The following is a 144179-nucleotide window of genomic DNA, read 5'->3' as shown; positions in this document are numbered from 1 at the left end:
GTAATGGAGCACACACTGACTCATGATATCTAAACTCACAGCTGTGCATGTCTTGTTGACTTCATACTATGAGAGCCATAGCTCTTACCTAGTTATGATGACTTTAGGGCTCCCATTTCCTGCATGCACATGAATATCTGTGATTTGAATACTTTTCTTACTAGGTGGTTTTCCTCTTCAGGTGAGCTGTGTCAATTCCTGTACCAATATGTTGCAGTCTCTTGAGCATATGGGGAGTTCCAATCTACTGTATAGTAATAGAAATCTTGGTTATTTGTGTCCCACAAAAATTACTTACACCCTGATAATCTGGACAACCCTCCCAAACTCTCCAAAAATCTCCAAAACCAAGCTTACTAGCTTTGTAAATGCAGACAGCATACCAGGTTGTTTCCTTGTCATTGTGAAAACATATCTCACTGCCCCCCCCCCCTTAACAAACCTATTCAGCCTTTTCATTTCTATATGTTGTTAGTGATGGCCTGGAGAACTGCTCTTACTGTACCCCTTCACAAGACTAGCCTTACCACTGACCATAGGAACCGCAGACTAATTAGTTGTATTAGTATAATTTGTAAAATAATGGAGCGTATGGTAAAGCTGGTGACTGGTGCCACTTAACCTAAGGTCGAGTACCAACTCCAAATAAATAAATAACTCCATGCCACAGTCACTAACACACTATGATATTGCAGTTGGAAATTTGTGTAGACGTTAGAACAATATAAAAATAAAAGAAAATCCAGATTAGTCACTATGCTTAATGAAAGAAAACCTAATTGAATCCTATCTGTATTTCAGACAAAATATTAACATGTGGACACATACCTGAGCAATGACAAGAGGCTTTTTTTGTACCAGTTCATAAAGTGGGGGATAGAGGGGTCACTTGAAAGCCAAGTAAATCTTAGCACATCAGCCTGACTGGTATTCTGTACAAAATCTTTGAAGTCATCAGTATGGTTTGTGATGTAAAATGCTTGCAACTAGGATTGCGTTAGTTTAGTTTGTTTTCATTTATATAAATGTATGAGTGCATATGTCATAAGTGATGGTTTAATAAACATATTTCTTTTTTTAAAAAAATGGGGCAGGAATTGAATAATTTTTGTAATGCTGCTTAGCTTATATGATATATAGCAATATATGTAAAGCATAATGTTTGTTTGTTTTAACTTAATACAGTTTGGTTACTTTTATATAAATGTAAATGTGCCTATGTCAGAAGTGATAATGCAATAAAGGTTGTTGAAAAAAATAAAAAGGTACCTAATTCTGTTACACATAATCTGTATGGCTTTCTTAACCAATCAAAATATTGGTTTGTAGATTCCATGATAGTTGCTCATCCTAGCTTTCAGTAACCAGCAACATTTTGTGAGATAATGGATAAAGGAAAGCTAATGGCTAATTTTTTGATCTGTCACATAATCGAGCATTCACAACTATTCTTTCTAACCAGTCCATAGTTACGTTCTCAGAATGCATTATATATTATATTTATATCACTTACAAAAAGTCTGCATATTTATTGCTGTTGATCTCATTACTAGGTCTTATTTGTTAGTATTGCATTGTACCCACATTCTGAATGCAATGGCGTTTCGACCAACTCACTTAATAAATGCAAATAAGCAAAAAAATGCAGCCATAAACCTTTTTTCACATTTTTGCACATGGGGTTAGGGTGTCCCTTCAACAGTGACATTCACCCAGAGCCAATGTTCACACCGCTGAGTGGCTAGCCCTGCCACGGCAAACAAGCAAGTAAACAAATGTTTATATGTATTTATTATAACAGCAGTGCTGTATTGTAAATTGAACTACTTTCAGACTTTACTAATTTATGTCACTTGATGATTTGCATTATTCTGTCTGTTTTGCACACAGAACTTGTTAACATGATTGTTTACAATATCCAAATAATAAGATATTCAGTTGTTTCATAACTGCATCATGTAATTTATTTTTACTTTTCTGCATACTTTTTTTTACTTGCATTTTTAAACAACTTTTTACCAATTTCAAAACAAAGATTGTACAAAATTATTTAAAGATAAATAGAACAAAAACATAAATATTTACAGATGGCAACAACAAAATCAAACATAGATAACCAAATCATTAAAATTTGTCAAGTAAATCACTTCATTTTGACCAAAATCTAAACTGGTGAGTAATATTCAAAGTCCTCATTTTGGCAGTTGGCAATTCCTTTTTACAGACATGTTTTTGCTAAATTAATGAATTGAGTAAAAGAAAGAGTGGCTTTACATTTCCAATTCTTTGTGACCATCTTTCTTACTAAACTGGGCCAAAGGAGAAGCAACTGCACCTAATGAATGGAATCCATAACTGGAGCATTAATTAAGATCAAGGAGTTAGAAATTATATAATTATCTGTCCACAAAGCTTGGGCAAAATTTATAAATTCAACCCAAAAGGAATTACTATTTTACAATCCAATATCATATGAAATCATTCTGTGTTAGAAACTTCATTACACCTCCAACAATTAATTTTCCCATAGTTCTATGTTAATGCAGGTTTGTGTAGAGTTAAAAAAGCTCTGTGAATAAATCTCACTGTCTATATTTCCAACAAAGAGAAGTAGATGTCCATACATATTTACGAATTAAGCATCTATCTTCATCAGAAAAGTCATTCTCATTAATCTTAGTTGAGTAATTCCATAATAATGAAACTGTGGATCCAAACTCTTCTCTTATTATTTTATAAATTATTGATGTATATGATTTATTCTCATTTGAGTTACTATTGATTTTGAAAAAAAAAGCTCAAGCATCTTTGGAATAAGTTTTATTTGAAAATCCATGGATATTTTGATTTCATCATTAACATATTTTGAACAAGATTGTATAGTCAAACAATTATTTTCTAAACAGTGTCTTACAAGAAGATAATCTGTATTTTGTGATTTATTTCTAATTAAGAATTGATGAAAAAAGATTAAATTTGCATCCCTAACATCTAGCATTCTGTTTATATTAAACATTGCCAAATAACCTATTTTATTTCATACAGGGAACAATAAAGGCAATAAATCTTTAACTATATAGAATTCATGAATCTTTTAAAATTTATAAGGATGTAATCAGTGAAGGAAGAGGAATATTTTTTTTTCTTTTATATAAGGATGTAATCAGTGAAGGGAGAGGAATAGTATTTTTTTCTTTTAATTTAAACACAAGTCTTCGAAGATCCAGCAAAGTGTATTAATTCCAAATTTAGAAAAAGATTTTGCAACATATATGTTGTTATTCTTTCGTGAATGGATTTCCAAGTGGAATGCTAAAAGGAATATAACCATAGAGATATTAAATTGAGAATTATGGGTTTGACATGTAATTCAACATTAGGAAAACTTAATCCACCTTATTGCCAATGTTTAACATGCCAGTCAAAGGATATTCTTGATCTGTTGGGTAACCAGAGAAAATTAAAAAGACTAGAATTTAATTTCTTAAATATTTTTTAGGAGGAATAATAATTAGTGATTGTAGATAGAAAAGTATTTTGGTAGGATTATCATTTTTATTAAAGTAAGTCTATGTTCCATTGTAAACAAAAGTTCTAATTAATTATTTTAGTATCATTGTCTATGAAATTGCTATAATTTACTGCTGAGTATTATACTCTAGATTTAATTATAATTCTAAGATAATTAATTTGTGAATTGTCCAAATAAAATTATTATGGTTTAATTAAATAATGATTGCCCTTTTTATTAATAAGTAAAGTCTCTATTTTTTCAGGGTTAAACATTAAACCTGATGCTTTTCAAAATAATTAATGGACTTAGTTAAATTTTCTATTGAAGCTTCAACATCACCAATTGTTATTAAAATGTCATCTGCAAATAACTGAATTTTACAGGAATAACTTTCTTCTATCGAGCATCCCTGCATTTTGCTATTAGATCTAATAGTTTGTGAAAGGTTCAGTTGCTAGAGCAAATAATAGAGGTGACAATGGACAACCCTGTTTTTTACCTTTTAACATTTTGAAAGAGCTAGAAAGAAATGAGCCAATTTTAATAAAAGGGAATGAGTTACTATATAGATTAGTTATAAGATTTATAAAATCTAGCGAAAATTCATATTGTTTAATTGCTTTGAATGAATAATTCCCCCTAATAGAACCAAAAGCTTTATTTCTATCTAGCCAACCTATAGCTAGATCTTTTTTTGTTTTTATTAGCCAGATCCATCAAAGTATTAAGGCTAATTATGTTATCCTGAACTTTGCTATGTAGAATAAAACCAGTCTGATCATCATTTATTAACCTGGCATAATAAGGTTCAGTCTTGTTGCAAGAATAGACATAAACATTTCATAAGCAGCATTTAATAATGAAATAAGATAGTAAAAAGAACATAAGTTAGAATCTTTATTTGGTTTCAAGATAAGAGATATCAGGGAATATTTCCAGGAGGGAGGGGAATGGTTGACATATGTTTAACTTGTTCAAAAACTTTTAGTAGGATATTTAAAATATTCTCTGGGAATAATTTGTATAATTCTGAGATTATATCATCGAGACCGGGGACATTATTTGGTTTCCGATTATTAATGTGATCTTTTAACTCCTTAGAATGACATATTAATTTTGGATCTTTGCCCTTTGGTTAAATTAAACGTTGTATTGTCTTTCAAAAAGTCATTGGTTATGTTGTTGATTTCTAAGTTTGTCCCCTTTTTAATTGCTTCATAATATTTCCCAAAGCATTTTAGTATGCCTTTTAAATCAGTCACTTTTTTAATTTTATCACCTTGTTTGGAAATTATTTTTTTAATACGATTAGTATTTATTTTTTTTCTTAGATATAACAGCCAATCTGTGTACGCTTTTGAGGTTTATTAAGCAAGTTTGCAATTTTAATTTTTCTATTTTTTGATATTCTATGGTGAAAAACATCAAGATATTTCTAATTTAATATTTTCAACACATTTTCCAATTTGTCATAAGGTTTTACATTGGATTTCAGTTTATATATATTGAACTGTAAAGACATCAGCTCCTTATCCCACTCTTATTTTTTAATGTATGTACCGATTTTTAATCCTTCCATATAGATAAGGTTTTAAGAACCCCAGAGAATAATTTCTGAAACTTCTCCATTATTATTAATTTCAATGCATTGGTCTATTTCTTTTAGACACCATTTCTTAAAGTCTTTTAATTTTACTATATTAGCTGGGATTCTGTGATAGTAAATCAAATTACTTGGCTTTAAAGTTAAAGTAAATATAATAAGCATTGTGGTCAGATAAAAGATATGAAGTTATCAATACAGCTTTAATTTTAGTAAATAAACTACTTGAAGTAAAAACTTTAATGTTTATCTGGGTGGCAAATCTATAAAAAACAATGTGCAAAGGTAAGGGAGTTAGTTGATTTAATATCAGATGTATCTCTTAAATTTTGAGAATTAATAAAAAAGATCTAAGTGTTTAGCTACTGAGGATAGCTTATGATCTTTGTCAGTAGTTGTCTTTACTAGAAATAATACAGTTAAAAATTTCCTGCAATAATCAAGTCACCTTTTGTATATAAGGTTATAATATTCAAATAGTTCTAAGCAACTCTGGCTCCAATTCCAGATATTTCGTAAGAATTCACAAAAGTATACTTTTTTTGCCAATTTCTACTACTGCTAAACCCTACATGCTATTTTTATATGAATAGGCATTTAATATTTTAGGCCTAAGTAATGAATTTCTCCAAAGAATAAGAGTGCATCTCCTTTTTGATTTCAAATGAGAGCTCGCAATGGTTGAATAATTTTTTCAGTCTATCTACATCTTGAGATAAAGTGTTTCTTGTAAGAAAATTAAGTGAGCTTTATGCAGATTTAAATATTTGTTTAAGCTTCTCCTCTTCACTGGATTATTAAGTCCATTGATGTTTAATGAGAGACAAATGTCAGCATTCATAAGAACATGTAAATGCAATGATTTAAGATGGTTTAGCTTAAAATATAATAACCAAGTACTAATAATTGCTATGGACAGATATAAAAAAATGAAAGCAAAATTTCATACTTTTATGCATTCAAGCCTCCCATTATGGAATAAAAAGTCCCTTTTTGATATAATCATACAAATCACACACCAACCAACCCATCCCATTGTCATCAAGCTAATTAGTTGGTACTGCTTCTTAAATTAAAACAGTATTATTATTATAACTATTTAGAACACACTCAAGTCATGGTAAAAGGAAGAGCAATACAATGTATTAATTTGAGAAATATTAGGATTGACAATCATAGAAATATCAAGTTGGAAATCTTAATAATAAAGAATACGTATTTCTGAATATATCAAAAATATCCCAGAAATAATGTTTCGAATTTCTATATTTGATCAAGACATTTTGTATAGTCATTTCTAGTAATTAATCCTGCAGAAAATACTATAAATAGCCTAGTATTTAAGCATTTATATGGAGGACATAAATAATACTGACATCTATAACACATTAACCTATGAACATCATGACGCCAATACATATCAAGATCATGTATCATAAAACTTTTAAAACTCACTTAATAACATGGGTGGAAAGGTGAAATTAAATTGTGCTGCAATTTAACATGGCATATTTCTCTATATTTTATATGCTTCTATATGTATAATATATTTACATGGATGTGCACACATATAACTGTGTGTGTTTGTAAATTGTGACTAAATGCTTGATATGTATATTAACATTTAGGAGAGTGAATATTTTCTATGTTTCTATTTATGAGTAAATATACAAATGAGTGAGTGTTGTGCAGTGAATGTTTCTTTGTATTATGAATCTATGTATGTTACTATTAATACCTCTAATTCTTGGAATTTACACTTAACATTTAACTTCTGTACAGGGAGCATTTTTATGATTATATTTTAAGTATGTACTTGCAAATTTGCTCATAGTACTTTTCGTTGCCATATTCTGAAATGTGCGCATCCAGTTTTTGTATTCTTTATACCAATGTGAGATGAAAAAATGCTTGCAATGATTTAAAAATCAGTTTAGTATAAAATAAAATTACATATTTCTCTAATAAATGCAGAACATTTCGAAAAGTTAAAACTACTCATTAATATTATTTTTCACTAATTAGCAAAGTAACTCTGAGTAATCAAGGCAACAGATGTTGAGTAGATTGAGGTGTTTTAAGCATCTTCTCCTCTAAACTGTTTCATATAGCACAGAAGACAACAGCTTATATTAAAGTATAAGTATAGTAATGTATATAAATGCTGTTATATGCAAAACTATATAGAAGTCAGATATATTTCTCTTAGAGCAAGTTTATAATCACTGTTAATAGTTGCCAGTCAAATGTGTGTAAAAATAATTTTGTATAAAAAATATAACAACCAGTGTGCAGAGGTGTGAACCATCTGTCATCCCATATAAGATATGTTAGTTTCCTGCATGCTTGTTTTCATTTGCATTTTACTAATGAAATGTTCCCTGTGTTTAATCTTACAGTTTTGTTACATTGCACAGCTGTTTTGGGCATCACATCAGGAGTCAGATTTCACAACTACATTTCAAGCAAAGCACTGGGACAACTGTATACTGAAGTAATACGAAAAGGTTATGGGGGTATTTAGTTTTTGTAGGCAGGTGATTATACCTTGTTTAAATACTTCTGTAGACCCCTTACTTATGAATAGACAAGTGTGGTCTGTGGAAATATGTATTTCAATTGCGTTTTTGTATTTGGATATGCTTATGTATATAGAATTGCTATGTAGCATCATTTACTTAAGTATTGATGCTTAATATGTATCTTATCAACTTTCAGATGATTAATAGCTCTAACAACCTTTTAATACACTGCCAGATGTTATGTATGACACGTCATTCTGTGTTCACTATGCTGTCAGATTCATTCATGCTATGCATTTGTAAGTATTCTGTTTCTACCAACAGTCTTGATGCTTAACTACTTTTGAATTATATCTCAGGACTTCCATTATCTGTGGATCACCCATGGTCTATGTGTTTGTTGTATTTTTATTTTATTTTATGAGATTAAATTTTAGGTGTGCCATTGTCTGTTGCAAGAATCAGACCAGGCATTTTACTTACTAGATCTCATCTAATGAAATCTATCTATTCTTGTGAAGTATCTGTATTCTGAGGGAGCCCATGTAGAAAATACCAGATAGCCCTTGAACAATGCAAACGTTTTCTTCCTGTTTTAACAGGAATTCTGTGTGATTCTTACTCTCTGCCATTCTACTATCCAGGTCATTTAATGTGTCTTCTGTTGCCGAGATCTGAACAGATTGTTGTTTTATAATCCCCTTTAAGATTTCTGTTGGTTTCTTGGAATCTTCTTTTATATTATCCATCCTGATCTCAGGTTTATCAAATTTAACAGAAGACTCCTGGATACTGCCCATTATAGACTGTAGTTCCATTTTTCACTGAGGTGCCTTGAGTGTCCACTTTTGAGTGGTTTATTCTGTCACAACTAGTCAGTAAAACATCTGACAGGAAAAAAATCAAAGAAAAACACATAAAAATTGATTTTGCTTTCAAATAGTTGTCTTAAGTTTGTTTAAAAGACTCAAAATGTATAAGAAAATATGTTTTTGTAAAGTTTGTATTATAAAATCCTGCCAGAAAAAATAAAAGCAGAGCAAAACTTTGTGCTGTAAGCAGTTTGCCATTTTGGCCACACACACCCCTTTGGTGAACCCATTTCTCCAACCACTGGTTGTCTATTGATATAATATCCTTAGTCTTTTGTGTTTCTCTCTTGCCTTTGATGTCCTTGCAAAATCAGTTTCTCTAATGTTAAGACTTGGCCATTTTCTCTAAATCTATAAATCTAATCTCCAAATTTCCCCTTTCAGTGTGCATCCTTCATTTGACACCAAAGCCGAACTCCTGACTACCAAACTCCAAATCAATAACACCAAATCTATCTATCTAATCTGCATGTATCTCCCCCCAGGTAACAATACTAATACTCTTGAAAACTTACTTAGCTATTTTTCTACCCAACTACCCCAGGAGACCATTATACTGGGTGACTTTAACATCGACTGGTCCTCCTGCAGCTCCCCTAACCCTACTAACCACATAAATCTCTTTGGATTCTCACAATTAATATCAACTCCTACTAGAATTCACAAACCCACCAGTAAGGAATCTACTCTTGACCGGATTCTTATTAATAGCCACCCTGAAACTTATACTCCAGGAACCCTTCCCGATGATATCAGCGACCACATGCTTACCTACATTATTAGACAAAAGGTACATATCCCAACTACTCATAATCTTAAAACCTCCTGCTCAAAAAAACTCTTTAATCCACACAGCTTCCTAAATGAACTGCAAGCATGTGACTGGTCACCACTAACCCACCTTGAACTTGACAAAGCAGTTATGTATTTCATCACCAAATTTCTTCAGATCCTAGATTACCATGCACCTCTTCATTCTACTAGAATAAGATCCAAATCTGCCCCATGGCTCACAAAACAAACTAGACAAAAGATGCTCCTTAGAAATAAAATCTGGGCTAAATGGAGAGCTGCCAAATGTCCATCAGATCAGCTCCACTTTAAGCAGTTAAGAAATGCCACCAAGAAAGATATTCTCAAAGACAAAAAAGACTTCTACCTTCACCTCCAACAAACCAGTCAACAAACTCCACAAAAAGTTTTGTCAGGGATTAACAAACTTCTTCGTCTAGGTCACTCTGCTACCCCTACCCCTGTCAGTTTTAACCATAATAACTCCAACCAGATCCCTGATGCCTTTAGCACTTACTTTACAGAAGCCATTCAAACCCTAGCCAATTCTTTACCTCCCTTTACTGCTTCTCCACTAAATTCCTCCAAGACTACATCACCTACCTTTCAAATACAACCTGCACCTACTTCTCTCATTTGTAAGCTACTTCAAAAACTGAAACCTTGTACCCCTTCTGCTGACCGTCTCCCATCTGAATACCTACAAATTGCCGCAAAAGCTATAGACTATCTCATCTCTATCCTTATTAGCAGAACCATCTCAGAAGGCAAAATTCCATCCATATGGAAAGTATCCCACATCATCCCTCTACATAAAAGAGGGTCTTCTATTGAGCTGTCTAACTTTCGACCTATTGCCTTACTCTCCCCAATTTCCTAAGATTATGGAAAAATGTATTCACAAACAACTATTTAACTACCTACTACAAAATAACCAACTAGCCAATTGCCAACATGGCTTCAGACCATTCCATAGCACTACAACTGCCCTACTATCCTTTACAGACTCTTTAAATAAAAATTGCAACAATAACTCCTTTTCCTCTGAACTATTTATTGACCTGTCAAAAGCCTTTGATATGGTTAACCATAACTTACTCTTAGACAAACTAAAGATCCTTTCTCTTGAAGCACAAACATTACAATGATTTAGGTCTTATCTGGATAATAGACAGCAAGCAGTCTTTTGGGATAACAATCTGTCTTCACTACTTTTTTGTGAATATTGGGGTACACCAAGGCTCTAATCTTAGGTCCCGTTCTTTTTTCCTTATTTATTAACGATCTACACATAAATATTCCTCAAGTCACCTGCATTCAATATGCAGATGATTCCACCTTAATTTGTTCAGCCAAGAACATAGACTCTCTCCAGTCTCTCACCCAAAATGTTCCAAATTGTGGAAATATTTTTGGTAACAATTTAAAATATACACAAATATTTTTTAGTTTATTATTCACTGTTTTTATAACATTTTTAACACATCACATAAGTATGAAGCAAGTTGTATGATTAAATAACCCAGTAATTATAGAGTTTAACATCTGTGTAAATATTTTGATGAATGGAGTTACTTGCAACAAAGTATCACTTGCTGTTCCGTTGCAATGCCTATAGAGGCACTCTATCTTTACCTTTATTTAAGGCTTATGTTTGCAATGGATTATACTACTTTAAGGTAACCTTAGTTACAACTAATTACTAAATGCACTTTATTTCAATTGGTTCTATACATATATTTTAAGAAATGTCATTTCCTGTTCTGCTGTTTGTCTGAGGAAGGCTAAATATTTGATTTGAGAAAAGCTTAACATTAATTTGGAGTCATTAAACGTCTGTTTATTTTACGAAGTAGTCTCTCATAGTGTTCTTGTTCGTTGTTACGCTCTTTTGGCTCTCACCCAAACTGTTCTTCATAACGTTGAAAACTGGTTTATGCAACACTGTCTCCTCTTAAATCCCAAAAAAACAAAACTACTACTTTTTACCCCTACTCATAAATCACCTACTCCATCCTTCTCTGTAAAACCTCTAACAATGCTACCAACATAACCCCAGACTCTACAACCCGCCTACTAGGTGTTACAATTGATAATCATCTCAACTTCGATGACCACATCAACACCACCATAAAGTCCATTAACACAAAACTCGGTACCCTCTAAAGAATTAAACCCTTCCTTATCCCTTCTGCCAGAAAAACTATTGCACAAGCCCACCTCATTTCTACCCTTTTCTATGCCTCTGCTATATATACTAACCTATCAAAAAATAACCTCTCCAAACTTGTCACCTGTTATAATAGCATAGCTAGATTCATTACATGCTCCCCCTTCAAAACTCACCACTGCCTCAACCTCAAACAACTTGGATGGCTAGAACTGGAAAACCATATACTCTGTCAACAATTACTTGTCACTCAAAAGATCCTATACCACCCTAACATCACTCCTAGCCTCTCTAATCTGATTACACCATATAAAAATCTTGCTACACTACGTTCTGCTAACAAGCTCCTAGTTTCCACAATTAAATCTAACAACAAAGCTGGTGACTCACTTTTCTCTAACACAGCAGGTAAAAACTGGAATCAACTTTCTTTTGAACCTTAGCTTCTACTTCTCTATTTAAAACACACCTCAAAGAACATCTTAAAACTCGTTGGCTTTGTCCATGTGCTAACCCAGACTGATATCTTCCCCCTTCCTTCTCTTACTCCTTTCCCTGCTCCTCTATCCTTTCCCCTGTCCTTCTCTTACTCCTTTCCCTGCTCCTCTATCCTTTCCCCTTCCTTCTTTTACTCCTTTCCCTACTCCTCTATCCTTCCCCTTCCTTCTCTTACTCCTTTCCCTACTCCTCTATCCTTTCCCCCGTCCTTCTCTTACTGCTTTCCCTACTCCTCTATCCTTTCCCCTTTCTTTCTCTTACTCCTTTCACTACTCCTCTATCCTTCCCCATCCTTCTCTTACTCCTTTCCCTACTCCTCTATCCTTCCCCGTCCTTCTCTTACTCCTTTCCCTACTCCTCTATCCTTTCCCCCTTCCTTCTCTTACTCCTTTCACTACTCCTCTATCCTTCCCCTATCCTTCTCTCCCCAATTTCCTAAGATTATGGAAAAATGTATTCACAAACAACTATTTAACTACCTACTACAAAATAACCAACTAGCCAATTGCCAACATGGCTTCAGACCATTCTATAGCACTACAACTGCCCTACTATCCTTCACAGACTCTATAAATAAAAATTGCAACAATAACTCCTTTTCCTCTGAACTATTTATTGACCTGTCAAAAGCCTTTGATATGGTTAACCATAACTTACTCTTAGACAAACTAAAGATCCTTTCTCTTGAAGCACAAACATTACAATGATTTAGGTCTTATCTGGATAATAGACAGCAAGCAGTCTTTTGGGATAACAATCTGTCTTCACTACTTCCTGTAAATATTGGGGTACCCCAAGGCTCTAATCTTAGGTCCCGTTCTTTTTTCCTAATTTATTAACGATCTACACATAAATATTCCTCAAGCCACATTCAATATGCAGATGATTCCACCTTAATTTGTTCAGCCAAGAACATAGACTCTCTCCAGTTTCTCACCCAAACTGTTCTTCATAATGTTGAAAACTGGTTTATGCAACACTGTCTCCTCTTAAATCCCAAAAAAACAAAACTACTACTTTTTACCCCTACTCATAAATCACCTACTCCATCCTTCTCTGTAAAACCTCTAACAATGCTACCAACATAACCCCAGACTCTACAACCTGCCTACTAGGTGTTACAATTGATAATCCTCTCAACTTCGATGACCACATCAACACCACCATAAAGTCCATTAACACAAAACTCGGTACCCTCTATAGAATTAAACCCACCCTTATCCCTTCTACCAGGAAAGCTATTGCACAAACCCACCTCATTTCTACCCTTTTCTATGCCTCTGCTATATATACTAACCTATCAAAAAATAACCTCTCCAAACTTGTCACCTGTTACAATAGCATAGCTAGATGCATTACATGCCCCCCCCCTTCAAGACTCACCACTGCCTCAACCTTAAACAACTTGGATGGCTAGAACTGGAAAAACCATATACTCTGTCAACAATTACTTATCACTCAAAAGATCCTATACCACCCTAACAACACCCCTATCCTCTCTAATCTGATTACACCATATAAAAATCTAGCTACACTATGCCCTGCTAATAAGCTCCTAGTTTCCACAATTAAATCCAATAACAAAGCTGGTGACTCACTTTTCTCTAACACAGCAGGTAAAAACTGGAATCAACTTCCTTTTGAACTATCAATCATAGCTTCTACTTCTCTATTTAAAAAACACCTCAAAGAACATTTTGAAACTTTCTTGGCTTTGTCCATGTGCTAACCCAGACTGATATCTTTCCCCCGTCCTTCTCTTACTCCTCTCCCTACTCCTCTATCCTATGCCACCAAATCTAGGTGCTACTCTTTTCGTCTTAGTAATTCTATAAAACATAAAGGTCTTTCTCTCTTAATTGGGTTTTACTCTTACCCACTATTGGATTTAGTATAATCTTTTTTACTCTAATATTTTTTTTTAGTATAATTTTTAGAGTAATATTTTTAGAGTTTATAACCTGAGTATTATATTTTTTTTACCAATGCTTTCACTTTGTGATTTTACATGCCTTTCTATATATGTTTAACATTGTCACTATTCATGCTTGGAGCTTTTCTCCCTGGGCCTCTACTGAAAATGGACATATATCCAGTTAGACTAGCCCGGTCAACAAATGTAAAATAAATAAATAAAAATAAAATTCTGCCAAAGATTTTCCTTTAAAGTTTTTATGACTTGCAGTTGTCAGTCATTCATGTTTTAATGTCTTGGTTAACACCAAAAAGCAATGAAGTTTATTGCAAGAGATTTTAATCTTGTAAAACACACCTATAATTTACTTTGACTATTTTTTACTGATATATTCTTATAGTCATCATAAAGATTTCTTCATACCATGTGTAACATCAATGTCCTGTTGTTTGCTTCTGTGGTAATGCTTAAAGCAGTTATATAGCTATGCAGATGAGCTCCCCAGCTCAGACATTGTATATTCAAGCCAATGTCCACTTATATCATTAGCAAATTGTATTAAACTTAGCATTGCAAATTCTTATTATAATATCTTATCAGTGTTGCTTCTTTTCTGTCTATGCTTTTTGGTCCAAAAATAGAATGATACTAGAAAATTTATTTTTATAGACAGCTGTGTAAACACTGGCACTATATGGAAAAATATATTTAACTATTACCCTTACCTCTTTGATCCTACGATCTCTTTTATTTCCTCCTTGAATAGGATTCAAACCTCTGCATTCATAAAGCGGTTGTGTAAATTAAGTGACTGGCAAAATAATCAACTGAAAAAATACATTTGTTATAGTTCATTTGCTGTATGTATTTATTTATTTTTGTATTTATTTATTGAAAGTGTACACGTCTAAAAATTAACGAGTTTGACTGAAGTGCAGTATAATATTGTTTAACAGCTACTATACAGGAAACATCTTTTCACCCACCACTCAAAATCAGGTCCATCCATCATGAACCCCTTTTCTCATTTTTACACATGGGGTTGGGCAGGTCCATATTAATTCTTACTATAAAAATAACAAGCAGAATCAAGAATTAACAGGGAAATCGCACAAAATAGCTTTCCATATGTAGTTTCTAAATGATAACTAATGCCTTCACTGTTATAGTACATCCATTCAAAATTACATTCTTCCTTCTTTTTCTTAAACCAATACCAAGGCATTTTTTAAGGATTCATGCTGTTAGCGTTACCCAGGCACTTTTCAGGCTCACCGTGCTTAACAAAAACAAAGGTCTGTGTCAGCCACCAGCCATCAAGCAACCACACTTCTCCCTCTTAATGTGCATTTTCTCCAGCTGTGAGGGCAGTCACTAAGCTAGCTAAAAGAACAAATGGTACCTGCAATAAGGTAAGGCAAGATTTCAGCCTGCATTAACAACCTTACAAAGGTCTGTGTCTTCCCCAGCTATTAAGCAACCACACCACTCCTCCTAATGTTGTCTCCAACTTTGAGAAGAGTCACTAAGCAAGTTAAAAGAGCAAATGGAACCTCCACTGAAGTTAATCAGGATTTAAATCTGTATTAACAGCCTTATGAAGGTCTGTACCAGCCTCCAGCTATTGAGCAACCACTCCTTTCCCTCCCAATGTACACTGAACAAAAAACTGCTAGAAATAATCTTATGTTCTCTCAAATCATAATTTTATTAGCATTTGACCTATTACTATACTGACCACTATCGATATGCACAATAGAGTTAGGACATAGACAACCCCATAACTCTGATCCCAGTTTAATAGTGCCCTCTTTAGATATAACCTGTTAGTTACCCCACATTAATACTATATCACCCTCACCCACACACACACACATATGCACAGACACACAGACTATCCCACTAGGTTGCCTATTTATGTGGCTTTAACATATATTTCCCTTGTTGCATAGGAAGAATCTACCTCTAATCAATATTGAACTTAAACTATAAATGTTAGATAGTATTGCTTATAAAAACTTATATTTAATAGTGCCTTTTTCAAATGTGATCTGGCTGTTAGTCACCCTCCCATTAGAATAATGCCTCACTCTCTCCACATTGTCTGTCTAGTTTTCTTGTTATTCAGCTATAACATATATTTTCGTTACTTGATAGAAAAAACTTCCTCTACCAATACTGAAGCTAAACTATACATTTTTAGAGTAGTACAAATACGCTAATACAAGTTAAACTGAATAAGAATGATTTTCTGCTGTCAGGAACGCACAACCCTGTGAAGTAAACCTGTCCTGACACAACCCCCACTGCCTCTGATCTGCTACTCAACCTTTCTAGAGGGCACTGTGGGCAGAGGCTAATGCACCATTTTAAGCTTAGCACTTTTAAGGATTCCACAGACATGTCCCAGGACCAGTGTACTTACCAAAACTAAATGTTTTCAAACACTCGTTAGCTCTGCAATTTCTGGACTAGGTAAGCATAAGAGTTGACTTAAAGGAAGTTAATAAAACTGGCGATTGCTTTAATGTTCTTTTGGCTTCTAACACTGTAATTGTTGATGTTTTAGATTCAACTTTTTGCTGTTTCGTTTTGCTGGCATTCTTTTCTTTACTTCTAAGGTCAGCTATCTGTTTTGTCTTTAGATGGGTATTCCTAGGAACAACATGTCTTTTTTATGACTGTTTCTGATAATTTACAAAACAAAACAAAAAAGATAATTGTTCAAGTAAATGCTGATAAAGAACAATTGTATAATCACAGTGTACATCAATTGCATTAGACCTTGTTAATGTTAAAGTGGTATGAGCTTTTAAATCAGTTAATATACTATTTTGATGTGTATGAGATTGTACTAGAAGAAACTTTGTTTAATAATATTGAGGCTAACCTATGCATTTTTAGAGTAATACAAACACCAGTAATAAAAGTTAAAACTGAATAAAAATGATTTTCTCAGTCAGGAAATCTTCATATATTGTTTTTTCTTTTGGCCAGATTACAATACTGCCATGTGGAACTTGCTCCATTCACTCTAGGTGCACTCAGACTCACTGCCCCTATATCTCACCCACCACATTCTCTATATTTATTTCTCACCTTAATCCCACCATCATAAAATTACTACCAATCCACAACCATTTCCTCCCATCAAAATCTAACTAACCAATATCAAACTCTTACATCATCAAATTACTAGAACTGACAGATATTTGACCCACATATAAAGTAATACTGCCAGTTCACAATAACGTCCTTCCACAAAAGCCTAATCAAAAAATAACATCCTCTTACATCTCCTTATTACTATAACTAACAATACCAGTACTCTACTCTTCACCATCTGAATATGTTCTCTTTTAAAACACCCCATATCCTAAACTCCCTACTACCCACCATGATGCAATGTCTCACTTTAACCTCCCTCATGCTTAAATTATTAACATTTCTACAACTTACCAAGCACAAATCCACGGCCACTTTGCCTATTACCAAAAGAGACATGATTACAATGTAACTGGTTCATCCATCCTGTACCATATAGGTCCCTACTTATATAAAAATCACTACACAAACCACATTAAACTTAAAACACTCAGTACCCCCCTGACCCTGGACCTTCTCAGGCACCAAGTTACTTCAGTTACTCTACAAATAATAAACCAACTCTGCCTGAAAACCTAAACTCCTCTCCCAACAAAATATAGAAATAGCAACAAAAAACTCGGTCTATTCAGTATGAACCTCAGAAGCATTGTAAACAGATTTCTAGAAATACATGCACCGATAAAATATCACTACCCTGATATATTAGGAATAACAGAGTTTTTTTTCTAAAACCTAATATCAGTAGCAATGAAGTATTCAGTCCCCATCTTTAACATCCTTAGAGTTGATTGATTAAACAACAAAGTAGGAGTAGAATAAACCCATCACCTTTCCCATCTCCCATCCCCTCCTTTCACAATGCCAAACTACTACAAAGTAACCGAAGTCTAAATGCACATAAAACAGTACATGTGGCAATCCCTTATATCCCACCTGGAGACAATATCAGCACATTGGAGGGCATCCTACCCTAGCTATCCTACAATGTACCCACAGAGGCAATTGTATTAGACAATGTTAACATCAACTGGTCAAGTCTGACTTCTGAGATAATGGCTTCTAGTATAAACCTATGCAATTTCTCCCAACTTATTAATGATCGTACCAAAATCAACCTGCAAAATGGTAAAAATTACCACTATGGAGCGGCTTTTGACAAGTCACCATAACAATATAAGCACCCACGACACATTAACAAGCACACTTAGTGACTACCTGCCACGTATGTGTGTGTGTGTGTGTGTATATATATATATATCTATATCTATATCTATATGGGTCTACTTGAACACACCGACATGCCAAAACACTGACAATGAGGTAACCGACACCACAAAACCGACAGTTCAAAAGCACGAAACTTCACATGCCCGACAATCAACAAAACAAATACTTTTTCCGAAAAACACACACACAACACAAGCACACAAAAAGCCTTACAAACCTACACTAAACCTTACATACACAACTATCCATGCACTAATCTTAACCCAAACCCTAACCCTAAGGTCCGTCACTATCGCACACTCACCTAACCGGCACCCTAACCCTAACTCACTTAACCCATCCCTAAACCTAAAGTGTGTCACTATCGCACACTTACCTTAACATGTCGGTGTTTTCAGCGTTGGGCTTTTCAACTGTCTGTCATCTCCCTTGTCGATCTTCTGGTCTCTGTGTTCTCGTCATCGGTGTTTTGGCGTGTCGGTGTTTTCAAGTAGACCCATATATATATATATATATATATATATATATATATATATATATATATATATATATATATATATATATATATACACATACACACACACAGCATAAGAGAAAACTGTACTTCTCCCAGGGAACACACATAAATCCATTCACAACATGAACAGCTCTGACCCAGAACTATTTAACAACTCATTACAATCTCACAACTAGAACATCTTAAAAAGCTTGCCACTAGGGGGTGATGTTTGGTATTTTAATAAAATATTTATAGAACTACTAAGCAGCTTGCCCCATAGGCTGCTGCTGTTTGTCTTTTTGGCTTTTCCCGGTTAGGGGTCACCACAGCGGAACTCCGGTCCGCTAATGATTGGCAGTAGATTTTTATGGTGCCGAGTTGCCAGCCCGAAGCCCAACCTTTAGCAAAGACACGCCCATTCATGCATGTCTTTCGGAGGCCACTTGACCGCGGGGAGGACATGCAGACTCCACACAGAAGGCACTCCAGCCGAGAATCGGACAGGAGAACCTCTTGCTGTGAGGCGGCAACGCTACCGCTGTACCACTTGCCCCTTAGGCTAAAGATTGCAAAACAACAGTGTTGCCTGTCTCACTCCTATCACACAGAAATTAATGTGGAATACAGATAATGCCTGGAAGGAATGGTTCAATAATAAAACAATCTTCAACAATATAAATAAGTCAAATGCTAGATCAAACTTGACAAAAAACTTTATTTCTCCAGTTTGCAGAATATATGCTACAAAAATGCAAGACAGTTCTGGACCACAGTATCTAATACTACACCCTGGCTCAAATGGACAACCAAAGCACAACCCCCTATTGCTCACTAGAATAAACAGCTAATGATTTCACTGATCACTTTATCTCTAGTATCACTAAAGTTCATCACAACCAAGTACAAAACAAATTGACCACCTGTAATAATCTGACAGTATCCCACTCAGTCACAACTCCCAGTTCCATTAACACTCACTCTTTCTACTTTCAACCAGTATCCACAGTCGTCATCTTCTTCTTTTGGCTTTTTCCCAGTTAGGGGTTGCCACAGTGGATCACCTGTCTGCTCATGATTGGCAGTGGAGTTTTACGGTGTCGAGTTGCCAGCTCAGTACCCAACCTTCCACAGAAGGCACATACACATGCACACACTCACACCTAGGGCCAATTTTTGATGTGTCCAATCCACCTACAGCATGTCTTTGGGATGTGGGAGGAAACCAGAGCACCTGGAGGAAACCCATGTGACCACAGGGAGGACATGCAGACTCCACACAGAAGGTACCCCAGCCAAGGATCAAACCAGAGAACCTCTTGCAGTGAGGCAGCAACGCTAACCGCTGCACCACCATGGCCCACCCGTCAACCAGTATCCACAGTAACAATCTAGATATACCTCAAACAAATTAAACTGAGTACACTAGCTCCAGATGGAATTCTTGGTGATTTCTTGAAATTGGCAGCCAGCTGAGTTTCCTTCAGTTTTCATCCTCATAAACAGGCCTATTCAGGACTCATATGTGCCAACCTTACAGATAAAATCTCATATCATGCCATTTCACAAGGGAGGTAACTCCAATGATATATCCAACTTAGGACCCATTGCCATTCTCGCCACTCTTTCAAAAATCTTTTGAAAAATGCTTTCATAATTAATTAATGACTAATTTCCAAACAACCAGCCTCCTTTGCCCCACCCAACATGGCTTCAGACCAGGGCATAACACTACCATAGTTCCCCAAAACGTCATCAGCACTATTAATCCAGCCAGAGGCAAAGGCCATCTGGTTTCCCAAGGTTCCATAATGCGGCCACTGCTTTTCAATATACTTACCAATAATCTACACCAGATGTCAAGCATGCCTCACACAGTATGCAGATGGTTCTACTTTAGTCTGTAATGCCTGTAACCCAGTTACTTTGCATCACCCAAGACTCATTTTCATTAGTTGAAGGCTTGCTTAATGACTCCCAGTTTTTATGCAATCCAAAAAAAGTGCTGCTATTCCTCCCAAAAGCTCTTGCACACCTAAAACCAAACTTCTCAATGACAGCCTTTGATAACAGTCCTCTTGAAGTCATCCTCCATACAAAGCTGCTCAGCATAACAATTGATGATAACCTGAAATTTGACTTGCATGTGCAACAGGTTATCAAAAAAAATCATCAAAAATTAGAGAGACTGTAGAACAAACAAAAGCTACTTAACTGATTAATTCAAGAAGCCTCTGACCTCCACACTCCTATTCCCCATTTTACTATAGCTCCCCAATACTACTTAACTTTCAAGCTTCCATCTGAAATAAACTAAACCAGTGCTACAATACAATTGCAAAACTTGCAACTAACTCATCAAACAGGACCCACCGCTGCTTAGCCCTAAAACTGCTTGAATTGCTCAAGCTACTCTTTCACACCCAACTACTGCTAGTCCACAAATTAATATACAAAACAGAACAAAGCAAAGCCTTGCTAGACTTATTGCATACATACACCCCTGCTAGACCCCTTTGATCTGAAAACAAAATGCTATAGGATATTTTTGATATATTCAGAAATACGTATTCTTGCAAACCACAACTGTCAGCAGGAATTGTATTCCAGCTATATTTCAGGGAGCTCTGTCCCCTTATTCTTTAAACATATTGGCAACATTTCCAGTTTCAAGAATAGTCTAAGAAATGATTTGTCTGACACCTACATTTGAACCTGAACAAATTTCAAAAGAGATGCACAACCTCCTACTTACTACAACTATGCCTTTCTCACTAACACCTCTGTAACTTAGCAGGTAGTAATGACCTAACATCAAAAGAAGCTCTCACTTTAATGATACCACCCTACTAATGTATGGCCTTCTACTTCTTTATCCGACACATACTACTATTTATTTTCTCTCTATTGTCCTTCTATAACATTAACATCTCTCTCTCTCTATATGCATAATTTTCCCTCCTGCACATTACTACTCCTCATCTCATTGTATTACTCTGTGTATTTTGGTAGAGAATACCATATTATTTTTATTATAGTAAATATTTTAAATAACTATTTCCTAGCTTACTTGACATAAGCTATCCACTTCTGCAAAGTGACTTTCTACTTGCAGTACAAGTTGTACTCTTGTGCATTTCTGCTCAGTAGCAGAGCTTTTGGTGTGCTGTGACTGATCTGCAACCATCTGGACATACAGTAGGATCATAGGAGGTTACTAGGCTATTGGCCCTGAGGCCCTTGTCAGCCTAGCCAAGAGTCTAGCTCATGTTTAGACAAGTCAACACCCAGAGCCCCTGTCCAGCAGGGACACAGGTGGAATCCCAGGAGTGTATTTTCTGTTTCCCATTCAGTTATACAGGTTGTGCTTAAAAAGGGATAATGAGGTGCTCTGCTTGACGTGGAGAGGGAGTCTATTCACCAGATGGGGGAGTCTCTGGGGCACAAATATGTCCTGCCAACAAGTCCTATTGATATCACAGACCAGGTTGAGGTCTCGCATATGGGTTGCTCGAGTGGAGCTTGACTTGCGGATGTGCACCAGTCCCATCAAGGCAGGGTCTGAAATTGCTTTGTATGCCAGACAAGGGTCACCTCTGAGGAGTCTGTATGAAATTGAGTAGAGGGACAGGGCTTTGAGCCTGCCTGTGTAGGCTAGGTGTTTGAGGTCCTGGTTTCTCCTGGTAAGGAACCTATGTGGTCTATCCAGCTGCTGCATGTGCTTTGCGAGGTACATGCCGAAGGGGACATTGTACTCAATACTTGGCATTATAAGGGAATAATACAGGGATCTTATGACCTCTTTGTCACTGGAGGAGATACCTTACTTATAAGGTGGGCCATGTAGAAAGCTTTCTGTACAACAGAAGCAACGTGGTGGTCAAAAGTCAGGTTGCTTTCAACCTGGGTGTCCAAATCCCTCACTACTGATTGTGTACTTAGGACGCAGTTATTAATATATGTGGGGACATCACTCTTGGAGGACATCCACATCACTTGGGGAATTGATGACTGCACCCAGCTTGCAATCATCTGCAAACATGGTCAGCCATAGCCTACTGGTTTTGGCCTGCACCTCAGAGAAGTATATTCCGAATAATAGTGGCCCCAAGAATGATCCCTGGGGTACGCCATTTGTTACAGGTCTAATGCTTGAAGTGGCTTACCCTGTTGTCATTAGGTGGGTTCTATGAGTGAGCCAGTTTTCTACCCATCTAGTAACATACGAATTGATGCCTAGCTGGAAGAGTTTATCTACTATGCCAGAATGGGGAATGGTATTGAAGGCTTTGGCCAGGTCATGGTAGGTGGTGTGCACCGTCTTCCCGTCATCCATGGCTTTGATGACTGTCTCAAAGAAGTCAACCAGATTTAACAGACATGACCTCCACTCGACAAAGCCAAACTGTGTGGGGTCAAGTGTTTGGAGGTTGCCAATGTCCCTGTTAAATGAGGTCCATGATAATCCATTCCATGATCCTGCAGATCAAGCTAGTTAGGCTGACGGGTCTATAATTTCCTGGATCAGTGGACACTTCACCTTTGTGTAAAGGGATAACACTGGCTGTCCTCCTCTCGAATGCCGGTACTCAGGTTTTGGTTGAATAGGGTGCCTAATGGTGCTATAAGTTCATGCCCGAGTTCATGTAGGATGCAGCCTGGGATGTTATCGGGTCCCATGGAGACTATATTTTTTTGCTTTTGAGAGGGCAGTGACGACCTGTTACCTAGAGATAAGGGATGGGGGACAGGTACTCTGGATGTCATGATTTACTGATGGGAGACAGAAGGGAGAAGTTTTCACTGAATCTGTCATCCAGTAGATTGGCTATATCTAGAGCATTTGTGTATATGGCGTCCTTGACCACCAGTTCTGAACAGATCTGGATGCTTCCTTTGAGATTGCGGACATATGTGAAGAAGGTCTTATGATGGTCTGTAGTAGATGTGGATAATTTGGACTCGAAGTTGGCTTTAGATTTCACTAGTGCTCTTATTTGCTTGTTCAGGCTAAAGAGAGATTGCTTCCAATTGGGCACCTGCTCCTTCTTGGTACTGGACAGCAATTTTTTTTTCCTTTTGTTATATAGTTTATTTATTGCAGATATCCACCAGACAGGTTTACTCTTCCTTGTGGAGAATGATTTTGTCCTGTTAGGTATTCCTGATTACATGCATCTATATAAATGCTCATATAGTACTTTGGTGTAGATTTGGACATTGGTGGCAGTTCCTGCAGTGGGGAACGGGGCTGTGAAGCTGTTTATACCATCCCTCAGGAGGTCGTAGTCAGCTTTGAAGAAGTTTTTCTGTTTGACGCTAGCTAGAAGGGGGTCAGGGGAGATGGTAACTTCAAAAGTGACTGCTTTATGGTTGGATCTCACCAGGGAGGATGATACCGTAAGGGTGCTGAAGTGGTTACTCATGTTGGTTAATGCCAAGTCCAAGATATTATCACCTGTTGTTGAGATCTCAACTAGCTGTTCCAAGGCATTTGCATTGATAAAATCGAGCAATCTCTGGGCATTTGTGTTCTAGCATGAATACTTTTTCCAATCTATGGTTGGGTAATTAAAGTCACCCAGTATCAGGGTAAATGGTTGAATCTTGATAATTTTGAAGAGGTCCAGATAGGTGGAGTGGGCATCTTGAGTCTAATTTGGGGACCTGTAGCTAGCTATAATTTGAATAGGGGTCTTGATAACAGTCAACTGCTCCTGGAGTGTCTCCTCTGTGTCATACTGTTTGACCAGCCTGGAGGTGTGTGTGTCTTTAATATATATTGAAACTCCATCTCCTTTGGCTTTGCTGCCCACATTTTGGGGTCTGAATGTATGATAGGATGAGTAACCAGGTAAGCTGAGGTGCTCAACACAGTTTTGAACCATGTTTCTGTGACTGCACAAATGTCAGCATCTTTCAGGGTTAAGAATGCTTGCATTGAATGCAGTTTCATGTTTAGACTCCTAGCATTTAGCAGCATAACCATTAATTTGCATTTTGTTGAGATTTTTATGTTGGTAGTATCAACCTCATGACCTTTTCTAAAAAGGCACTATAGGGGAGGCAAGATCCTTTGCCAGAAGCTTGAACCCTAAGTGAGATAGATGCAAGCCATTGGTAGCAAAGCATCGTGGTCTGTCAATCATGTCTTCCCAGGCTATCAGGCACTGGATCCCCCTGGAATGACACCAGAAACTAAGCCAATTTTTAAAGTCAATCATTTTCTGTTTGTATTGAGGCATCATTCTGGGTGACAGTAGAATGCTGCTTAAGGCAAGGGATATACCTGCCTGGGACACACATTTAGTGAGCTCAATCATGTCTCTCTTCATATAGTCCAGGGAGGTACATTTCAAGTCGTTCATGCCAACATGGACTATGACAGATTCATAACAGTACTTGTTGTTGAGAGACTTGAGTGCGTGTGTTATATGGCAGATTCTGGAACCTGACAAACAACTAACTGTGACTTTCTACTTATTCAGCCTGGGGAGGGACACAGCTGTGTGTCTCACAATGTAGTCTGTTATGACTAATATTTGGGTTTATGGTTAGGCCTTAGTGGTTGCATGACACTGGTGTGTGGACTCAGCATGGTATGTGGTGTGGAGGGTTGTGGAGTTCTCGTGTGTTTTTGCCTCTGAGATCTCCCTTGTTTGGGTTTGTTTTTGTTGAGAACCTCCGCATATGTGGGTGTGTGTTGTGTAGTTTTGGGTCGTGTTTGAGGTGTAGGGATTGTGTTGATAACCTTTTCAATGCCAGATATACTGGCTTGTGAGGGAGAGAGCATAGACTGCAGCTTCTTTATGTAATTGCATCTGTCACAAATTGTGTTCCTAAGTGGTAGTAGTAGATGGCTGCCCGTGTACATGAGGCAGTTGGTACACTGTCTCAGGATGCCCATATCAACCAGGCTGGCATGAGAAACCGTAGGAAACTGTCCATTCATATTTGTCATAATCTGAGAGAGAGAGGCTAATTTAAGTATACTTTTTTGCACTTGCCTTGTTTCAGTGATAGTTAAAAAAAAAATTCTGTACTGCATTTATTTGTTTCATTGAATATTGTGGTCTCGGTCTCTGCAGTTTGTTTTCCACCCTCCCTACCTAGTGTTGTTGTAGTCCTTAGCTTGGTGGCTTTGGAATTGCACACCCTTGCTGTAAATTTGTGTTAGGACACTCATTCTGGACCCATCTCATTTGCTCACTCAACTGAGTACACTGAAATCATTTGAGAAGGACTACCACCTTGCTTCTTTGATTTCAGACACTCCTACCGCTCCCATGTCATCAGCTCTATCTACGTTGTACAGAGAGAGTATTTGGGAAGAACAACCCACGTAGTCTCTTAGTCTTTTTCTGTTTCCTCCCTTTCCATTTGACAAAAAAAAAAATACACTTACTATTTATGTGTTCTACCTACTTTATTACCTTATTTTGCTGTTCTTTGTGTTCTTAAGTGTTCAAGTGCTCTTATTCTGAATGTATTATTGCTTGTTACTAGCCTGATTAAATGTACCTGCTATTCTAAGCATCTTAGTTTTGGTTTTAGCACTTGTGCTTCAGGCCAGTTATTTTACTGTTAAGGTTTTTGTGGCCTACACTTTTGTGGACAAACCCTTATCAAAACCGTGCTCCATAAGCCCACAAAGTGTTCAGAACACTATGTCTGGACGATTTCCACCAGTTTCTCCTGCAAGTCTGGTCAACACGAGCATACTGAGACAGTGTAACAACTGCCTCATTTTCACAGACAGTCCACTTCTAGTACATAATTCCTCTACTTGCAAGAAACGCATGTACATCAGTAACCTGGAATCCATGCTCTCTCATGCCAGTCATTACTCCTGACAAAGGAGAATTCCAGGACAAACATCACACCACACACATCACATAGCCAAGCACAACATACACCCACCTATGCAGGGATCCTCAATAAAAAACTTACCTAAACAAAAGAACCCCCCCCCCCCAAAGGATATTCACAAACATTCTACACACATCTAACACATCACACACAGTAGACAATACACCAGTGTCTCACAAACACAGCCCATTAGGCATAACAGTAACCCAAAGCAGCCCATAAGGCATAAGAATAAACCAAACATACTAGTCATTGGCGACTCAATAGTGAGACACACTGATGTCCCCCTCACCAGGCTCGACAAGAAGAAGGTCAGTCGGTTGTTTGTCAGGTGCCAGAATCCATCACATCAAAAATGCACTTAAGTTTCTCCACAACTGGTATAAGCATGACTATGTCATTGTCCATGTTGGTGTGAATGACTTGAGATGTACCTCCCTGGACTATTTGAAGAGAGACATGATTGAGCTCTCAGAGTGTGTGTCCCAGACAGGTATGTTCCTAGCCCTAAGCAGCATCCTACCTTCACCAAAAGTGATACCACAATACCAAAAAAACTAATTGACTTCAACAATTGGCTTAGCTTCTGGTGTCTTTCCAAGGGAATCCAGTATCTGTCTGCCTGGGATGGCATGGTTGATGGGTCTTGATGCTTTCCCAGAGATGGCCTCCACCTGTCACCCCTGGGGTTCCGGATCCTGACGGGGGCTCTTTCTCCCCCATTTTGCCTTTTTTAGACTATGTCCCAAAGACAAATCTTCCAACATAAAAGATCTGTCAAAAAGCAGATTGAAGGTCATGCTGCTTAATGTTAGGATCCATAACCTGAAAATGCACTCACTGGAGGCTCTCCTCATATTGGAAGATGCCGATGTCTGTGTAGTCACGGAAACTTAGTTCAGGGCACCCCTGACTTACCAGGATATACCTCATTCTACACTTTCCAACCCCAAAACAGGGTTGGAAAGACTGAGGGTGGTGGAGTCTCTATCTTCATTAAGGACAGGCACACCTCCAGACTGGTTTGCCAGCATGATGCATTGGAATTACTCCAGGTGCAACTGACAGTTGGTAAGACACCCATCCAAGTTATAACCAGCTATAGACCCCCCTCTGTCATTCAGGACACCCACTCCTCCTACCTGGACCTACCTGACTCCATTAAGGTAACCCATAACACCCTATTCCTTGGTGACTTCAACTACTCCCCCATAGAATGGGTGAACTATTCCTGCACTAATGCACTCACCCAGTGATTCCTTGACTTCATCAATTCTACCACATTAGACCAGCTCACCTCCTCCCTACAAGGGGAGATAACATTCTGGACCTGTTTCTCACCAACGTGTGTTACTGCTGCACTAGTCCCATAGTATGTTCTTCCCTGGTGAGATCAGATCATCGGTCTGTCTCATTCGAAGTTTCTATCCCAACCCCCCCAACCCTAACCAGGCTAAAATCTTCTCAAAAGATGACTACAACCTCTTAAGTGAGGGTGTCAATAGCTTCACACCACCGCCCCCCTCAGAGGATGCAGACAGCTATGCTGAACAGTATGCCAATGCAGTATACAAGAGTATACAAGCTCCTGTACAACTGTATGGACTCATACCCAACAGAACTAAAACCTGCTCCTCAAGAAAACACAAACCTGTCTAGTGGACATCCTCTATCAACAAGCTTTACAAAAAAAGGAAGATACTGTTGTCCAAGTGTAAAAAGGAACAAATTCCAAATTGGAAAAACTCCCTACTCAGCCTCAACAAGCAAATTAGATCACTAGTGAAAACCTCCAAAGCTAATTATGAATTGAAACTAGCCTCCAAAACAAAGGGAAACCACAAAGTCTTCTTCAGCTATGTCAGGAACCTCCATGGGAAAGCCCAGGTATGTTCCACAAAGCATTTTACTTGGCTCTTCTCATAAGTAAAGGGGATTGCATCCAGAAAAAGGAGATTATTACCTCTCTGTAATTGCCTGTAATTGAGTATAATGTCCTGTTTGGTATGTACCTCTTCAAACACCTGAAACAACTGGAAAGGCCACAGAAATACCTCATAAGGAGAATCCATGGCCTTCAACACTTGTCCTATGCAGACAGGCTCATATCAGTATCCCTCGCCTACTCAGAGGTGATCTCTGCCTAACATACAAAGCTATGTCAAACCCAGAGCTGTTGGACATGCTCCACTTAAAGAAATCCCTCCGAGCTACACGCTGTAGGGACCTAAACCTTTTCACCACATTAAACAGAACATGCCGGAGGGATAGATTCCTGTCCCAGAGACTTCACATACTCTGGAATAAACTTCCTATCTATATCAAACAAAGCTCCTTATTAGCACTCTTCAAGAAAAATCTTGATGATTGGATGGGAAAAAAGAAATTCACCCCAGGTTTACCTCTGTGGCTTTGCTTGACAGTGACACAGGAAAATAATTTTCTTGGGTGGCAAAAGCCAGGGTACCTTTTTGGCTGGGCTTGTATAGGCCCCAGGGCCGATAGCCTAGTACCTACCTATGAACTTATGAACTCTTCTCTGTATCATACAGATTGCTCAGAGGTGATCTGTACCTCGCCTACAAGGCAATATCATACGCTGCTGTACTAGAGATGCCTCATATCCATAAGTCTATCTCCTCGCACATTACCCACCCAAATGGCTTAAATCTAATATGTGACATCAACAAAACCTGCTGGAGAGACAGATTTGCTCCTCAGAGGTTGCCCCATGTCTGAAATAGACTTCCCATACATTTCAAACAGAGTACCTTGCTAATCCTATTCAAGAGCAACCTTGATGCGTGAATGAAACCACAAATTTGTCCCAGGGGGGTTCCACCTTTCTCCTTCACTGACGGGGGGGGGGGGTAGGTGCTGACTTAGATTTTTTTGGGGGGAATAAACTCTTGGCTAAGCTTGTAAGGTCCCCAGGGCCATTAGCCTAGTAATCTCCTATGATCACAATTTATTTTAACAATCTTCTGTAAGTGTATTTCGATCTGTTATGTTGTATCTGTTGTGGGGGTGTTCTCCCCTTGTATATAATTACTTATCTACTCCAAATTTTTTTTGTGTTTTTTGTTGAGCTTTTCTCCCCAGCTCATTGTAAAATATTTAAACTGTTGTGGGACTTTTTTCTCCTTGTGTATAATTATTAATCATTTGCTCTTTAAATGTGCTTGAATCTGTTGTGGAGCTTTCCTCCTTGGGCTGCTATAGAAAATGGGTCATTGGCTTACTTGGACTTTTGAGGTTCCCAAAGGACAAATAAAATAAAAGTCATTCAAGTACTGATTTATGAATTAGCTTGTTTTTTGACCTTACTACTGTGAAAATGGTCTGTCACTAACTTAAATCCTCAGCTTCTAGCTTATCTGATCATTTGTTTATGATTCCATTTATAGCACAAGTACTTTCAGGGGTATAACAAGTGTGTCTTTTTTGACTCCATCATTAAGTGCTTTCCTGTTGGATGCGTCCTAATAATGGGGGTGTTGGTGGTGAGGTTCATGTCTTCATTACGTTAGCTCCTACATTTCTCTAACTTGAAAGTACTTTATTTTAACTAGATTGGAATATTTTATATATCTATAGAACTATATTTTGCATTTCCATTAAGGACAAGGTTATGGCTGAATAGGGCATATGGTAAACTATTTCACTTACATGGTCAACAAAGTAATTAATAAGCTGAATAAACAACAGGATGCACAAATTTATTTTAGAAAAGCTATGGCCAATATATAAAAAAATAAACTTCTACAACATGCACCCTGTATGACTTATGGAGTATATAGGAGTGACTGGAGATATCCTCAAAGATGTTATATGATTTTGAAAGATTAATACTGGTACATTTTATGAACAATAAGGTAGAAAAAATCAGAGCCATGATAGTGTGTGTGCACATGTGCACACTCAACGAAAGTGTAGCCTGCAGTTTAACCAGTCATTGTCTGATTGTCGTAGAGGTCAGTGGTCACTTATTTCATGATTATATTTGTCATTTTTGCTTGAAATGCATGATGAGGAATTCAAGTCGAATGGGGCAGCAAATGATGCTTTGATGACAAGAATTTATCATCACATCAGATATGCAGAAAAATTAAATAAGAAAATCTTTCTATGGTGACTGTCAGCTGATTAAGTAGCTCAGGATAATTAAGTATATTGACTCTAAATCATCTATAAAATAAAAACACATCGCTTCTGTACCAGTGGGTTTGTCATTTCCAAAGGTGAATTAAGTACTGCTTGTACGTATTCATTTGCAGAAATCAAAGAAAGGCAACTCACATACTGGACAATAATTCAATAAAGTCTGTGTTGCTTCATTTGAAACATAAGGTTTTTTTATTGTATTCCTAGTATTCTGCAAGATTCTTTGAATGAATGTTTACTGACCCCTTAATTAAATAAGGCTGTACTGCAGTGAATTTGAAAAATATCTCAACATAGTATGGCATTATTTCTAAGTACATGTCTGGCCACAACTTATGTAAGTTTTGAGAAAACACATATTAAAATGGCAAGTAGTGATTATTTTTTGATAATATATTGATAACGCTGCATGTTTTCAGCTAAGGAAAATGAAAAGTAGTGGACTAAATATGGTATATTATTGGAACAGTAGACATCAGTAGCTTGCAGGACATGTATACATTTACCATGATAGAGCATGGAGAGTACATGATTTTATAAGATAATATTAATCTGGGAATAGTCAGACAAGCAGCTGCATTGTACATGAGAATAAGCTTTATCACAACACTGTAGGAATACTAATAATATGACAGCTATTTTTTTCTGCAGCTATTTAGTTTGGTTATTGAGTAAAATTAACTTATCAAATATAATTACTGCTGATGAAGTGAGCTGCTTGCTTTATCCTACCTGTATCATAATGAGATGTAATGTAATCATATTGTATGCTAAAGTTATGTAAGCAGTTAACATTGTCTCTCTCACTTTATGAACAATGTTTTTCAATTATTTGGTTTAGTCCTGTGTGAAGAAACTTGGTAATAGAAAAAGTCACTGTATAATTTAAACTGATGATTAACAACATCTTAAGAGAAGCCGCAGTGGTACAGCTGTAGCGTTGTTGCCTCACAGCAAGAGGTTCTCCTGTTCGATTCTCGGCTGGAGTGCCTTCTGTGTGGAGTCTGCATGTCCTCCCTGCAGTCAAGTGGCCTCCAAAAGACATGCATGAATGGGCGTGCCTTTGCTGAAGGTTGGGAGTTGGGCTGGCAACTTGGCACAATAAAAATCTACTGCCAATCATTAGCAGACCGGAGTTCTGCTGTGGCGACCCCTAACTGGGAAAAGCCGAAAAGACAACATTAACAGCATCTTAAGAAAATTTCTTGCAATACTTTTGATATAGGGTTAATCTGGATTTGGAAGCTTCAACAATATAATTTTCTTAATTATTATACAATATATTAGCCATGTAAATATTTGACAAAATAGAACAAGAGAGTCATGTGTTGTTAAAGGCAACAGTCTCTTTTATATACACATTCTGAAAATCTTTTAAAAGGGCTCTGTAAAATGACTTTTCAGGTTTTCTTCATAGCAAGGCTCTAGTTATAATAATTACTGTATTGATCTAAAAATGTTGATGCACAAAGTCCGTAATAGTATTAAATGAGATTCTCCAACAATGCAAGTAAGATCCCATAACATCAGGCAGATCAATTGTTTTCATAACCCAGACTGATAAATAGGGAATGCAGTAATGAAGGCAGTGGAATCCAGAGCCTGAGAAAACAATTTAAAGTGAGTGAAATAACAACATCAATCAGAGACCCAAGAGTCATCTCTCAGAGGCAACAGTGGCTCCCTGGATAAAGATCAGCCTTGCTTAAATAGATTGTGAATAGCACAGTAGTTTTTGATTAAGCCACATATGAGGAGCTGGGGGGAGTGTCCTTTGCCTCAACTGCACCTGCAGATTTCTACATATCTTCTTCAACTATAAAACGTCATTTTTCTGTAAAGTCTGTTATACCGTGCTGAAGAGTTTCTGCTGTATAGTTCAAGCAAAATGGTTACTGATGCAAGATGCTATCTGTTATGAATCTCATATAGTAAATAATCATACATCTGATATCTTTTCAACTTGACTATGAAATTTAGGTTCAGTACATCATTGTAGCAAACATCAACTGCTATATGTACACGTTTTCAATGAGAAATGACTCTATAACAATAATGAAATAATACTGAAAGGAAAAAGCAATCGTGACTAAAAACAAAATTATATATGTATTATATAACATCTGCACACTCATCAGGCACCATTCATCTACAAGTTTAAAGGTAATTTTAGCAGTACAAAAAAAGAAACAGCTGATGAATAAATCAAAGCACTATATTGACAGCCAGTGAACAAACAGACAGATTTGAATAGCCTAATTTTCTTTACTCCTCACTATTGTCTGTGTTGTCGTATTTATTAATACATATTTCTTAAAATTCCTTACTCCTGTTTCTTTCTCCTTGTCTGCTTTAATGTTACTGCTCTTTGAGTTCAGACATGTTATCCAAATTTCGATGTCCAACAGAAACTGACATTTGTGGTGTGCATTACCTGCAATGCTGAGTGAACCACAAAGAAAATAAATAATAAAGATAACACACACACACACACACACACACACACACACACACACACACACACACACACACACACACACACACACACACACACAGTTACCCAGAAAAAAACATAGCAGTATACAAATATTCAGCAATGCAATAGTATCCTACATTTTAAGTATTATTTCTGTTCATTAATCACATATTTTTGAAGAGCAGTCATGCTAAGATGAATGTCATAGTGGTTTGACTTGATATAGCAATATTATTACAACATTATCATTTCCTGAGGAGATTATGTCCTTTGGTTACTGAGCAGCACACAGTTCTTCTTGGTAATAAGTGGGTAGTAGGTGGGAATATACACTTCCAGATTAACCATCAATTCCTCTTTTTCATATTTCATGCTAAGATATCTTCTAATGTTTGAAGCTGGATAACACCCAGTCTGCATGAACATTATTAGTAGCAGTACTACTTTTAAACATGTTTATCTAATAAATTTCAGCATGTAAACACATTTTATTTTTAAAGTTATATTGGGTAGATACTTTTGTTTTAAATACTGCTTAATGAGTCATTCTTCAGTTAGTGTTAATTAAGGTGGCTTAACAGCATTGGAAAACACACACACACACAGTCACAAACATACTCTCTCACACACATGCACACACACATGCACACACACATATAATTAAAAAAGAGACAAGTATAGGCTAATTAAGAGTTGCTTTACAGAAATTAAGAAATCCATCACCCTTTAACTTTTTCAGACAGTGTTCTTTATTGATTCATAATGTTTCAGAGTCAACCTTCTCCCCCACTGCATAGCAAAATACTGAACCTGAATGCTGGCAACAAGGGATTGACAAAAGATTAAATATTTAGCCTCCCATATTACTGATTTTTAGGAATACCAGACTTTTTGGAGGCAAGAAAACTGTTGTCTTGCCATACTCAGCCACAAAACACCGATCTGTAGTCTAATATTAACCAATATCATCCACCTCAGTTTTAGTATTGTATATATAGTACTCCATGTCTTAGCTCACCTTATGCTATTTTGTCATAACTTTCTGATAACATACTCTTCCCATGAAAATTTATCTTTGTACAGTTTTTGATGTTTTTTGTATAAAATGCAACTCCCCATAGAATTAGCCATTTTGAAAACATTCCAGATATCTTCTTTACTTCCATATTTTATTTCATACTTGTCATACTAGGCTTAATAGCCAGCAATTCTGATGCTCTAAATCATCTGAATCCGTTTTTGATAAACCTTTGAGTGAAGTTTCAAGATAGTTTCTTGAAAAAGTCAGTCTATTACATTTATTAATTAAATAAATTAAATCAATTAAAGTAATTAAATAAAAATAAAATATTCTAATTTACACTGAGGTTTGGGATATGCATCTGTGTTTATTAGCTTTGGATCCATATCCAGATAAGTAAGTCCACCTTTCACAAAATTCCAACACTCTCATAGAGGATATCAGCATCACGGTTTATTTCTGCGTGATTTGGGGTGTGTGGCCAAGATAGCAAGCAGTTAGCAGCACAGAAATGTTGCTCTGCTTCTCCTATGCATTTTTGACATGATTAAATTGTCATTTTCATCACAAATCATTCAAATAAGCAGGAATATCATGTTGGAAACCTCTTGGGACATTTTGTTGGAAAAATAATTTACATTTCAAATATTTTCCTTTCAAATTTTCATGATAAAGATTTGCCAAAGGAATATGAAAAATAGTTTCACAAGAAAATTCAGTGAAGAAAGAGTTTATTATTTGTAGTATACAAGACCTATCCTTAAAACTAGACAATTGGGACTCCAGAGTTGACAAAATAAAAAAGATTGTACAAAGCAGATTGAATTAATCAAGGAAGTAGTGAAACAACAGAAATTCCAGCTATCTGCTATGGTGGATTCCATCACAGACATAGACAGCAAACTTACAGAAGGAGAATATAACATTGATTTTATTCTTCAACAAAACAAGTTTTTTTGGAAAACAATGATAATAGGGTGAGGAGGAACAACATCCAGATATATGTAGTCCCTGAGCAACTAGAAGAAGATAACATGGTAAACTTCTTATCCACTTGTATCCCAAAAACATTAAACCATCGTGAAGCTCTGTTATTTCGCATAAAAAAGGCTCATAGATTGACTGCAGTGACAACGAGCAAACAGCCTTCAAATCCAAAATCTATACTAGTCAAATTTATTTCTAGTCAAGACAAGGATCTAGTTTTGAAAACAGCGCTGATCTGCTTCACCCATAAAACTTGGTGATTCTTTCATTAGATTTGACAAGGACTATTTATCTCTGGTGGTTTTGAAAAGAAAAGCTTGTATTCCCCTGTTAAAATTACCAAAGAAAGCTGGAATAAAAACTCACATAATCTACCCTGCAAAACTAAGATAATTCTTGTCAGAGGAGAAAAAATTATTCCTTAGAAGAAGCAGTTTCCTTCATCCAAAAAAATAATTTACTTAATACTACTGATGATTTGGACCCAAGTGTATCTTTAAAAAGACAGGCTACAAGGAATGACTGGACAGTTAATGAGGGCAAATAAAACTACCTGGTAATTATTTCTATTGTATTTGTCTTAAATAGGCTGTTTCTGAAACATCTTTTAAAAGAAATCACCTAGAGGTAATACTTTTCTATTTTCTCTACATTAATTTCAGTTTACAAGTATTAGTCTCCCTGTTACGGTAATATTGCAGTTTTTCCACTAGAGGGAGGAAAGTGTATAGTAATAAGCTTAACTCAATTATTATGAATCTGAAGGGAAATATTATACTTAGTTTCGTTTTTATATTTTATTCCTTTTCCCTTTCTTTTCTGTCCTCTCACTATTTGCTTTTCAACAATAATGTAGTAACTGAGTTACTTCATTAGAATGAGTCTGGTTTGACATTTGGGAAAAGCATGTTTGCAGAAGAGAATGTTAAACAACTTTACTCTTTTAATGTCTACTTTTTAAAACAGTATTTACATATAGTGCTTCTGACAGTGGGGGATATAGTTGAAATGTGTGCACTAATGTGTTTTAATCCCCTTTTCTTTCTAGTGATGTTGTTAAGGTTGTATAACTTTTCCATGACTATTTGCTGTTAACGTCTTTCACTCACACATCACTCTCACTCTCTCCCGATCAAACACACACACAGTCAATTCCTCATTCATACCTGAATTCATTCACACATCGCTCTCACTCTCTCCCTATCAGACACACACACCTCCACTTCTTCATTCATTCCTGCATTCATTCACATATTGCTCTCGCTCCCCCGACCTTGCATACACACACACACACACACACACACACACACACACACACACTTCCTCATTCATACCTGCATTCACTTACACATCGCTCTCATTCTCCCAATCACACACACACACACACACACACTTCTTCATTCATTCCTGCATTCATTCACATACCGCTCTCACTCTCCCGAGCTCACATACATACATACACACACACACACTCACTCACTCACTCACTCAGCCACTTCTCCATTCATTCCTGCATTCATTCACACATCACTCTGTCTCCCAATCTCACACACACACACACACACACACACACACACATTCATTCATTCATTCCTGCATTCACTCACACATCACTCTCACTCTCCCAATCTCTCTCACACACAGACTCTTTTGCTTTCATGCAAGCATTCACTCACACACACAATCAGACAGGCATTGACTTACCTGATGCCTGGCCCGGTGGTTATTAGTTCATGGTGCCCCTGTGAGGAAGCCGCAACTCCCCAGGGCGCCGCTACGTACACTTTGTCCACCTCTGAAATAATTACTTTATGTGCGCCATGGGGGGGAGCCTTGGGAAAACCTGGATTTAGCAAGGGAGCCGAGAATCGAAAAAGTTTGAGAACCACTGCTCTAGATTTTAAAATGAGATTTTCCAGTATTAAAGACAAACTGCAAGTAGTGCAATTTAATAGAATAGTAATTCATTAGACTTTGAAATGGCTTATTTTAGCTATACACACCTGGAACATCTCTTTAATTACTGAATGGGGGAACAAATGAAATGATGCACAAAAGGTGCATATCTGATGTGGGGCACACAGAGGTGTTCTCATTATACCTAAAACACATTACACAAATGTACACTTAATAGTTGAGTGAAAATTCTCTTAAATGTTTTCAACATTACTACAGAGTGTCCAATTCCCTCTGTAGCTGGTACACTGATTTTTTTAAATGAAATTCTGAAGTTGTTAATGAGTATTATTCTTAGTTGAAACATTTGTTTCAGCCTGCATTCAAATTGCTGAAACATGTGTTCTGAGAGACTGCCTTACAGACTTGTCTGCAAATATAGAAAGCTGAGTATATATTTTTTGGTTATAGAGATTAATTGTTGCTTAGATCTCTGTTGAAACTGTTGTCTCACTGTTCTGAGACTGATCTGCAAATATACAGAGCTGAGTATATTTTTTTGGTTTTAAAGTTTGTACTGTTAGTTGTTGCTTAGATCTCTGTTGAAACTGTGTTGTCCCACCCTCCCTATTTTTGGTTTGTAGTTTAAATTTGGTGGCTTTTGCAGTTGCCCGCCCCACTGTAGATTTGATCTGGGACTCTTCTCAGTCCCATCTCTTTACCACATTCTACCTAATAAACTCTTTCTGTACTTGCTTTTAGTCCTTTTTAATTTAATTGCAATTTTAAACTGTGTTTGGTCTAATATTGCTAATACTCAGGTGTGCTAGTTTGCACTGCATGTGAATTGTTTTTACTACTGTTTTTGCTAATTTTCTGTTAAAAAACAAACAAAAAAAAACTGTAAGCCTGTTTCCTACCTTTCCTGTAACAAGTGTTCCAGATACAGATTTGCTGTATCCAGGACTGTGTGTAAGCTACTGAGCCCCCCAAGCCTTTCTGTGTTGGAGGGAAGCCTTCTAGCTTATCAGTGGGAGTGGTATGCACTAGGTAACCTGTCTAGCACATAAGGAGTGGCTCTGGCCCAGAAAGTGTAGTTATTGGCTGTTTGGGCAATCTTCTATCTCTCTCAACTTTCTGATTTGAAAGCCTGCATTTGTACTTGTTTCTGTCCTGTAACTCATCTAGAGCAGATACAGATTCTTAGTTTTAGCACTTAAATTTGCTTATTCATGTTCAGCATTTGTCCAGAACTTGTAAGCACTAAATAAGCTACTAATTACTATAGCACTCAATCTTTCTCATTACCTAGAGGAAAACAGTTTTTGTACTAACTTTTCTCACTTGCTTAGAGAAAAATGGCTCTTGTACTCACCTTCCTCACTTATCTAGAGGAAAATAGTTTTTTATTCAGGCATGTTCAAGCATCAGCTCCCAGTAGGGTTGCCACCTTTCCAAATGGCCAAAGTGGGACATTTGTGCTACAAACATCAGATTTTGCAGGGCAAAACATACTCACGGCCAGTAGAAAGGACAGAACTTCAGTTGTTTGCCTGAATAAAAGTTTATTCTTGTAGCATTTTTGTTCCTTATTCTGTTTCGTATAACATTTAGGTGTTTCAGATACAGAATAACTGTTTTAAGCAACTATTGCATACAATATAGAAAATAATTTTGTCCTAAAATCTCAGGACATCTGCCATTTTCTCACAATATTTTGCAGGACACAACTGCCCAAAGAGGGATTGTCCCTCGCAAAGTGGGACAGGTGGTAACCCTAGCTCCCAGTGTTCTCTCCTGTCTATCTGATGAATCTGGGCATCTTGTGGCAATGTAGAAATTGCCTCATGTACACAGACAAACCTCTCCATCAACCACCCAACACTACAACCTGTGAGAGATACACTTATCTAGCCAAACTGGAGGTAAAGCTCTCTCCAACCAAGACTGAACTTGACAGTCATGAGTAGAAACTTATCTAGCCAAACTGGAGGTAAAGCTCTCTCTAACCAAGATTGAACTTGACAGTCATGAGGAGAAGGAAAACATTTGCACCACACCACACTCATCACATAGTCTCACTAAATCTATACCACCAAAATCCACACATAGTAACACAAAAACATTTTCGCAGAGGCTCTCAATAATAATCTGCCTAAGCAACAGAGACCTCCAAAGCAGAAACGCAAGCAACCTACATCCCCCAACACAACCCAACCCAAATGACACATAGCCCACAGACTCAGTGTGCCACTCAACCACAGCCAATAAGGCAAAACAACGTACCCAACACACTAATCATAGGTGACTCTATAGTCAGGCACACTGATGTCCCACTCACCAGGCTAAGCAAGGAGAAGGTTACTGTAAGCTGCCTGTCGGGTGCCAGGATCCGACAAATAACCCATGCACTCAGGTCACTCCACAACAAGTACAAATATGACTCTGTCATTGTCCATGTTGGTGTGAATGACCTGAGACATACCTCCCTGGACTACATGAAAAGAGACATGGAAGAGCTGTCCAATCTTGTAGCCAAGGCAGCTATGACCCTACCCCTGAGTAGCATTCTGCCATCGCCCAGAATGATAATGCAGTACAAGGACAAAATGATTGACTTCAACAATTGGCTAAGCTTCTGGTGTCATTCTAAGGGGATCCAGTATCTGTCTGCTTGGGATGACGTGGTCGACAGACTACGATGCTTTGCCACAGATGGCCTGCACCTGTCACCCCTGGGATTACGGATACTGGCTAAGGCTCTTGCTGTCCCTATAGTGCCTTTTTTAGGCAGGGTTCAAATAACAAATTCACCACTATAACAGGAACAGGCAAGCAAAAACTGAGGGTAATGCTACTCAATGCTAGAAGTCTAAATCTCAAAATGCACCCACTCAAGGCACTCCTTAAAATGGAGAACATCAATATCTGTGCAGTGACTGAGACCCGGTTCAAGGCTCCAGAGAGCACCCCTGCCCTACCAGGCTATAACTCATACCACACTTTTCAGCCATGCTAACTGGACCGAAACACCAAAGGCAGAGGTGTGTCCATATTCATTAAGGATATCCACACCTCTAGGTTAGTTTCTCAGCATAATGCATCTGAGGTTATCCAAGTGCAACTAACTCTGGGCAAAACTGCAGCCCAAATTGTAGCTTGCTACAGATCCCCCACCATGCTCCAGGATTCCCACTCCTTTTTTCTTGATGTACTGGAAAATATTAGGGTTCAACCAAGCACCCTAATAATGGGCGACTTCAACTACCCCACCATTAACTGGGAAAACTACTCATGTGCCAACTCCTTAGCTCAATGCTTTCTGGAATTCATAAACTCCAATGCCCTAAATCAACTTATCCACACCCCCACCGGGGGCAGCAATATCCTAGACCTAGTCATTACCAGCATGAGTGACTGGTGTTCCACACCTGAAGTCAACACCTCGTTGGTCTGATCCGACCATAAGCTTATCACCCTTGATATCCACACCCTCCCACCCCCCATTAAGGAAACCACAGTAAAAAAATTCTCCAAAGCCAACTTAATGCTTCTTCAGACAGAAGTGGTGAACTTCATGACACCCATGCAGATGGATAATACAGTTACAACTGCTGAATCCTACACAAATGCACTCTATAAGCACTTACACAAGTGCATGGATCGTGCTATTCCAAACAGAACCAAGATGCTATCCTCCAAAAAAGGAAGCCAATCTGGTGGTCCCCTGCCATAAACAAACTGTACAACAGAAGGAAGAAACTGTTGCAAAAGAGAGTAAAATCCCACGAGTGAAGGAGCTCACTGGTCAGCCTCAGTAAGAAGCTGAGATCCCTTATAAGATAGCTAGCTACGAAAACAAAATCAAAACTAAATCCAAGGACAACCACAAAGCATTCTATAGCTATGTCAAGAATCTCAATGGCAACACTCAGATCTGCTCTGAGTTACAGCACGATGGCACTAAATATACAGAACCGACTGATATTGCCAACATACTGGCAGATAGGTTCAGTGCTAACTTTACTCCCCTGTCATCCCCTAAAGGGCCCATATCTATACAGGAAGAATGCAGAGTCCCTGTAATCACAACTACGCAGGTAAAAGCTGCACTCTCTAAAGCCAAAAACACAGCATCCATGGGACCGGACAACATCCCAGGCTGCATTTTACACGAACTTCAGAACAAACTTGCTCCCCACTTAAGCTTCATGTTCAATAACAGCCTCGCATCAGGCTATGTGCCCACTGAATGGTGCACAGCAGCAGTTATCCCAATCCACAAAGGGGTAGCCATCACTGATCCCAGGAACTATTAGCCTGACGAGCCTGGTCTGCAAGGCCATGGAACGTATCATCATGGAACTCATAAACAAAGATATTGGTAACCTCCAAACTCTGGATCCCACCTAGTTCGGGTTTGTGAAAGGCAGATCATGCCTCTTGAACCTGATCGATTTCTTTGAGGCAGTCACCAAAGCCATGGATGAGGGTAAGGTGGTTCATACACAGCCTATCTTGACCTCGCCAAGGCTTTCGACACCATCCCCCATTCTGGAATTATAGCTAAACTAGGTATAAACCCCTACATCACAAGATGGGTTGCCAACTGGCTCACTGACAGAACCCACATTGTCAAAGTTGCAGACTCCAAATCTGACCTCAAAGCAGTGACAAGTGGAGTACCACAGGGTTCCGTCCTGGGACCTCTCCTGTTTGGTATCCACTTCTCTGAAGTACAGGTTAACACAGAAGGCCTCTGGCTAACAAAGTTCGCAGATGACTGCAAACTAGGAGCCATAGTCAAGTCCCCAAATGATGTGGACATCCTACAGAAGGGCCTCACTGAGACAGATGCCTGGTGTCAGAGCCATGGCCTCAAGCTCAAGGCCATAAAGTGCAGTGTCATCCCCTTTGGTAAAAACTCTGTACCCATGAACTACCACATAGGCAGCAATCTACTTAACACAGAATGCGTGATAAGAGACCTTGGAACCCAGGTGGACAGTAGTCTCTCCTTTGATAGTCACATCGCCACAGTAGTCAGGAAGACCTTCTACGTGGCACACCTCATCATAAAATGGTTCTCATCCAGGAAAAAAGAGGTCATTGTTCCCCTCTACTCGACACTCATTAGACCCATTATAGAGTACAACGCCCCTTTTGGAATGTACCTCACAAGACATCTGCACAGTAGCTGGAAAGGCCGCAGAAGTACCTCACAAACAGGATTACTGGCCTCAAACAAATGCCCTACACTGACCGCCTCAAAAAACTCCAGCTTTACTCCGTAGCATATGGCCTACTCCAAGGTGATCTCTGCCTAATATATAAAGCTATGTCAAACCCAGAGCTGTTGGATATGCTACACCTAAAGAAATCCCAATCCCTCTGAGCTACATGCTCTAGGGACCTAAACCTTGTCACCACAATAAACAGGACACACTGGAGGGATAGATACCTGTCCCAGAGACTTCCTATACTCTGGAACAAGCTACCCATCTATGTCAAGCAAGGTTCTTCATTAGCACTCTTCAAGAAAAATCTTGATGAGTGGATGGGAAATAGGAAATACACCCCGGGGATCACTTCTGTGTCTCTGCTCGACAGTGGCACAGGAAAATAACTTTTTTGGGTGGCATAAGCCATGGAACCTTGTTGGCTAGGCTTATGTAGGCCCTTGGGCCGAGAGCCTAGTACCTTCCTTTGTTTGTTTGTATCTTTCGGCTTTTCCCAGTTAGGGGTCGCCACAGCGGAACTCTGGTCCGCTAATGATTGGCAGTTGATTTTTACGTACCGGCTTGCCAGGCCTGATGCACAACCTTCAACGAAGGTACTCCCATTCACGCATGTCTCCACGCAGAAGATGCTCTAGCTGAGAATCGAACTGGATAGCGTCTTACTGTGAGGTGCCAACCTTCCTATGAACCTATAATAGATAATGTTGTAGCACCACTTTGTTAGTCAGAAGACTCAGATATGCATTTTATATAAGGAATTGTGGAATAACATAAGTTGGAAAATACATACAGTTTCATTAAGATAATTAATATTTCTGCATAAAATACAGGCATTAGCAGTCTGCTTCATAATTCAGCCTTGTTAGATAATGACTATGAATGTAAATAGCCCAAATATATGCAGGCTGTTTTCACAAGCTTCTAGTCTGTGTGTGAGATTAGATAAGAATTTGTAATCAGTTATGAGGTTTTTGTAGTGAATGAGGTGAAAATGTAAGTAAATTACATAGGTAAAATGTTCATATAGGTACTGGTTCATAAACTTTTTGCAAAGTGTAATAAGTATAAGTAATCTGTTTGCTATACAATATTGTACATACTGGACACGATGGTTATTCTGGTTAAATTACTTGTACATGTACCTTACAAAGATATTATGTACTCATAACATAGAATTTCTTAATTCATATAAATATTTCAAGTATTAAGAATGGTCTGAGCATATCTTCAATATGGTAGTTAATATATAAATGTTATGTATAATTAATTCTAATTATTATAAATTAGTAGTTATGTGAAGTTCTATTTTATAGGTCTTATTATATATTAACAATATGTAGTTTTTTGGTTTGTTTTTTAGTAATTTAACATTGTCTTATAAGTGGCTTTCATAAACTTTTCATCAAGCCTGGAATAATTTATTCCATGTTGGAGGTTAAAATGTTTTAATTCTGAATCTTTCACTTCACCCTTATTGTATGTGTACATAACAAGTTATTCTTTTGTTAGTGTAATGCTTTATGCACTAAATCATTTTATAGTAGTTTCTATACCTATTGTTCCAATAGATGCCAGTGTATAAATGCCATCAATTAAGTATAAATGGGTTAATAACTCTTTTTAAAGAGGGGCAGTTTAAATATGTATTTATCTCTACATAAAGCAGACATTGTTTTTCTACAGGACTAAAGATTTAAATAGATTGTTGTTAAAAGATTATTCAGTTTTAATTGTCTCTCAGTTTGTTTCAAAAAGAAGAGGTGGTGTTATTCTCTGGAAAAAGTGAGGTCTACCTAAAACAGTGGATTCCTATTCTGATAAGAATGGTATGCTGGGATTGGTCATAATGGAAATTGATAAAAATACTATACCCTTACAAATACCTGTTGAATCCCTGGGATAGGTTCTAAAACAGTTAAGAGATACTTTGATATTATGACACTGTACTCTAAAGGAGAAATGTTGATAGTTGGTGATTTTAATTGCATCCTATCAGACAAAGACACTACAGGTGTTAAATCAGACTATCTTCAGTAGCAATTCATTTAAATCATTATATTGATACAGTGTATATGAGAGATATATTCGATTTAAAACTAGATGTTTTTTTAAAATATGCTCACTATTCTTTTAGATTTGGGACTCATTCCAATATTGATAAAGTGTAGGCATCCAATGCATTATACTCCAAAGCAGAGGAGGTACTGATAGTTTCATGTTACCTATCTGACCACAATGCTTTTACGAACTATGAACCAGAGAAAGCGCACAAACAACAATAAATTCAAAAAAAAAAAAACAAGTACTGCAAGAGTCAAAGTAATAAACCAAACGAAGCTAATGTAAAGAGATTTAATGAAGCACTTTTTGTTTGCACTATATGCAAACTTCTTCAGAAAAAGTGTTAACATTCAATAACACATATAAATAGATTCAGGTTTAGCTAATTAATCAATCCAGTTAAAACAAACCAACTACTACACCTTCTTAAAGACACAATAAAAACTAAATATTTAACTGTCACGACATACAAAATTAAGTAAAATGTTAAAAATCTGACTACACGTTGTGAAGACCAATAGAACAAATATGTGTATAATACATAAAGATCGATAAAGTAAATTAAAAGTTCACATATAACCAACGGTGTTTAAATACACTTGCCATTATTTAGTAATGCTGCTATGAATATCAAGTCAGCATCACCTCTTTAAGCTTCTCAGTTTCAAAATGCTACTTAAAGGAAAACTCTGGACAGAGTCACATATAAACTCAATGGCAAGTTTTCTTTTATCCCTGTAAAATCAGGCTAGCCATGTGCAGTTAACATAATGCACTAAAAAACTTTTCGTTTCTACTTTTCACCACTTCCCTTGCGTAGGGCAGATAAGCCCATCCCCCGTTCTGTTGTTTCGCATCCCTTCAGGTGGAATTTGTCTCCACCTCATGACGTACCTTTGACATATTCATATCAGTAGTTCTCTCTCCTGTTGACCCGCCCACATTGTGACATAGGCATTATCGAGTTTTGGCCGCTTAACAGCTGCTATAAATCAGTGCAAAACTTGTTGCGGAACTCTCTGACTAATGTTTCTGTCAGGAGTAAAAACTGTATTGGAACAAGTACTTCCTCCGGTGAAACTGCAGCCAAAGTGTTTCCAGATAGACAAGCTGCTATTACTGATTTGGTAAGTACATTGCATTTTTTAAACTGCTGACAAATCAGTCCATGGTGTTCTTCCCCAAATGCATTATGAAAATGTTTTCACTTTTTTTGCCGTTTCCCATTTCCAACTGCATAAATGTACACAGTAATGGTCTCCAAACACCCTGATCCAGTAAGTGTGTGTGTGCGTATAAGTGCATTACTGTTTCTGCCTGTTTGTGTATGAGTGAATGCATGCATGAAATGCAGAATTTGTGTGTGTGTGTGTGTCTGTATAGAACGGACTGCTTTTCTGTGTATGCCAGAGTGAGTATTGAGATCCAGTATGAGACAGCGAGGCATGTTCATTGAGTGATTGTTACACTCCCTAAGCAGCGGTGTTGCCGTTTACTGAGTGTAAAATACAAATGCACCAAACAAAAATAACTTTCTGTGAGTGTCTGCATTTGTGAATGAATTCTGCCTACATGAAAGAAGAAAAGGTGTGTGTGTCTGTGAGAGACAGAGAAAAACATACACGGAGTGAGGTCTGAGTGATGTGATAGATAGCAGCAGCAGCAGCTAAGAGGTATGCTTACCTCCTCACTGTGCCTCTCAAACCTGTCCAGACACTCGATCACGACTGAGCCACAAATAAAGGGGTGGGGCAGTACAGCTACTGAAATAAGACCAGTTGTTAATCCATTTTAGGGTGCCAGCAAGAGGAACATCATTTTTTTTTTTTTTTTACTTCCAATACATGATGGAGCAGGGGGATGTAAAGCTAACTGTAATAAGCCGATCACTTACAGTGTATCGATCAGCTTATTACTGTGGAGTCCTTTTTTTTTTTTTTTTTTTTACCTTTTTGTGTGTGAAAGCAGAATGTGTGTATGACAGAGTTAGCGATGCATGAGAAAATGAACAGTGCATGTGAGAAATGCAATATGTATGTCTGTGTGAGTGTAGAAAAGTCTCTGTATGCGTGAATGACAGGGTGAGCAATGCATGAGAGAATGAACTGTCTGAGCGTGAGAGCAGGATGTCTGTGTGTGTGTGAATGTAGCAAAGGCTTTGTATGCGTGTGTATGAGAGAGAGTGGGTGATACTTGAGATACTGAACAGTGCGTGTGTGAAAGCAGAATGTCTTGTGTGTGTGTGTGAATGCTGAACAGACTGTGCTTGTGAGTGTATGACAGAGAACGTTGCGGATGCATGTGAAAATGAATGTCTGAATGCAGGGTTTGTGCGTGTGTATCAGACACGGGGGGGTGTGACATGCAGCTGGCCACCAGTTCATTCCCTTTTTTTTTTTGCTTATTACTGTTCTTTAACGAAAATTTAATGTGCCACTACAGCTAAGAGCAGCAGGCTATAGATCAAGCTGTAATACGCTGATTGGTTACAATGTATCGATCGGCTCATTACAGTGAAGTTGTGTTTTTTTTTTTCCACAGGCTCTTGCTGAGTAGGTGTGGTGCTGCATCATAGCCATACCTGTCAGGCTTTTAGAACAATAAATCTGGACAATGCCACAAATAATGGGGGACAAAACTTAAAAATGTGCTAGAACTACATAATTTGCATTACCAAGAGTTTTCTAAAGGGTAGGCAGTCTGAAACTTAAATGTTTGTCCTTATTTTTGGACTTCGACCTTCAGTAAATTCCTTCTGCAATTCGTATGGGATTTACATGTATTACTAACCTATCTCAATACATTTTGAGACTCTTTCTATAGCACCCATTGCTCCGACTACTATTGGAATAGTCTGCGTATCTTTCATCCACATTGCTCCTGTTTATACCTGCAAATACTGGTATTTTATAACTTTGAGCCTCTTTGTAAGCAAGATACTTTAGTCACTGACTGTAGAGATTTCAATAATCAATGCTGCTTTTGTCTTCTCTTCAAGGACCACTACATCTAGCTGTCTATCATCTATTTTTTTAACTGTTAGTAATGGGTGATGCAATACCATGTCTTCTTCTTTCGGCTTTTCCCGGTTAGGGGTCGCCACAGTGGATCACCTGTCCGCTCATGATTTTTACAGAGTTGAGTTGCCAGCCAAATGCCCAACCTTACACAGAAGGCACACACATGATACACTCACACCTAGGGCCAATTTAGTGTGTCCAATCCACCTACAGCATGTTGTTGGGATGTGGGAAGGAAACCGGAGCACCCAAAGGAAACCCACATGACCACAGGGTGGACATGCAGAATCCACACAGAAGGCATCCCAGCTGAGGATCTAACTGGAGAACCTCTTGCTGTGAGGCATTAATGCTAACCGCTTCACCACCATGGCCACTCATACCATATACCATGCCGTACCAATGCACAATACCATGTGAACATCATTATTTTCTGTGCTGCTTTGTGGATATTTCTTGTTTTTTTTTTTTTTCAGCCACTTCAATACCATCATGTTTGCACAATCCCCAGTGTAACAGTCTTGCCACATTATTATGCTTTTCTGTATACAGTCCTCCTGCATTTACGTTCATAGGTCCATAGGTAGGTACTAGGCTATTGGCCCTAGGGCCTATATAAGCCTAGCCAAACGGTACCCTGGCTTTTTTGGTTACTTTTTTCATTTAGTGTCCTTCTAAATGTTAAAGCACATAGCTCACTTTACATCATTACAGTCCACCCACAAGTTTAACAAAGTCAACAACTCCTCTCTTTTTTGGACACTTTCTTGCAAAGCCATATTTCACGAATGTGATTGATACTTAATAATCACCCATTTATTTACTATTTTTCAGTGTTGCTGGTCTTGTTTCTATCTCCATCTACCATCACAAGATTCTAATTCAAGTCCACAGTACTTCTGATTCTAACATACAACTCCTATGCTTTTTTCTGTCTCTCAAGCATTTTCCGTTGGAACACTGAAAGAGGTTTCACTGGCAAAGTCTCTATAAACTTTACTGTCAGAAGAATGAGATGCAGGGCACCCTTCTGCTTGCTGGCTCACTTTCTTTAGATAAACTTTTGTATTTCCTCCTTAACCTGTTCTGCACTGAAAAATGTATTTGATCCTCCTGGAAAAAATATGCTGAAGAGAGCTGGATAAAGCAACTTGAATATCACACTGGCCACTTGGATAAATTTGCTTCTCTTCTGCCTGGTGCACAGTGAATAAATATTTTCTAAGAACATTCTGCTGCCTCATATTTTTAATACTTTCCCCCTCTGACACAATTTTGACAGAATCAGCACTTTTATGCTGATATAAGTGCATCTTTACTAATACAGGTGTTGATTGCCTTCTTATGGCCAGATTTGGAACATATACGCAGGGTGTCCTTTCACTTAACAAATCCTGCTGTGGAACCCCAGTCCAGCTGCTTATTTGTGCTTTCTCTGGTACAGCAGACAATCACAGGGTTTCTCTTTACTGTCTGTCTTTAACTATTTTTTAACCACTGTTCATTAGAAGCCTCATACTCAGCCACCTTTTTCTTCATTTCAACCTCTGATTTTTACAGTTTTATCAGTTCAGCCGAACAGCTAGTTAAAGTTTATTCTATTATTTCTAGCTATTTGTTATTGGAGTTGATATATTCCTTCAATGTTTCATTTATTTTAATCATCTCAGAGTACATTCGGTTTATTTTTTCCTCTAAATTACTAGAAGTCATCTCTTGAGCCAAAGCTGAAGCTTGAATTGCCTTTGGTTGAACAGCTGCATAATCCTTCTCAAACCTTGTTTTTCTCTTTGTCCTGATTCATTTTCTTTCAGGTTTTCTAAATTTCTTCTTTGATGGCATCCAGTTTGTGTACATAGTTGCCAGTAACTGAATTTTACCACCCCCCCACCAAAAAAAAAAAAATAAGTTTCAGTGGCACTCCTTTTTCTCAGTGCCTGTTTTCACACTGGAAGAGCTTAAGTTAAACTCTTGATCAGTGTGCAGCTATCTTGGAAGTCCAGTACTGGCAAGGTGTTAATGGCTTCCTGGCCCAGCTGCTTTGCACTTCTACAATTACATGATTTCTTTTTTCTGCAGGTTCCACACAACAATTTGCAAAACTTTGAAGCCACACAAAGTGAGACCACACCAACAAAATTCACCTTCTCGCATTTCTCTATCACAGAACTCAAACTTTGACCTAACCAGCTGCGACATTACAGATGTCAGTCGATGCAAGCCATCAACCTTCTAGTTATGATATACTGACCGCAGCTTAACTGTTGGTAAACAACAGGATTCAAATATTCATTCCTACAGCACCTAAAAGGGCCATGTAAAAGATCTGATTTTGATATGCACAAGTACAGGGTGCAAAGCATGCAGAGAGTATGTGTAATCCTGCCAGTCTCTTCTTTAGAAGCACACACATGAGATGAAGACATGGCACAAGATACACCTCCGCATCAGATATCAACACATGTACCACATTTCCTAGTCCTTCTTGGCTTCCTATCATTCACCTGACTTCCACAATAAGACATTACGAAGAGTCATATTCACTCCACTCTGAAAGGAGATGGTTGACATCCAGATGCTTAGTTCTCTTTTCTCCTAATGAGCAGTGACACAAATGGGATAAATGGCTGGATAATGTGTGTTAATCAGTCCTACAGGTAACTAAAGGAGGGCAGGAGGGAATGGCCCTTTCTAGAGGAAATTCAGAACATATGGACAGCTGTGGCTCAGATTCAAATGTGCTGCTACAACTAGCTCTTCCTGTGAAGTAACCACATGACCAAATGCAGCTGGACGTGTGAGCTCTGGCTGTGTCAATTTCCCACTGCCATCCCCATGCACCTGCCTCCATTCCTGGCTGCATGTAACAGTGTATATGCAATCTACTGCATCATCAGTATAATTTCCAATTAACGTATCTGCAAGGATATCAAACACTCTACCTGCTTGCTTCCATGCCACTCTTCCATACCTCTAAACTATCCATATTTTTGCAGAATGTCCATATTTTTGCCTCTTATTTTTGGCTTGTTCCTTATAAAATTTGTGGGATTTTTTTGTCAAATTAATGGGATGATCTGAGGATTGAAGTCACCAAATAATGACATACATTTGAATTTCAGATTTCAAATCCTTCATACTTGTATGTTAACACAACCCGTGTTACTCTAGCAACTTTCTACATTTGTAAGAGCAATATTTAAAATCTGTCCCTATGTTTGGGCATTTGTCCCCCTATTTTGTCAGGCTTTGTCCAGATTTCTTGCATTTCAAGGTTGAGAGGTATGCACTCTTCCCATTCCAGGTGAACTCAAGTTCAGAGAGCAACTGCTGCGTAGGATGGGTGTTACAAATCGTGTTCATATCCCAAATAAGTAATGCCTGTTTGCAATACACTGTTAAGGCCATTCACCCCTTGCACATTATTTGGTGGTGAGCAATGAAGAGAAAGAGCACATCCTGACCATCGCATATTAAATTGGTGGCAGAGGTGCTATTATATGCTTTGGGAATACAGATGGCTTGAATCACATGCCAAGATATTAAAATATTGGAACACTGACAGAATGGAATATTGGATGCCTACAAAAAAAAAAAAAATTAAGTGGACGGACTGATTCAGCCTCTGAGGGTCCCAAGAAACACACCGTATTTTTTTTATAGTCTTAAGCTACAGTTTCTTTGAGTGCATACTTTTCATTCACCTACTAAACAACTCTGAGTTACTTAACCAGTTAATGCTCTTTTGAAAATGAAGAACTGGGTTGGGCTCCTCAAATAGCATGCGTATTAACTACATATAAACCTATAAAATAAAAGAAGCAGAGGCTTGGATATTTGGGACAGCATGTGACCAAGATTTGACAGAGTGGACTGAATCTTTGCCTTTATGGTTCTTTAAGTAATGCAGCTTCTGAACGAATAGCAGGAGTACCTACCAAACCAAGCAGCCAGAACTGAATGAGTAAAAGGAGCATGCCTGCTAAAAGTCTAATAAAAATAGGTTATGTTCTTACCATAATGTTCCATCTGTGTTGTTCTTCATTCATTCACGATGGATGGGCTTTGGCTCCATCCTCAGAACCGACTCAGCAACACGATAAGTCCGCCCAAAACTCTCAAGCCAAGGTTACCCATAGTGCCCCTCCCTTAATCTCCCCAGATCGAGTTTGCACGTAAGGATAACAAAGCAGAGGCTTTGTCTGAGCAAATGCCCTAACATGTAACCATGACCAAATCAAAACCTCCAGGAGTCTTCTGGAGGTGGTTGATGGGTGGGATGTCATCAATGAATGAAGTGATATGTCACAACCAGCAATGGCATGTGTGACTACTTTGCAATTCTGTATTAAAAAAATTACATTTGTCTGTTTTTTCCATATCTTCAATAGACTTTGTAAACCAATGTGTACATAGCCCACTATCTCGGGCCGTCAGTAACAACTTTTCATGTCTTAGTTTGAATTTGCCTAACCATTCCTGCTTTTGATCCTGATCACCATGAGGTTCTTCAAGAAGTTTTCTATACTTGCAGCTCTCTTTATGCATTTTCTACATAGATTCATAAGTAGGTTCATAGGTAGGTACTAGGCTATTGGCCCAGGGCCTATACAAGCCTAGCCAAAAAGGTACACTGGCTTTCACCACCCAACAAAATTATTTTCCTGTGTCCCTGTCAAGCAGAACCACAGAAGTGATCCCCGGGGTGAATTTCCTATTACCCGTCCAATCATCGAGATTTTTCTTGAAGAGTGCTAATGAGGAGCTCTGTTTGACATAGATAGGTAGTCTGTTCCAGAGTATGGGAAGTCTCTGGGACAGGAATCTATACCTCCAGCATGTTCTGTTTATTGTGGTGACAAAGTTTAGGTCCCTAGAGCGTGTAGCTCAGAGGGATTGGGATTTCTTTAAGTGGAGCATGTCCAACAGCTCTGGATTTGACATAGCTTTGTATATTAGGCAGAGATTGCCTCTGAGTAGGCGATATGTGACAGAGTAAAGCTGGAGTTTTTTGAGACTGTCTGCGTAAGGCATCTGTTTGAGGCCAGTAATCCTCTTCGTGTGGTATTTTTGCGGCCTTTCCAGTTGTTGTAGATGTCTTGTGAGGTACATAAAAGGGGCGTTGTACTCTATAATGGGTCTAATGAGTGATGAGTAGCGGGGAACAATGACCTCTTTTCTGGATGAGAAACCTTTTGTGATGAGGAGTGCCACATAGAAAGGTTTCCTGACCACTACTGTGATGTGATTATCAAAGGAGAGACTACTGTCCACCTGTGTCCCAAGGTTTCTTATCACACTTTCGGTGTTAAGTAGACTACTGCCTATGTGGTAGTTCATGGGTATAGAGTTTTTATCAAAGGGGATGACAATGCACTTTTTGGCATTGAACTTGAGACCATGGTTTTGACACCAGGCATCTGTCTCAGTGAGGCCCTTTTGTAGGATGTCCACATCGTTAGGAGTTTCGATTATGGTTCCTAGCTTGCAGTCATCTGCAGATTTAGTTAGCCAAAAACCTTCTGTGTTATCCTGTACTTCAGAGAAGTAGATACCAAACAGGAGAGGACCCAGGACTGAACCCTGTGGTGCTCCACTTGTCACTGGTCTGAAGTCTAATTTGGAGTCTGCTACTTTCACAGTGTGGGTTCTGTCAGTAAGCCATTTGGCAACCCATCTTGTGACATAGGGATTTATACCTAGTTTAGTGAATTTATCTATAATTCCAGAGTGGGGGATGGTGTCAAACCCCTTGGTGAGATCTAGATAGGCTGTGTGAACCACCTTACCCTCATCTATGGCTTTGATGACTACTTCAAAGAAGTCTGTCAGGTTTGGGAGACATGATCTGCCTTTTACAAACCCAAACTGTGTGGGGTCCAGAGTTTGGAGATCTCCAATGTCTTTGTTTATGAGTTCCATGATGATATGTTCCATGGCCTTGCAGACCAGGCTCGTCAGGCTAATGGGGTGGTAGTTCCTGGGATCCAATGTGGATATCCCCTTGCAGAGTGGGATAACTGTAGCTGAGCGCCACTCAGTGGGCACGAAGCCTGAGGTGAGGCTATGATTAAACATGACACTTAGGTGAGGTGCCAATTCATTTTGTAGTTCATGTAGTACACAGCCTGGGATGTCGTCTGGTCCCATGGATGCTGTATTCTTAGCTTTGGAGAGTGCATTTATTACCTATGTGGCAGTTATTATCGGAATTTGGAAATCTTTCTGTATTGAGATAGGCCCTTTAGGGGGTGAGAGTGGGGTGAATTTTGCACTGAATCGATCTGCCAGGATATTGGCAATATCCTTGGGATCAGTATATTTAATGCCATTCTGTTGTAGCTCAGAGCAGATCTGAGCATTACCATTTAGATTCTTGACATAATTATAGAATGCCTTGTGGTTGTCTTTGGAATCTTTGGCAATTTTATTTTTGTAGTCCTTCCTGTCCCTCACTACCCTGTGTTTTTGTGGTAGAACTTTTATCAGTTATTAATTTAGCTGCACAGTAATATATCCTGTTTACTTCTGTTGCATTGCATGGAGTCTCTATGAACAGTCCTAATTACTGTGTGCATTTGTTTTATCCGACTTCTGACTTTTTGGGTTTTATTAACCTTTTGCTGTCTATTTCTTTTATTGATCTTGATATATCTGTCTATGTCTATTAAATCAAGCAATTATTCTCTTACCTCATTTTCTTCTAAACTAAAGGCACATCCCTTATTTTCCAGTTCCTGCGGGCATTCTATAGAAGGTTGTATACCATCTTCCTGTGACACATTCTCATGAATATCTTCCTTTGCTGTCCATTGATCTATCATATGGGAACTCACTGGCCCATCACTCCTCAACATTGGCTGCATCAGAGTTTCCTGTTCCTTCCCCTGCTGTCTAGCTTCAAGTGAACATTTATACTGGTTTGCTGTGGAAGGCTCCAAATTATCTTTGTATGACACCTGACCAATTGCTTCCTGTTCCACTGGTTTCTACTTAATGTGGATATCTATTACTCTATCCTATTGTGGTGCCCATTGTTAAGGGGTGATCTATGCCAAAAACAGAAGGTGTCCACGAATCCATCCCTGATGGAACTGTTACACATTCACAAAAAAAACCCACAAGGGTCACCCAATCTAGGGATCTAAGCCTGATCTGCGAAATGAGCAAAATATGTGGGAGAGACAGATATGTGTCTCAGAGAATACCCCTTCTCTGAATCAGGCTTCCTATTCATGTAAAACAGAGCCCTTCCATGACCCTTTTCAAACAGAGTTTGGATTAATAGATGGGGAATCGTAAATTCACTCTAGTTTTCAAGCCAAAAGGATTCTTGAACCAGTGCTAGATCTTTCTGGTCTAAACCCTTTTGTTTACACTTTGAAGTTCAATATGTTATCCTTCACTATCTTGTACCACTATTCCCTCTACTACCTTTCATGGTAAAGCTGGATCTAAGACATGCCTATTGTCACATTCCTGTTGCCAAGCATTTCATAATATTAGTAGTAATTCATAATAAGATTAAAACTGTATATGATGTTACTGTAGTTCATAATAGTGGCATTCTGTATTGTGGCCAGTTGCTCCTCACTTTGTTCATAGCATATGAAGTGGTTCATTGAACACGTCTGGTGTACTGTGTGTTCCAGCTGCTTGAATGTCAGAAACATGCAGACAGGGACTCAAATGGCTGTAAACCCATCTGATCATCTGCTCATGCTCAAACTTGAATGTGAGTTCAACACAGCTGCTGCACCATCTGCTCTCTTCCTACGAATCGGATGCAAGCGTTTGGCATGGACCACATAAGTGGATTTAAGGGAGATGGGAAGTTGTTTTAGATTTAGGTAGGGGAAAAAGGAGTGGAGTAGAGGCTACAATGTTATGGAGCAGGACGGGGATTTTAGGTTTAGGGAGCAATAGAAATGTTAGGGTTATGGAGGGGACACAGATTTTGTTTTACAAAACGATGAGTATTTTGTGGTTGGGGGATAGGGATTCCAAGTTTAAAGACAGATCATAGACCAGAGTGGGAAGGGGATTTTAGGTTTAAGTGATGAGAATGCTATGGTTAGGGGGGATGGGAATTTTAGGTTTACTGAACCACAGAGAGCATGATGTGCAAGGCAATTTAGGTTTAGGGGATGATCTAGAATGGGAGGGGAAGTGGAATGCAGGTATAAGGAGCAACTGGGGCTTTAGGGTTGGGGAACAGGCATGTTAGGGATCTTCATTTATGACATTCTTTATGGTGATGATGATTATTATTTTTGTGTGTGTGTATGTTTTCTCATTTTATTTGTTTTCTGAGTGTACTAATTTGTTTATTTGTAAACAGTTTTTGCAAAGGACCGTAATAAACATGATTTTGTTCTGTAAAAAGCCTTAAAATAGGAAAAAAGTGGCCCACTCCTCTAATGTGGTAAATAGCTGCATATGTGTTAACAAACTGTGTGTGTGTGTGTGTGTGTGTGTGTGTACATGTTTTGTGTCGTATCTTTCAATATTTAGCCCCAGAGTTATAGACAAAAATAATTAGGGAAAACCCTCCATATTAGACACTTTTACTGGTGCTGTTATCTCAAAATAACTTCAAAATTTAGAATGGATGGAACAAAAGTTTGAGAACAAATTAGAGGTATTCCCCCTAATTCAGGCGGGACGAGAGTTAAGTGTGGGCTTATGTATTGGACCTTTATGGTTTATGACTGAAAGTGAATTACTTTTTAGTTTCAATAAATAACTTAAATACATCGATACATACATACATGTGTACACACATACACACGCACATAATTAAATATTTATTAGCAAGGCTTCAGTAACAAGATGCATGAGGGTTACTAAAGACATTTAGTACCTTCAGAGAAACCCAGCTGTGAATCCCCCCACCTCTGACTGCCTTTTTGTGTTGTGTTGTAACTGGTGGTGATAGTAGATGCAAGCTCAAATGATGTGCTAACAGCTTGTCTTTGTATTGTACAGAGACCAGTTTGCACACATTTAAATATCTCCAACTTGTGAATGTTCTTCTTTGTCATTTAATGAGATTGTTTAATACAACTGTGGCCTATGCTGAGACAAATTTGGGTATATGAGGATGATTTGTGATGAAATGATTTTGACCTAAACTGGCTGAAAAAATGTATTACAAAGTACATCTGACCTAAGTAATACATTTTTTTTTGTTTGTTGTATCGTACTAGACAGTACATAACATACCCAGACTCCCATTAGTAGATTTCCCTGCTGGAAAATATAATCTTCGAAGATAAAACAAAAACATCTGCAGTTTAAATAATTACAATAAATTAGTGATACAATAAAAACATTGGTTAAGAATCAATACAGGTTATTTGACATATTTAAAGACATTTTAGACTGTTTGTAGAGAAATTATAGGTAAGTTAGTCTTTTACAAACAGGAATTGCAATATGAAGTAAGGGAAAAACAGGGTTATGTTATATTTAGAGAGAAAGTCATGGAACAGAATTTGATGCAAGTAAGGAAGTAATTGAAGAAGGGAGTGTAAAGAGGTACAAGGATTTACATTTTGTCCTGAATTCTTATAGTTATCCACATTGGTTTTAAAGGTTGCAAAGTAAATACTTTTTGCTTGATATGCAAAGTCATTCTATTTTACAAATGTGGAATGCAGTGGGTAAGGTACTTGTCATGCCATCTGGAATTGTTGATGTGATAGTGCAGGTTCACAACTAGTTTCATTGTGATGAAGGTGGTGTTAGAGTGCTAGGTCATTCATAGCATGAAAACTGTAGTGGACATGACCCTTTCAGGGATTTGTAGGATGCTTTGTGTAGAGGAACAGATTTTTTACTCTATCAGAATATCTGGGGGTACTGAAACCAGAGATTTTTATTGTTGAAGAAACATTAAAGGGCTTTCTTTTGACAAATCCAAAACTGATGGGGCTCCACATTTAAGAGATTTTTCAACATCCAGATTGAGGAGGTCTGCACACAGTACAGGCTGCCTTAGTCTATCCTTCTCTGCTGACTGTCTTTGCTGTTTTAACATATGTTGCTCCTGTAGTCTGCACTGTTGGTAAGAAAAAGATCCCTAGGTACCTCAGTTCTGATACTAGTGGTAGTGGGTTGCTGTCTATAGCACTAATAACTAGACAATGGGGAGTGCTCTGTGGTACTCCACTGGTGTCAGAACTGGAGATATAGCCACTCACCTGAAATTTCTGGGTTGTAATTGAGTCAATTTACTATCTATCAAGTAACTCAGGTTCATAGGTTGTTACTAGGTTAACGACCACTAGGGCCCTAACAAGCCTAGCTGCTTCACCCCTAACCATTTGGGTCCCGAGTGTCATGAACATCCAACTTGGGGGAGGGCATGTTAGCAGGGAGTTAACTAAGGATTTGAGGGGCAGGTGTTAGTATAATACTTTTCTTATTGACAGTCTCTGTCCATAAGGGACATGCGGGTGAGAATGGGGGATACATTTATGATTTCCCATCATTTGTCAAGATTTCATTTGTAAAGGGTCAGTTTTACATGGATGAGAAGCCTATTCTGTAACGTGAGGATCCCTTGGGACACATATATGTGTCTTTCCAGCTTGTCCTGCTTATGTCACAAGTGAAGTTCTGATTCCTGGATCTAGTGTTTTGGTGCTGTCTGTTTTGCCCATTTGCAACAGATCCATCAGGGATGAGTCTGATGAAGCCCTGTAAGTCAGGCAAAGATCCCCTATCAGCAGTCTGCAGGGGAATGAATACAGTGACAGAGCCTTTAGGCGATCAGTGTAGGACAGAGTGTTCATGCTCTGAATTCTCCTGGTGAGAAATGTTTGTGGGTATTCCAATGGTTGCAAGTGTCTGCTCAGATACATGCCACAGGGGACATTGTACTCCATGATGGCCATGATAAGGGCCAAAAAGAGTGGAACTATAACTCCCTTGAACATGGATGGCATCATCTTACCTAAAAGTATTATGTGTGTGTGGTAATTACAGAACCTCAGGAAGGTAGTATTAAAAAATTCCACTGTATCATCAAGACTGAGGTATTTCAGATGATGCCAGTTACATTCTTTGAGGGATGAGAAGAATGTGAGTGGGTTAAAGTTTATTTTTTGACGTAAATTATGGTAGCTGACAAGTTTAGATTGGTATAGGTGTTTTTTGAGTAGGAATGTTGTGGAGTGATCACTGAGGCTATCTGATAAGCTGCCTGTTATATATGACTGGGGGATCTTACTGACTAGTACCCAGTCCAGGCTAGTGTGCTTGTTGGAGTTTTTATTTATCCTGGTTGGTGACTGGACTAGATGGGTGAAGCCATGAAGGTTGAAGTGATGGGTCGGCTGGTTGCCAAAACAGGATTGCCAGTCAATATTGAAATCACCTAAAATTATAGTTTCTTGTGGGAGATGGTGGGTAGGCCAGCTGAGGAGTTTTTCTAGCGGAGTGATGTTTTGGCCAGGTGGGAAGTAGCATCCAATTATGTTGATGGTTTTGTTTTCATTTATTTTGAGATTGGTATATATTATTTCTTCCTTGCCTATTTGTGGAGCTGATGAATTTAAGATCTGGATGTTTAGATGCTGTTTAAATATTATAGCTACAGCGTCTCCTTTCTTGTTTTGCCAGTCTACTGTCAGTATGCCGTAACCGGTAGGGAGGATTTGCTCACTGTTAATGTGAGGTTTTAGCCAGGTTTCTGTCAGGATAACTATATCTGGGGAGTACAAGTATATGGTGGCATGGAGTTCATGGACCTTGTTGGATATACTTCTAATATTTATGTTTAGTAGAAGGAAGTCACTTGGCTTTCTATTGGCTGTGATTTGGGAGAAATTGTGGTTTCTAGTCTGATTATGAGCAGTGTTGTTGGAGATGGTAGGGCCAGTGTTGGGGTGGATGTCTACACTTAGGGCTAGTTTTGATATGCATGAGGTTATTCGTTTTCTCAGTTTTTGAATGTGTTTGTTTACTAGGGAAATTTTATAATATGTGCTTTGTGGTAATAGGTATGGTGGGAGGGTTACTATGTTGAGTTGTAGGGATGCTTTTTGTTTGAGTAATTTAGTTGATAGAATATGTGTGGGGTGCATAGGGATGGTTCTTGAATTGGTGGGAGGGGAGATGAGTGAGGGTGAGACGGGAGTGGTGGTGTGAATAGTAGTACAGTGGTAGTAGTTGAGTGGGGGAATGATGGAGTTTTGGCAGTATGTAAGGTGTGTGTGTGTGCGTGTGTGCTTGGGGTGAGGGGGCTGCTTACAAGCCAACGCAGAGTGCTCTCCAGGGGATAATGAATACTCGCTCATACCGGTAGACACATACTCAAAGTTAACTTTAGGTGTTCGTGTTTGCAGACAGTTTAGACCCGGACTGCTCTTTTCTTATAACAAAGTATCCACAGGTTGGATAAAAGATAAAGGTGGTACCACAGCTGAATACTTAGTGGTGTTAGGTTGGAGAGACTCTGCTTCGCATCGAGGGGTATCCTGTTACAGAGCATGGAGATACTGTGAGACACATCTGTCTCACCAACAAGTCTTATTCATGTCACCCTTTGGGGGCATTCCAACTGTTGCACAAGTCTGATGAGGTACATGTGAAAGGGGCATTATACTCAAAGATCGGTCTAATAAGGTCAAAAAATGGTGTGACTATGACTTCATTTGACATGGATGCCATGCCCTAACTTCTAAGTTGGTCGACATAGGATGATTGTCCTACTGTTGTGGACACAGGTTGATCAAAGGCCATGTTATTATCTATATATGTTCCTAGATCCTTGGATACTGTGTCATCTGTTAGGGATTTCTTAGTCAAGAAGTACTTAGCCTGGGTAGTAGTTTAGCCAAAAAGCACTAAATTGCACTTCTTGCCAATGAGTTATAGTACATGGCTTTGGAATGAGTTAGTTGTGGTAAACTTGCTTGTAAGATGTTTGTGTCATGGGAGAATCTGTTATATGTCCCAATTATCCAGTCATCTGCAAACTTGCTAAGACTTTACATCTCAGAAGTATACGACAAATAGGAGTGATCTCAACATGGAGCCCTGAGGTACCTAGCTTGTGAATGGTCATTTAGTGGACATGGTATCAACAATTGTGGTTTCCTGAGTCCTGTCTGTGAGAAAGCTTGCAATCCAGTGAGATATGTAGTGGTTTATGGCCAAGTCATTGATTTTGTCAGCTTTACCTGAGTGGGATATTGTATCAAATGTCTTAGCCAGGTCCAGGTTGGTGTTACCGTTTCCCCCGCATGCATTGCCTAAGTGCAGTTCAGAAAAAAAGTACAAGAAGTTAAGTAGACGTAGCCTTCTCCTAACTAAGGAAAATTCAATTTGTGTCCAGTGTCTTTGAACAGAACATTTCCCAGTGAATTCAGTCTTTTGCTTTTCATATTAGACTACTCAGACTCATAGGCTTGTAGTTTCTGTGCTCATTTCATCGTTCACCTCATAGCACTGCCTGCTGGTGAGACACTTGAGTATGTTTGCGATGTGACATGTTGGCAGTGTGGATACAGCCAATCGTGGCCCTATTGTTCAGCCGGGCGAGTGGTACACCAAGGTCTGTACAATTGCACATACCTGTGACTACCACATGTTTTATTTCACCCGGGTGAACATCAATTTCAGACCTGGCATTTGTCGACATGTTGCCAGTCATGACAAAGTATGCAGGTTGTTTATGTTGCATCCTGATTTTTTTTTGAATCCCTCTTGAGACACAGCAACACTGACAATGGAACCACAGATCTCAACACCTGTGAAATTGTTTTAGCTGTTACTGGCATTTACCTTTTATCATGCACGTCATTATTTTAAGGAAATTCCAATTGCATTTAGTCTAAAGCCTAGCAGCATAAGTAGAGTTAACTGCAGATGCACCTGGAGGCATCACTCGGACATAAATTGGCTATAATAAGATGATTAGAGTTACTACATCTTAGGTAGCCATACACTGACAGGATGCTTTGTTACTCAATCTGTAATAGCCATAGAACTAAATAGCAGAGTCAAAATCTAAGGAACATGAATCAGTTCAGAGGCTTGCGAACAGAAAGAATTTGTTTTGTAATATGTGTTGTTTTGATTTATTCTCTTTTAATATTGCATATATATTTATCTCTAATTTGGTGAGATAATTATGTTTTTTGGCATAAATGGTGTCTTTCATCTTATTTCTTTCTGACCCTGTCATCGAGCTAGGAAATCTTAGCTTGACAGTCTGTCACTGTGAACCGCATAATGGAACTCAGAAATTGTCCATTTTTCACCAGAAGTAATGTATGTTTAAGAATAAGAATGTCGCCCTGGCTTTGTTGACCACTGAAGTTAAACACAATGGTCTGTTATGTTCTAGGTTACCCATTGTGCCATCTTTGTACATAAGCACCGCAATTACTTGCATCCTATCCCATATATTGACCAATTCCTGAAGATTACTGCTACATAGTTCTTTCAGAGGTTAATTCAAAAACTTCGAAGTCAATTTTAGGATCTGTGCTGAAAATTCCCTCTAGTCCCTTTATATTATCCTCCTTCAAATTCTAGTTCCCTTCCCATCTCCTGTTACTGCATTTTTCATCTGACCATCCTGATCCTGTTATCATCTTCCTGGAATTGGACTAGGCTGTATGATTCTATAATGAACACAGATGTGAACTTGTCATTTAGAATTTCATTTCTTCCTTGGTCTCCTTTTGGCACTTACAGGTTAACTTATCAGTTTCACACTCTACCCTCTATTCTTTTCATATGTACCTAGAGGAAGCCTCTTGCTTATTAACGTTTGTTTTTAATAGGTTCATATGTTCATAGGTAGGTACTAGGCTATCTGTCTGAAGGCATTTATAAGCCTAGCCAGAATGTGTTTGCTTTTGCCACCCCCTTTAGATTTGTTCCCTGTACCTCTGTCCAGCAGAGCCATTGAAGTGATGCCTGCGGTAAACTTTCTGTTTCCCATCCACTATGTCAAGCTTTCTCTTGAAGAGGGGGTTAGCAAAAAGCTCTGCCTAATGTAGATTGGAATCTTGTTCCAGAGCATGGGAAGTCTCTGGGACAGGAATCTATCCCTCCAGCATGTCCTATTTATTGTTGTGGTGAGGTTTAGATCCCTGGAGCATGTGGCTCGAGGGGATATGGTTTTCTTTAGGTGGAGCATGTCCATCAATTCTGGGTTGGACATGGCCTTGTATGTCAGGCAGAGATCACCTCTGAGAGGGCGGTATGCAACTGAGTGCAGTTGGAGTTTCTTCAGTTGAGCTGCAAAGGGCATCTGCTTGAGGCCAGTGATCCCCTTGGTGAGGTACTTCTGTGGTCTTTCCAGTTGTTGCAGGTGTCTTGTAAGGTACATACCAAATGGGGCATTGTACTCTATGATGGGTCTGTTGAGTGATGCATAGAGGGGCCCAAAGACCTCTTTCAATCTGGATGCAAACCTTTTTGTGATTAGGTGGGCCACATAGAAAGATTTTCTAACCACTTTGGTAATGTGATTATCAAAGGAGAGGTTACTATATACTTGGATCCCCAGATCCCTTATTACATCTCCTGTATTTAAGGGGGGGGGGTAGTCTGTGGGTACTTTGTTTTTTTTCCAAAGGGGATGACTATGCACTTTTTGGCATTTAGCTTGTATCCTTATTTTGGCACACTGAATGGAGGCACACCCGTAGGATAAGTATATTGCTGGTCGAGCATGGTTTTGTGTGTTCAGGACTATTTCATGTATGTAATTGCATTATTATTTTTATTTGTGGGACCTTGGTATTACAGATAGTTTGTTAGTTGCAGCAGGGCACTGAATTTGATTAGGCCATGCATAGGGATAAAGGCAAAAATCATACTAAGCAAAGCCCGTTGTATGTATGAAGTATGTACTGTAAACCAAAAATACATTGAGCTTATGTAACTAGCAGGAACCAGTTTCCATAGACACTCTTGCACAGTCATTGAGAAGGCATTCATTGTTAGACATGAGCCTGAGTAGCAAGTGGGTGGTGACATGGCACAGGAATCACAATGTTCAAAATCCTGTGTTGCAGTTATGCCCTCCTAACAGCGTTTATAGTCCAAGCCTTTGTACAGTGTGCTCCCTGTCACCTGTGTATATGATGATAGCTGGTAACCTTGACACACTGTAACTGGTGTGAACATGTACTAATGTCTGATGCACAGTGTGAGACAGCGTAACATTATGCAGCAGTCATAAAGTCGATGGCAAAGGGGTTTGTGTGATGTGATACATGTATATTAGGTATCCTTAAGTAATTTGTAGGGCCTACACACACTTACACAAAGGGGAGAGTGCTATGACGTGCCTTTGGATCTCCAGTGGCAATATTTAGGAGAACTTGGAGTAAGATGTGCAATATTGCCAAAAGGGGGCACAGCACTGCCTGGTACAGTGACTTGTAATAATGTAGACAGGAAAATTATGGAGTCAAAATTGTCATTCTGTACTCATGATACTGACAGTAGTATTACTCCAGTGTGCTTACTGCCTGACTTGACAAGTTTAGTTAGTACAACTGCAAATTGGATGCTGCAATCCTTATTTGAGTGAAGGGTGTAAACCCTCTTACGTGGTGTTTTCTGTGAACTGCACGTCTCTTTTGTTGTTTTAAAAAGACCTAAGTCAAATTAGTAATGTGAAAAATATGAATAACTGTGTTTGGCTGAGTAGTGTCTACTGCCAATTAACAGCTCGATATATGACCAGTGGAGCAGTAAGATTTGAAATATGCACAAAGAAAGGCAGGGAGGGCCTCAAAGTAAATTTACTAATATGGATAAAGGACTAAAGGATTGCTAAATAGTTTCAGCTGAATTAGAGAAGATCATAACAACGGGATATCAAATCAAATATCTCTACCTGATGTCTCTCTAAAATCCTGTTATGTGATACAGCCTCAAAAAAACATAACCGCAGCTTTAAAAAAATCCACTATTCTCTTTTACTGCTTAGGCTTCATACTTTTCCGTACTGTTTGACTTTCATTTTTAAAACCAAGATGAAAACTGTCTAGTCGTCTCTTAAATAATGATGTCACATCTGCCATAGCTCTTGCTGAAGATCCTGGGAGGTTTCCTCCCCCAAAGTGACGTAAACACTGCCTTATTTGCATGCTGTACAGAATCCCTGTGATCCTCCCACATTGTGATGTCAACACTGCCTTTCCCAGCCCACTGTTAACCTAATAAATGGACTAGGTGCTGTGTGGAACTCCTTTTCTGTGTTAGCAAATCTGGTCGACTCTGTTCATGTGAAGCACTTCTTCTTCACCAGCGTTTTGCTACTTCATAAGTAAGGTAAGTCTTATTACTTGTTACTTCTTAATAGTGTATCCTAAATGTAATCTGTTTCTGTTTCTATGCCTCCCTAGCCCTTATATTGTGTCCTCCCAAGTTTTTAATTGCACATTAGTGGAGTTAATCTTTTTCTGTTTGTAAGGGTGCCACGTGCTTCCCTTTCGCAGCTGCATTTTTAGCTTAGCCTACTTATTTTCGTTTTGATCCAGGGTTTATATTTCCCTGGTTATGTTTAATGCTGGCATCTTTTGTATTCTTGAGTCGGCCTGTGTTTCTGTGCTTGCTGCCTTTGGGTTTCCTTCTGAAGTAAGTGTATTGCTGCTTGTAGTAATTGTATTACTGTCTAGTGTTTTTAGTTGCTTGCTGGTGTTTTTAAAAACTATGCTGTATTTGTAGCTATATTTGGTTTTCTTTAGTTGATACCTATTGTGGTTGCTGGTGTGTTTTTTAAAACCTTGCTGTATTTGTAGCTGTATTTGGTTTTCTTTAGTTTGTTGATGCCGATTGCATGCTGCAGATGTTTTGTAATGTTTTCAGCTGTTTGTTTCTGTTGTTGAGCTTAGCGTTTCGGTCTTGTTTTTTATTTTTTTTTTTTAATATTAGTAATCCGTTTTATTGGTTATGCTGCTGGGCTTGCTCCATTTTATTTGTTATGCTACTGTGCTTGCTCCGTTTTAGTGTGTGTGCCATCAAACCTGCTACCTGCTTGAAACTTTGCCACAGCTGAATAATACCTTTTTTTTCCCGTTAGCTGGGTAATGAAATTATTTTAATGTGGACGCTGGAGCCATTAGGCATAAAACTTATTTATTGAGTAATTCTGCAGCCTGTAAACATACTTATGAATAGTCAGCAAGAGAGTGGTAGTAGTCCAGGGGTGGTTTCTGCAGCTGTACTTGTTTCATGCAACTAAGCTAAGTGCATTTCTGGGTTCCCATGTAAGATTATTATAGCAGGTAAATATACAGTGATGTAGGCAATATAGAGGTTCAACATTTTGTCCATCAGTATGTGTCCATAGTTTAGAAGTAGCCTCAGACACTTCACAATGCTCAGTTACACATAGAGCGCAGGTTCTTGTAAGATTAATGTCACGGTTGCTATCATATTCTTTGAGCCTGCATGTTGTTTTGTTTTAAATTAATGAAAACGTAAGGAAATAAGAGAAATAGAAGATAGATGGGAAAGGAAGTGAGGAATTTTGCTGCTTGTACAAGCACAGCAGCTTAGTCATTGTAAAGCTGCTAAGCAGCATGCCTTGAGTGAGAGTTGCTGCCAATTCCTATTGAAATAATGGAATCAGCATGGCATATATTTTTTTGACTTTGTTATAAAGTTTGGTAGACAAAATACTATTTCTTTAGTCTGCAAAGTGATATTCTGCCTGTTAATATAACATTTTGTGAGTGAGTATAGCACACAAGCCACTGAGAAGCAAAGTCTGATAAAATCTCTAAGGCTGGTAAGCTTTTCTGATCTCAGTTTTCTGGTAGTGAAGTACATGCCTTGCAACCATTTTTTTTTGTGGCCAGGGATAGCACTATCATGGTAGGGGCTCTGAGTGAGAAGAAATAAAATAGGAGGAGGAACTTGCTAAAAAATACAGGTAACATATGTAGTGCCTTCAGCTGGAGGCCTTCTAATGTCCATAGGATACAGCAAAGGGCAAGTGTGTGTGTGTGTGTGTGTGTGTGTGTGTGTGTGTGTGTGTGTGTGTGTGTGTGAATGCAAGCAAGCGGCAAGTGTGTGTGCGTGTGTGTGTGTATGTGACCTAAAAGCAAGGGGGCAAGTGTGTGTGTGACCGCAAGCAATGGGGCAGTTGTGTGTGTGACACCAAGCAAGGGGCAATGTGTGTTTGACCGCAAGCAAGGGGGCAATTGCGTGTATGTGTTTGACCGCAAGCAAGGGGGCAATTGTGTGTGTGTGTGTGTGTGTGTGTGAGAGACTGCAAGCAAGGGGGCAATTGTGTGTGTGTGAGACTGCAAGCAAGGGGGCAATTGTGTGTGTGTGAGACTGCAAGCAAGGGGGCAATTGTGTGTGTGAGACTGCAAGCAAGAGGGCAAGTGTGGGTGTGACTGCAAGCAAGGGGGAAGTGCGGGTGTGACTGTAAGCAAGGGGCAAGTGTGGGTGTGACTGCAAGCAAGGGGGCAAGTGTGTGTGTGAGACTGCAAGCAAGGGGGCAAGTGTGTGTGTGAGACTGCAAGCAAGGGGGCAAGTGTGTGAGACTGCAAACAAGGGGGCATATGTGTGTGAGACTGCAAGCAAGGGCCAAGTAAGTGTGTGTGTGTGTGTGTGTGTGACTGCAAGCAAGGGGGAAATTTTGCCTCTTTCAAGATTTCTTGTGCTGTGAAGTTCATAGATACAACTGATTGAGTAGATTTTACAGGGAGCTGAGAGATGCAGGGCTGCAACAATTATTACTGCTGCTTATGTCTGCTTGCTTTGCTAATATCACAACAGGTTGTTTGCTTTTGATGTAGAAGGCTGTGGTTTCTACTCACATAGATGCATTTGTGAAACTGTACTGCATTGCAAATGGGGTGGATGATGCACTCCTTTCTGGTGAAGACGATTGTCATCCATTCCCTACTGCAGTATTACCAGCTTATTGTTCTTGTGTAAGATAAGTAAATTATTCAAAAAGGGCAACTATGACATTATTTGTTGATGACATGACATCTAATTTTTGGCTAGCAGCAACCGCTTCATTAGTTACAGATCGCTTTAATGTGGAATTATTTACAGGATGTTTACTGCTTCAGAAATTGTGCGTATGTACTGATACTGGTGGACTGTAGAAGTCTGACTACACTTGTGATGGAAATATTCAGAATTGGGCAGTATTGTCATTACTGGTGCATGCATTTTGTTGCACTGTTTTCAGGAAAAATGTTTGAAACAGTAAATATAAAACACCCACTAAAACTGGACTGCATTGTACAAGGAATATAATTATATACAATCAGGAAGGTGTATTCAACAACATGTGCATTTCTCGTGTGCAAAGGGTCTGAGAATTTTAAAATATCACTAACTGAAAGTGAAACTTAGACTGCCACTGGCTACATGTGTTATCTTTGAATGTCTGTTTCAGTGCTGTTGCAATGTCCAGATTCTGACTGCAAGCAAGGTCGAAGTGTGTGTGTGTGTGTGTCCATGCAAGTGTGTGTGTGTGTCCGCAAGGGGGCAAGTGTGTGTGTGTGTCCGCAAGGGGGCAAGTGTGTGTGTGTGTCTGCAAGGGGGCAAGTGTGTGCGTGTGTGTGTGACTGCAAGCAAGGGGGCAATAGTGTGCATGTGTGTGTGACTGCAAGCAAGGGGGCAATAGTGTATGTGTGTGTGACTGCAATCAAGGGGGCAAGAGTGTGTGACTGCAAGCAAGGGGGCAAGAGTGTGTGACTGCAAGCAAGGGGGCAAGAGCGTGAGTGGGGGACTGCAAGCAAAGGGGCAAGAGTGCGTGTGTGACTACAAGCAAGGGGGCAAGAGTGCGTGTGTGTGACTGCAAGCAAGGGGGCAAGAGTGTGTGTGTGTGACTGCAAGCAAGGGGGCAAGAGTGTGTGTGTGTGTGACTGCAAGCAAGGGGGAAAGAGTGTGTGTGACTGCAAGCAAGGCTTCTTATTTTTGGATTGTTAGTCTCAATTTTTGTGGTTTTCAGTCAAACTCTTTCGGAATAAAGTCACTAAATGAGACACTGAGTTTCAGCCTTCATAACCTTCAGAAAAATGCATGCTAAAGCAAGACCTGTTATTCGATCAGCTCTCTCAGTTTATACAAGATCAATTTTTTGTACTGTTTTGATGTCCCCCCACATATATTTTGCCTTGTCCAGATTTCCTGCATTAACAGGTTGCTAGGTACATGCAAATAAATTGCTTTTTTAGAATTAGGCATATCCCAACCTCTCAACTGTCCCTGAACCTGGCTCAAAATTTGCTCTTCCCCTAATAATCCCTCCCCAGAAATTGCTATTTTGGAAGAAAACATGGAGGGTTTACCATTAACTGTAATAATCCAGTTAGGGATAACTTTCATTTCATAAATGCATGTTTTTTTTTATTTTGTCAGATGCTCAAGTTAGTAGTACTAATATTAAAAGGAGACCCTTCTTTGACAGGTTACCAGCTGTATTGTGTGGCTATTATCTTTTTGAATCAAATTTTTTTTTTTTTGGGACAATTGCTGCCAAATCATTAGAGACTGAAGAATGAAATCAATGACAGATATTTAAGTTTCAGATTTCATACCCTTTTGAAAATTCATACTAATGCAAGACCTACTATTTCATAATCTTTCCTAATTTGATAGGAGCAATAATCCTACTTCTATTTATTTATTTTATTTATTTATTTATTTATATTTGTTGACCGGGAGTGTCAGACTGGACGTAGGTCTATTTTCAGCGTAGGCCGGGGAGAAAAGTTCCACAGTAAAATAGACAGTAGTTACATTGGATTATAATGATTAACAATTTAACATAGCACTTACTTACAACATATTTACAGATGAAGAACATAGTACATCAATAGACAAATAGAATCTTTATCTGTGAAGTACATAACAGACATTAACAAATGTTACAATGAGAAGTTCCTGCTGTATAATAAGTACAAGGCTTATGAGCATCTGAGCTTGCTATAATCAAGGTAGTTAGTGGAGTGGAAAGAAAGGTAGTGGTTGGATGGGGTGGATGATATTAGACTGGGAGTTGCAAGGGCATAGCCAGCATGTTTTAGTTGCACTTTTAATAAAGTTTTGAAGTGGGTGCATGATGGTACTGAGGTAATTGTGGATGGGAGTGAGTTCCATAATTTGGCTATGGCGCAGAGAATAGTGCTTCACCAGCAGAGTTATTGGCTTTAGTGATCTGCAAGTGATTTTTGTTGCTGGATCTTAGTGGTCTGGTGGTGCGATTAGGGTTGGAGTAGATTCTGGAGGGATGGGACATTTAGTGGATGGTTTACTAGTTTGTGGGCGAGTGAGAGTTGATACCACTGAAGCAGGTGAGGGAGTTCAAGCCAGCCCAGTTCAGAAAGTGAGAGACAGTGGTGACTACGGTAGGATGCCCCTGTGGCGAATTTGGCGATTTTGTTGTAGCAGGTCTCTAGCTTGTTTAGACCACATTGCCTTAGGTTGGTATATATTGGAGAGGCATAAAGTAGGGTGGAGATAAGGTGGGAATTTGCTATTGAAATCTTTGCTGCTTTGGTGAGAAATTGCTCTTTTCTGTATAATGCTCCTAGTTTTTTGTGGACTTTTTTTATGGTCATGGATATGTGAATGTCAAATATTAGTTTATTTTCTGTTTCCACTCCTAGCAATTTGGTGTGTTCAGTTGGGTATATAGTGGTGTTGTCTTTTGCTGTGATGTTAAAGTGACAGTTGTTTTGAGTATGTTTGGTGGGTTGGAAGATGAGTAGTTTAGTTTTGTTTGGGTTGAGTATTAATTGGGCATCGGATAACCATGTTTCAACAGAGGAAAAGGCTTCCTGTGTGACTTTTTGCAGTTTCGGTAGGAACTGGGCTAAGCAGATGATGGTTGAGTCATCTGCATATTGTATGAGTGTACCATGTTTGGTGGCAGAGGCTAGATTATTGGTGTAAACAGAGAAGAGTAGGGGTCCAAGGATGGATCCTTGGGGAACCCCTATGGAGACAGGTAGTTGGGGAGATGTCATTCTGCCATACAACGGATTGTTGGCTATCAGACAGGTAAATCTGAAACCAGTTGGTGACTGATTGTGAGAAGGATAGGTTATTGAGGACAGAGATAAGTTGTTTGTGTGGGACCATGTCAATTGCTTTAGATAGGTCTAGGAAAGTAGCAGAGGAGAGATAGCCATTGTTTTTATGCTGAAGGATAGTGTTAGTAAAGGAGAGTAAGGCAGTGGTGGTGCTATGGTTTGGTCAGAAACCATGCTGAGTACTGGAAAGGAGGTTGTTAGTAAGGAGGTAGTCTGAGACCGGAGTGTATGTGTCTCTAGTATTTTGGAGAGTGGAGAGAGAATAGCTACGGGCAGTAATTGGTTGGGGTGGATGTCTCCACTTAGGGCTAGTTTTGATATGTATGAGATTATTAGTTTTCTCAGTTTTGAATGTGTTTGTTTATAAGGAAACTTTATGATTGTGCTCTGTGGGTACTAGGTATGGTGGGAGGGTTACTATGTTAAGTTGTAGGGCTGCTTTATGTTTGAGTGATATAGTTGGTAGAATATGTGGGGTGCATAGGGATGGTTCTTGAGCTGGTGGGAGGAGTTGAGTGTGGGTGAGACATGAGTGGTGGTGTGAGTAGTAGTACAGTGGTAGTGGTTGAGTGGGGAATGATGGAGCTTTAGTAGGATGTAAGTTATGCAAGGAGAGTGCATGCAGTGAGCATAGGTAAGGTATGCTGGTACATGTTAGTTGAGGAGGTGTGATAGTAGTGGGAAGATGGAGGAGGTAGTGTTGGGTTAGCTGTGGTTGGCTATTGGAAAGATGGGAGGGGTTTTGAGTCCAATAAAGGTGGGACCACCTGGGGGGGGGAATAGGGGGAAGGGTGGGGAGCAAACTGTGCAGAGACCCTGTTAGTTGCTCGTATGAGGGGCAGGAAACAATCACAAAGCAAAGGCAAGTATGTGTTAAGAAACAATCACAATTGACCAACGACTGCTCTGAAACTAAGTCATTTCTTAATTTCTCAGGTGGAAAAACAGGATAACCTTGTATCAGTAGGCTACTGTGGTCATAGTTTAAATTTACAAACACACAGTATTGATGAGTTATGGCGGATACTATTTGCTAACAGAAGGGAATAAGAGAAAGTGGAATGTGTGTGTGTGTGGGGGGGCTGCTTACAAGCCAAAGCAGAGTGCTCTCCAGGGGAAAATTAATAGTGGCTCAAACAGGTAGACACATACTCAAAGTTAACTGTAGCTGTTTGCAGACAGTTCAGACCCGGACTGCGCTTTTCCGTTTGTGCCTTTGTCCCACTTCTATGTATGGCTTTGTCCTAATTTCTTGCGCTGAGGTTCATAGGTATTTCAGGATCAATTTATCCTTGCTTTTGAACCAGATTTCTCTGCTTGGTTAGTACACTGCTATAAAATGTAAAAATAAAATCTAAATCATTGTAGAAGTAAAGCAGTGTGTGTGTCTGCGTGTGTGTATGCACTACCATAATTTTTTTAAAATATTGACTCAAAAAAGCATGTGGGTGCTGTCATGCAAGTCTAAAATATTTCAAGTTTATAGTGCATCATTTGTTAGCTATTTAAACAGGAAGGGAAAATAAGTGGCAGACTGCTTTGCAAAGCAGGGATTATTGCCAGTGCTATGTAGCTTGCTTTTAAATTTGACAGGAGTAGTGCAACAAAAAAAGTCCCCCACTGTAAGGAGGAAAAGGCTGACAAGCAAACAGTACATTACTCTGGTCACCTGCTGTGACGAGCTGTCAATCACATGCAGATAATGGGTCAAATTACCCTTGGCTCTTTGACAGCTAGGGAAGGTAGGTGTGAAGGGAGATTCCTTGAAGAGCTGGATTTCAGCCTTCACAAAAGAAAGCAATTTAGCATTTCTAAGATGAAAGAGCTAGAAAATGCACCTTTCAGTTCTGTTCTGTAGCATTTGTACTGCTTGTGTTTTAAGTGGTCATTGAAAAAGGATAACATTTTAACCAAAAGTAGGGGATTTTAAGACTGCAGTGAATGCCTGTTAAGTCAATGAAGTGACAGCAGCTTAAGGCAAAACGTGGCAGATCTGATGCAATTTTTTTGAGACAAATAATGCATTCTGGGATACTTAGAGGCAGAGTAAACAGTCTGAAGTTTTTCAATATGCCAGACCCCATGTGGTCAGAGTCAGAAATTGCATCTAAAAATATCTAAAAAGCTCAAAATAGTCTCAGAGTGCTATTAAAATGTAGGAAACATCAAACCATGATGAAATTAATATGTTTTTTGAGTCTGAGGGCGCGGTTGTCCCAAATGCCTCAGTTATATGCATTATGCAAGTGATACATACATGCACAAAATAACTAGTAGCCCTCCCCCCCAAAAAAAAATCACTGCATGGAGTATAGAAAACAGTGAGTTTTCAGTACATAATTTTACTGTGCCAGCATCATAGACACAGGTTTGCTATCTACTGTTTTACAGTCCTTCAAAATGTGTGGAGATGATGAAAACATCATATAAAATACAAAAACATGTCACTAGGCTAATGTTCCTCAAAGAGATTGTAAAACAAACATAAGTGAACATAATAATATATTGTAGAAATAAAGAGGAAATAAAAAAAAGTGTACACAATGAAATAATCAAAAATTTTCAACTGTTTTACAAAATTTAATTTGAAATTTTTTACATAAATCTTTCTGCTGCTGCCTAACAAATGATTCTGCAGGCAGAGGGGAAGACATTTGAAATGGCACTCCCTTCCTTTCTATTCTGAGCTCTCAGTTGCAGTGACAGTTTTCACACCTCTGCAGTAGTGTGGGAGGAGGGGACTGTCAATTCATGCTGAACTACAAAAGAACACTTGGAACAAAGGCATCCAGTTTAGCTGCAACTCTATCTGCTGCTAGATAACTTCAAATTATACTGTAAAGCAAGCTCTGGTCTAAACATAAATGAGGGTGATTAGCAACAGAAAAGAAGCAGACCTAACACAGAAGGAATACAAACCGACAGTGAGTCACAGATTTCCCATTATATGTCAATGGCATGGGAATTCACAGTTACTTCCTTATGTCTGGCATGAGCCACAGAAAGGAGACTTGAAATGCTTTATGGGAAAGAGAAAGGCTTGAAGGAGAAGTAGATCACGTTGATATAGCAAGCCCCATCGGTAGCCATGTTGTGGTAAACGGGCTAAAATTACAAATAAAGCACTTAGAGTCAATTTTAGGTTTTAAAATAGGTCTGGAAACAAAGATAGACTGAAAAAAAAACTTATTTTTTTAGTTCTAGCCTGGAGTTTTCCTTTAATGAACATGATTCATTCAAGCCTGGAAAATTATAAGCATTGAGTCTGATCTGCCATGTTAGTTCTAGTTGTTCCAACTGTAAAGGTGAGGGGGCTCCCCTTATATTATGGTGAATTTGGTCAATAACCAAAAATTAAAGCTATGCTCAGTGTTACTAATAATGTGTTTAGCAAGTGCATTGTCCTGCTTTTTCTTACTGATGGCATATTGGTGCTCGTACATTCTTTCACGGAGCCTCCACTCCATTTTACCTACATAAAAAGCAGGACATCTTTGACACACAACTAAATAAACAACCATTTTTGAGTTACAATTAGATCTACATTTTAACTTGTATTGAATACCCTGCACAGTAAACCTATTAGTCTCTACTATATACATACAAAAGTTACAACTTTGACATTTGTACATCCCTACTGTTTTCGGATAAATATGTCATTGTTGTTCAAGGAGTGACTTCAAATTTTTACCCCTCTTAAATGTGACACTAGGATTGTCACCCATTTTGTTAAAAATACTGGGGTTACTTTTTGTGTCGAGCCTGGACTGGTTGATTCTTGCTTAAGTATGGAAATCAACAACTTGGACTTAAGTTTGGATGAAGACCATAATAGTTGTGGTTATTGTAATGTTCTGAATTGTTCTCCATCTTCATTAACGGTGGTAAAACTTGTCATTATTATTAATTCTACAGGGGATTTCAAAGTGTACAACTTTTCATCTGTAACTATTACCTCTGATATAGTTGATTTTTTTTATCAAAGGGCCACACATGTTCCTAAGTAGAATTTTGACTTAGTGAAAACAATAATAGATGTAAAAATTTTTTCTAGGAAGTTGAACTTTAACTTAATGATGGGGGGTAATATAGATGTAGCACATGTTGACCAATTTAGAATTTCTAGCACGTATAACCCTCCTTTGCACCCACTTGTGCAAGTATTTGAACAAATGTATGAGTTGGACATTAGGCAAAGATTTAAGCACGGCTACAGCTGTTATAATAATGACCGTATTTGTAAAACTGAGCGTGAATATCTTGATTACATTAAATCACATGACATTCGCATTTGTAAACCTGATAAAGGGGGAGGCCTCGTAGTTTTTGACAACATAAACTACTATGAACATATGGTGAGTTTATTGGATAATTCTACATATGTATTGAGCTCAAGATCAGAAGTGAACAGAGCATATAACATAATTAAAAACAACATAGAGGACATGTTTATAGAGGGCAGGGTGGAACAAAATGTTAAATGGTTCCAACATATCTGTCTCTCCCTTAATCCCAAAAAACAAATTACTACTCTTCACACACGACCCTTTAAATCTGCCCCATCATTTTTTCATTTATATGTCTGGCAATCACTATCTATCATCAATCCTGATTTCCCCCAAACCTAGGCTGCTACTATAGACAATCAACTGAGCTTTGACTGTCACATTGATCTAACCATCACGGTGTAAAATAAAATAAAAAACACACAAAAACTTCTGAACCACAAAGAAGAACACTGCTGTGACCCGTGATCAGGAACTGCAAGTTAGCATCAACTCAAAAATGATGACAGTTAACCTAGGTTTCGTCTTTAATAACCAGACTTCTTCAGAACAAACAAATCACATACCCTAACGAACTTTAAATACTCTTCCACTAATTACATTAATTTAACTTACCCATTATCCAATAAAATATGCAAATAAGCTTGCATTCATTCTTAAGATGTATGAAATACATCAAATACACTCATATTACCATTAAATCGCAGATTCATACTTAATGCATACAAAAAATACAATACTGAATAAATAAATGAGTAAAAAACAATGTATGTAAAAATATGTAATTAACAGATATACTGTAAAACGTTGCTTAACAGTTTATGATTAAAATTTCAAAAACTAAGAAACAAACAACACAACAATATATGTGTTAATGAAAAATGCATTCCGCATTAAATCCATTATATATATATATATATATATATATATGTACACCCCCATCACCCCATAATATGTTTTAGTTTTAAAATGGGAGCTAAACTTATGTTATCATTGATGCCTGGAAACACTGTGGCATCAAATCTTAACTGCCACTTCATTTCACATATATCAAGGTGCACGTCTAAAACAGCACCTTGAACATCTTTTTTAATGTGCTGTATTACACACAATTTAAATTGATGACCAGAATTTTGTTCTATATGCCTAACTAGAGCATTGGTACTTTTCATATGTTTAATATCCAAAATATGCTCACTAATTCTTTCTTTGAAGGCTCTACAAGTCTTTCCCACATAAAAGGCTGAGCATTGAACACATTTTGCTAAATAAACAACATTCTTAGTAAAACAATCAAAGCACCCATAAATCCCAATGGACACATCCGCTACTTCTATCTTGGACCCAGTTACCAAAATATGCTGACATACATTGCATCTCCCACATTTGAAATTACCCTTAACTCTATTTGACTCACTTATATCGTAAAGGCCACTTCCACCCTTTTCAAGTAACTGTTTAAATGACCTTCCTTTTCTATATACATTTTTTGGGGGCCTATTCAACTTACTCCATACATTGTTGTCCAATCTTAGTAACCTCCAATTGTTAAGAATAATAATTTCAACAATGTGTTTAGCATCATAGGAGTACGTGGTATTGAAATATATTTCAGATTCTAACTTAACTGTAGTATTTTTTGTCATGTCACTTCTCCTTTGGTTGGTTGAATTTCCAGTGTAATGATTGTTTGTCAAACTATTCGTATTACTATTTGTAGTTAGTAACGCCATGTAATTACCTTCGTTTCTTTTACGTACTACCTCATCTCCAATAGAATTACATAAGTCCATAGGATATCCTCGTTTAACAAACATCTTCTTTATGAATTCCACCTCTTTAACAAATTCTTGATCTTCACTAACCATTCTGGTTGCCCTAACCATCTGATCTTTCACAATGGCCTTTTTCTGATGGTTAGGATGCCAGCTTTGGTAGTTCAAATATGAAACAGTGGAACAAAATTTTTCAATTACATGTCCACTATATATCCTAGGTATCCTTACTTGTTCGCCCAACCGAAGATTCATAAGGATGTGACCAACCCTCCTATGAGACCACTGGTGGACGGGTGTGGTTCTCCTACTTATTCTTGCACTAAAGGAGTTGACTCAATTTTGCAAACATTCCTGCCATACGAACACCAAATATGCTAAGATTCATGGTCGTTTCTTGAGAAGATAGTTTAGAATTTAATACTGGTCACAATTTCCTTACAGTAGACGTGAAGGATTTGTATACGTGCATACCCCATGATATAGGGATTGAACGGGTGAGCCTAGTGCTAAAGAAAAATGGGGCCACTAACAGAGAGATAGCATTGGTTCTTGAATTATTGGAGTTAATACTTTACAACAACTTTTTCATGCTCGGTGACAACTTTTATTTGCAAAAAGTTGGTGTCGCCATGGGCTCTCCCTGTGGGGCAAGTATAGCCAACTTAGTAATGGCTCATTGGGAATCTGAGTATGTGTTTAAAAACTCAATCCTTATGAACCACATAGTTTTTTACACACGTTATTTGGATGATATTTTCATCCTACTTAACGGTGACGTTGAGACTAGCAAAATGGTATTAGACCAATTTAACGCATCTACATAATTCTTGCGGTTTACCTCTACATACAGTATGGAAGCAATTGCTTATCTCGACATTTGGTTATCTAAGAACAGTGAATTGAATAGCTTTGTGGCAGGTATCCATAGGAAAAACAGATACTCAAACTCCTTTTTGCACTTTTCAAGTTGCCACCCATATTACCAGAAGCGGTCAGTTATTAAGGGCCAGCTAGTTAGAGAGGCATGTATTGTGAGTCAAAAAGTGGATTTTTGCAAAGAGTGTCAATTATTGAAAAGTATGTTTGTTCATCGAGGGTACCCTACAACTTTGTTAGAGGACTTGATAGGTGAAGTCAAGTATAAAAGGCTGAATGGTACGTATAAACCTATTTTGGATATTAAATTTATGCAGACAGAACAGGTGACCAACTCTGAAGTTACAACGCCTGTTGATGTGGATCACATTCCTGTCACACTAGGTAAACCAGGACCAAGGTTTATCATTACATACAACATGCATAGCGACATTTGTATAGATATCATTTGGAAGAATTGGGGTTTGTTCAAAAGTAACCCCAGTATTTTTAACAAAATGGGTGACAATCCTAGTGTCACATTTAGGAGGGGTAAAAATTTGAAGTCACTCCTTGAACAGCAACGACATATTTATCCAAAAACAGTAGGGATGTACAAATGTCAAAGTTGTAACTTTTGTAGGTATATAGTAGAGACTAATAGGTTTACTGTGCAGGGTATTCAATATAAGTTAAAATGTAGATCTAATTGTAACTCAAAAATGGTTGTTTATTTAGCTGTGTGTTAAAAATGTCCTGCTTTTTATGTAGGTAAAACGGAGTGGAGGCTCTGTGAAAAAATGTACGAGCACCAATATGCCATCAGTAAGAAAAAGCAGGACAATGCACTTGCTAAACACATTATTAGTTACACTGAGCTTAGCTTTAAATTTTTGGTTATTGACCAAATTCACCATGATATAAGGGGAGCCCCCCCTCACCTTTACAGTTGGAGGAACTAGAACTAACGTGGCAGATCAGACTCAATGCTTATAATTTTCCAGGCTTGAATGAATCATGTTCATTAAGTAGCATTTTGAAACTGAGAAGCTTAAAGAGGTGATGCTGACTTGATATTTATAGCAGCATTACTAAATAATGGCAAGTGTATTTAAACACTGTTGGTTATATGTGAACTTTTAATTTACTTTATCGATCTTTATGTATTATACACATATTTCTTCTATTGGTCTTCACAATGTGTAGTCAGATTTTTAACATTTTACTTAATTTTGTATGTCGTGACAGTTAAATATTTAGTTTTTATTGTATCTTTAAGAAGGTGGAGTAGTTGGTTTGTTTTAAGTGGATTGGTTAATTAGCTAAACCTGAATCCATTTATATGTGTTATTGAATGTTAACACTTTTTCTGAAGAAGTTTGCATATAGTGCAAACGAAAAGTGCTTCATTAAATCTCTTTACATTAGCTTCGTTTGGTTTATTACTTTGACTCCTGCAGTACTTGTTTTTGAATTTGTCACAATGCTTTTACATTTAAAATATGTCTAAACAGTTTAACTTCTTGCAAAGACTCCCAGCATATAATAACTAAAATAAAAGGCTTTAATGAATGGTTATTAAAAGAGATAAACCAATTTGTGTAATTTAACAACAATGGTGATATCAGTGATGTCATACTATGGGAAATGTTAAAAGCTTACTTATATGGCAAAGGATTGGTATATTTGTAAAAGAGATGATAAATTAAAATTAAACCTTAAACCTAATAATAAAGCTGAAAACACACAGTTGACAAATGTAAATAAAAAATACATAGAAATATTACATCATAAGTTTACCATTAATCTAGAAAAAATAAATTACAGTTGTATTCAATAAACAGAAAGAGCCTTCATATAATAGCTACTAGATAGAAAAACATGAATAAAATAAACCATATCAAGGATATTGTTTATAAAAAAGGAGCTTGGATTTGAATACTTTTAGAATCATTAATTTTATGGATATAAAAAATGTATAACAGAAGTGAATATATTAGTTCATGAAATGCAATTAAATAATGACATTAGAATTGATCTGTTTAATTATTTCACGGTTTCTTGCCCAGGGTTGGGAGGGTGGCCTAATGGTTAAGGTGTTTGTCTTACAAACACAAGGTACAGGGTTGGAGTCTCACAAGGGATAATTGACTAGGCTTAAAATGGCTTGCAAGGGTAGTTAGCCTACTACTAATCTATGAACCGAATACTGGAGTTATATGGTATACCCAAAATACATAAATCTTTAACCCACTTCCCCATGAGACCTATTGTCTTAGGTAGGGGGTGGGTTACAGAGTCTATTTCTATTTATTTGCAAACCTGTTTGAGAAGATATCTCCCACATTGTCAAAGCGCTATACAAGATACAGCTGATTTTATAACAATTTATTTATTTTACATTTGTTGACCAGGATGGTCTGATTGGATACATGTCCATTCTCAGCGGAGGCCCGGGTTGAAAAGCATCAAGGTAAGCAGTTAAGTTTAAAATACAGTATTTACAGTAGTTAACATACCTAAACAAGCAGTTAAGTTTAAGATACAATATTTACAGTGATTACATACCTAAGCAAGTTATAGAAGTTCCAGGGTTAATGAAAATCCCAAGAGTAGGTCATCACTGTGTAATACAGGTCAGCTAAAAATACTGTTAACTCATACAGTAAGATTCAGATGCAATATTTACAGTGATTACATACCTAAACAAGTTTAGAGATAAACTTAAGTATAGGTCAGAATTAAGTGTCACAGGTAGGCTAAATTACTGTTTTTAACTCATTGTAAAGGAGAGTTAGCCAGGTTTGCTACACTGAAATAACCAGTTTAGTGTTAAATGTTTTTTGAGTCTAGTCTTAAGTTGACTCAGGGTGGTGAGCAAAGCAATTTCAGGTGGGAGAGAGTTCCAGGATCTGCCTACAGAGTTGGCAAAGAGAGAGTAACTGGCAGAGTTATTAGTTTTGATAGTTTGGACTAGTAGTTTATTAGAGGATTGAAGAGGTCTGGGATTGTGATAGGGGGTGATAATATTTTTAAGACCAGGACTATTGTTTGGATTGTAAAGGATCTTATGGGCAATAATCATAATGTTATACTGGATCAAGCTGGCTTAGGTTGATACAATGATGAGTCTTATAAGGCAGGCCAGTGGCAAATCTGGCAATGTGGTTGTAGCAGATAGAGAGTTTGTTAAGAAAAGACTCATTTGGAGAGTAGCAGCGATGCATACAGAAGAGTTGAAAGTAGGTGAGAGCGAGATATGGCAAATCTAGCAGGAAGGGTTAAGAAGGCTTTTACCCTGTAAAGTGACCCTAGTTTTTTATTGATGGTCTTGATGGATTGATTAACATGTAGGTCAAATTTAAGATTATTATCGCTAACACCTAACAGTTTTGTGGAGGAGTCTGGGGAGATTATTGTACCATTATTAGATTTTATGGTAAAAGTGAATGCAGTAGACCGGCGTGTTAGTGAGAAAAGCAACATTTTAGTTTTTTTGGGGATTTAGGATCAGACAACAACAAAAAAGTCAGTTTTCAGTTGTGTTGAAGGTGGTTTGTGTAGCTGACCACAGCTCTGCTGGTGATGTGGCCGAGCATATCAGGGTGGACTTGTCAGCATATTGGATACAGCTGACTTTAGCGATAGCAGTATAAAGGTTGTTAATGAAGATGGAGAACAGAAGGGGCCCTATTATAGATCCCTGGGATACATCTAGGGTGTTGGGTAAGAGTTTAGAGAGTTTATTTTGCCAAAGGACAGCCTGCTGTCTATCATTCAGATAAGATTGGAACCATTGAATAGCTTTAGTATCTAGGCAGAATGTTTTCAGGATGTGGATAAGTAATTGGTGATTGACCATATCAAATGCCTTGGAGAAATCCAAGAAGAGGGTAGAGGATATGTTGTTATTATTGCGATTAAGGTTTATGGCAGTGGTTCCCAAACATTTTCGATTCTCGCCTCCCTTGCTGAAACCAGGTTTTCCTAAGGCCCCCCCCATGGCACGCATAAAGTGCATATTTCAGGGGTTCCCAAAGTGTATGCAGCGGCGCCCTGGGGAGCCGTGGCTTCCTCACAAGGGCACTGCGAGCTAATAACCACCGGGCCAGGCGTCAGGTAAGTGAATGCCTGTATGAGTGTGTGTGTGTGTGTGTGTGTGTGTGTGTGTGTGTGTGTCTCTGTCTGTGTGTGTGAGTGAATGTGTGCATGAAAGCAAACAAGTCTGTGTGAGAGAGAGATTGGGAGAGTGAGAGCGATGTGTGAGTGAATGCAGGAATGAATGAAGAAGTAGGTGTGTGTGTGTGTGTGTGTGTGTGTGTGTGTGTGTGTGTGTGTGTGTGTGTGTGTGTGTGTGTGTGTGTGTGATTGGGAGCTAAGCCAGGGGTTATTTTATAGGGGAGAACTTTTAAACCACCACAGATCATCAGAAAGTAACACAAGTCTATGAAAATTGTAGAATTTGAGTTGTTTTGAGCTGGGTCCTTATACAGACTACAGTGGTGAGATTTCAACAATGAGGGGGCAACTACAGATGTACAGGTATGGAGCATATTAGTGTGACGTTCACTAGTCAAGTTAATTTGAGATCCAAGTGGAGGAGTATGCTTTGTGGTCCAGAGAGTTAGCATTAGCGATGTCCAGGAGCAGCTATGTATATTTATGAAACATGCATAACAATTGTAAAAAAAAAAAAAAAAAAAGTCTGTGTATCTATCTATATACACACACACACACTTCTTCATTCATTCCTGCATTTATTCACCTATCACACTCATTCTTCCGATCTCACATACACACACAGCCATTTCTTCATTCATTCCTGCATTCAGTCACTTATCACTCTCACTCTCACTCTCCCAATCTCGCACACACACACACACACACACACACACACACACACACACACACACTTACTTCACATTCATTCCTGCATTTACTCACACATTGCTCTCAGTTTCCCCGATTACCCACACACACACACACACACACATACAGTCAGTTCTTCATTCATTCCTGCATTCACTCACACATCTCTCTCACTTTCCCGATCTCTCTCACACATACAGACTCTTTTGCTTTCATGCACGCATTCACTCACACATGCAGACAGGCACACACACACACTCATACAGGCATTCACTTGCCTGACACCCGGCCTGTTGGTTATTAGTTTGCAGCGCCCCTGTGAGGAAGCCGTGGCTTCCCAGGGTACCGCAGCGCACACTTTGGGAACCCCTAGCTTATGGTATTGGAGAAGGCTAGGAGGGTTGAAGTAGTGCTGCGGTGAGGTCGGAAGCCATGCTGGGAGTCTGCCATGAGGTTATTCTGAGTTCGGTGGTGCATCAGTTGTCTGTGGATTCATTTTTCCATAATTTTTGCAAGTGGGGATAATATAGCTATTGGCCTATAATTGGATAACTCAGTAGAGCCACCTCCTTTGTGAAGTGCGATTACATAGGATATTTTCCAGATGGAGTGGATTTTGGCTTCTGCTATTGTTCGATTGATTAGTATCAAGATGGGGTAAGCTATGGCATTAGCTGCTTTTTGTAAATATTCAGCAGGGAGTTGATCAGTGGAGAGTGTCGTTGGTTTCAGTTTTTTAATCAAGATATGGATGAGTAAGGTGGCAACTGGTTGGAATCTAAATGTGAGTTGGTTTCTGGGGGTGGTACCTTCATGGCCAGGGGAGCTGGAAGGTAGTTGGCTAGCTAGGGCTTGAATAGTCTCAGTAACGAATTGATTAAAACTGTTGGAGACTTCCTCAGAAGGTTTATCAATGGTGGCTGCAGGGACTGGGGTGGAAGTTTATCCAGGATGTAATAGTTTATTTAAACCTGCCCAGAACTTCGGAGGGTTATTTTGATTTATTTCCTGTGGATTATAGTAGAAGTTTTTTTTGTCTTGTAAAATGTTTTTTTTTTTTTTTTAGTGTTGTATTAATTGCCTATATTTAATGTGATCTTGGGGGTCATTAGTAGTACGCCATAATGCCCATGCCTTGTTTCTAAGGGTGATTTTTAGTTTCAAGTCTTTGGAAAGCCATGGCGCAGTTTTGCCTTAGTTCTTGTTGAGCGAACGGATGCATGAGAATCAAGGATCTCTAGGAATTTGTTGTTAAAGTATGCGACTGCTTCATCTAAGGGGAGGTGTTTTAGAATTGACGATTTACATGAATTTAGCTCCTGTTGGAATTTAGCTGGGGTAAAGTATTTTTTGTTTCTTAACATTCTAAGTATGGGCTGTTGGGGGTTGATGGCCTTGTGCTTAATAATATAGGTGAGAAGGTGATCGCTTAGGTCATCAGGGAGGGTCCCAACGGTATACAATTGGGGATGATTATTTATAAGTACCCAGTCGAGTATGCTTTCTTTTTGATTCAGTTTACCTATCCTGGTAGAATTTATGATGATTTGTGAGAATGCATGCAGGTTAACATGGGTGGTTTGTGGAGTCTGAGGAACAGGAATTCCAGTCTATGTTAAGGTCTCCGAGTAGTAGGGTTTCTTGGGGGTAGTGGCATGTTAGTCAGTGAAGGGTATCTTCAAGTGTAGCTATATTATTGCCTGGGGGACTGTACATACAGATGATAGAGATACATTTATTTTTATTAAGTTGCAATTTGGTGGCAAGAATCTCTGAGTTGTTAATTTGAGGTGGTTGTATAGCTTCAATGGTGGTGATCAGCGCAGATTTATATAGAACAGCTACCACCCCCCCCCCCCTTCCTGGAAGCACGATCCAGCCTGTGTATGTTGTACTCAGGTGGTAGCACTTCATTGTATGAATGGTACAGCAAGAACCTTGAGATGAATTTCCTACTTGTAACATTGGACATAAATTCACTTTTCACTCTAATACCTAATGAATATGGTGTTAGTGCCATTCATAGTTTTCTTTGCACTGATTTGAGTATGCAAGCTAGAGAAATTAAGAATATATGCCAACTTTTGGAGATTGTATTAAAAAAAATATATTTTTTTTATTTGAAAACCAGATGTACCTACAAGTTGCAGGCAATGTCATGGGAACTCCCATAACAAATACTTATGCGAATTTGGTTTTGAATCAGTGGGAAAGTTAATTATTTATAGTAGCAGGAATAAGTTGAATGAAAATGTCTTACTGTACAAACATTTTATGGATAGCTGTTTCTTGATCTGGAAAGGATGTGAAAAAAGACTTAATGAATATGTTAGCTATTTATATACCACAACAGACTTTTAAAATGACTTGTTCTACTGAGAATATAACATATTTAGATGTGAGAAGAGATAAGAATGCAACTGTACTATGTACTAGTGTTTATACAAAGGAGGTACATACAAATTAATATGTGAATAGGACAGGTATGCATGCACCTCGCATATTGGATGGGATAATGAGAGGTCAGTTCATCACGGTTAATAGGTTAAATACCAGCGAGACTAAATGCAGGAAGCAGATGCATGGAATAGCCCTGGAGTTTCAGAAAAAGAGGTTAAAATATGGCAACTACAGAAAAATTTTCTAATGAAGTCTTCAATAACAGGGATAATTCAGCTAATCCGTTATTCCAAGAAACTCAGGTTCAGGACGCAATTATACATGCACAGAGTGATGAAATTAGGTATGTAACAACTTATAATAAAAGGACTAATGTTATGAGGAATATAATAAATAAAAATTGGAATATTTTAATGGAAATGCCTGAATTACAGCAGTTGTTGGAAAATCGACCACAATTTACTTAGAAGAATTTTAAAAACCTGAAGAAAAGACTATGTTATAAGGATTTAAGATTGACTAATAGTGGCTGTGTTATGAATAAATTTGGCACTTTCTCTTGTCTTAGCTGTAGTTACTGTAGAGATATTTTTTCTTCAAATGTATTTACACAGCCAATAACCATAAAGACTATACTTTCTACTATTATGCCATGTGCAGTACACGTGGCATACCTTGCAACTTGTATGAAGTATACTTGTTTCTATGTAGGAAAATGTATTCAAAAATTAAAAGAATGAATATTTGAACATAAATCAGATATACGTAGGAACGTACAGATGAATGCTTTAAGTAACGACCTGTACCATGAATTTAATTTTAGGCTAAGTGATGTGCTGCATAAGCAGATTAGGGGTAGAGACATTAATGATATTCTAGAGAATAGAGAGTGTATAGCTAGATCATAAGATTAAGGGCTGACTCAAGACCTACGCTGAATAGTGCAGTCAGCATTAAGCCTGTCCTGAACAAGAAACAGATGCATTTACACTGATGATAGTTTTGAAATGCATTAGGCTATTAGACCATTTTATGAAAATGTTTTAAAGTAAAATTGTTCCAGGATTGTAATTCTTTAGTATACACCTTTTTATATAGCTTAATTGTTTTTGTCATTGGCTGGCTGTGGTCCTGTGTCTTTTTGAGTTTTATATATAAACTGGATAGTTTGACTGTGATGTATTAACACTGAAGAAGGGTTTCTCCTGAAAGCTTTGCAATAAACTTCATGTTTTTTAGCATATTTGAAATTGGAGTTTTTCATCCTTTCTAGCTTTCTATCCTATCTCAGCACAGAAGCATAGTGAAAACATATTAATATCAGACTCCATAAGCATGTGTAATTTTAAAACTACACCAGTGTCAATATAAGAAATACAAATATTTTTCCAATAAGCCAACAGATATTCACTGAATAGGATGTAAAGAGCTAATAACACTGTGTTGACTTTTTTCATTGTTAAATATTCTTGTGAATCTTGTCTGCTGTGCTGGGTAGTTATACAGTATTTTCAGCAAAAGACATAAGCATAATAGACGCCACAGTATCTTAAGGTCTCCACGAAGTATATACAACCAGAAGAAAAATCACAATAAGAGTATCTTATTCTCACAATAAGAGAAATGTTACAGCAGGAAACCTATGTTTTTGGAAAGTAAAGCAAATGGAATGAGTGTGAGGCAGGACAGGGAGACCAGTAGTTTATTTATTTTTATTTATTTTGTATTTGTTGACCGGGAAAGTCCGACTGGACACATGTCCATTTTCAGCAGAGGCCTCGGGAGAAAAGCTCCATTTTAATACATAAACAAGCTCTTAAGAAAAGTGGAATTAACATACAAATCCAGTAGACTATCATTAGTAAGTATATTACAGTATTAGTACAGACTAATAGTCAGATATACAGTTCAGAGGTAGTGCATTTCTTGATACATGTAGAAAATTCTAGTCTCATGCATACAGTACATGCAGTTTTGCAGACTTCTAGATATATTGTTACAGTGCATGCTTTTCTTTGCAGAGTTATACATTCCAGTTGATAAAGTCACACTTGGACCAGAAACAGGGTGAGAAAATAGACTTGACAATGGCAGAGATGAGAGATTTTGCTTGTATGCTTTTCCTTACCTTGGGGTGAGACAGGAGCATAGCCAGTTGATCGTGAGGTGGGATTTTAGACATTTTTTAAATTATGTACTGGAATTGTTGGATGTTAAGTGGACAGGTAGGGAGTTCCAGAGTTTAGAAATGTAATAGCTAAAGAGAGATTTGCCTGCCTCTTTGTTATGTTTGGTGACTTCTAGGAGGATTAGGGTGCTAGATCTCAAGGTTCTTGTTGTGGTGTGAGGACGTATAAGATGTTGGAGGGCTGGGATTTTATGTGAGTGGTAGTATATTTTGTGTGCCAGTGAGAATTGATTGAGTTGGAGTACTAGAGGGAGATCCAGACAGTTCATCTTTCTGAGAGAGTTGCAGTGATGCCTTCCGTAGGAGGATTCTGTAGCAAATCTAGCTATTTTATTGTAGCAGGATTCTAGTTTGTGTAGATCAGTTTTACGAAGGTTAGTTAGTACTGGGGATGCATACAGGAGTGTGGATAGCAGATGTGTCCTGGCTATTGTGGTTTTCGATTGTTTTGAGAGAAATAACTTATTACAATAGAGCAGTCCTAGTTTTTTGTGAACTTTCTTGATAGTTTGGGCAATGTGCGAGTCATATCTTAGCTGATTGTCTGTTTCAACATCTAAAAGTTTGGTGCAGATGGTTGGGGTAATTGTAGTTTTATTATTTGAGGTGATAGTAAAGTTATCTATTTGGTGGAAGGATTTATGAGAGCTGAAGAAGAGTAATTTTGTTTTATTTGGGACGAGAATTAGTTGGTGATTGGTGAACCAGGTTTCAGCTAGTGAAAAGCATTCTTGTGTTTGGAGGAGCTGAAATATGGTAGTGGTATTATCTGCGTATTGAATGAGGCTTGTGGTGTGGAGGATGAGATTTGATTGGAGAATAGAATGAAGAGTAATGGGCCTAGAATGGATCCCTGAGGGACTCCTAAAGATAAAGGTAGTAGAGAGGAAATTTGGTTCTGCCATTGTACTGCCTGCTGCCAACCTGATAGACAGCTGTTAAACCATGGGATAAATGAGATACTGAGGTTTAGGGTAGACAGTGAATGGAGAAGTTTACTGATGTTTACCATATTGAAAGCTTTAGATAAATCTAAGAATATGGCAGAGACTAGTTGTCCATTATTTCTATGGTGATTAACTGTATTAGTGAATACAAGTGAGGTGGTAGTACTGTGGTAGGGTCTAAAGCCATTCTGATTTTTAGACAGTAAATTGTTTTCTTGAAGGAAATTCATGAGGTGTGTGTTTATGACCCTTTCTAAGATTTTTAGCTAGGGTGATAGAATAACAATAGGATGATAGTTATTGAGTTCATAGGAGTTACCCCCTTTGTGTAGTGGTATGATATGGGAGGTTTTCCATATATGAGGTACTTCACACTCTGAGATAGATCTGTTAATGAGGATAGCAACAGGATAGGCTTTGGCTTCTGCAGCTATTTGGAGGTATTCTGCGGGTAGGTTGTCGGTGGCCATGGTGGTGGGATTGAGTTTTTGGAGGCGTTTCAGAATGTTTTTGATTGACACTGTCTGAAAGCTAAATTGGGAGCTCTTATCTTGTGTTTCATTTGTGGTTGATATATTTGTTGGGGTGGTGTGATTGGTATTAATTTGATTATTAGCTAGGGCCTGGATTGTCTCAGTAAAGTATTTATTGAATTGGGTGAGAATGTTATCTTAGTTGTTTCCTGTTATAGGAGTGGGTGTGGTAGTTTTCCTAGGTTGCAATACGGAGTTGATTACTGCCTAGAATTTATTTGGGTTTTTTGCACGTCTTTTTTTGTAAGTTTTGGTAATAGGTGATTTTGTCGATTTTGTTAAGTTTCTTGGCTTTGTTACGTAATTCTAAGTAGTTTTGTTTTTCTACTTGGGTTTTGGTCTTGTGAAATTGTATCCATGTTTTGTCCCTTTCTTTGAGAATTGACCTGGTAGGTTTAGTTAGCCAGGGGGCATATTTAAATTTTATTCTAGTGGTTCTAGAGGGAGCATGATGATTTAATATTTTAGGAAGGTTGCTTTAAAGTATACTACTGCATCTTCCAGAGTTAAGTGTTTTATAGGGGTCCAGTTGCAACATTTGAGGTCACTGATAGTCATTAGGGTTAAAATTCTTTTCGTATCTGACTTCTCTATGTGTTACTTGGCTCATTTAGGGAGTTTTGGATCTTAGTAGGTATGTTGGTTGATGGTCACTGAGAATGTCTGGTTGACATCCAGCTTGGCATGTGAGAGATGGGTGGGATACAAGTATTTAGTTCAGTAAGGACTGGCATTTGGATCTTTTGTCATTTCTGGTGGGGGAATGTGATAACTTGGGTAAATCCATGGAGGTTAATATGGGAGAGTGGATTTTAGCTGGAACAGTTAAGCCAATCTATGTTGAAGTCACCTAGCAGGATATTTTCTTGGGTTGGGGATTTTGCGATCCATTCAAGTAAGTTTTCCATGATTGGGATATTGTTTCATGTGGGAATATAGCTGCCAATGATGTTAATATGTTTTTTGGGGTTTAGTGTAAACTTGTCAAGAATGAGTTCTATGTTTTTGAAGTCTGGGATGGTGATATCAAGTTGTTCAAGGATGAGGTGGGATTTATACAGTATGGCTACCCCCACCCGTTTTGCCTAGTCTGTCTCTGTGAATAATGATGTACCCTGGGCTGCTGTTTCATTATTTTTGATGTCTAGTTTTAACCAAGTCTCAGTTAGTAGGACAATGTCTGGTTTGTACAGAGTAGTTCCCAGAGAATGAAAGGGGAAAGCTTCCTTAAATGCAAATGAAGCAAGAGGAACTGATACAGACACATTGCTTACAAAGATCCTGAAAAACCAGGCTAGTGTGCTAGCAGATCAGCTGACTTTATGCTTTAAGTAGATTACCTGTTTCTGTTGACTTATTAAGCTTAGAGCAGTGCCAGAAAAAAATTGAGCAGCTTTCCCGGATGAGTACAATCTCCAGTCAAAAATCAAAATGGGTTAATGGCCAAAAGGAGCAGTCAGGCAACTTCACTGAGTTTTTTCCTTGTTACTTAAAACATTGACAGCAGAGTGCTGATAAATGTGGTATACCTAGACTTGTGCAAGGATTCAGATTTTGTTTTGTTCAGCAGTTCATAGGAAACATTGCTGAGGTAGGTAGTAAGATCAAAACTAAGGAACTGGATTACTTATTCTGTGATATTCAGTATGATTAAGTGGAAAGGCATAGAGGCTTTTGGCGAGTGGGACAATTTCACGAATAAGGAAGATAACTCCTTAAGTGCTACACAAGTCAGTAAAGGGTCCATTACTTTTCATTGCGGCTGCTTCAGACACATCTGATAAAACAGAGACAAGGTTCTTCTATGTTGCTAACACAATGTTAGAGAAAGTAGTGGGGGCAGAGGGAAGAGATAAATGAAGAATTTAATAAGGTTGACCAAATGACCTGGAATATGCAGTCTGAGGCTCATTGTGTTTAAATGCATGGTACTGGAGCTATGCCATACAAACCACATAAGTATCAACTCTGTAGAGTGGAGAAAATAGTAACAAAGCAGCAAAAGGATCTAGGAGTGTTTATCATACCTTGAGTCAGCTACTTACACTAGGTAGCTTAGGTTACCTACACTGACTACCCACTGGGCCCCTAAGATCAAGCAACAAAAATCAACTCACTGTTATTAAACCCAAAAACTCAGTAGGAGAAGCCATATTTTCACGTACCATATCCAAACTTTGGAACAATCTTCCACCCTCTATAACTACTCTACCTTCCAGCAGCCTTTTCAAGACTGCGCTCAAATTCCACTTAAATTTGCACTGGCTTTGTCCTTGTTCTAATCCAGATTAACACCCTTACCCATACCCCCCCACCTAGACTCTTAACCCAACTATACTACTGCCACTACTAACTGCAGTCAGAAATAGCTAGTTGTCTTTACATACTTTAACTTCTTGTCTGACAGCTTTACTAATATTATAAACGACAAGAAACTATCTTAACTTGCAACATTTACTGTATATACTGTTGATAATCAGTATCTTGTTATTGTATTAAAGCCAACAACCTGTAATGTTGTTTACTATTGCTGCAACTTTGTATCTCTATTTATCATGTACATGATGTGGAGCTTTTTTCCCCGGGCATCTGCTGAAAAAGGACCTGCTTTCAGTTGGAATTTCCTGGTAAATAAATGAATAAATAATACACCAGAGTTAGAGGGTAGTGATATCCAATCAATCACTGAGGTATATCCTCAGGGGTGAGAGTCTCCAGAAGCAAGGATATAATGCTTCTACCATAACATACTCTAGTCAGGATATATACTATATGCTGTGTAAGGTTCTGGATACCAAAAATGGAAAATGGTTTTAGTATTCTGGACATATTATAGAGGAATGGTACTCAAGGTTTACAGTGAATTGAAGGATAGGGATATTATCACAGACCAGAGAATTTAAATGTGTTCTAACATTTGACCAGAAGACAAAACGGGAACATAATATGGTTGTGCAAGGTCATATCAGGGGATGTGAGTCGAAAATACTGTGCAGCAGATTATATGGTTAAATACAGTGTGGATCTGGGAAAACATTTATTCATTGAGAGAGCTGTGAACCCACAGAAAGTACTAGCAGAATTGTTAGTGGAGCTCAGATGGTATAGTGGTACACAGCTCAGATGGTGTAGCAGTACGTTGCTGTGATTGTAGCGCACAGGGTCCTGGGTTCAAGTCTTGGTGGTGATGACTTTATTAATGTTGATGGGATGGGAAATAGAAAGTTCACCCCGGGATCACTCCAGTGGCTCTACTTGGTAGAGGGACTGGGAACTAACATTAGGTGACACGATGCCAGTGCACTTCTGTGGGCTAGGCTTGTAAAGGCTCCAGGGCCATTAGCCTAATACACACCTATGAACAGGGGGACATTGAAATAGGTATGGAGAAAATGCAGAAATGATGATAAAAAAATAGGATAGGTATGGAGAGAGAGATTGAGGACTTCACTTTTATGGGCAGGGTGCATATATACAGATATTCAGATTACATACACTGTTTTGTCTTCTCTCCATATTATGCAAATGCAAAACAATATTACAATGTTTGTGGTAAAAGCTGAAGTCTTTGTCATGACCCAAGAATATACTTTTCATCTTAACGTCTCTGTCCCTATGTGCTGGCTGTTGGCTCAGCTTGTAAAGAAACAAGCCACCATGCATATATGTTGGCATGTTGTGGGTTCAACTCCACATAGGGCAAACATATCATGGGGGACAGTATTTTGGTTAAGATGCTTACCTCACAGACACAGGGTACAATGTCTGATACTCATCTTTGAAAGGGAGATTGGCTAGGCTTAAAATGGCCCACATGGGCAGCCAGCGTAGTACTTAACTATGAACCTATGTGTTATATCATCTTCACTAATCAATATGACCTGAAAATTATACAGTTTCATGGCAGTCATTGTCAGTTTTCTGTGCTGCTCTGTTCTGCTGATACCCTTATTACCGGTCCTCTCTTATTCTGTATTATAATGCTGTCCCTTAATATGTGCTGCTTCTTGCTTTGTCTTCAAGTTGTGGATGAACAGTATAATTAGAGGAACACACTTAGCCACTTAACTGCTCTTAAATAAATCAGTGTGCTGACAATTATGTGAATTTATTTGTTCTCATTTCTGTAACACCACAGTTTTGTCTATCTAATTACTGTAAAGCAACTGACTGTATCAAATATGGTAAAATGCCATTATTATATATCTGACTACAACAGCAACAATTAAAATGAATGAGGATCACTCTATGAACTCAGTTACAAGTACTTTGTAAATGACTCTGTAATTTCATTTAAAATTTGACTTCAGTGCTGAAAACTCTATTTTTTGATGAAGCTGCAAAAATATTTTCAGTATTACTCCCGAGCATCCATCAGTATTTTATGCCATCTCACTTAGAAAAAAGTGTTCCGTGAAATCTGAATATTTAAGCTTCATGTTGAATTTGAATGAACTCTTGCAGACCTGTTCTTTGTCTCTTATGAATTACTTCAAACACATTCAGTAACTTATTTTAACATGCATTATTTTTGTCACCGCATATTAAGTGGCATAATTGGCGATATGTTCATGCATATCCAGTACATCTTCCTCAAAGTTCACTGTTAAAATCTCTTCTAAAATTTTAATTTTATTGTAACTCAACAGAAAGTTGTCATTCTGGGATGTTGAATTACCACTGTTCCCCTTCAGTGAGCTTAAATGATTTTATATAATAAAAGAGAAAGATTAGGATAAACTCTGAGGCAAAAATCAATCCACAGAATGATTCCAGAAAATAGCAAAATTTAGAGTAATATGTCGTCTTCTGAAAATAAAACATGTCTAATTTGCAAGATAGAATAAGCATTTATGAAAATGGCAGAATACTTTTGATGAGAACAACATCTGGTATTAAGGAGCGTTTGTTTCTTTTGTTCTCTTGTTAACACATGCAAGAAATAATAACTGAAACTGATCTTTTTCCACAGTGTTGTTGAGCTTTAACAGGCCTGTTATGTAAAATGTATAGTTCAATAAAGGGAACTGTCAGAATATCTCAGCTAAATAGTGGAGATCAGTCAGCATGTGGAATTTTGCCAATGTTTGCCATTTAAAGACCGTTTGTCTTTTGCACCAGGAGTCCAGGACCTTTTTATGACAGCAGAGCCGTATATTTCAGCTTGCTCTGATTTTCAGGAAAGGTTTCCAGTTCAACCTCAGAACTGTAATTTGTCCCTCCTAAAATTTGCCATTTTGTTTTTTAAAAAAGTTTTGTTTTACATTCAAAAATTAACATCAGTCATTCCATCCATCCATCAGCCCCTTTTCTTTTGCACAAGGTGTCAGCATACCACATCATCAATGCTGATCATCTAGAGCCCACGTTCACACCACAGGATAGCTAGCCCTGCGGTAGCTTCCATAGTACAAACGTGCATACGTGCTCATACCTATGGCCAATTTAGAGTGTCCAAGTGATCTACTGCAAGTATTTGGAATGAGAGAGGAAACTGTAATACCCAGAGAAAACCCACACAAACACATGGAGGACATGTAGACTCAGCACAGAAGTCATCCCCATCTAAAAGTCACACAGTTCTTTTACTTCACAAGATGTATGTTAACTAAAGTCTTCATTCTAGGGTCTTTTGAAATCAGTATTAATATTTTAAAACTGTCCCTGGTTTAGTGACATTGTCCTTGATGGGTTTTTTTGTGTCTGTTTCAGTGGCTCTAAAGATGACCAGGTAAGAGTTATGTAAAAAATCCTTTTCAGAGGTGATGCACTATGCCAAGAATTTTCACAAGGTGGTATTACTTCATCAGCATTAGCAGTGTTTGTATCATTTCTAATTTTAAAATTGATGACTACTAATGTCTTCCTCATATTATATATGTCACTAAGTTTGTGGTCTATATCATATTATTGCAGGTTCATTACTGTGAACCTTTGTTCAGTGAACCTTAAATAGTGAATGTTCACTTTTACAAACATTCAGTTCAATGAATTACTTTCCCAGGGTAAGTAAAGACTTGCCCAGCATTGGGGCCATTACACAACGCACATTATTTTAAACCCTGCCAGGTGTGTGTGTGTGTGTGTGTGTGTGTGTGTGTGTATGGGGGTGCTGCACCCCCTCCCCCAATTATATATATCAACTCTGAGATCGCACTACAGTGGGGAAAAAGGGCAAATTTCTGATGCTGGGAAAGTAGTTATTTTCCCTGAAAGTAATTATTTCAACTGAATGTTTGCAGAAAGGAACATTTTCTAAGGTTTGATGCACAAAGGTTCACAGTAATGAACATTTGATAATATGATATAGACCCCCAGGTTTGACTATACCCAACTTAGTGTCTGTCTACCTTGAAGAAGTCGTCTCTTGCAGGTGTTTCAAAACATATTAAGTCATTATTATTGTGACAAAGGAGGTACTGCCAGAACAGCATGCTGGAATTCTGTAAATAATTATATGCCATTTGTGAATATTAACATGATTCATATAAGATACTTGTGTTACAAATGTATTAGAACTGTATGTCAGGTGTATATCAAGCTGCAGGTACAGATGTGTGTGTTGAAAAGTTTTTTGCAAAGTGCTTAAAATGTAACCACAGTATGCCCCACTGGAATAGAACAGAAATGTACCTGCACTATTGTAACTGTTTAGATGAATGTATTTTAACAGTGTAAACTGGAATCTTCTTCTTCTTTCGGCTTTTCCCGGTTAGGGGTCGCCACAATGGATCATCTGTCCGCTCATGATTGGCAGTGGAGTTTTACAGCGTCGAGTTGCCAGCCCGGCTCCCAACCTTCCACATATGGCACACACATGCACACACTCACACCTAGGGCCAATTTAGAGTGTCCAATCCACCTACTGCATGTCTTTGGGATGTGGGAGGAAACCAGAGCACCCGGAGGAAACCCACGGGACCACAGGGAGGACATGCAGACTCCGCACAGAAGGCACCCCAGCCGAGAATTGAACCGGAGAACCTCTTGCTGTGAGGCAGCAACATTAACTGCTGCACCACTGTGGCCACCCAACAGTATAAACTGGAATACAGAAGGTTAACTTCAGAAAAATAGCTGAAATTAAATTACTTTATGGTCACTCTATAGCCAGTGGAGTGTTTTATTAGGGATCCGGAGAAAGAGGGAGAAACCAGCTCTAGACTGACTGGTCCCTGTGTGCTCTTAAGGGAAATTGCACTTGATGCAGAGTGCTGCATCTGGAAATACTGTGTGTGTACCTGTCATCTTCCCAATGTACCCCCCCCCCACTGGTGACAGTGGTGAGGATTGAAGTACCTTGGTTACCAGTCCAGTGGTGGGGCATCACAATTATAATCAAGGAAGCTAAATGAACTATTTCAGATAAAGTTAACAGTCTGATTATTGATTAATTAAATTAATTAATTAATTAATCGGTCAGTTGACAGTAAGCCAAGTAAGGGAAAATACCCACGGACCTTTCAGCTGACATTTGTTCTCAAAGACATACAAAAGACTTGCACTATGAATAAAGGGAAATATGTGTAGTCTGTCAGAAAGTAAAGCAATAAAATCAAGCATCAGCCTGAAAGCTATTATCTACAGATGTAGTAAATGTGAACCGAGGCACAGTCAATACCAAATTGTAAAAACAAACAGTGAAATCTGAATGAAACATAAGTTCAAGTACACCATTCTCTCTCTAACAGTCAGATTTGTTATGTAGCAATAAAATTTATATGAGTTTCTTAGGTATTTTGTGAGACTTTTCTTGAAGGTAAGCAAAGTTTCCTCATTCTTAATAAAATCATGTAGACTCTTCAACAACAAGGTGAACTATCAAAACTCCTGCTGTCTCAGATCCAGAGTAAATATGGATTTTCTCAGGATAAAAGATCAGTGAAGTCTGGACCTATGGGGGGAGACCTGGTTTGCTGTTAACTTTGTGCAATTGTTGAAATGTATGCAAGATGTCTCATCCTGCAGTAGTTGGTCCTTTATGTATTTTAAAAGAAATAAGTGTTTGCATCTGTAAATGATTTTTTTAAGGACACCTTCAGGTGCTTCATTACTATATTAGCTGGCACATCATTACAGTGCTTAAATATGAGGATAATGCCTAGATGTTTAATAGTAGAAACCTGGTTGCAGAATATAGGGCATCTGAATCCATTATTTATTTATTTATTTTTTGGTTAAACAAAAAAGCAGGGTTGTTCATTTCTCAGGTTTGAGAATACTTTTTTAACAGAGCTTCCAGAAGACAATTTGTTGATGTCAGCTTGACAGTCTTACTGAACCTTGCCAACAAAATTAATATCCTTAGTTCTGTAAGTATCTAGAGGGAACAGAGTTATTAATAAACCCCGAAAATAGAATAGGACTGAATAATGATGTATAAAATTGAATAATAATAATGATGATGTATTTGTGACTTTTGCAAGTGCTGTGTCAAGATCTTTCCAGGTACCTGTGAACTAATCAATGAATGTATAACCCCAGACAGCTAAAAATTATTTCTCGGGGGGCCTTCTCTAAGGTCAAGCCTTTTGAAGTAAGGGTACTGTATCCATTTTTGAACCCATGCTGTGCCTAGGTCAGCAGTTTAGAATTAGTAAACTACTTTACTCATTTCTCATATAGGGATACATGCAGTTTGTTGAGTCACATTTTATAAAAATCGTTTACTATTTTAGAGAATGTCACCAAGTTTATGAAGCAAATGTTAACAGATATTGCCCCCACTATACCCATGCTAGTGCTTGTTTGCCAGGTGTGTGAGCATACAATTTGCCATTGCTGAAACTTCCTATGCGTTTTGAAGGGGGGGATTTTGCTGTTTACAGTGCAATTCATTTCAATGAATTGCAATTTGATAAGAGTTGCAGTTTGACAAAGCAGTATAGTTATTGTCATTAACTAATACTTCTGATATTTTTACTCTGAACCTTAACTTTGAAATTGGCCTGAAGTTACTAAACTCAGGAGGGAAGTTTACATTAGGAAAATACATAATTATCACACATTTTAAGTAGAGGAAGGTCGATTCCAGTGAAATGCAGTAGGTCAATTACCTTGGTATTTCTCTAACTGCCATTCTAGAAATGGTTAGGGAAAGATCCAGCATGAGGTGACCTAAGCAGCTGTCTAGGGCCTGGTATTGACTGGTGGGGGATTGTTGGCCATAGAACATTAACTTAAAAAGTTTCCTGTAATATTAAAAAAAAATGTTGCCCAATTCTTCCTTTTTTCCTTGTGTACGATACTGCTCATAAAAAAAAAAAAAGCTCTGCATACCTGCACATTCTCATTCCGAATGGCAGATGACTTGAACCAATGAACTGCAGGCAGAGGAAACAAGACACTTCTGGACATTTAGATCATGATTTATCTGTTGCTTGGAGTGCACTTTGTTTTGGAGATGAAGTAATGTTTTTTGTTCGTCTTTTCGGATTTTCCCAGTTAGGGGTCGCTACAGCGGAACTCTGGTCTGCTAATGACTGCCAGCCTGACACCCAACCTTCAGCGAAGGCACGCCCATTCACGCATGTCTTTCGGAGGCCACTCAACCATGCAGAGGACATGCAGACTCCACACAGAAGGCACTCCAGCCGAGAATCGAACAGGAGAACCTCTTGTTGTGATGCAACAACGCTACCTCTGTACCACCGCGGCTTTTTTGTAGTATGTTGAATTTCTTTTGCATATCAAACAGTACCTTTTTTCAGCAATCAGTGGTATGACAATGGGTCATTACCTAAGGTGCAGATGATAAGCCAATTTACAGCACTTTCAAACAGACAACATCAGTGTGGGGAAACAACTTTGTTGAGATGGACACCAAAGGTGCCATTAGAATTTCTTTACAGAATCATAAGCACTTTTAGTTTCAAGCAACGTCTGTGTTCGTGTTTAACAGGACACAGTTTAGTTAAGATGCTCCATAATAGTGATGCACAAAATCAAACTCTGTACTTTAAGTAAAGGAGACAAAAGCCATATTCCTCCACACTGATTGCAAACCTCCATTAACATATTTTATTTTCTTTTTTTGAGGGGGGAGATCACCCAGAATTACACTTAATCAATGTCAGTTATTAGTTTCACAATTTTAGGGGCTCATAAAATACATGTTGATGCAAAGCCTGTTGTTATGTTAATGTTTTAAGTAATTTGGAGTTGTGTGCTCTTTTGTCTGCTTGACAAACATAGTGCAGCAGTTAGCAATGTTGCCTCACAGCAAGAGGCTCTCTGGTTGGATTCTCAGCTGGAGCGCCTTCTGTGCGGGGTCTGCATGTCCTCCCATGGTCGAGTAAACTTTAAAGACATGCAGGTAGGTGCGTGCATGAGTGGGTGTGCCTTCTTTGAAGGATGAGTGCCTGGCTTGCAACTTGACACTGTGAAAATTCACTACCAATCATTAGCAGACCGGTGATCCACTGTGGCAACCCCTAACTGGGAAAAGCCCAAAGACATTGCTCTTTGTCTGCTTCCCTGTTAACTGTTTTGGAAAAAAATATTTTATTTAGCCTTATATTTACACCCCATCCTTGAGCAAGTCTCTTAATCAAACAGTGCTTTGGAGTAACTGGAAATCTGGGTTCAGCTCCTCATTGGACCCCTGCACTGTAAGCCTAGTAACTACCTCTGAACCTGAGTACTTATGGTATAAAGGAAGGAAATTCATAAATTATAGTAAACAAGGAGCATCATCATATGAGCAGTGTTCTTTGGATGTGATCTATGTTTTCCTTTATGTTGACAGTGTATGTATTCTTTAGCTGTGAATAAATCAGACAGTGTCAATTCTATAAGTTTAATGGTTAATGTTAGTATTTTAACTATGAGTACATTTGTAATTAAGCTTGTTTCTTGCAGGCATACAGGTATGAAATGCAGTGTGTTTGTGTTACAGCAGTTTGTAAAGCACTTACTGCAGAAGAGCAAGGCTATGAGCTGTTAATGTACTGCTCCCCGTACTACATGGTTTGATTCCCGCAACCTTCAGGTGTCTTCAGTGTGACTTTGATAAGTTGCTTCACCTGTGAGTACTTTTAGGCTGCTCCTGAAACAGGACACGTGTCCAGTAGGTTGTCCAAGACTGGTAGCAAATATTTTCTATGTTTGTCTTTTGAAGTCCTGCACCCTTCACATAGACACTAATTAGTACTTCACTATATGTTATTTGTGCATGAATCCCAGGGCATCTCTTGTACCTTAATGGATTGTCAGATATATTATTTCAAGGGGAAAGAAGTTTACTATTTTGCATGCTTAGTCTGTCTTTGAAGTGAAAGTGTTTTTGTTTTATTTAGAAAATGTCAGTGTTTTCTCTGTTAAATTTAAAATAAAACTTTTAAATGAATTTCAAATCTCTGTGATAATTGTAAAAGTAAAGAAGAAAATAATATGTACTTTGAGAGTTTTGATCAGTAAATGTTAGTTGGGAAGAGACAGCCAGGTAATGTGATATTGATATTGCTGATGAGAGCCTAATTCATTACCCCTAATAGGGACCCATTTGTCCACTATCCAGCTCTGTTTACTGTGGAAGTGTAACATTACATTATTGGCCGTTCAAGTAGGTCAGACATGTACTGAGTGATGTCAAAGGGGCTAGCTTTTATCAGTGACAGTGAAGGCATAGAGAGGTAAAAAATGAGATATAAATGTCCTGCAAGCATGTAAGACCCCCCCCAAAAACAGTATGCTATATGCAGTAATGTTTCTAATTGTTGTGCGACTTGTAGGTTGATGAACAAAACCTTATGCAGCATGTACCTTGTCAGAAACTGTTTTGCTTTATTCATTTCACTAAAGAATTAACAGGCCTGTGTAACGGAGTGTAAACATGTTGCATTTTAATAATATGCAAAACTAAAAAAAATGGAACTTGAAAAATAGTATATAAAACAAAGTACTTAAAAAAAAACAATACACTACCAACAGGAGAGATTAGATCAAAATATCTAAAAAAATAAATGTTTTCATTCTTTCACTCAAAAGGACTTATCAGAAATGCTTGGTTATTTAAAAAATTCAGTTTAAATATTTGTAAAAGTGATACGTAAACATCATTACATCATCAAACCAGGTGACAGTGATGATATTACAAAAAGATTTAAAATAATGTATATACATATATAACTAAAATCAGTGGTGGCTGGTGACTTGAAATCAAAGAGGGGCTGCAGGAGACAACTGAATGGGTGGGGTCAATTGGAAGGTGTGTGGTCAACTAGAAAGGGGTGGAGCTATGCTAAAAACCACAAAAAACTGGGACTTTAAATATGCTGCCCTGGGTGCCACTGCAAAATCATCATTATGAGAGTCCAATCAAGACAAAATTAATTTTAGAAGGAAAAAAATATTTCAATGCATTGGCTACATGACAGCTTATTTAATATTTAGATGGAAACAAAAAGTTTGCGAGGCATGAAACAAATAAATTACTTTTTAAATACAATACTGGAATGCCAGTCAAAATCAGGTATAAAAAAACAAGCAGCACTCAACTCAAACCACTTCTCCTTGTACTGCAGTTCTAATTATAACTTATATTCAGCTTTATAAAAGTACCAAGTAACATGCTGAAAGTAGCAATATCCCCACTTGTGAAAATGTTTCTTATCCAAAAAAGACCTGCTGCCTGACAACAACTATATTTGTTTCATGAGAAAATCATGATCCAAGTAAAAAATGAAGAGCAAACAAGAAACAAGCTCAAAGGATTACTGCACAGGTTATGGACCACACATGATAGATTAGCATTCTGTTTAGTTTACGGGTAAAGCCTGCAAAGATGACTGCAAGTTTCCAGAAATGTAATGAGCTTCTGAAAATACAGTAATCCTGTCCTTTATTACAAATACTGTCATATGCATTTCAATACCTAAGGCTTATACGCTGTCTAGTTATGCAAATATTCTCTGCATGACAACAACAAAAAGGCTTTCAATGTTGGTAATTCTTTAACAGTATGCTTATTAAACCTTACTTGCATCTTACAGTCTCAGACAAGCTAACCCGATGGTCATTAAAGCATTGCAACTTAAACACAGAGCAACAGCCACTGCAATGATGTGCATTTTCTGAATAAGAAGCATACATAAGCAGTATAAAAATATGACAGAAAACCAGAACATTCTGCAAAATCAAAGACAGATGAAAAACCACTGCAGTACCTGTACCTTGGATGGGGGGATACTCTGCACACTTACACTGCACAACTGCTCCTTGCCTTGCTTGGACACATCCGGAGTCACTACTTGGGGGAATGGGGTGCAACAAGTATGTCACAATTTGAAATGTGTGTGGCTGACAGTGATGGCCCTGACACATTTGTCATACCTCTCATCCTCAGAGCAAGACATCTGGACAAAGCCATAAACAGAAGTGGGACGAAGGCCCAAAAATAAGGACATTTTTAAAATATCGATCTTATAAACTTAGAAAGATAATGGAATAGTAGGTCTTGCATTAGCATTCATTTTCTGAAGGGTATGAAGTCTGAAACTCAAATCATTATTTCCTAACTTCAGTCTTTAATGAATTGCTACTAATTTGCCAGGAAAAACACAATTTTATGAAAAACAAACCAAAAATGTGATGCAAAAATATAAAATAGCTCACAATACAGCTAGCAACCTGTCAAAGAAGGGACACTTTTTGAATATTAGTACTGTTAAGTTGAGCAACTGACAAAATAAGAGAATCTATATGCATTTCGAAAATTAAAGTACATTACAATTATTTATTAATTGAAAACCTTCCACGTTTTCTTCCAAATTTGCCATTTTGTGGAAGGATTATTAGGGGGTGAGCAACATTTTGAGCCAAAATCAGGGACAGTTGAGAGGTTTGGATATACCTAATTCTACAAAGTGATTTATATGCATGTACCTCTCATACTTTTAAAGCAGGAACTCTGGACAAGGCCAAATATATTTGGGGAACATACAAACAGTACTAAAAATTGCTCTTGTATAAACCTAGTCAGTTGACAGAACAACAGGTCTTGCTTTTAGCATGCATTTTTCTGAGGAGTATGAAGTTTGAAACTCAATGTCTGTCATTATTTAGTGACTTAATTCCTAAATAATTTGCCAGAAAGCCACATGATTTATGAGGAATAAACCAAAGATAAGAAGCAAAAATATATTCATTTTACAAAACTCTGGACAGTTAAGAGGTATAGTTCAGCCAGGGCTGTCTGTGTTTGCCGCCCTCCCCCTCTCACAAAATCATGGTTGAATGGGGCCTCCCCCCTGCAGCTATTCCAATGTCCCATTACTTGGCTATTTCATCCCATTTACCATAAACACTGTAATGTGCATACTGCTTTACTTTTATGATGATTTGGATTTCACTTAAAAGTTTTATTTTACATTTTACAGCACAAACACTAATAGACATCTGCTAAACAAAGCAATACAGTCTCACAATGAAAATAGACTTAGCATTAAAACTTCTCTGCCCTTGAAACCCACATTCATTGAAACAGCATTGAAACCCACATTCAAAGAAAATACATCTGGCCAGTGGTAGATAAAGATTAACTTCAGGCTGTTTTCAAATCATAGGCCCCTTGCACAGGAAACATACAGGTTTTCTTTGATTGATTTTCCTGATTGTATTAAATTATATTCCTTGTATAATACAGTACAGTTGTTAGATGGTATTTTAAATTTATTGTTTTAAACATTTTTCCAGTAAACAATGAAAGAAAATATATGCACCAATAATGACGGAACTTCCCAATTCAAAACATTTCCATCATAAAAGTCTATTCAAACTTCTACAATCCACCAGTATTGGTAAATATGCACAATCTCTGCAGAAGTAAACATCATCTAAATAATCCCACATTAAAGAGATCTGTAACTAATAAAGAGGTTGCTGCTAGTGAACAACCTTGTATTTCATTGTTTCATCTACAAATAAAGTGCTTGTTTCCCTTGAGGAATAAATTGGCTATGTTACATTAAAAAATGATAAGCTAGTAATATTGCAATAGGGAATGGATAGCAAACTGATAACAGGTTCGTAGTTGCTAGGTATCTCCACCAGAGAGGACATTCTCAGGACTGCAGCATCCACCCCCTTTAAAAGTAAAACACAGTACAGTATCAGCAAGACATCTACATACTATGGGAGTAGAACCCACAGCCTTCTGTATCAAAAGCAAGTATTCAACCTGTTATGCTATTAACAATGCAATCAGATACTGCATAAGAAGCACTAAACTTCTCTTCCCCTGAAGCTCTTAGCTCCTTGTAAAATCCATTCAACACTTAACTGTATCTCTCAACTTTGCAGCACAAGAAATCTGGAAAAAAACAAAATTTATTGGGGGGGGGGGGCGGCAAAAGCCCAAAAACCAGGGACACATTTTAAACATTGCTTGTATAATCTTGGAAAGTTGCTAGAATAAAATGTGCTACCACCATGCATTTCACTACCAAGACTTGAACCCAGGACCCTATGCATTACAATCAGAACATCATACCACTATGCCAAATTAGCTGCTTCTTGAAAGACAGAAAGACTGGAACTTAAATGGCTATCATTTAGTGAATTCAGTTCTCACCATAGCTCTCAAGCTCTTAACACAAAACACCTGGACAAAGCCAATAATGGGGGAATTCAGCCCCCAGACATATTCAGTGAATTCAGTTCTCACCATAGCTCTCAACCTCTTAGCACAAAAAAACCTGGACAAAGGAAATAATTAGGGAATACAGCACCAACTATAGGGACACATTTCAAATAGTAATCTTATAAACTTAAATAATTCAGAAAAAAAATGTACCACGGAGATCACAAATCACGCCAGTCGAGGTGTTAAATTTAATCTTTTACTTGATTGTTAGTGCTTTCATGCATAAAATGTATGCACTTCTTCAGACAAGTTACAGTATAAAATGAAACACCTTTATACAAACACATAAAAAGGGCTTATCATAAACCACTCCTATTATTACTAAATTGGTTATAATTAAGCAATTACTTTAAGCCCAAATTTTAAAGCTCCATTGACATTTAAAATACTGTCATCTCAAAACATTTATTTAACCCTAGACAACCAGCTTAAAAGGAAAACAAAAAATTAACCATATAAAATATGTATATATTGTGTGTATTTGTGCTGTTGAAATGTTATTAAAAACCATTTATAACATTACATATTAAATGCGTTTTCATAACGTAAAAAACAATCAATGTTGTTATTGTCATTGAATAACCATAATCATAAAAATCTACATCATAAAGTACTACATCAATGATAAGTATAGTTGTGACAGTCAAGGGGTGGTTTATCTTGCTAAATGCAAGGATTGTGCTGTATACTACTTTGGGAAAACAGAACGCCAATTAAAGACGCGTATCTACGAACACATATACGCCATTTCAAAACACAATCCATCAAATGCCCTGGCTAAGCATATAATGGATAATAATTCACACAGTTTTTTGTTTAATGTGGTTGAACAAGTTCACAAAAATCCTAGGGGGGTGGTGCATGGTATCTAAAGTTACAAGAACACAAACTTCTTTGGCAATTAAAAACAAATGCCTCTACTTTTCCAGGGATCAACGACATGTGTTCTATAAAATGTTTACTCAATATTAAAGCTTTAGACAGATGAAAAAATGTTTTTAAATTATAGTGGTTTCATTTGTATTTTTGTTTCAAGCCTGTGTTTATATAAAATGATTTTTATGATTATGGTTATTCAATGACAATAACAACATTGATTATTTTTTACGTTATGAAAAAAACGCATTTAATATGTAATGTTATAAATGGTTTTTAATAACATTTCAACAGCACAAATACACACAATATATACATATTTTTATATGGTTAATTTTTTGTTTTCCTTTTAAGCTGGTTGTCTAGGGTTAAATAAATGTTTTGAGATGACAGTATTTTAAATGTCAATGGAGCTTTAAAATTTGGGCTTAAAGTAATTGCTTAATTATAACCAATTTAGTAATAATGGGAGTGGTTTATGATAAGCCCTTTTTGTTGTTTCAAATGTGTTTCATTTTATACTGTAACTTGTCTGAAGAAGTGCATACATTTTATGCATGAAAGCGCTAACAATCAAGTAAAAGATTAACTTTAACACCTCGACTGGTGTGATTTGTGATCTCCGTGGTACATTTTTTTCTGAGTTTTTCGTTTGTCTCTGTTTCTTGTATTCAAAACTTAAATAATTGCTAGAATAAGGTTTTGTGTTACCATGTACTTTCTGAAGAATATGAAGTCTGAAATTCAAATGCTTGTCGTTATTTAGTGAATTCAAAATCCAGAAAACCACAGATTTTATGAGGAACAGAACAAAAAAAAAAGTGGCAAAAATCTGAGTAGTTTTACACAAGTGGTGGTGGGTAGGGAATTCAGGTTCTTGCTACCTGCACCCAAAGAACAGGGTTTGAGTGTGAGTTACTCTCTCTAGCCACCAGGTATATTTAAATGGGTCATTTTACACCCACACACATACACATGCTGGTCATGCCCTTACACCTGTTGCTGCAGTGACTTCTGTTAGATATGTTTGTTTATTTATTTTCCCCACTGGGGAAACCACAGCTTTTTAAGGGCCTCTATTAGTGAGGGAAAAGAAAAGCATGGGATCTTCTACCTGCTACTGTTGTTTGTTTGTTAATTTTTGTACTTTCCTCCTCCTAACTAACCATTCCTTTTTTAAAAGCCAAAGGTTGCAGAGGGCAAGGAAATAGCAGCTACAGAAGATTTCAATCTTGCCGTTTAGATTTTCTGCTGGATTAATCACTCTACTTTTTACTGGCCTTTATCAGTACATTACTAATGCCTCTGGAATGTCGTCCAATTGGGACTGTTGATTCTCCAGTTTCCTCTGACCATGTTAGATACCCCACTTAATTAGCAACTGTTTATTTTACTATTAATTACTTTAAATTGGTTATAATTTATTTTCAGTCTAATCACATAGTTATTTCAAATGAATCTGTAAAGATACGTTCCTAGGAGGTAGAACAATAGAGCATTAATCAGCATTATTGTTTCACAGGACGTTCCCTGGTTCAGTTTTCAACTGGGTGACCTCTATGCAGAATTACATGCTCTCCTAATGTTCATGTAGTTTTTTGTCAGGCTTCCTCCAACATTTTAAAGAAATGCAGCAGTTAGATTGCCAATACTAATTTGTATATAATTGTGCAGGGAGTGTGTGTGTGCGCGTTTGTGTGTGTGGGTGTGTGTATGTATGTGTGTGTCTGGGTGTGTGTGATTTGGAAGAAAGAGATGGCAATCTCGTTTGGTACCCGGCTTGCTTGTAAACTATATGGATACTGCTTGCTGTTCATAGGATCAGTATGGTCACATGGATGCCAAGTGACAATAATGGATGGATGGATTTACTTGAGATCTATGATTTATCATAATCAGGTAAGTCCAGATAACTGCAGTGAGATGACTGCTGATAGAAAATTGATGTACTTGAGTCACATTGTCTGCACTGGAAAGTATGCTTCAGAAATGACAACCTGCTGTGTGGCAGAAAAAAAATAAAGAAATGCTGAGCATGTCCACTAAAAGAAAATGATGTAATGCAGAGGTAAATTTTTACTAAATGAGCATATGTTCAGCAGTTACTCAGACTTTTAGACTGACAAGACTGTCGCAGTACAATCTCTTATATTATAGATTCTTTAAATCACCAAATCTGCACTTATACTGTTGTTCATTGCACCTCCACTATGGTAAATTAAAATAAACCTCCACATATTCTATAAATCACCAAATCTGCACTTATACTGTTGTTCATTGCACCTCCACTATGGTAAATTAAAATAAACCTCCACATATTCTATAAAACACGACAATGTCTACTTTATTCTTATTAGTATTGCACATTTTCCTGGAGCTTTTCTCCCTGGGCCTCCACTGAAAAGGGGCTATGTTGTCAGCCCAGCTTTACTATCACAGTAAACAAAAGCAAATAAAACACACAAATAAATGAACGATTGGAAACAATTTTTTTAAATCGAGTTGCTGGCTACTGAGAATTGTCTGCATACATCAACTGGACATAAGCTGATTTAAGTATATTTTCTGCACTTTTTGTGGTTTTAAAATTTGGACGGTGATTCCTCATATCTAGCTCTGTTGAAACTGTCTTGTGTGTGTCTCTGAAGCTCTGCAGTAGTTGTTAGACTGCTTTAAAATTCCTTTAAGTGTTAATTAGCTTGGGGGGTTTCTGCTAACATTAAAATATGTGTTGGTTGCATTTCTAGTAATCATTTTAAATCGAGTTGCTGGCTACTGAGAATTGTCTGCATACATCAACTGGACATAAGCTGATTTAAGTATATTTTCTGCACTTTTTGTGGTTTTAAAATTTGGACAGTGATTCCTCATATTTATCTCTGTTGAAACTGTCTTCCCCACCCCCTTCCCTGTTTTTGGTTGTAGTTGAAATTTGGTGGCTTTTGCAGTGCCCGCCCTACCGTAGATTTGATCTAGGACACTCCCCCAGTCCCATCTCTTTACCGCATTCTAGCTAATAAACCCTTTCTGCACTTGCTTTTAGTCCTTTTTAATTTAATTACATTTTTTCAAACTGCGTGTGGACTAATATTGTTACATACTCAAGTGTGCCAGCTTGCACTATACGTGAATTGTTTTTACTACTGTTTTTGCTAATTTTCTGAAAAAAAAAATTATCTGCTTTTACTGTATTTGTTTTTCTTCCTACTTTATTTTGCTTTTGCGTCATCTTAAATGTACTCAGTTGTATTTATTACTTCTTGGTGTAACTCATTCTAAGCACGGCCGGCCTTAGGCATAGGCGAACTAGGCAACCGCCTAGGTTGCCGTACAGGCTGGCCTCATAAGGGGTGCAAAATCACAAAAAAAAAAAAACAAAGTTAAAAAGTGAAACTTTCTTCACTTTTTAACATTGCGCCTGATGCCCGTTTCTACATAGCAGCATTGTGCCCTCCCCCCCACGTCTGACGACACGAGCGCACAACAATAGAATGCCCCCCTCCCTACGTTGCTCTTCCATCCCCCCCTGCGTGATGTATGTAAGAGTGGCTGCTGTTGGCATCCAATCAGTGATGCTTTCGTTTTAGGTACTTTGGTATTCCCACTGAAACCTGATGATTAGTTTATTTAGCTTCATTCAAGATACTGTGTTCAGCTGTGCTATGTCATTGTCTCTGATGATTTAAAATAACTTAAGCAATGATTGCCATGAACAGCAATGCACGACTCTTCCAGGAATATGTCGGCTGGTGCTAAAGGCTCTAGACGTCAGTTATGACTCCCATCCTTTCTTCTTAAAAAAGTACACCTACTAATAAAATGTCGGATATAAAGATGTTGTTAGAGAATTAATACAAGGCAGCTTCTCTTGCACGGAATGAAAAATGAAATGCAGTTAATTTGAATTCTGACTGTGCACATAAGTATTGTCTGTGTCTTCAGTTAAGTAAGCCTAAATGCATATTCACTACAAAAAAAAAAAAACAAATGCAGGGAAAATGAGAAAGAGAGAAAGTGAAGCAACTGATATGGAGGGGTGTTGTTGATTCATCCCTTTTACACCATGCATGCAGAATTCCAGTGCTTTCATAAAAGAATGGGTCCTGAAAGAATTACCACATTAAAGCTGGGAATATAATAAGATATCCACGAAAATACACTAGATCAGAAAATGTCAAGTAGTATCCAGAAACACAGTAGTCACGAACAAACAGCTTTAATGAAGCTTTCGGGTCTACACCCTTCATCAGCACATAAAATCAAGTTATACAAACCACATTTAAATAGAGGAACATTTGAAAATCACACGAACAATCCAGCCATTCAGATAAAGACCCAAATTAATTATGCAAATTATTTAAAAGCACATCATACCTAAATTTCTTAAATACTCTGTTATACTTATAAAATACATATATAAAAATATATACATATACTTAAATCATCCATATTAAAATAAAATATAAGGAATATTAGAAAAAATGATAAGACAAAACAATTCTCATAAATTCTCCCTTTGTCGCTTAACTAACACTGGTTTTATACTTACTGACCCATTTAGGCCATGAGGTTTATCAGCCTGTAGACGTACTATCCATTCATATTCCTTCAATAACAGAATATTATCTAGATCACCACCCCTTTATTTTAATATGGATGATTTAAGTATATGTATATATTTTTTATATATGTATTTTATAAGTATAATAGAGTATTTAAGAAATTTAGGTATGATGTGCTTTTAAATAATTTTCATAATTAATTTGGGTCTTTATCTGAATGGCTGGCTTGTTCATGTGATTTTCAAATGTTCCTCTATTTAAATGTGGTTTGTATAAGTTGATTTTATGTGCTGATGAAGGGTGTAGACCCGAAAGCTTCATTAAAGCTGTTTGTTCGTGACTACTGTGTTTTTGAATATAATAAGATATGACAACATTTATTTAGAATTCTTAGGGCTGAGGGAGAAACAAGTCACACCACTAAACTACCCTTCTGAACAAATCACAGTGAAAGGGGAAGGGCAAATGAACATTAAATAAGGAAATATTTAACATGTAGGGGTGACAGCTAAATATAAACAATAAAGCACCAACATGCCAATCTTAATTTAGTAAAAAAAAAATGCATGAATTCACATCTGGTGGAAAAGGGTGTCATATTTTGAGCTCATTGGGATACCAGGTAGCCCAGGACAGCAGAAATTATTGGAGATAACCATGTCAAGCAGTGCTACAAAGTTCTTTGTGACCAAGACAGAAGACCAGGCAGAAGTTTGTGGATATTGCCTACTAAGATACTAAGATATTAATAAGCTATTTGATTTAGTTCCATATAAAAGGTTGGTAAGGAAATTAGGCAACACAGGAATGGTGCTTCATTTTGTACTCTAGGGAAAATACTGATTGGATTGCAGCATACACAACGTAAAGGCAAGTGGAATTCATGCATGAGAAAGATAGGGTCCTCTGCTACAGTTTATCCTGTGGGGGGGTGCTGTCTGTATTGTAAATAGCAGGGATGTTGGCATTCCCAAAGGGAATAATTACACATTTTTTTGCATGTAGCTTCAGTCCGTGACTTTGGCACCAATCATTAGTCTGTGTTGATCCTTTTTGTAGTACCACTGGGGGAGTCCGTGATTGCACCCAATTTGCAGTCATCGGTGAACTTGGTCAGATACAGGCCATCCACGTTTGCCTAGACTTCTAAGAAATAAATTCTGAACAGTAAAAGGCCCAGCACGGAGCCCTGTGGTACGACACTTTTGCTAGATGTGAATTCACCCACTTTGACAGTATGTGTCCTGTTGGTGAGCCATTTGGCTACCCATCAGTGAAATAAGGGTTTATTCCCAATTGATTGAGTTTGTCTATAATACCTATATAATACATGCTCCCCCATGTTTGTGAGCATTATGTATAGAATATTTGAGCCCCTCTTTGGTGTGCTGACTAGCTGTTCCAGGGCATTTGCACTGGCATGGTTCAAGAACCATGGAGAAAGCAGATTTGTGGTCATGTATTTTCCCCAGTTGATGGTAGGATAATTAAAATTGCCAGTGAGTATGGTGTTGGGCTACATGGTAAGTGATGCCAGTAGTCTAGGTATGCAGAATCCTTTTCCTTGTTCATTGTGGGGGACCTGTAGTTAGTGAAGATGTGGTAGGGGATTTTGCCTATTGTTAATTGGACTTGGAGTAGCTTGAGAGAGTCATAGAGGAGACAGGTGCAAGACCATCTGTGGCAAAGCAGTGTGGTCCGTCAACCATGTCCTCTCAGGCTGACAGATATTGGATCCCCTTGCACTGACACCAGAAGTTAAGCCAGTTGTTAAAATCAATCATTTTTTGTTGGTATTGTGGCATCCTCTTTGGTGATGGCAAAATGCAGCTCAAAGATAGGCTCATACCTGCCTGAGACACACAATCTAAGAGCTCAGGCATATCTGTATGCATATAGTTCAGTGAGGTATGTCTCAGGTCATGCACACCCACATGGACTATGTCAGAGTTATACTGGTACTTGTGGTAACTGCTTGAGTGACTTGACTGATCCTGGCATCTGATAAGCAGCTAACTGTAACCTTGTCCTTATCCAGCCTGGTGAGGGGGGACATCCGTGTGCAGGTTATTTACTTGTAACCAAACGACTGACCAGGATAAGAATATTTGTTATGAAAGGGAAATGTTTTGATAACAATTTATTTACAGCTTTTTCTTCAGTGCTGAGAAGAGGTAATTGTGAAGAAACTGTGTGTAGCATTCCTGGCTGGCAACTTGTTTCCTGCCCATATGTTTAGGGAATGCAGTGCATCAGTTAATGGATCACACCAGTAGTTTGTTCTGTAGCGTTTAATAATTATTCATTCACATTCGATTTATTGTTAAACTACTGTTTTAAGCATGAGGCAGATAGAAGTTTTAACATTTCACACAGATGCTTTTTAAAAATGTTTTAAATGTTAGCATTTATATTTTTAACTTGGATGTGCATTATGGTTGTATAGTAAGAAGTATAAAGGTTAAGTGGCCAAGATCACACTTTTGACTGGTCTGTGACAGGGAAGTTGAGGTTTAGTGGAGAGAGTGAATTCTTTGGACTGCTGAGCTGGGGTGGAGAACCTAATGCATGTGAAATAAGTGGGCCAGAGTGATATATTTTCTAGGGGGCATAACAGTGTTATGATAAAAAGAGAGCACTAAAAGTATGAGTGCATTTCCTTCCTCTTCCTTACAGTTTTCTAGAGGAGGAATCTTGTAATATAGTGATTCATTTCTGTTACATGCTGTGGAAAATAAGTTTAGCTAGTACAGTCATGAGTTAACGGGTTACATGAGATTTAGCTTGGATTCTGCTGTCCCTGGTATATCATTTTATATATTTGTTATGTAGAATGTGTATGCAAAAAGTGTGGTCCAAATATTTATCAGGTATGGTAGTTCTATTTTTGAGGCAGAAAGGACTGCAGAAGAATTTCAAGCGGCAGTATTGAATTTTGCTCTAAAGCAGACTGTTTAAAAAGTTTCCACTTTTCGTGTAGCACGTACTATTTTGTTACTACTTTATTTTTTTGACTAGTAACTGAAAATGTTAAACTGATGTGTATCTGTTTTTTTTCCATTATACATATGAGTGCATAATATAACAGTATAAGGCAAAATCTACAATTTGGAATTAAAATGCATGTTGACCCCAATCTTTCTGCTCACGTTTCAGGTCTGTTTTAATCGGCGGTAATTGTATGCTGAATGTATGACCAAACTAAGGGCACTGCAATGTTTGATTTAGTTTTATGTGCTTTAATACAAAACTTATGCCTTTTACCTGATACCTCAAGTCACTGCCAAAGTAGTTGGTAACTTTTATTCTCAGTGTTAGAAATGCTTTGCTGGTCTGCAAAATATACATGCAGTTGGATGGATCTTTTAGTACCGTTTGACTGAGTTAGCCATACAGTCTTGTATCACACTTGAAACTGGTACTTGCACTTGCTAAATGAAGTGAGACTTAATGAAAAGTGTGTTTTAATTTCTGTACGCTATGATTTTGATTCCAGAGTATGGAATTACTGAATTTTCACATGCTGTAACACAGAATACAAAGCAGTCCATCATATGGATGGATGTATAGGTACTGCAGTTTGCTTTCACTTCATCCCCATTTCCTTTCGTCAATGGTTAATCCTTTTCAGTGTTTCCTACACTGCTTGGGCACCAGAGGTGTATCTAGAGGTGATTTTTGTTTTTAAACCTTTGTTTACACATGGTCTGACTTGGAATGAGACCAACTTTCAGTTGCCTGGGGAGAAATGCTCCAGATGCATGTCTTTGACATATAGCTAGAGATAGAGAGGCATTGAGATTTATGTTGGTGTTCTTTTGGGTGCATTCACTGTCAATATTATGAAAGTCTGTATTGCAAGCAGTTATGATATATTCTTTTTAAATGCACCTTGCAAAAAAGTTAATACAGTCTTTCATGACTGTAGAGAAACTCTACACTAGCAACAGATCAAGCAGGTTTATTAAGGAGCATTCAGCCTTCATTTGCAGTCTTAAGGTGTCACAGTATGACTGTTTTTTTCATGCATTTAAACATTGAAAGAACTGGAGTGGGGTTTGTGGGAGTGGCCAATATGTGGGTGTAGCGCAACTAGGGTTGTGACTTGAATATGGTGTGGGTGGGGCTTAAGGGGCGCCAGAGCAGTACTTCGCTTAGGGTGCCATTTCAGCTAAGGCCGGCCCTGATTCTAAGCCTTTTAGTTTAAGCACTTGGGCTTCAGACCAGTTGTTTTACATTAAGAAGGTTTGTGGTCTGCACTGTAGTGGCAGAACAGGTAGCTTACATCCTTCTAAGTTGGAAACTGCTGATTGAGGGCTCAGTGTCAGTTATTCTAAAAGTGTATTAATTCTGGTTTAAGCGCTTGGGCTTCAGGCCAGATATTTTACACTAAAAGGGTTCGTGGTCTGCACTCTTGTGGGAGGAGAGGCTGGACTCTGCCCTTCTGAGCTGGGAATTTCTGGTTAAAGGCTTATAGTGCCTGCATATTTGAACTGCTTCTTACTGAAATTTGTACACCTTGTTTGCTGTAGCGTAGACTAGATCCACGCCTGCTGAATCTAGCTTTGTTTGTATAACTTGAGCACTAATCCAGGCATTCTTCAAAGTATTCAATTGTATTTATTACTGCTTGGTAGTAACTTGATTAAAGTGTAGCTATCATTCTAAGTCTTTTGGATTAAGCACTTGGGCTTCAGACCAGTTGTTTTACATTAGGAAGGTTTGTGGCCTTCACTGTGGTGGCAGGACAGGTAGCTCACATCCTTCTAAGTTGGGAACTGCTGATTGAGGGCTCAGTGTCTGTTATTCTAAAAGTGTATTAGTTCTGGTTTAAGCACTTGGGCTTCAGGCCAGTTATTTTACATTAAGAAGGTTTGTGGTCTGCACTCTTGTGGAAGGAGAGGCTGGACTTTGCCCTTCTGAGCTGGGAATTTCTGGTTAAAGGCTTATAGTGCCTGCATATTTCAACTGTTTCTTACTGGAATTGGTACACCTTGTTTGCTGTAGCATAGACTAGATCCAGGCCTGCTGAATCTAGCTCTGTTTGTATGCTTGTTGTTTGTTTGCTTGTTATTTCCCTGAAACGCTAATACCACCTAAAACATGGCTTTTCAGCGCTTCTGTGGATCCCTAGTGATATCTGCATTGCTTACTGTACTCATTTCCTTGTTTCACTTAAAAGAAAGTTACTGTTTGTCGTTTTTGCATTTAAGTTACCTGGCACTTGCTCACTAAAGGCACTTGCTCACTGAAGCAATTATATAAGTCAGCACTAAAAAATTAAAAGCACTACACTCTCACAAGGTCCACTTGAGTACCTTGTTCCCCATTGGCCCTTTTTTTTCAATTATAAAGGAATTCCCAATACTATTCTAGTATGTCCAAAGGTCAGTTGTCAATCTTCTCTCCGGTCCAGCTGGTGAATCTGGGAATCTTGAGGCAATGTTACAACTGCCTCATGTACACAGACAACCCTCTCCTCTTCCCAACAAATTCCAACACATGTGAGAGATGCATCCATATAGCCAAACTGGAGGCTAAGCTCTCTCAACTCAGTACTGGCATAACCAGTCAGGAGGAGAAGGAAACCACACTCAGTACAATTCCAGTCTCACATAGACCTACCACGACAGCAAACCAAACATATAAACACACAAAAACATACTCAGTGGCTCTAAATAAAAATCTGCCTAAGCAGCAGAGACCTCCAAAGCAGACACCCAAGCAACCGCTACCCCAAAACAAAACACATGCAACACATAGCTCACAAAGCCAGTGTGCCGAACAGTCACAGCCCTTAAGGCTAAACAACACACCTGATACAGTTGTAATAGGTGACTCTATCGTCAGACACACTGACGTCCTGCTCACCGGGCTGAACAAGGAGAAGGTCACGGTGAGCTGCCTGTCGGGCACTAGGATCCGCCACATAACACAAGCACTCAGGTCACTTCAAGGCAAGTACAAATATGACTCAGTCATTGTCCATGCTGGTGTGAATGACCTGAGATGTACCTCCCTGGACTACATGAAAAGAGGCATAGAGGAGCTCTCTGAGCATGTGTCCCAGGCCGGTATGACCCTGACCTTGAGTAGCATCTTACCCTCACCAAGAATGATGCCACAGTATGAAGACAAGATGATCAATTTCAACAATTGGCTTAAGTATTGGTGTCTTTCAAAGGAAATCCAATGCCTGTCAGCCTGGGATGACATGCTCGACAAGCCACGATGCTTCGCTAGGGACGGCTTGCACCTGTCACCCCTGGGCTTTCGGATATTGGCAAAGGCTCTTGCTACCCCCATAGTGCCTTTTTTAGGCAAGGCTCCAAAGACAAACCCACCTCCATAGGTATCACAAGGGATAAAAAACTAAGAGTAATGCTACTCAATGCCAGAAGTCTAAACCTCAAGATGCACGCACTCATAACTCTCCTTAGCATGGAGAACATCGATATCTGTGCAGTAACAGAAACCTGGTTCAGGGCTCCCGAGAGCACCCCAGCACTACCAGGTTATACCTCATACCATGCTTTTTGGCCCCAAAACTTGGACTGACCCACAAAAGGAGGGGGAGTATCAATATTTGTCAAAGATACCCACACCTCCAGGTTGGTGGCACAGCACGAAGCATCAGAGACTATCCATGTGCAACTAACAGTCGGTAAAACTGCCTTCCAGTTTATAGCCTGCTACAGACCACCCTCCCTAACCCAGGAACCCCACTCGGCCTTCCTGAGAACACTGGAAAATATGAAGGTCTCTCCAAACACCATTATATTGGGTGACTTCAACTACCCAAACATAGACTGGGAGCATTACTCTAGCTCCAACACCCTAGCCCAAAGGTTCCTAGAATTTATAAACTCAAATGCTATGGAACAACTTGTTACCACTCCCACAAGAGGGAAAACATACTGGACCTGATCATCACCAACATGGGGACTCTCTGCTCCAGACCAGAAGTGTATCCCTCACTGTTAAGATCAGACCATAAACTAATCTCACTGGATGTTCACATACCGACACCACCCCTGCCCAGAAAACCACAGTGAAAAACTTCTCTAAAGCAAATTTCACTTTCCTCAAAACTGAGGTGGAATCCTTCAAAGCCCCGGGCCTGTGGAAAATACAGCCCAGACCGCAGAATCCTTTATAAACGCATTCTATGAACACCTTCAGGAATGCATGGATCATGCGATCCCAAATAAAACCAAGACCCAATCCTCCAAAGGCAGACATCCTGTCTGGTGGACCCCAGCCATAAACAAACTATACAATAGAAGGAGGAAGCTACTAAATGATAGAGCAAAATTCCAAAAGGGAAGGCATCTCTGATCAGTATTAGCAAAAAACTACGGGCACTCATAAAATTGTCTAAGGCCAGCTTCGAGAGAAAAATTGCACAGGACACTAAGGATAATCACAAGGCTTTCTTTAGTTATGTTAGGAACCTGGGTGGGAATTCCCAGATATGCTCAGAATTAGTCCAAAATGACAAAAAATACACCGAACCCACAGACATTGCCAACATCCTAGCTGACAGGTTCAGCGCAAACTTCTCCCCCACTCCCCACCAAAAGGGCAAATATCTATCCCAGCAGAGTGCTGCCCCCCTGACATCTCAGATGCTCAGGTAAGAGCTGCCCTCTCCAAAGCAAAAAACACAGCAGCAATGGGACCAGACGGTGTCCCGGGCTTTGTCCTACATGAACTCCAAGAAGAGCTAAACCCAAACATAAAACTACTGTTCAATCTCAGCCTTACCACATGATATGTACCCAAAGAGTGGCGTACAGCAACTGTGGTCCCTCTCCACAAAGGTGGTGCCTCAACGGATCCTGGAAACTATCGCCCCATAAGCCTGACTAGCTTGGTCTGCAAAGCTATGGAAAGGATCATCATGGACCTCATAAATAAAGATATTGGGTACCTACAGACACTGGATCTTACCCAGTTCGGCTTTGTTAAGGGCAGATCCTGCCTCTTAAATCTGGTTGATTTCTTTGAAACAGTCACCAAGGCCATTGACGAGGGGAAGGTGGTCCACACAGCCTACCTGGACCTTGCAAAAGCCTTCGATACAATACCCCACTCGGGCATTATAGATAAGCTCACCAGCTTAAATATAAACCCCTATGTCACTAGATGGGTTGCAAACTGGCTCAAGGACAGAACCCACATGGTTAGAATTGCTGGAGCCATGTCAGACTCCAAACCAGTTACAAGTGGCATCCCACAAGGCTCAGTCCTGGGACCTCTCTAGTTCGGTATATATTTCTCGGAGGTACAGGCCAACACAGAAGGACTGTGGCTGACCAAGTTCGCAGATAACTAGAAACTGGGCGCCATAATTGACTCTCCAGCCGACACAAGCATCCCCCAAAAGGGCCTCATAGAAACAGACAACTGGTGCCAGAGCCATGGCCTCAAGCTAAACGCCAAAAAGTGTATAGTCATCCCCTTTAGCAAAATCTAAGTGCCCATAAATTACCACATAGGTGGTAATCCATTAAGTACAGAAGAAGTAATTGGGGACCTGGGGACCCAAGTTGATAGCAATCTCTCATTTGACAACCATGTGGCCAAAGTGGTTAGAAAAACATTTTATATAGCCCACCTAATCATGAAGAGATTCACATCTAGATCAGGGGAGGTCATCGTGCCTCTTTACTCATCCCTCATCAGGCCCATAATTGAGTACAATGCCCCTTTTGGGATGCACCTTACCAGACACCTGCAGCAACTGGAAAGACCCCAAAAGTACCTCACCAAGAGGATCAAAGGGCTCAAACAGATGCCATATGCTGCCCGGTTAAAGAAACTCCAGCTCTACTCAGTGGCATACCGCCTGTTCAGAGGCGATCTGTGCCTGACGTATAAAGCCATGTCCAGCCGGGAATTAATGAACATGCTGCATTACAGAAAATCCAAATCCCATCGAGCTACACACTCGAGAGACTTGAACCTCAGCACTGAAATAAATAGGACATGCTGGAGGGACAGATTCATAACCCAGAGGCTCCCTTCACTCTGGATTATAATCCCAGTCCAGGTTAGGCAGAGTCCCTCATTGACTCTCTTCAAGAGGAATCTTGATGAGTGGATGGGAGATTGTAGGTTTACCCCGGGTATCACTTCTGTGTCACTGTTAGACAGAGGCACAGTATACTAACCTCAAAAAAGGGCATAGCAAAATAAATTTAAAATGGGTGGCGAAAGCCAAACACATTCTGGCTAGGCTTATAAATGCCCTAGGGTAGATAGCCTAGTATGAACCTATGAATAAAACCAAAATACCACTTACTGTTACAAAATAAAAGTAAGAGAGTATTTTACAAAGCAGAAGTGGAAAAAATAGATTCACAAAAAATCCACAGGTAAAACATTTCTGAAGAGGGGCACAAGCTTCTGTGCACTGCCATACCCTTTATTTACACCAGTTTGTATCAGTCTGAAGCTTATGCAAAGTCCTAGAATAAAATACACTTTAAAGGACACTTCATCTGCCAACAGTAACCTGGGAAACAACACTGTTCTAAACAATACAGTGCATAAACCACAGGTGAAATACAAAACTTTGAAGCAACACATCTTAAAGGAAAGTAAAATGTGAAAATCCAAACTGAGCAAAATGAAGAGAATCTCCTGCTGTGCATCAGCGAGTGGCCATGAAACTGCTCTTTGTACTCCTTAGGTTTATTTATGTCTGCCCTCCTGAATTACAGAGTCAGACACCTACCTCAATTTTAACATTAAAAATGAGTGACTGAGTCCATCTCCATCTCACGAACTGAAGTTAGGGATAGGGTAATAGCTATTCAACTCAGTTTTCGCTGAGTCTGAGAGGACTCTCCATAAAGACTGTAAAGCAATAAGCTGCAAGGCAAAAAAATTAAGCAAACAAATGAAACAAGTTGTATCTACAACTAGTAACCTTAAGTACTGTGCTACTAGCACTGATTGTTTCTCACTCTCTTTTTTGGGAAGAGAGCGAGAACCAATCAGTAGCCATCCAGCCGTCCACATCACGTACGTGACTCTGGACATGGCAGTCTGATCCCCTTCCACTTTAGTGTGCGCATAGTCTTCTAGTCATGACACCGATGCCTTCTCTCCTTAATCTGGACTGCTTTTACAGCAGTCTAGATTTACAGAAAGTCAGAAACAATTAAAAAAAAAAAAAAAAAAAAACAGAACTCGCCAAACATGCGCAGTTTGAGTTCCGGGACTTTGCGAGTCAGTCAGACTCGCTTAGTGCACTGCAGCCAGCCAGTAATTTTTTTAAAATAATTAATTTATAAATATTTTATTTTAAACACTCTCTCTTCTTTTCATTTCTTCACAGCTTGGGGGAATGCAGTCCTGCAGTCTGAGGGCACTAGCCACCAATGACTAAAATTATACTTATATGAATATTATAACCTCTGAGCTTTTAGCAAACATTAATTTTAATAGAATTATTAAGTCCAGGCATCAGATTTGATGCTGATGCTTTTTGCCATTTTATATCTGTATATTCCAATATTTATGCACACACTATCAGTAACTGAAAAGATTATTTTTTTTTTAATTTTTGCTTTCAGTAAAATGTTTTGCAAATGCATTACTAAGATCCTTATTTTTGATTACTAACATATTCATGACATAACTTCCTAATATTTTTTCCAATGTAAAAATCCCTCACAGGAATAACAAGTGGCCAAACAGACCACACCCTCAGAATTACAATTACATTTCCCTTTCACTGAAATGTCTTTTTCCAGATGTCTGAGCTTAAGATTTACAATTTCATGTAATTCATCCAAAGCTAGAAATAAAGTTCATGTAATGTGTTTGTTTTTAATAATAAGGGGTGTGCACAATCAGCAAAGTGGCTATAACTGTTTTCAGGGGTGGGTTTCTTTGTGGATGAAAGTAACCTTATCTTTATATATATATATATATATATATATATATATAAAACTATATATGCATATACATACGTGTGTGCGTATATATTTATAAATAAACATAATGTATAGAATTTGGGATTTTCGGTCATTCAAGTTCCACATTCCATACATTTCAGATATTTACCTATCATCTGCCCCCACCAGCTTCTAAAGGCATCTGAGTCACTATTCAAACTCAGGTCATGTGTAATATAATCTGGGATGTACCATGAAACTGGCAGTCTTCTTAGTTTATAATGCCTGACACATTATTCTGGATTTTTTTCATTGAATGCATTTAAGTGTGAATATACATGTTATGCTTCTAATCATGATAACTGTACTTTCATAATTTCTGCATCTGTTTTTTTTTTTTTAGTATTGATTTCTGTAGTCTAGGATGACTTTGTTGAAGCACAATATGAAGAAGATGAAACACTGAAATAGATTCACCTGTAGGTGTTTATTAACTTAACGTCGAATTTTGTCCTACTCAAATGTGGTTGTATAAGCTGAAGGGGCAGAAAGGGTTGAGACTGACATTTTGTTTCAAAGCTCTTTTAGTATATTAGTCTCTAATAAATCTGTATAAGGAGACTGAGTTTGATTAGATGACACATATCTGTTCTGTAGCCTGTTACGTCTCTTCATAATCATTGAAAATAGCAAGCCTTGCATTCTTCTGCTTTGTCACCTGCACAGACTTACTGACCCCAATGGAAATCCAGTGCCACTCATTTTGCATGAGTCAACGCCCTTACAAATTATGCCTTTGCCATTTTGTAAATGTATTGCTTTCTCCCTTGCTGTTTTTCATAGACCCATACACAATCTGCCCATTTATTCACTAATGTTGTCTGTTATCGCACTGCATTCAAGAGCATGACATACTGACATGTACAGTTTCTGTATGATGCAGCTTGGGCACACAGTAGTGATGCTGCAGTTCATAAAGTATAAGTGCTCCATTGCCAGACTGTCTACAAACAGTGTCAGTACATAATTAATGGAAATGTGAAGTGTGCTTAGACATGCCATAACACTGTAGATGACATAGAATAGATACAGGTGAGTCTTCACAATCGCATTACCATCCCATACTAGTATGCAGAGCTGCAGCATCTGTCACAAGCCAGGCTTTATTCCCTAATGTCACCTATTCGCTGACTTTAAACATGTCTTGTGAACAAACTTCCACTGATTATCCAGTGTCAAAGCACTTATGCAATTATTCTATACATATACATACACATCACAGATCAGCAACTATGATGCTTTTCTACATCAACCCCCCCCCCCCCACACACACACACACAAAGACACACAAATATGCTGTAAGATGATACTGTTCACAGGTCCGGGGCTTTTAATACACCCCCCACCGCACGCACACACACAAGCTGTAGAGTTTGAGAGCACACTTACCATCTGTTAAGTTGTACCTGATTTTGCCCTGTTCCTTGTAAATTTTTTGAGTTTTATAAATCCCTGCAGATTACGAGTTAGTAACATCAGATTTGAGAGTGCTATACTCATGCATGTTGATATAAATTTTGTTGTTCTGTTAACTTCCTAAGTTAGAGTAATATTTACAAATCATCCCTGATTTTGGGCCTTTACCACTCCATTATTTGTGGCTTTTACAAAACTTTTGAGCAAAGTGGTTGACAGCTCTGTTGAGTCTGGATGGAATCTTGTAAGACAGCAGTTGGAGTATTTGAAGAAACACAGTAAGTGACTGAAAAGAGCTATATTCAAGACAATAAGATAAACTACTATTTACACTGGGTATGTTGATTTGAGGTATGCATAAATGGGACAGATACAAGCATGCATGAACAGCTCTGTGTTCCCTGTACTACAGATGCTCTGCTGGCATGGAAAAATTAATTCATAAATATTTCAGAACGACTGTGTGTGTGTCCAGAACCTGGTTAGTATGCATCTGTAACATAAACAGGGGACTATTCCTGTGGCACTTCTCATGTGCAGAGGTCTCCTGGTGTTATGTGCATTGAGTGTTTTAGTACAGTTCTCTGCAGCACACTAGGGAGCTGATATGCTGCATAAAGGCCACATCCATACATTATGTTGACAGTACTTCAGAAGCCAGTATTATTTTTCAGTTGTATTATAGTGAGTAACAGATTGGATTTGATGAATTACTGTGTGTCATGTTTAGAAAAGACAAGAATATAGTTTGCATATGCACATTCATTAGAACTGATAGTCATGGATGCTCCTATTACAGTGCCACTGTTTTATTAGTTGTACCCAAGCATGCCTGTGAGTTAGCATATGCAAATCATACATACCACATCCTAGTAGGCAGTAATCCTCAGCTGCTTGGGGTTTGCAACTTATGTAGGACTTTTGTATGTGGAATCAAATATGTAGAAGCCGTATGCAAGCTTGCCTTACTTATTTATTTTATTTATTTATTTAACATTTGTTGACCGGGAATGTCCGACTAGGTTCCACAGAGCCTGTTTTCAGCGGAGGCCCAGGGAGAAATGCTCCAGATGCATGTCTTTGGAATGTGGGAGGAAACAGGAGTACCCGGAGGAAACCCACGCAAACACAGGGAGAGCATGCAAACTCCACACAGAAGGCACCCCAGCCGAGAATCGAACCGGAGAACCTCTTGCTGTGAGGTGACAACGTTAACCGCTGCACCTACTTAACTCTATATAGTCCAGTAGCCTTTATCCAGTTAATTTCCCAGTGTAGTCAGTCAAGCGATTCTATTATTTTTCCTCTTTTTTAAAATCACACTGTAATTTTTCTTGTAAAAGAAATTACTAGATATATCACACACAGAAAGATAAGGGACATACTTCATCATATGTTCTTATTTGTTGAAATGCTAGTACCTTCGTTCTTTATTGTTTATTCACCTATCATCTTGCCTTCTACAAAACTACTTATATAAATAAATTGCAAAACTTGTAGAAGAAGCATCTGATTAATTACATTCAGTTATTCAGTTATCTAGTTAAAAAGTGATGAAACATAACTGAAAAATGTAAAATAAAATAAGTAATGCATATTTGAAATTATTACAAATCACTTTAACCTTATTAAGTCATGCTAACAATAAAACCCTGTATGGTTCCTCTTGAATATTTCTAACCTTGGCTGCTGTAACTAAAGTACTGATTTGATATAGTATGCCAAACTTTAAAAAGTTTCACATTCCCATAAAGGAACTTTGATCACTGTCTCCTACATTTCTCCTGATATCCTTTGAAAAATGTCTCCTACATTACTGATATCATCTTGACTATTTTCTGATATGAATAAGTGTACATTATACATTGTTTCTTCACCTAAGTTATAGAAAGAGAAATCAATGTAAGGCAATAAGAACGCCAATGACTAATACTATTAAAACTTTTTTTTTCAGGAATGACTTGTCTCATAACAGAATTATACTTCTGGTGGCTAGAGGTAGGGAGTTCCTTTTTTTATGAATATAGACTTTGCCCAGGGGATCTATTTGCTTTATTTATGGTGCAAAGTTGTTTGTCTTCTGACCTAATAGTTCTTTTAGGGAAATATATGTTGATTAAGGGGTAAGAGCTGGGCAGGCTAATGGTTTACATATGATTTTTTCTACTTTTATAATCTGAATATAGGAGAGGCGGAGGGAGGCTTCCAACCAGCTAAGGGTATGCAGAGCTTTACAGAGATGGATAAAGGAGGGTGAATTAGTAGCAAAACTGAGAATGTTGCTGTTGCAGCTTTCACGCAGAAAGAAAAGGAACATTAGAATGGACATGACGGTTTCCATCTGTAGATCTAAATGCTGAGTCCCTCTACAATGTTCACCATCAGAGATCAATACACATTAACACTGGTAAAATTTGACATGAAGTAATAGTAATTTCTTTAGGAACACAAATAATGCCTAGTATGTTCCATTCCCTAGGAGTTGTTTTCTTTTTTACAATCTTAATCAGTTGCTGTTCCTGAACATATATTGTGAATAATTTCCTCATTAATGCTGTTGAATCAAAATTTACTCTATCTGTATCAGGTAAATTTAAATCCTCAGCAACTATTATTCTTCCTTCTTGTGTTTCATGCAAGAAATTTATGAATTCCTCTGGGTCATCAGCATTTGACTTTCGTGGTATATACAGTCCAGTAATTGTTTTATGCTCCAGGGTTGTCTTTACTGTCACAGTGACAAAAACTATAGTACTGATATTATCATTGAACTCTTAATAATCACAGTTCTCATAACTATCTTTAATCCCTGTCATAACACCTCCACATGATTTTTTAATAGAATGTTAAAGTAAAAACATTTATGCCCTAACAGGACTGGTTTCCAGTCATTGTTCTTTAAGCATGTTTCACAAACAACATCAGTCTTGAGAGAACATAGCCAATTGTCCTATAAAAAAGGTTAAAATTAATGCTCCTAGCATTAAAGATCATCAGAGATGTATCAAATGTTGTGATCCGTGAAATGTTAAATTTTCAACATGACAAAAATCTCACATTGTGTTTGTCAAATATTGCAAAAATATCTGGTGCAACAATTCTCTTCCCTGAACTTGACAAGTGCATGCCATTCTGTTTGAATGCTTGTCCCCAAAATAAGGGTCAGATGCTCTACACATGTCTATGTTTTTTTAAACAGGACATTATTTTCATTAAGGTATTTACACAAAAAATATTTTCATTCACAGTGACATGACTCCCTTTTCTATATGTGATTTATGAAAAACATGTCCTCCTATACAAGCTATGCTATCCAAGAGGTCTGTAAGTTCCCTGCTAACAGTCAGAGAGTCCTTTTGGATGTGATCATGTGTACTAACATGAATAAAAACAGATCTATATTTCCTTAAATTAAGGCATTCTAAGGCCTGCTTCACATCCTCCATTTTTGATCCGGGCAAGCATAACACTGTACAGTGTTCATCAACTTCTCTGCAAATGTAAGCATCAGTTCCTCTAATAATTGAATCACCAGTTACAAGAATATCTTTTCTGAGCACATCTGAAGACTCTTCAGCTTCTAATTCAGTAATATCTGCTCTGTCATTGATACAAAGGAATGATGTTCATCACCTATTAATCCTATTGTTTTCATCCGCAATACATTTGCAAGCATGCACTTCTCATCCAGCTGCTTTTATACATCCACAGTTTGAGCCATGTTGTCAACATCTGCCTTTCTCCTCTTTTTTTTCTTACAGTAATGTTCATCAGTTCTTCCATGATCAATTTTGATTTGAACCTTTTCACCTGCCCCTTGCTTCTTTTTTCTACCTTCTCTTTTGGAAAAAAATATGCCTTTTTCTGTAGACTGAAGGTTTTCTGATAGAAAAAAATGTTATAATTCCTTGTAATATCTGTGTTGCACAACAAAACAGTGTCTTTTATATGTTTTTATCTTTGTTTTACAGACACGTCAGTGTCTTTTTCTTTTTTCTTTTTGAACATCCTTTCTTTTTTATTTACTGCTAAAAGCTCTGAATCCTAAGGCTGATGATACTTGTATTTAGAAGGTCAAAGCTGTCAGTGTGATTATCTTGTTTCATAGGGGTTGAGTGATCTTTACAGACAAGAAAGACATATTTTCCAAAATGTGTTCTATTTGTTCTTTGCCGAGTGTTATTTAGCTCAGCAGTCCTTTCCTTAATATGTATAACAACAGTTCTCCAAGCTGTACGAATTGCATAAGTGCAGTCATCAGTAAATCTAGATTTACTGCTGCTAATGGTAAACAAATCATCAAGCCTTTGTCATGACAAAAGCACATCGCCAGTGTTATCATCAGGGTTACATTTAAATGTACATATTTATGACACTGTACAAGATATTTGTGCTTAGCAGATCATTAATGGCACGCTCATAAGGAATCCATTTTTTGTGTGTCTTTTGGCTTTTCCCGGTTAGAGGTCGCCACAGCGGAACTCCGGTTCGCTAATGATTGGCAGTTGATTTTTTATGTACCGGCTTGCCAGGCCTGATGCACAACTTTCAATGAAAGTACGCCCATTCACGCATGTCTCCACGCAGAACACTCTCTAGCTGAGAATCAAACCAGACAGCGTCTTACTGTGAGGCGACCGCTACCACAGCACCACCACCGCGGGTTATCTCATAAGGAATCCATATTCAGCTGCAAATGAATAAAAAATTCTAATAAAAAAGAATCATGAACTCAGTTACCACAGAATTCAAAGAGAACTTAATCCAACTTCTAATAGATAAGTCACACAAACAATATACGAATAAATATTAAATGAAGCAAAGTAAAGTTGTTGCTCTGATGGTACAAGTTGTGAAAGTCGCACTTTAGCTGAAAAGATCAGTAAATCATAATCAAATACAGGATTGTTTAGATGAGCTCTGCATTGTCCTTTCTGCAGTCTCTCTAAATTTATAACTAACTAGGCCCCTTGGGATGGCTAGATTTTCTAGCAATTAACAGATAAAATTAAAGGTTAGACAACAATATAGAAATCCAAGGAAATATTCTTGTCTACAGGTTATTCCTTCCTACAAACAGTGAAAAACAAGGATAAGAAATAAAATAGAAATTCAGATAAAACTACTCTTATCAAGTAACTGCACAGTCAATCATAAACCAAGGCAGGATTGTTTAGTTAACCTCTTAGAAAATGTCTTATTGCACATTGTTATAAAGGAACATGAATGGAAGATGATACTTTTCTTACAGTCTATCTCTTGGATAAATAAGACACTTATAAATTTTAGGAAGAGAGCAAAACAATGGAAATTTTCAGCTCACTCATGCATAGCAGTTACTTTTCCTCTCCTCATCCAGCCTTACTTTAATCAATCCACTTAATTCATGTTGCATACTTAAACCAGGATATACCCAGTCTAAAGGCCCTACCCCCAGAATGTGGTATTTTGCGATTTAGAGACATGTTATTCCCGATGAAGTAAGATATTATTATCTGCTAATTTGCATATTGATGAACCACAGCTACTACTGCAACATGCAGATCATTGCTGATCTGTACATCATGGTAGTAAACTGCTGATCATGTAGTCATTGTCATTCCTCTATCACTTTTCCACACACACACACACACACACACACACACACACACACACACACACATATGCAAAATAGAAACATACACACACATAGTTACTGTACCATGGCCATGTTCAGTACTGAGATGTGGTGAGACTGGCAATGCCGATCTGCACATCTGCGCTATTGCTGAGTCACTCACTGTGTAGATACTTTCTGGAGGTGGTTCCAAGGAAGTGAGCACATGCTTCTCTCCTCAGAATTCCTCATTAACATTCAGCAAAGCCATGGAGCTAACCCTGTGTGGTGCTGCATATCTTCATGTCAGAGTTCTGTGCACCATCATGTTGGGGCATTTGCTGAATCCAGAAGGCTACTGTGACATGTATGAAGGTCTTCACATCCTAGTACCTTAATGAATCCCCCCATTATGTTAATCTGTTGCAGTCTGTTTCTGCTACTAACAAATTATAACATATTCTTCAAATCACTCTTTGGAAAACAAAATCATTTTCCCACTTTATCTGTATGCTTTATGACAACAATATTAATTTTGTCAAACTATGCAAGGCTTGTCATTTTTCGTGTATAAGGTTATGCCCAACAATCCTTTTTCCTGCAGAGTCAAAAACCTCTGTTAACTGATTGTTTGATAGAAGTATAAACAAGATAAACTAAAAATAATCAAAATGCCTTCGCCCTTTCTTGCATCTCTTGAGGGATTTTATATGCAGATAAATTCAACAAAGAATTATGGACATATTAAACTGCTGTCCTCTTTGTTATTTTTTATTTCAAACATTCTTGTTTTAGTCAGAATTTGCCAAGTGTGTCCTTCAAACTAAAAATCTAAGTAAAACACAAACTAGTCCACAACAGACTTTAAGGAACACATAAAAAGAAAAAAAAAATAATAAAACGGACCACCAAGGTAGATCGCTTCACTTTAATATAATAAAGATGTACCAAATAACTAAGTGCTTTCACCAGAAACTAAGTCTCGCTTCTTCAGAAGCATCTGGTGCAACAACACTCGCAGTTTAAAAAACAATTCATATTACCAACACCAATCAACTGTAGTTAATTTCATGACATGGTCCTGGTGTCGTAACCATGTAAACAAACACCAATACCAATACAGAAAAAAAAAATATATATATATAATACAACTTCATGTCATGTCACATAAACACAATAAAATTGTTGTATAAAAAACAATAACACATCGTGGAGAATACAGGGTAGGAAAAGAAAAAAATTATAAAATATAATTCATTATATTGTTTACAATACCCTAAACATAACATAACCTTTAGATCTTGTTAGCCCTAAGTTTTAAAATAGGCATTATGGTAGTACTGTCATTTAACCCTGGTGAATTGCAGGCATTTAATCTCAATTGCCATTGCAATTCTTTTGCTTCTACCTCAGCATTAAAGTTCCCCCCTTTTCCATGATTCCATATTCTATCTATAACGAAGAACAATAATTTTTTAAAAATTTGCACAGTTTTTACTGTGTAAATAAAGTGTGTTGTGTTCATTTTTATTTTTAATACATCTTGGGTGTTCAGAGATTCTATCAAGCAGCCTGCGAATGGTTTTACCAACATAAAAACCATCGCAGGTTGTGCACGTTGCCACATAAACAAGTTTAGTACTAGTACAATTACATTTACCTGGACATGAAATAGAAAATTTATAGTCTTTAACACATAAGTAAGGGCCACCATTAATAAATTGGCCATACCTATATTTCCTACACTTGATCATTAGTGAGACATTGTGTTTTTTTTTTCACCTGGGTTACTCTCAAGTATGTTTTTTAGGTTCTTACCCCTACCATAAACTATTTGTGGTTCTATACCTAAATTTTCTTTGCTAGCACTGTTTAGGCAAAATTTCCATCAATTTCTTAAACTTGAAACAAGCTGACGGGCTAATAGATTGTACCTCAATACAAATACATCACCTCGCTTGTTGATGTCTACCTCTTCATGTGTTACTAACACTGTATTTCTTAATATAGGGGTGTACACTTTATCCCTTTTTCTCAAAATTTCTTTTTTAACATTTAATAATAACTTCAGCGGATAGCCCCTATCCAAAAACATGCCAATCAGTTTAAACATTTCCTCCTTGAAGACCATATTTTCACTCACTAGCCTTGAAGTTCTCACCATCTGTCCCTTTATAATACATTTTCTTTGATGGTAAGGTTATAATGAAAGACATTTGAGATTCAGGAGTTATAGTCTTCAGAAAATTCATTCTAGTTCAAAGCCTTTTATTTTGTCAACTTTCTAAGTTTGTAAGTGCAAGATTTAAAAATTGTCCCTGTTTTTGGGGCCTTTGTCCCCCCAGTGTTTATGGCTTTGTCCAGATTTCTTGCTCTGAGAGGTTGAGAAGTATAGTTACAACAATATAAAAAATGTGCATCAGTATGGATGTGTTAGATATTGAGTTTATTAGAAAGACATGATGTCTACAGTGAAGAAAGATCTACATTAATTCATTGACACTCAATTTTGTGATCATTAGACCAAAGAACTTTTTCTATCTATTTTGCATTTGGCAAGCATGTTTTCCTTTGCTGCTATCATGGTTATTTCCTAATCTGAATTGCTTTTTTTGATGATGCCAAAACTGCAGGCACCCAGTAGTGGTCACAGCCAAGAAAGTGAAGACATAGGCAAAGAATAACTCATCACAATTTTGAGAGTCAGGAATTTCTTAATTGATTTAGAGTTTATATGGAAATTTTAAGGACTGTAGTGAGCATGTATGGCAGACAGATGATAAATGGGTTGATGCATGGGCTTCCTATCCCTATGAATACCAAGGTATGTGTAGTCGTCCCTGCACTTAAAATGGGGACCTGCCAAAGACAAACTGGGGAAACTTTGGCCATCTCTCAGGCTTCTGATTCAACCATACTTCAGCAGTTGTTAGATATACTCTTTGTACATGTAGATCAATATATCAATTTCCCAGTGTCACCATGCATGCCTTTTATAGGATGGTGCATTTCCCTGAGGTGTTTGCTGTGGTAGATTGAACCCATGTTGCCAATATGACACTATCGGTCCATGGGGGTAGTGGTACCACAGTACAAAGGACTACTATTCCATCAGCTGCTAGGCAATAAGTGATGTTTACAGGTGTATCACCAACACGTAGGCCCAGCATCCAGGCAGCACTCATGATTCACTTACCTGGTACATAAGCTGACCTAACCACCTCTTTCAGCAAGGTAAGATATCCCATAGTTACCTTGTTGGTATGGGGAAATTTTAAATTTAATCAGCTGATTAGTTTTTCTTAGTAAAATGTATTGCATATTACTTATTCACTCTTCCTTTATTTTCTCTCCCCCTCTTTTCTCTTCCTTGCTTGTATTTTCCGGGTGATGCAGGCTATCCTCTAGAACCCTGGCTCATGATGCCTATGAGGAATCTGATGGGAACTGGAGAGGAACATTATAATACTACTCTCTTTTAGATCTGAATTGTCACTGAGAGAGTCTTTGGCCTGTTCAAAGTCTATTTCTTTTGCCCAGATGACCCCGGGATTGTCCTTTAGTATGACCTTGCTACTGCATGCAAGTTGTTTATTGCATGTTGTATTCTGTGCAGTATGAGCATGCCCTGATCTGGTGGTAAAACGTCTTATGATGTCACTGCAGCTCCCAGTACAGATCCTACTGTGACAACTAGTAGCTGGTGACCAGCAGTCAACAGTAGTAAGGTACCCCATGTGGTAGGCTCATGCAGATTATACGAATACACAGGTAAAGAGGTGGCATCTAGTCCACAGCTATGGACCTTCATATTCAGGTTAGTGTTTCCTCATTACAAAAAATACATAGAAAATAATTGATGCGGGTAGTACATTGTGTGTGCTGCTCTCTGTGATGCATGGCCTGCTGTCACTGCTCATCAGAGAGTCATCTTTAAACAGTTTATTCATTTCTGTAGTAGTGTATAATAATTATACCTGACTGTTCACAGAGAACTTTGCAGTGAATAGAATTAGCATAATATAAGGAATAAGTACATGTTTTGCTGAATGAGTTTTATTTAGGGACTTATTTAAGTATGCACATTCTGCTTCTGCATTAAAATTCATTAATATAAAATTGACATGGGTATAGCAGTACTGAACTGAAGTGATATACTGCTAAGATTCCTGTGTCCATTTTTCATCTGTTGATAGGCACATGAAAGGAACATTTTTGACATTTGTTTTATATTATATGTTTCTCCACTTTTAGATCTGTTAAATAAGAACTATTTTTTATGTAAAAATTTCTGCAGCATTTGCCCCAACACTGAGCGTGAGTGGGACCGTGGCACTGACCCTACTTCCTACCATTTCCATGAAGTGCTGAAAATCCTCACATATGCCTTGTGGTGGTCTGACTTTCTATGCCAGTGTACTGAGTCTGAATAATGTCCTGGCACATTTGCTGCTGAGCGGTCTGTGCTTTTTATATGTCTAGAAGAAGCTGTGTCATGAGCCTTAATCTGGCACCTCTTTGCACAACTGTTACAGTGTACACTGCTACCAGTGAGATGGTGCTACCCTGAGCCTTCACCTGCCACCTCTTTACACAACTGTTACAAAGTACACTGCTACCATTGAGTTTGTGCAACTGTTAGTGTACACTGCTACCAGTGAGTTTGCACAAGTATTTACTGCTACCAGTGAGTTTGCACAACTGTTAGTGTACACTGCTACCAGTGAGTTTGCACAACTGTTACAATGTACACTGCTACCATTGAGTTTGCACAACTGTTACAGTGTACACTGCTACCAGTGAGCCAGTGCTACCCTTCAAAAGGTGATCCTGTGAGTGAGAAAACACTGGTTTGAAGTAAATGGGTTGTCTCCCTGTACAACATGTAATGTCCCCACCTATTTGACTTTGTGATCCAGTGACACTTCTTGAAGTTATGCAACTGCTGTAGGGTGAGTGATCTTACCATTAAGCTTGGTGACTATGTGCCCCTGTCCTCAGTGGCCAAAATGGTGAGCAGTTAACAGCACTGCTTTTTAGTTCTGCTTCATTTGAACATATCTGACAGGATTTTTACTTAAAAAAACTCAAACCAAACAATTCAAGACTTGGTGGATTTATAGTTGAACATCGGTTGAAAGATTTACTACAAAAAAATACCAAATTTGAAACTCTTTTAATTGATTTTCCTTTCAGGAAAACAAGAAAGAACCAATTGTCTCAGAATAAGCAACTCTAAGCCCAATGTACAGGACAGTGCTATGAAAATCAAACATACAGGCTATACTAAGTAACATCAGTGAGTTATCTGTTAAGATAGATAAATTAGAAAGCAAAATGGACAATTTTAAAGACAAATGAAAAAACAAGTTGAAGTGCTGAGTTGAACCTCTTAAACAACTATCATCACAAATCTTGAGCATAGAAGAAGCAATATCTGATTTCGATAGAAGATTGCCTGAAAATGACGATAACATTGAATATCTTCTTAAATAAAACAACTTATTCAGGGAAAAAATAGAACATTTAAATAACAGATACAGAAGGAATAACATCAAGATTTACAGGATTCCTGAAAAAGAAGAGGGACACAGTATGACACAATTCCTTAATACCTGGCTGGTAAAACTTTGAACCTGCCTGAAACTTTTTCCTTTGGCATCGAAAGGGCACATGCTTGATTTTCTACTTCATCTTTAAACAAAAACACCTTCACCAAGGTCAGTGATCATAAGATTTTTCTCAAGTAAAGAAAACGATTTAGTCTTAAAAGCTGTATGGACTAATTATCCAGTTAAAATTAAAGAAAATACTATAAGATTTGACAATGACTATTCAACATTAGTGATGTCAAACAGAAAATCATTTGTGCCAGTTGTTAAAAGTTTAAAGAAAAACAACATTAAACACAAATCTTGTTTTCAGCCAGAATAAGGATTCACCTTCCAGAAGTAAAGAAGATTTTTAACAGATTGGAAGATGCAATGGACTTTACACGGAAAAAGAAATCCTAGAAAAAAACAGAAGAAATGGACTGGAATCGATCAACGTCTTTTAAGAGAAATGCAACAAGAGATGGTTGCTTAATAAAAGACAAACAGTAAAAAAAATGAAAGACAAATGAAAATCAGTGTACTTCATGATTATGAATTCTTATTAATTTAAAGAAGTGCTTGAATACTTAATGAACAGGTGCTGAATATTATTTTTTACAAGGGCAATCATTTATTTATTTTCCGTACTTCAAATGGTTACTAGTTCCCTTTTTTAAAATGTTAGTTTGATTCTTTTAGCTATTTGTGACATTAAAGCCCCTTGTTTTCATTTAGCGTTTAAAAGGTTAAACTATTCATTTCATTAAATGTTAATCATCATTATGATGAAACTTATGTTAGGTGGCACACTTTCTGATATATTGAGTAATGTATTATTAAATATAATACAAGATGCAACAAATGACACTGAAGAGGCAAGCTAAGTTACATTCCGGGTTCTTAATATGGCCCGGTAGTGTGCCGCTGATAGTATGCTTTAAGTGCAATAGCACCAAAGAAAGACATGCTATATTATAAATAAAGTATAAAAATATAACTTTTAACATATATAAAAGTTGCTATTGGAATTATATCAAATAATTAGAGGAACATTCACGTTTTTACATGTTAAACATGGATCACACATAACTGCCATTCTTGTAATACAAGTTTATATGATATGACTCCTTTAAAAAAATAGTCTGCTTTATATTCAACATATCATACAGATAGTGCTTGCTGAATCATTAAATGTTATTTCTTTGAGTGCAATGGCTGTTTAGTAGTTGGGCTGCTTTGGGATGGTATTTATTTATTTATTTATTTATTTTTTTTTTGGGGGGGTTTGGAGGGGTTTAAGTGATTGGTGTGTAATGTGGAGGCAGCTTGGATTCACTTGTGGGCATTTTTGTGTGAATTGTAACTGATGGACTGTTCATCTTCAAGACCTTTTCATGAGAACCAGCTTAATTAGAATCATGAGCACCTTTTGTGATGCTGCAGGAGTTCTGAAAATTCTAATAACTGCCCAGAAGATATCCTTACTTAAATTTATTTTCTGACTGTGCTGTTGAACTTTTAAAGATCACCTATTTGCTGATTGTATTTGTGAACTGAAATGCCTGAAAGAATGTATCTGTTCTTCTACAAAACATAAAATAAAAAATAAATTATTTTGGTTTTCAGTAAGGAGTTTTGGTCTCTGTACATACTCCATGCAGATAATCCTCTGCAACCCTAAACCATTTATAAGTAATTAAAATATCTCTGCCTTCATTTGCTGAAGAGTCCGATAACTCTAAACTTTAATTAGATGAGGATACGTAGCTGAAACTTTAATACTACAGAAAACATAGACAAAGCACAAGCCACTGTCAAGAATTTTAGGAATCCTGAATGTCATAATTGTTATAGGTTCATAGGTAGGTAATAGGCCAACTACCCATGGGGCCAATTCAAACCTAACCAACTTCTCTTTTTGAGCTCAATGACCCTATCCAGTTTGAGAAGAGATTGGCTTACCTATTCCATGGATGATCGTTGTATATTACCCTCTTATGAGAATACCTTTGATCATTCTGTCGATAATTTGGAGGAACCTATGCATGGGGATAAAGCATTTAGGAGTCGCTGCTCTGTATTAGTAGTAAAGGGGGAAGCTTTCTGTTTTTCATCCATAGATCAAAGTTGCACTTGAATATGGACAGGAATGAAGTTTGTTTTTTATGTTGATGGGGAGTCTGTTCCACAGCAGTGGTATACTCTCTACAAGATATACTTATCGATCCAAACCATTCCCTTGGTGTTGCAGAAGAGGTTGGATCCCTAAACAGAGTATTTCTGATGCCATTTGATTTGCTGATGTACAGTAAATCCATCAGTACTGCCTGCAAGGATGCCTTATATGCTAGGCACAGGTCACATTTTAGCAGTCTATAGTATACTGAGTATAGTGACAGGGCTTCTTATTTAGGCCTTGTATCATTTTAGTAAGGTATCTCTGTGCAAGTTCCAGTTGTTGCTTGTGTCTGGATAGATACATGCGAAATGGTGCATTATGCTCAGTGAGTGGTCTAATATAGGCTGAGGTATGGGGAACAATGTCATCCTTAGATCTAGATACAATTCCTTTATTTATTTATAAACTGTGCAATATAGAAGGATTTCTTACAACAATGAGTACACGTTGGCTAAATTTAGGTCACTGTCTAAATAAGTTCCCAAATCTTAAACAATTGGGTCAGCTCAAAGGGGCCTAGTTCTCTGGGGTAGTTGACTTCCCAAAGGATACAGTAATGCATTTTTTGGCATTTAGTTTTTGTCCATGATTTTGGTACCACTTATTTGTGAGAAACCTTTCTGGAAGATGACTAAATCATATGTGGATTCAATGACTACACCCACCCTGCAGTCTTCTGCAAAGCTTATCAGCCAGAGCCCTTTGGTATTGGCTTTTACTTAAGAAAATTAGATGGCAAATGGGAGAGGTCCCAGCACAGAACCTTGTGGGACAGCAATGATAGCAGGTGGTCTTGTGGAGGTATCTTCCCCTATTCTTATTTCCTGCATCTGTGAGCCTGTTGAAAAAGAATAGAAACTCAGATGTTCAGAACTACATATTGTTTTTGTCTACTGCCTAAAATAATCTGTCAGTTGAGTCAAGTTTTTTTTTAATAATTTGAAATGAGTGAATAATCGCCACAAAACACTGTTATATTTATTTACTCTGAAAGTGAATTATTTTTGTTTTGTGTAAATCAGTTTAGATGCAGCTTCAAATTAAAAGACAGTTCTTATAATCACCTTGACATTTATATAATTATTGATTGGTTTTCAAATGTTAATAAGACTTATTTGAAGCCTAGTCTGTTGTTTCCAAGGCCGCCCATATGTAAGGCATCTGCATGATAGAATTGCAGAGTGCTTTCCTCTTTCTAATATAGTAAACATACAGCCATACCAACAAAATTATTTGTGTAGGCATATGACAAATTATCTTAGCTGTCATAGCAGCCTGTATGAATTAATAATTATAATAATGTCACCACCTATGGATTGTAGTAGTACAGATAAAAATGTATTACCCATTTCAGCCTAAGCATGTGAATTATGCATTCTACATGGCATATTAATAGTACGTGCAGATTCAGAGTGCAATGAACATCTTATAAGTACAATTGTCTTATGTGAATATATTTGAATGTAAGTAGAACTATATTTATATTTCTGTGGGGTAGCACAAGCAGTATTAAAAGCTGACTGCTACTTCTGTAACCTTTTATGCTCCTGATGCATTCATGCATTTCCTTTTCACTAGGATATCTTGCTTTTTCTACTGGTCAAAGTAGCTGACATATCTGTACTGTATTTCTCAGAAGCTATTACAGTTAAATGAAAAAAAAATGATAAAATAATATTGAAGGTATAAATTTACAGATGTTCTGCAGTTTGCCTGAAGGTGGTTTAGATTACTTTTCTAAATGAATTTGTAATGATTGCTTTTATTGATCACTCAAATAATATGAATCCAAACTGAAATGAATTATGGTGGATGTAAGCATTCATTCATTGTGCATGGTATATCTGAATGTGACATCTCTGTCAGCGTCCATTCACTGTAATCTGGTGAGTGTGTGAGCACTGAATAAATTGAAGGAGAAAAGCATTAGTGATCACTTAAAATGAACTGCACTTACGTCAGTGACAATTTAAAGATGCCAGCTTGTCACAGTAAGTTATATAAGGTAGTACAGTTCTGTTACAATGTATAGAAAATTGGGAACTGAATGTATAAAACAGTAAGTAGTAGTGTCATATGTTACATGTGGTCAGACTTCAGGAGAGGCTACATAGAGAGAAGAGTGCATTGTAATGACCAGCAATCCGATATAAGGGTGGTTAGAAGAAAAGTCTATACAGGTGGATGAGACAGAGATTTGTATATGTGGTACTAGAAAACAGGAGACATATTTTCACAGAAGGATCCAGAAAAAAATCAGTATTTGACAATACAGTCAAAGCTATTTGCTAAATTAAAGATGATGCGAACACCAGTTTGTCACAATGTATTCCTACACCAGGACACAGGCTGTAAAAGATCATGCCCTGTTTGTTCTTCTGCTAGTAATGCAACATTAATCAAACCTTAGTAAAATGTATAGCCAACATCATAAAAGCGTGGCAGTTAAGGAAGCAGGCTGGGAGAGGTGGTATTTAGTACAATGGTTAACTGCTGGGGTGACCTAGTCTTGCTTTATATATCAAATCATCTCTATGGTGGATTTGTTTTAATAATTAGATGCATTTTGGGGAGTGTGTTCATCATGGATTCACAAAATGTTAGCTTGCATTTCTTGTCCAAGTGGATGCATAACAAATTTAACAGTTTGGTATATGAGAGATGTTAGCTGGTATTGCAGTTTCTAGCAGAATCTCTTCTGCCAAGTACAATTGTACGTCTCCTGTAATAGTTCTCCCGTTTTGTGAAACGTGTGAAATAAGGCAATGGAAAGCATGAAAACAATCAACTCATTTTATGCTCAGTTTCTGAGAGACTTGCTTGGCTACAATCACCTGCATTAGAAGCTGAAGTTAAGTGCAAACTTGCAGTTTTAAAAGCACTGCATTTTATTTTTTGTGTCACCTAATTGTTTCACTGAATAGTGTGCTGTGTGTCTCTCTGCACTTAGTTCCCCACCCCCCCCCTCCCTGTTCTTGTCTTGGTGTTGTTGGCTCTGGAATTGCTCGCTCCTCCTGTAAGTCTGTATTAGAACATTCCTCCTGGGTCCATCTCATTTGCTCACTTAACCAAGTACAATGAGATCATATTCTGAGTTTAGTGTTCACTCTACTTAATACAGAGAGAAGATTTGAGAAGGTCAGCCCATACCTCTCAACCTGGAAACATCAAAAATCTGGACAAGGCCCATGAAAAATAGGTACAAATCTGTATGCTGATTATCATCTAATTTGCATACATAATTATGTAACCCCACCCACTCCGATGGAATTGTGGGATACCAACTATCAAATGCAAACTGAAGAACAACCAACCAAAATATGGCACCAGATTCCAATGTCCTATTACCTGGCTATTTCGCCCCATTTACCATAAACACTGATGTGTGCATACTGCTTTACTTCTACAATCAATGATTATTTGGATTTTATTTTTACATTTTGCAGTACATCAATGCACAAACACTATTCCCTGGCTATTTCTTCCCATACTATTTACTATTGAATGTATGGATGCGTATGCAGAAGTAATTTATAATAATTTCAAATAATGTTATAAACACTGAAACATTAAGACTAATTAACAATACAAATATTTAAGAGCTATCATAATGTATAAAATCGAAGATCAGTTTTTAAAAGCAATTAACTGTTGTATCAAGTATGTTTTTTTTTTCTTTGATTAAAACAAACTGCATTCCCTGGATGAAGGATGCTGATATATGCAGAACAGCAATTAACTTAGGGATATACTAACATTATTACAGTCTCACCGACTGTAGTATTACAGATGTCAAAGAGGTATCACTTCCTAGCTGCCACATCTGTCACGCTATACCCCCATATGCAGCTCTGGTTGATTTCCTCCTGTACAATGACTAATGCTATATACATTATTAGTGCTGTGACCTCACCATAACTATAAACTTTTTGGCATTGAATTTATTGGTTTACCTCACCATAACTGGCAGTGTATGTAACTAATCTAGCCATCACCAAATGACTCTTCCTAAACAACTGTGATATTTCACTGTACATTTCAAAGTCTAAAATGGAAGGCCTGTAAGTTAGTATAAAGACACAGCTGCATGTTATGAGCAGAATTGTCAGCTATACCAAAGAAAATAATTAACAGCTTAAAACGAAGTTCTTCAAACAGACTATAAACCATACGTATGACACTGATTTACCACTAATTTTTCCTCTTCCACTAACTTCCTGTAAACACTGTGAAGATGTCTATAAATGAAATCAAAACTTTAAAGCAGATTCTTCCATCAAAAAAGTCAATTCTTACTCTTCTGGAAAAGAATGAAAGCAGCAATCTGTCTTCACTCAACCTTAAGTACTTTCTAGATAGAAGAAACCAGGATTTGTATCTCAAGGAAGACTAACAGAAAAAAATTCTGACTAACCTACTTTCTGTGACATAGAAAGCTACAGTTAGGTCGGAATGTTTTACCACTGATCTTGCCTCATAATATCACCATATTATTTAATTCCTACATCAAGCAATGTTGCTGACAAAATACAATTTTATACTTGCTACAGATCTCTACAGTGAGAAACTAGAGACGTTTAAACTACACGTTATGAGCATGTGTTATCCTAGCTGCCATGATTTAGTTAATTCTGACATGATCACAACCTTTTCTTCAAACATGTCCATAGAATAACTATTAGAAAAGCTCACGTGTCTAATATCATTAGGCACTGCAGCAATAAGGCTCTTTCACACATTTTGCAACTACATGTTGGAGATTTTCTCTTGTTTAGGCTAAAACAATACAAATGCAGTCTGAAGACAACTTCCAAATGCCAACAAGTTCTTCTTTACTGAGGATTACTGTTCCACAAATGCATGTCACACAATTCCGACTTGAAAGCGCAAAACTGCTGTTTCACTTTCAATAGGAAAAGCAAGTACAGAAGAAAAATAATAGAAAAGCATTTTTTGTTTTGTTTTAAAAATCTCCAGACCAAGCTATTCTTTCCAAGCATTTACACATCAGACAAGCAGCTGAAGTAATTATTTAAAAAAACAAAAACACGAGTTGTGACTTGAGACATTTGCCATTACCTGCAGGCATGAAGCATTACTGCATGCAGTGACTGTTCCATTTCATAGCACAGACTTGAGGAAAGCATCAACTACAGCTCATGGAATGTGATTCTTCCCACCACACTATCCTAAAACGTCCCCCCTAATCCTTTTGTTAAGCTATAGCCACAGGTTCCACAGGGATCTTGCAAACTGTGATTACTGCTTCTGTAAAGAAAGAGGATATTCCATCCCACACTTACCTGCTCTCACTGTCTGCTGCTTGGAAAAATACAACTGATAGCACTGCTGCCTGTAATTCCATTGCTGCTGTTTTCCTGCTCGCAGCCAGCTTGGAAAAAAAATAAAAACGTTACTGCCTAGTACTCTGTGCTGTATTCCTTCCCGCTCGCAGCCAGCTGGAAATAATGATGTGAGCTTCTTGAGCTCAATTCCGACTGGCTGGTAGCCCTGACAGTGCTGACATCATCGCACACGTGATGACATCAGCTCCGACAGCGCGAATTTAAAAAAAATATAAAAAAAAAGAAGCAAAAAAAAATCGGAAATGAAGGGGTGCCAATCGGGAATCGTGGCACCCCTTCATTTGGACCCCAAAACTCGGTAAATACCGAGTAATTCGGTATGGTTGGGAGGTATGGGCCAGCCACTTAGGATCTTCCTTCCTCTCTTCTTGCACTTTACTAACACACAAAAGAAATGCACATTATTCATCTGCTTTTACTGTATTTGTGTTCCCTCCTACTTTATTTTGCTTTTGCCTCTTCTTAAAAGTACTCGGTTTTATTTATTCTGCTGCATTTATTACTGCTTGGTAGTAGCCTGATTAAATTGTAACTGTTACTCTAAGTCTTTTGGTTTAAGCACTTGGGCTTCATAGAGGTTGTTTTACGTTAAGAAGGTTTGTGGTCTGCACTGTTGTGGAGGACAGGTAGCTTACATCCTTCTAAGCTGGGAATTGCTGATTGAAGGATCAGTGTCTGCTATTTTAAAAGTATATTAGTTCTGGTTTAAGCACTTGGGTTTCAGGCCAGTTATTCGGCATTAAGAAGGTTTGTGGTCTGCACTCTTGTGTGAGGAGAGGCTGGATTCTGCCCTTCTAAGCTTGGAATTTCTAGTCACAGGCTTATTGTGCCTGCTTATTTGAACTGTTTCTTTCTGAAATTGGTGCGCCTTTTTGCTGTAGCATAGACCAGATTCAGGCCTGCTGAATCTAGCTATGTTTCTATAACTTGAGCACTGATCCAGGCCATCTTTTTTTTTGGAGAAGGTTCCTCTGCACCCTAGTAGCGGGAGTGTGCATTTAGAACTTGTCTGATTGAAGACTGCTGGAACAGGGCTCAGTTTTGAGCTTTTTTCTGGTTAATTGGGTAACTTGTTTAAATCAGTTTATTCGTTTTCTATTGTTTTATATATATAAAAAAAAATGCACTTTATTCATCTGCTTTTACTGTATTTGTGTTTCTTCCTACTTTATTACTAGTGGCATTAACTACAACTCTGATCTGAGATATATAATAATAAGTATCAATGTTCATCGTGTTTCACTGTTGCAGTCATTACTCTTGGGTTATCCTGCTGGCAGGCTACCCGCAGTCAGCCAGAATTCCAAAGTCTAGGTCTGGCGTCGGTTGCTGTCACCTCTTCCCTGACGTCAGTGCACCAGGGGTAAAAAAGATGCAGCCGACGCCATTTTCTTCAGTCTTTCTTGCCGTGTGGTGCCTGAAGCAAAAGCAGTTCGCAAGTGCCGGTCCTGAGATTTTCACAGATGAATTTCAGATCCGAAGTCTTCATTAAAGCTAAGTACCCTGTTGGGGAAACTTTTTTCTTGCTCCAGTCCGATGTTAGAAAAAGTTAACAATTGTATTTCTTTTGAGAAGCAAATACCTCATAAGGATTTTCATTCTTACTGCATTCCTTGCCTAGGCCCTGATCATAACGTTGCTAGCTGTCGGTTTTGTGCTAGATTCAACCAATGCACTATTAAGCGTCGGTTTGATTTTGCTTATCATTACTTTGGCTGAAAATTCAATTACATAATTCCGTCGGAACAGCCGACGGCCTGAGTTTCTAAAAAACGCAAGGAAAAAGAGAAGGACAGGCATCAGAGATCCAAAATCGACGACGTGGCTTCCGCTAAGCCAGTTACCGGTTCTCAGTGAGGCGCTTTCGCAGCCCCTGACGCCCGCTACCTCAGAGCCACAGGCCGCTGATGACTCCCACGTGGAGCTAGCTAGACCTCTGGATACTCAAGGTATTGGACACTCGGAAATCATTCCCTCAGATGGATCTGGAGACGCTGAGAAGGCATCGGCTTCTGAGTGTGTTTTCAGACCTACACAGCTACATGTAAAGCCTACTTTAGCTTCAAAAGCAAAGACTAAAGCAGCTTTAAAGACAAAGAAACAAGTACAGCATTCTCCAGGACAGACTTCCATGCCTAAGAAACAGATGCTCAAAATGGCCGAAGACCTTATTACCTTGCTCAGCAGTTCCCATCCCCCTCCTGACAAGAGGCCTAGGCAAGAGACAGACTATGACTCTTCAGATCAGGTTTCAATTTCCTCTGACTCCTCTTCTGTACAGGAATACTCTCTTCCTCCCTGTGAGGATTCTGATGCTGAAGAATCCATTCCTTCAGCCTCTCCTCCTGAGGATTATTCCTTTGGGGAAACCCTGCATACCATGAGGGAGCACTTCCACTGGGAGAGCCAATATTACTCAGAATCAAAGAAAAGGCTTAGAGATTTTCTTTTACTTCCTCATCACAGGCCTCTTGCTATTCCCCCTGTGCTAGATGTATTTTCAGAGTCCGGCCTTTCTCCAGACTCCTTACCTCCAGCTACTGTAAAACCAGATACTACAGGGTTCCAGATTCACATAAATTTCTTTATAAAAACCCTGCTGCTGACCCAGAAACTATTTCTTAGGGTCCCAAGGGGGTTAAGGCCGCTACTGCAAAAAAACCTATCCCTTCTGACAGGGATTCAATGGCACTAGACAGATGGGGAAAAAGGTTTACAGTTCTCCTACTTTGGCTGTGAGGGCTTTAAATTGTCAATTTCATATGATTAAATATCAGCAATACTTAATGTCACTGTTAAAACAGAAAATGTTGGCTAATTCTGATTGTGCAGAAAATAAGGAAATGCAGGATTTATTGCATGCAACTGAACAAGTGGGAAAGAATACATTGCAATGTGGTTTTGATTCTCTGGAGGCCTCCTGCAGGGCCACTGTTACGGGTTCTGTCATTAGGAGGCATGCTCGGTTAAAGGAACAAAATCTGCCTGGTCATGTTAAAGCAAAATTATTAGATGCTCCATTACAGCATGATACTTTATTTGGTGTTAAAGCAGAGGAGGTTTTGAAGAAAATGGAGGACAAAGCGCAATCTATGCAAACAGTAAAGGATTTCTTACAGGTTCAGCCACCAAGATTTAGCAGGAACTGGCCTACAAAGAATTGGCTCTTTCCAGTGTTGGACAGGCCACAAAGAGGCAGATAGAGACATCCCAGAGCCAGATCCCAGCCCCAGGGTTAATACAGGCCTAAACAGTGGGGCGCTTCTACCTCCAAAAGTGGAGAAGACAAAGCACAGCCATACAGGAAACAGTCCCAATGACTTGCCTCTACCAGTACCAAGCACTTATCTTCTTGTAGCCCCCTTAGGGGGAAAACTAGCACTTTTCTCTCAAAATTGGCACATGATCACCCAGGACAAATGGGTATTGAATATAGTGTCCCAGGGCTACAGGTTCCACTTTCACACCCTGCCAAAGGCGAAAGGTATGCCAAACCTGCCACACAATCAATGGACAGAGGCACAAAAACAGGTTTCGTCCCTTATGAACATGAGGGCCATTCAGCAAGTACCACAGCAAGAGCAGGGACAAGGATTTTACTCAAGACTTTTCTTGGTACTCA

The sequence above is a fragment of the Protopterus annectens genome, chromosome 15.part0 (assembly GCF_019279795.1).
Source record: "Protopterus annectens isolate FY-2018-M chromosome 15.part0, PAN1.0, whole genome shotgun sequence".
Taxonomy (NCBI): Eukaryota; Metazoa; Chordata; order Ceratodontiformes; family Protopteridae; genus Protopterus; species Protopterus annectens.
Note: the sequence above shows the minus strand (reverse complement) of the source record.